At 45.3% G+C, this 105,706-nt stretch overlaps 4 protein-coding genes and 1 non-coding gene across 7 annotated transcripts; 3 read left to right on the top strand and 2 right to left on the bottom strand.

Annotated features, from left to right (window-relative positions):
* The first annotated feature begins 8,751 nt into the window (after positions 1–8,751).
* Positions 8,752–13,193, top strand: LOC129384791 (neprilysin-2-like). The gene is made up of 2 exons (XM_055070379.2): positions 8,752–8,921; positions 11,839–13,193. The coding sequence occupies exons 1-2, from the start codon at positions 8,889–8,891 to the stop codon at positions 12,181–12,183; spliced, it is 378 nt and encodes a 125-aa protein (XP_054926354.1). The 5' UTR covers positions 8,752–8,888; the 3' UTR covers positions 12,184–13,193.
* Positions 13,194–16,124: 2,931 nt separating this feature from the next.
* LOC126531204 (ipis-1-like) lies at positions 16,125–17,384 on the bottom strand. Its single transcript, XM_050178634.2, has one exon. The coding sequence runs from the start codon at positions 17,368–17,370 to the stop codon at positions 16,234–16,236; it is 1,137 nt and encodes a 378-aa protein (XP_050034591.1). The 5' UTR covers positions 17,371–17,384; the 3' UTR covers positions 16,125–16,233.
* Positions 17,385–27,281: 9,897 nt separating this feature from the next.
* On the top strand, positions 27,282–74,201 carry LOC126531201 (uncharacterized). 3 transcript variants are annotated; one of them, XM_050178629.2, is made up of 12 exons: positions 27,282–27,439; positions 32,620–32,772; positions 33,915–34,121; positions 36,442–36,689; positions 40,972–41,134; positions 44,021–44,203; positions 46,935–47,161; positions 48,450–48,902; positions 55,918–56,002; positions 56,797–56,931; positions 61,069–61,261; positions 63,669–74,201. In XM_050178629.2, the coding sequence occupies exons 1-12, from the start codon at positions 27,353–27,355 to the stop codon at positions 63,815–63,817; spliced, it is 2,283 nt and encodes a 760-aa protein (XP_050034586.1). In that variant the 5' UTR covers positions 27,282–27,352; the 3' UTR covers positions 63,818–74,201. The 3 variants fall into 3 exon arrangements, with proteins under 3 accessions (XP_050034586.1, XP_054926997.1, XP_054926998.1); XM_055071022.1 differs by having other exon boundaries at positions 44,018–44,203; XM_055071023.2 differs by lacking the exon at positions 27,282–27,439 and adding an exon at positions 28,524–28,711 and having other exon boundaries at positions 44,018–44,203.
* Positions 74,202–76,413: 2,212 nt separating this feature from the next.
* On the bottom strand, positions 76,414–76,568 carry LOC126532546 (U12 minor spliceosomal RNA). Its single transcript, XR_007599816.1, has one exon. It is a non-coding gene; the product is annotated as a U12 minor spliceosomal RNA (small nuclear RNA).
* Positions 76,569–77,086: 518 nt separating this feature from the next.
* Positions 77,087–91,385, top strand: LOC126531199 (uncharacterized). The gene is made up of 4 exons (XM_050178628.3): positions 77,087–77,512; positions 82,388–82,670; positions 83,199–84,426; positions 89,196–91,385. The coding sequence occupies exons 1-4, from the start codon at positions 77,386–77,388 to the stop codon at positions 90,780–90,782; spliced, it is 3,225 nt and encodes a 1,074-aa protein (XP_050034585.1). The 5' UTR covers positions 77,087–77,385; the 3' UTR covers positions 90,783–91,385.
* Positions 91,386–105,706: the final 14,321 nt, after the last annotated feature.

Below are 105,706 nucleotides of genomic sequence, written 5' to 3'. Positions count from 1 at the left end.
GCTGTGCTTTCTGAGGTGTACGTTGACACATCGGCCTGTTTTACCAATGTACATATGACCATAGCGTAGGGAAATTTTGTACACTACTCTCGAGACACAAGCGACAAAACGACTAACATGTTTCAGGCTTCATTTTTTATCACCCAATGATATGGCCTGTGCCCTTCTCTGCACAGTGGAGCAAATGCGATTTAGCCTTTGTGGTGCAGAAAATGACAACCAAACACCACATCTTTGCCACATCTTTTAGGTCGTGTGAAATTTTATTGTAAAGTGTAAAACGCGGAATTGTTCTGTCGTACTTACGTGCAGCCTTGGAAAAAACTTGCATGCACAAGCTGAGCACAGGTTTTCGAGTGCAAGTGGAATGCCTTAAGGCCGCAGGTTACCCTATGCACCTGATCACATGAGTTTGGGAAAAACTCGTGCGTATTGCAAAGCAACGAAAATGCGGGCTTTGCCGTTCTGTTAAAAATGAGGGAAACGAGAAATTGGCAGTTCTTCCTTACGTATATAAAATTTCACACGACCAAAAAAATGTGGCAAAGCGTTATGGTGTCCGGGTGTCATTTTCTGCACCACACAGACTAAGTGGCATTTGCTCCATTGTGCGCAGAAGGGCACAGGCCACATCATTGGGCGATAGAAAATGCAGCCGGAAACATGTTAATCGTTCTGTAGATTAGGTCTCGAAAGTTTTATATAAAATTTCCCTAAGCTGTGGTCATTAATCCGCCCTAAACTAGAATACGCGTCTGCCATCTGGGATCCCGAACAAACTTATACCATCGGTAACATCGAAGCCTTGCAGAACCGTGCTGTGCGATTTATTTTTCAGTATTTTTTCACGTTAGACCAGCGTGACCTCGTTAAAGAATAAAGCCGAGTTGGACAACTTAACACTTCGCCGTAAAATTTCTCGCCTAGCACTTTTCCATAAGCTTTATCACCATCCATCACTTCATGATTATTTCTTTCAGTCACCACCAGTTATATTTCCAGGCCCTGACCATCCATACAAAGTCAAACGCATTAACTGCCAGTCATCCCATTATGCATATTCGTTCTTACCACGCACAATAACTGAATGAAACGCCTTACCATCAGTTATTGCCACGGAACCAGACTTGACTAAGTTTCAAGATTTATTTAGCTCACGACTTGTCAAGTAATATTGTTATTATCTTTATTTTTTGGACTTTTACACTGTTTTCAATGTCTGTTGGTGTTTTTCATTGCAGTTGCCTTATGTTCTCCTTATATGTACTAATGTTTTCTCTGTAATAATTGTGACTTAATTATCTGGTATATTACCTATGTTTCACTGTATGATTACTTTTGTTACATTCTCTTGTTTTTAGTATGATGTACAAACTATGACCAGTGCCTGTGATCGCCCCCCCCCCCCCCTTATGTAATACCCTCGTAATGAGGGCCTTTGGGGGTGTTTTTGAATAAAACAATGAATATATACATTGGCCAAACAGGCATATGTGTCAACGTACGCCCCAGAGAGCACAGAAATTCATTAAACGGCGCGCCATCCTCTCATCTCGCCTTACATCGTGTCCTTGCAAACCCATCTTCGAAAACGCAATCATTTTGTTCCGTCACCCTAACCAAACCACACGAGAAATCTCGGAAGCCTATCATCACCAAGAATGCCGCACCGTGTTTAAGCCAAGCATCCTTATTACTACATGATAAAGAATTCAATTTTATTAATTGATATGGACAAGTGCCTTAGATGTATGCTAGTTTTGTGCCTCGTCTTGACATGCGCGATGCATCCATTTTCTATGTAGGTATTTTTCCATACGTGCATTAATACCAGTTGGGAGTGAGCGCGTGTGGTGTGTGTTTCTTTCTGTTGAAGGTGCACGAAAGTGCTGAGCAGTCATTAGTGTGTGCTTTTGAAAGTCAAGTTCCACTTTTTTTGGTACGAGGATTAATATAAAATAATGTAAAAGAAGAAGTTGCTTACACATTAAGCAGCCACTTCTTTCAGTTCGTCCAACCGCTAACGATGACATCATCTAGAGCCCTGAGTCCTGAATGTGAAAAAAAAAAAAGTCAGGAAGATGACTCGCCATCCTGGCCCCGCTGTTGAAAACCACCACTACACCTGCTGAGGGGGGTATCCACTGCTTTATTGCTCAGTTCCTCCTCCGGCGCATTATTTAGCCACAGGAGAATGTGAACGTGCGGACATCCCCTGTGCTAGAATTTCACGGCAATACAACCAGCGGCAGTATGCCACCGCTGGTCGTATTGCCGTTTCCTTTCCCTTTACCGTTCCTCGTATTCACGCTGCTCCTCGGGAGTCCTACCTATGCGGTGCCTACCGTTAGCGCTACTGCAACAACAATGAAATCAGTTGCTAAGCTGGTTATTTTATATATGAAAGGCTAGTGACGTCACTCCCCACGTCGTAAGCTGCCGTCGTCGCGGCAGCTTGCGCAAAACTTGTTTTATGCTTGTTGTTTATTGAAATGAATGCTGTGGTGTCCGTTGTATGCGTGATATCAAGGAATGCATGCACTTTCCACTTCAATTGCTGAAGGTTCTTTTCTTTTCCATGATGATGACGTCGCGAAAAATCCCGACCAACAAGAGGCTAACAGTTCCGTTATAAAAGCTTCCTGAAGTCTTCTAAAGCCCAACTGGGTCCGCAAGCCAGGAGCTGTTAGAATGCAGTGCCTGAGGCTGCACTGTCCAATTGCAATATGTTGAAATGATGAAATGAAAAGGTGCATATGTTCTCTTTGTCTATACCCATATATATATATATATATATATATATATATATATATATATATCAACCTGAAACCATTGATCATGTTTTATTAATCTGCCGTTTATTTGCAATCCAGAGAAAAAAGTACTTCGAAATTCCATTAGGAAAATCAGACATTGCTGTAAACACTGAGAACATTCTCTCTTTTGGGGCATCTACATTGAATGTTAGCCACATAAACGTATGCATGGCCGTATGCAAGTTCCTTTGTTACGCAAGGGGAAGAACTGGTTGATTTACTCATGTATTATTTATGATTTTGGAAAATTCCAATTTCAACTGACTAAAATTTATTACCTTCCAGTTTGTTCTCCCTTTAAATACCATACGCTTTCCTCTAAGGACAAAAAACGTCTCTAACATTAGCTTGTCTACTTTATTTCATTGTATTATTTCAACTACTCCCTCACGTATACTTTTTTCCCTAAGTTTTCTCCCCCCTTCCAACGTGTTTAAGCGCCGGCTTCTTGGCCAATCGCGGGTAGTGGGTACGCGCCATAATTTAGGAAGGAAGGAAGCAAGCAAGCAAGCAAGCGAGGTGATAGTGGCCAGGGCTTCCCTGCTCGCAGCTATGACAACCTCCGAAACATACCTGGTTGATAAGTAAGATTGCTTAGCTTCTAGATCCAGATATTTTCTTATGAGCCATGAGCACGCAGGTTCAGAGCGACTGGGTAGCATCGCGCCTTACCGCTAGAGTGGACGCGCCTTTAGGCTTCTGTAGATTATAAGGGGAAACGATGTGTGCGAGTCACCCAGGCGCGCAGTGCGCGGGCATTGTTCTGTCCGCGTGTTTGAGAACTTTGAGCTGGCGCATAGAAATATTTTGTCACTTGTCGTTTCAGAAGAATGGATTCGCTGGAGCGCATGGACTCGCTCTACGAGACTGACGAGTGGCCAGCAGATCCGCGTGCCATAGAGGCACCGCGAAACCGTGATGGCGTTGACCCCTGCGTCTGCTGCTTCAGGGCGACTGCGGCCCTCCCCGGGCTGATTGTGGTGCTAATTTTGCTCACCAGAATCGTGGACCGAACGGTAGGTTTTGCTTGGGTATCGCAAATTACTGTGGTCGCATGACCATCGATTGGGAAGTTGTCCCATTGCTGTGGCAGTAGTCGCCAAAGTGTAAAAGTACAAAGGGAAAAAAGAAAGAGAAAGAAAAATAATAACCTACCTCGTACGTCTATTGTGCGGCAAAATTTGGTGAAAATTGTTGCATATACAAGAGCATCAAAGCATCAAGACATACAGAGGAAGTTGGAGGGAGGGGTGAAGGACGGCAGTAATTTTCCAAGCTTAGCTTGTTTATTCTAAATCTGTACCACAAGGCTAAACAGTCAACGAGCAAGTGTACGAACGATTGTGTGTAAAGCAGTTTGAAAAAGAAAAGAAAAACACCGCAATTTCGAGAACTCAAGCGAGTGTTTTGTACATGACAACGCGCCCGCCCACACAGCAATGAGCGTGTGCTACAGAAGTGACGACAGCAGTAGTGTATACCTTATCATCTGTACTCATATCCTTTGGCCTTTGGGACTTGTCTCCAAGACTGAAATGACAGGTTAAGGGACGCGTTTTCAAGATGCGGTAGAGGTAAAGAAAGATACCACGGAAGCACTGAGGGTCATCAGTTTGCAAGAGTTCCGAGAACAGTTTTGAATAATGAATGAAGCACTAATGCAAGCGCATTATATATATATATACGTCCCCGAGAGAGCATACGTTGAAGGTGAATAATGTATGGCAACATTCGAAAAAAGTGGCAAAGAAACGGGGTTGCCCTTACGCCGGTGGTGACTGCCTTATGGCCACAACAATACCGCGGCCCATGTGAATCTTCCTGTCCGTTCTGCGACACCAGTATTGGGAATGTTAACGTTGCACACCGGCTGTGGAATTGTCCCGGACTTATCAAACGCACCTTTGCCACCTTGGTCTGACAGGCCTTCTCCATGAACGATCTACCGACGTACATGGCCCTTACTACAGTTCCCCGTTGGACTACCAAGACAAAAGAAATCTGTTAGTATTTTTGGGACCCCATATCTATTATGCCTGAAGGCATGCTTGCGAAATAAAATTTAAGGGAAAAATATGCAAATTGTGAAATTCTCGTTATTTTGGGTCCCCTTCCTATATACGCTAAAATTGCGCACAAGAAGCCAGGTAGTTTAAATTACACCTAACTGTGCCGCAGATATTCTTCGGACTTCACTGTGGTTTGAAGCAGGAATGTCAACCAATTAATGGGTGGTTGGTGGATCTCTAACCGAAAGCCGGGAAGTGTACCCATATAACGAATCGGATTATGTAGTGTTGTGCCCGGCGGCCGTTCAGGGGTAGAAAGGCCACACCTGCGACATGCAGTTGTCAGCAGCCCAAATTGGCCTGTCCACGCCGGAGTGAAGGTCGGTGCAAGGCTACGAATTTGCACGTCTATCAGCAGCCCAAATTGGCATGATCACGCCGGGGATAGGAATCAACGTGCGTTCCTCCTGTTTTCTTTGTTTGTTCCCAGTGATGTGCGTGCGTTTCCGACACCTGCGGCGCACCGAAAGGGGCACCCGCTCACCGATAACTTCGGCGCACTGAACGGGGCAACCAGCTCGCCGACGCTAGGATTAGTCTCCTGACGCCATCTGTCTCTTGACGCCGGATTAGTGGAAGCCATGAACAATGACGACACAGGCAACAAAAGTGGATCGAGACGTCTGAGGAGGAGGCTCGGAGACAGTGTGACTCGGAGATGCTAAGACGCTACCATACTGTGCTCCGATAATTGGAGTGTACCTTTTTCAATGTATTCCCTTTTCTTCATTCTCTTAAAACGTTGCTCGGAATCCTTTCTCCCGGCACCTGACACGGCACCACCAATGGAAACTTCGTTGACCGCACGGACCCCCGACTTCGCAACAATAGTCATTTGTACTATCACAAGAAACCTGTCGGTGAACGGCTTTTTCTTGGGAGTTTCGCAAGGAAACAACATATGGTACTTAAATATCCTCGCTGCAACAAATATACGCCTTCAATGGCATAATTCATTTACTGGAGAAAAAGCTTCTTTACTTTTTTCTACGGACATTGTCGCGTCTACTCGTTCTGTTCCTCGCCTCGTAAAGTGGATCGATGCCGCGCAGAGTGATGATAGCAAACTGGGTCGATCTCGGAAACAACGTAATCCGCCATCGCGTGGGTCACATGGTGAGTTCACGTGGTGGAGTCATTGCGTATCACGCCACTTTCTTCCTGGGTGTGTGGCGAGCTTGGCCTTCCTTTGTCCTTTTGGTGGTTTATATATGACTCCGCTCAACGAAATCCTATAGCCGACATCAAATAAGTTGTAACGCGTTCTTTGACAATCGATGTCGGTGGCTTCTAACGCATTGATTTAGCTTACACTGACCTGAATTACGTCCGTCTTGCAGACAACTTTGGGCGCATGGTTGCACACTACTCGCATGGTAGCTACACGGGCGAGGATTTTGTCTACGCCAACTCGAACGCTGTCGCGCTGCTCGGGCTGCTCGTGACGCCATGCAGGGAAGCTGAGTTCCACCGCCTTATATCCTGGAGCATCGTGCGCCAGCTGGCCGGCTTCGGTCGTCACACGGACCATTTCGGCCTGCTCACTAGTGTCGCCATCCGGTACCAGTGCGTCACACGGGTGTCGCAGGTCCTGGAGGCACCTCTCATGGGCGTTCACCTGCTGCAAGGTATACGCGTGGACCACATTTGATGAGCCCTCTCGTACGTGACATCGTTTCCAACAGGAGACAAATCGGAAGAGGCGAGGAATGTGTGTCGATTCGTTTGAGGTGTAGTGATACACGTTGCGAAAATGAGCGGGGTTGCAAGACATACATGGAGAGAAAGGAGTTGACACGAGGTTCTCGTTTCAGGGTAAATGCCTACGCGCACATACGCTCAGGTTTTGTTCCCTAACTCCGACAAATAGTTCGGGGCTACGACTTTAGGGGTTAGTCACGAACCCAGGCCACAAAATAGCGAAGGCCCATTAGAGAAACGAGGAAACGTCAAGAAAGAGATAGAATGAGGAAGCGGATGAAGAGAATACCATAGGAAACCAGACTTGACACTGGGCAAACAAGCTCCCCTGAAACCTACTCAGGTGAAACAACTTGACGGCATGAACAAGCTGAAGAATTACTTCAACCTAAGTGCACACAAGGCTTTAATTGTCTTGAATGCCGTCTTCCATTATTTTTATATGGTAACCACTCACCGCCAATAAAAAGCCCCGGGCCAGGGGCTCAAAGCGCCTTTGTTCATTACTGGTACATACAACTAACCATCTTATACTTCCTTTTTAGTTTCTTCTCTGCACAGCCGGGTTGCCGCAGTCCCCGCTAAATCTGTATTGTAGCGCCATACCAGCGACGCATAAAAATGGGAACGCCTCTATGCGAGTGTTTGTCCTAGCGTTCTTATAAGCAACCTCGTACAAGTGTGGAGCTTTTAGGCACATTAAAGAAGAAAAAAAAGACACTAGTAAATTGAGTCTGACATTCTTTCGAAAGTTAATTTTCAATCATTTTGTGTCAGGTTGGTTATTAGAAGAGCGAATAAAAACCAAGCTTCCATTTTTCGAATTGTGCGCCGAAACCCCGCGCCGGCACGTCAGTGTGGCATCGTAAATTTCCAAGTATTTTCTCGTATTCGCTCAGCAAAAGCTCTTTAAGCTTGTTAACTTAAGTCTTATAGGCTCTCTTAGAATACAGTGTACCCCACCTTTGTCGATAAAGAATTTACTAAATCATAGCAGACGCCGTCCAAGTTCATTTCGTCACGGTGAGCTTTTCTCTCTTACCAAGCCTGTTATAACGATAATACGGGCGTTTGGGCATCGTAGAAGGGTAGTTTACTAATGCGGCTCAAATAATGTTTCTCTTTGGTGTGCCTTTAATACGTCTGCGTCTTTTCATTCCTTGCCTCCCGCTTTGCAGCCGTACCTGAAAGCTACCTAAGGTAGACGGACAGCATCTTCTCACGTCTCGAGAAGTACTACGAGGGCGAGCTGAAGAAAAGTTTGTGGCTTGACTCGCTCTCCCTGGAGAACGCCCTGGCCAAGTTGCGCGCTATGCAGCTGGCGAATGGATTCCCGCACGGTATGCGCAACGAGCATGACATGGACAGATATTTCGCCGAGTTCCCCGAGTCGCCGCGGGGTGGTTCCTTCTGGCGAGCCTGGCTGAGCGCGGCGCGCATTGTCCAGCGCCGAGAGATGGCGAGACACTCGACGTCGGACGTAGTCTTCGTCGCGGGCAGTGCAATCGCTTACTTCGGAGTGCAACAGAACAAGGTCTTCGTACCGGCCGGTATGATCGGCAGGCCAGTGTTCTACAGGCGAGGCCCGCCTGCGCACAAATATGGAACGCTAGGAATGGTACGTGATACAGAGAAAAAATAAGTGAAGGCTAAGGTGACTCTTAAGCTATTGCAGGAGCTATACTTTAAAGCCTAAATACATTTTCATTCAGATAGTTTGGGGACACACCAGGTAAACGATAATTTCTGTTTCACGGTAACCGGTTCTTGGCTTCGTTATTTGCTGAAATTCATATTGGCCGCTGAAAGGACACAATGACGACGGACGCCCATGCTGTCGTCAATGTGTCTTCCTTTTTGTGTGAGTCCTTTCAGCAGCAAAAATGACTTTCAATTCATTCGTCGTGTGGGTTTGTGGTTGGGCACCAGCGCTTGTTCTCTCTATTTTTCCCGTGCCTAGCGTATTTGCACTGGAAACAGAATACTAGCAATTACTACCGAGAGGTTCGGGCGCCATGGGGGCCGAGAAACTGCTGGTAATACGTACAGGGTTATACCTAGCTGCGTCATGAGCCAGCGACCTATTGTCCTTGGCTGATGCAAGACGAGGGTCAGAATAGCTCGACGGCTTTCGGCGCCCAGCAGTGTTATTTCGTTATGACGGCGATGATGACGCTATCTCCGCGCAGATCATAGCGCACGAGAGGTCGCATGGGGGTACGATGCGCAAGGCGCCGGCGTGGACGCCAGCGGCCTGTTTCGCCAGTGGCTGACGCATTGGTCTCGGAGCAAGCACGGGAGCATGATCAGTTGCCTCCAGTCCCAACACGCCAAGGTCAGAACTCACTGCCACCAAAAGCTCCAGCACGTAGCTCCTCAATGTCATAGTTTTCTATACCAAAGTTGTTTGAGGGAAATCTGGTGCACCGCGATCGTCCAGTTACCATAGGAATGATTGATCAGAAAACGGACGTGTATCTTCGTGCTTGTGACTTCAGACGTTCTTCTGGCTTTGTTCGCTACGCCTTATCTGCCTTTATTGGCCTACAATTCGAAGCAATCCAGTATTTCTAAACGCAAAATGTGATAGCGTTTTGCGCACTTGCAAATGATTGCGAATTGTGACATTTATAACGACATAGGTTGCTTATTATGATCAGTTTGTTAAGTCACAAAGCCGTTGGAAACTATAAAAACTAAGTTTAAGCAAATCGGCGTAGTAACCATTATTACCATGCTGGCTTAACTGCCATGCTTGCAGCTCCCATAGACACTAGCGCCAGGGTTCTCTCGAGCAATATTTGTAGGAAGGCCTATGCTTAATGAGCTGTGCTAATTTGGACACTTGCCAGCGTATCGGATGCTTCAATGGCCTCTACTCGGCAGTAAGAATTTGGAGGCCCGCAGTGTAAATTTTTTTACAGTAAGCCATGGGACCACAGTAATTCGGGCGAGAAACCGAGAAACCTTCTGTGAAAGCAATCCGAGGTAGGCGACCCAAATTTTCTGGAAATAACCGAAAACAATAGAAATATTTTCTATAAGGGATGTATTTAAATGCCTCAATTCAATGAAAATGGAAATTGCAAATTGCACTGTCATATTCGTTTCAGGCGATGGCTTGAACTGATTGATACATAGCGAAAGAAATTTTCGAGACCGTCGTCAGCATTGATTAAAATGCCAACTTTGCCTAACCAATTAGAGTAATGACTGTTGGGTTGCACTTCTCGCTGCCTACGAGATTACCGAGTCGAAATCAGTACTCGAGTCATGGCCATATAAACATATGGGCATGTCAATCTACTCATTACTGATACCATTCATTACTGCTCCATTATGTATAATATTAGCGCTTTTTTTTATTAATTTAGGAAAAATATTTCGAACACTTAAGTCTGAGTTGCCACGACAGGTGAGTGGCGGGAACTTATACGTGACTCAACGAAAGCTACAAGTCCAAATTTGTGTTTACTAAAGGTAGCTTGTCGCTCCGATGCCAAAATATCGGGTATATCTGACACTTGCACGCACTACGCGAATTGTGGGTGGTCGTGCCTTGTCTATGAGGTGTCGCTTGATTGATTAAATTGTAAGGTTTACCCTAACAAAGAAATACTGGGGATGCATGAGAGATGCCGTAGCGGAGGGCTCAGGATGAATTTTGACAGCTTGAGGTTCTTTAATGTGCACATAAATCTAAGTGCACGAGCGGGCTTCTGATTTTTCTTTTTTCATTTCACCTCGATCTGAATGCGCCCGCTGATGCCGGCAATAGAACTAGCCACCGTTTGCTCGGCAGCATGCAGAACGCTATAATCACTTCTCTACAGCGGCGGTTGGTCTGTGACCTGTAATAACTTCGTTGAGAACGCACAGCTCATTAGCTCATTGCGATAGCAATTGCATGGGCATTCCAGGCGCATTTCTGCTGTCGCCGTCACTGTGATGTTCCGTATAAAGTCTGAGGGCGATAACACCATTGTCGCGCGCCGTACGCTGTGTGTGCGAGCGAAAGCGTGCGAGAGGAGCCGACGATCGCGGCTCATTGTCGCGAGCGCGAAAGGGAGGAAAGCAGGGAGAAAGCGCGCCGCCTTCCGTCGCGCACAAGGCACCTAAAGTTACGAGGCGCCGGAGGGAAGAAAAAGGAAGGGGCCGGCGTTCCACTCCGGCTGGAACTGCGCATGTGCCGGCTTCGCGCAGTCGCGCGGCCGTATCTTGTGAGCGATCTGCTATGGGGTGCGTCGGCTGCTGTAAGCTTTGAGCGTACTATGTGTTCTCGGCGCTCAGTTTGCGTTGAAGCGATAGACAGCACGAAGAGACGAAGGTCATTTCGCTCGCCGCTGCTGCCGCGTTTCCTCACGCCAGCGTTTTGACAGCGAGTGTCCGCTGTCATCGAGTGTGATGTGGCCATGTTTGCTGTGCGCGCTGACACCATGCTGGTTAATTTAGTTAGCAAGCGAATGTTTACAAGTTCACACGGCCTATAAAAGTACTATCCATACATCGTATTACTGTCTCCTAATCTGCTATCGCAATCGATGTTTCGCCTTTCGGGAGAAACTGCGGCTTTTTTGTTGTTGTTAATCTCAGAGGTTTAATTGCATCGTTTCAAAAGGAAGTTAAGCTCCAAATGTTCACAGCTAAATAAGGTTATCACGTAATTTTCAAAGAATAAATAGGTCCCGACAACGTTAGAGGTGAAGTGTCAGTGAATCTATGTGGCATTCTCACAGAAACACTGATTATGCGTAAATTATCTTTAGTTTAAACAAATGCTCTTTGCTTAAAGCGTAACCATAACACCTTAAGGTAGCACCAGAAGCAAGATTAAACTAATCGTTAGCATGTAAGAAACCTGCGATAAGTTATAGCTTCACAAATGAAGTCGCAGTTTCACCCGAAAGGAGAAGCATTGATTGAGATAGCAAAATATTAGACATCTATACGCAGTAAAGTTAATAGTTGTATCATCTGGTATACACTGTTGTAAACATTCGCTTGCTAAATAAATTAACAAGTATGGTGTCACACGCGTACAGGCAAACATGAAGACATCGGACTCAATGGCCGCGGACACTTGCCGTAGAAGCGGAAACGCACACTATACTCTTAGGAGATGCTCCTTACCATGTTTTTTTTTTCCTTGGGACCTTCTTCTGAAGCAATCCTCTAGCATACAAATTGTGAAACAAATGTGCAATAAATCAAACAAATCTCAAACTTGCCCAATCTTCGATGTTCCTGCTCAGATGAGCAAGACGGACAGTCTGGACCGTCAGGCGTCCGAGAACATGGCCGACTTCGCGGGATCACTGGTGTCGCACGCGGCGTTCAGAGAGCTTCCCGAGCACCAGCGCTGCGTCACGGTGCCCGGCGGCGGCTCCGCGCTCAACTTGACCGGCGAGCAGCTGTACTTCGTGTCCCGCTGCGTCATGTGGTCCACGGACAGCGTCTGGCGCGACTACAGCGGCGGCAATCACGCCGCGTACCGCGCGAGGTGCGACGTGCCCGCCATGAACCTGCCCGGCTTTGGCGAAGCCTTCAACTGTGCGCCGGGCTCCAGGATGAACCCCGTGGATAAATGCGCCTTCTAGAAGGAGGCTCCGCGGGGGATCGCGACGCCGCCCTCGACAACAAAAGTTGTATTTGCAAAAGCCCCTATAGAGAAAAAGTTTATTGCGTGATGCCGGCAAGAACAAAGATTTCGATGCAGTGCGATCTTTTATTTCTTGCGAACCACTTGCAGAGAGTGCTGTCGGTGGCAACATTGATTTACGAAGGTTTTTAGACCTTCTGCGCACTGCAATGACACAGTAGAGTGCTGCAAGTGTGAAAAGAAAAAGTAAGCATATCGTTCTCGCGCAAATAAATACAACAATGGCGCTGATAGTTGAGTTTTGTCGAATGCCACTTGGTGACCTTTGTGAGCATTATTGTTCAAGTCCCAGGCACGGTGAAAAGCCCACGCCGACGGCCGGCAATTAGCAGGAAAACCTCGTTGGTAGAGGCATAACACCTCGTATCTTCTTTATATCTCGCTATCCCAGAGCGTCACAGTCGACTATCCACAAGACCCGTTTCACCACCTGATGACCCACATCCCACTAGCCTCCCCTCCAAAATTAGACTGAACTTTAATGCACGGTTAGGGCATCGCACTTTCAGCGGAACCTCTGTATGTGTGTGCGTTCCTTCGCTAGTCTGCACACGCTGCTTCCGCGGATTCCCCCTTAAATATGACCGAACTGTGGATAGCAGTAGCGCATTTATGAATAATATCCATGTAACTGGATGTCTCCGACAAAACATAGGGGTACTACAGAGGTAGGCTTCTACTCAATGATACCTTTAGTGTGGAAAAGCCAGCTTTAATAGAAGTTGGGTTTCTGTATACTTTTTTTTTTTGTGATTTGTTAATAATAATTTGTTAAGGTAAAATATTAGTGGCGTTAGAAGCTTGCCAGCGATTAGCCGTTTTCTCCACACATTCCTACGTGCTCTCTGACCGTGCTTGGAAACCACTCGCCCCCGTGCTCTTCCTCACACCTCGTCTCGGGTGAGTGCTCCGCCTTCCTTTATTGATGGCACCTCGCCCTCATTAATGACCCAACGTGAAGAAGTGCAGTTCCGCTTTCGCCCCTTGGTAAGTCGTGGTGAACGAGACGGTCTTAAACCACCAACGATGTGAAAATTGTCGAGCAACACTGGCTGTTATCTGCATCTGTTGAAACTATGTATTAAAGCATTGTCCATGTCCCCGGAGAGCGCGTTTTGTGACCTGGAAGGATGTCAACATAGCTCCCGTGAGGGAATCACGCGCAATAGCAAAATACTAGCGTGTAAATTCTGCTCTTCGTCTTTCCTCGAAAGGTAAACGTTACTTATTCAAAGGTGCAATGTGGAGAAGCAAACTTCTGTATTGGGGAAAGGGCCAAAATCCGAGGTAAATTTATTACCCGACACAAAGATCGCTATTAGTTTTTAAGTCGCATAGCGAGTATTATGTAGGCTTGTATGGACTGAAAAAAATAATGTAGTCGTCCCGTCGATTACTGAAAACCAGTAGACCACATTTTATCACTACTGTGGAGCTATGACGCATGAGGACGAAAGGTTAAACGCGAGAGGACTAGAGCACGAGTATGGATTCGTAGGTGAAAACCATCCATAGCAACCCTTCCCATATCCTTCAAATAAAGCATATGGAACCGAAAAAGAAAAAAAAGAAAAGGGATGGGGGGGGGGGGGGGGGGGTAGAGAAGGCAACTGCGTAGGTTGGAGTTGTCATATGTAGCGCATGTAATGAAGTAATCAAATTTGAGTTTGACAAAATGTTCACGAGCTATGGACTATAATACTACGTGAGACAGCATATCTTTTATTGGCGATTTCTTTCTCAGGACATGACATACAGCGACATCTACCTCGCTACACCCACGCGCGCTCTTTGACGTCACAAAATTGTTCGCGCACACCATGTACAGCCGGAAAAGTATAAAACTCCTCGCAGTGTCCCACCTACCTAATCCTTTCGTCACGTCAGCTTCCGACCGCTTAGCCATTCGATTCACATGCAGTAACAATGACATTCCCGAAAGTAATGTACCTATGAAGTGCGACTTGATTGTCGTTCACACTATAGCCTGTGATGCACTGGCTTTGACTGTTCATTCTGCAGCCGCTTAGAGAACGCACCGAGGTTGCTCCTGTTTACACACATCGAGCACTTTGCCAAAATAATTATATAGAAAATTCCAGTGAGCCGGGAAACTGCAGCAAGTGTTGGTAAATTCGTTAATGAAGCAATAGGCGGAAGTGCCAGTGGACGCGTAAACACAACAATGTGGAACCAGAATAACAGCGGCTTATTGCCTACATGCTCTTCGGCTCGCCATGACAGTGCAGTGCAACTGGGCTCATGTGGCATCAAGTTGCGTCGTCGTTCCCTGATTAGGCTATCGTATACAAGTTGTCGCTGATGTATTACACCGAATGTCGGTTAAGCTTAAAGGTGAATCAGTCAGTTGCCAGTTAGGCTCCATTTTACGTTGTAAAGTTCGCAAGCGTGAGAAAGGTAGTAAATAAAGCCCACGCCGAAAAACTAGCCGTTGCTAATTGTAGAGAACATGGAACGTCATGAAAGCCTTTAAGACTATAGTCCTCATTATTTGAACGTGCAGTAAAACGCTATAAAGGCCTTAAGACTACTACTGAATTGTTGAAGGCGTGTTCGAGACTTTGCTATGTTTTGCGAGTAGTCTTTACTGTCGAGAGAAACGATAACGGACATATCATTACACTGCCAACATATTTATCCATATATACCCTGAGCAGTGTCTCTGAAGATAAATATACAAACTTATGCAAGGCACATTTCATAATATAATGCAACCCAGATGACGCACCAACAAAACCACTTAAATTCACTAGAATGCTAGAATATTATAGACATCGCAGTATATACTTCCCTCAGCCCACCATTTGTTTAATCTAGAAGTCGTCGAGCGACTATAACCAGTCCACTTTTTAAACAAGTTGCAGTTTCGCCCGAAAGGCGAAACTGCAACCGCGGCCGGTGGCAAGCGGAGACGCGCGCTGGCCATGCTCCCCCTGCCCCCCCCCCCCTCCCCTTTTAGCGCGCGCCCTTTAGCGACCATCTCCTCGCTACCTCCATGCGCGCGAAAAGTCGACGCGCCCACTCCTCGCCTTCCTTCCTTGTGCGCGCGAGAAGATGCCACCGCATCAATCCACTATCGTTCTTGGTTCACCCTCACAAGCTTTCCCTCGCACCTGCAACATGCGACACGCGGCCGTGATACTATCGCACTTGTACTTTATCCGGAACCTCAAGACGATGCCGACGACCTAAATTCGCCTGGAGTGTCCATATAATTGCGATCGCAATAGAAAGTATCAAGGTATCCCGCTATAACTGCAAGCTCGTTGATTCTCAAATCTCATTACCGTTCACATCTTCCACCTCACACACTACATCTCCTCCTGTCCATTTTGTAAAATAGTCTACAGTGTATCATTTCATCCTGGAATATGCCCGTTCATTCTGGTCTACCCCCACGATACAACTACCCACAACTTCATCATGGGGAACTGCTTAAACCTGCAGGAGCAGCGAAAGGTGAACCGCGGTGCGGCGTGAGCCAATGGAGCCTTCCACCATGGGCTCCAACCCACGAGGGAAAATACCCCACTTAGTACATATAACGGAGTATAAGTATGGCGACGCTTTAGCACAATGAGATCTGCTTAATTTCTTGCTATATTGGCCTACAAGGGCGAATGCAGAGTCTCATGCAGAGGGGGGGCGAGCTCAATACATCTTCAATTATGTGCTATGTGCAACCAAAAATCATCGCATGTTCCAACTGTTACGAGTAAAGATAATTATTATTACACCTTCAACTTGTCTATATATACATGCACGGAATAAATTGGCCAAACACAAACAAATACACAATTTTTAACAAATGCTTGGCTTGTACAAAGTATATTTCGTCAAATAACAAACAACCGAATACATACGTACACGTGGGAAACTCGCAGTTTATTAATTTTTCCAGTAAAATAACATGTGCAAACGCCGCACGCAGTCGACGACAGTCGAGAATTGGCACAAGAAAGAAGCATCACGGATGTCTCACGGAGCCCATGAACAAGACCACGTCGGACTTGCTCCTCAAAACGAACAACATGAACGGATGGTCAACTATGAACTCCGTTGTCTGCGTCGCTCCTGGGTCGCAAGGCCCACAACCCGTAACAGCCGTGGCCGCTGCAGCCTCCGTTCCTTCTTCGTCAACCTGCAGGTACGCCTTGTGGATTATGTCGGACACGGAGGGATTTCCACTCTTGAACATGCCCGAAAGGTCGCACTTGGCCGAGAACAGGTCGTTGACTCCCATGCCCCGGAAGGTGTCTTTCAGAGAAAAACTCTGCTGTAGCAAGAGCTTAGGCATGCTCAGTTGGACGTTCGATGTCTCCTTGAAGTCTGCCAGGATATCAGACAGCTTGCAATGCGATATGTGACGCTCTAGATTCGACAGCCCATCGATGGCATCGGGCAGTAGTATGACCATGGACGCTCTGCCGCCTTTGTAAGGTATCTCGATGGCCCTGACTGCAAGCTCATCATTGTGAGCGATCGCGAAATCTTGCTTCTGGGACATCATGTCCACCTGCACTTTGGTGTGGGCGGTGAGGTGGAAATCGCGGCGCAACGTCGTATTCGCCGGGAACGGTGACTCCCAGAGCCCGCTGAAGTAGCTGGCGTTGACTAAGATCACGCTGGTCGAAGGACCGACGCTTCCTGGAGCCAGCAGATTCGTTATCTTAGACTCGGTGGCCTCCTTGACCCAGTCGTTGATCTGGGCTCTAATGTTTTCGCTGTTGTTCTGGAAGTCCACGGACATGATTGTGGAGGAGTATGTAGAGTTCAGGAAGGCTGCGCACTCGGCAGTGACTGGAAACTTCAGGTCACTGTAGATTCTGTGGGCGGCTTGGAATTGCAGCTTGTGGGAATGACTCACCAACTTCGGTAAAAACGACGCGAACTGATCGTGAATTTTTTCGTCTTTCGCATGTAGCGCGGCCAAGAGCTCTTCGGCGGTGTTCCCACGCGCTCCGAAGAGCGTCATGGAGAGGCTTGCCGCAATGCCGTACGGCGAAGAGACGACGTTCTCGGGTTTTTCATTCCTAGACTTCAGCAGCTCCCGGTGCAGGTCCATCGAAAAGTGCGAAATCATGCGACTAAGATGCTTCGGCATGACTATGCACTCGAAGTCCTGTGAATAAGCCAAATGCGCACAAAAATAATTAGCTCTGGAAAGCCGACGAGTGGAACGAAAACTCGCATCCTCACAAGAGAATTTGCGGTGTTTAAAGCGGGAAATCGGCAAGCCGGAAGTTATGCATACGCGCTGAGAAATGGGAAACAACATAGGCGGACAAATGGGGGCGTTTTTTCTGTGCTGGACTACTAGAGTAATCCATCAACTGAGCACACACAGGATGGAGCTGTATCAAGGCATAACACAAACTAATGAGGAGGATGTTAAAGCCTTCATTTTCGTAACTAAATAAGCAATAAATCAAGCAGCTGTGAATGATAGCGCTTACCTATTCCAGCTGGCTGTGGTCCGCTGCTGTTGATCCGTTAATCAGGATTATGTTGATTTGGTATAGGGTTTTTTATGATTATGAGGACGATGGTCCATTAAAACATGGCAAATAGCCACAATGGTAGATGGATGAAAAATGGGGTGGTTGTACTCAGTTATTAATTTAAATAAAATAGAATATAAGAAGGTGTAACTCCGAATAAAAAGGGTATTGCGCGCTCACTTCGTTTGCCTCGTTTTTCTGCACGCGTGCTAACACATGCTTTTGTTTAATCGAGCATCTTCAAATTTCGCACGTTTCGTCCGTACCGTACAATCCCATATTTATTAGCAGCAGCACGTTTAAATCACACAGAATACAACTGTTTCTGTGATTCGCGTAATTTGTCAATCAATCAGTGCAATATAAGTTCAAGACTGCAGAGCTTTGGGCTAGTTGGTCTGATTCTTACATGGGGACCATATAGCGTGTAGGTGACGAAGACAAGGAAGGCACTTTTTCTGCTCCCTCCCCTCTGTGCCCATTCTGTGCAGTAGATGACGCTATCGATCATTTTTTTCTTATTCCGCCGCCGTTTATCTGCTTTAAGGAAAAACATCTTAGAACCAACGTTCACGCAACTTGGTTTATATTTCTCCGTTTTAAATATATTTTCGCTAGGAGCCTCCTCTTTTGGCAAGTACCACAGGGATGTCTGCTCAGTCATAGAGGAATTCATGGTTGTTTCAAGACATTTTCCTTAAGTTCTTCAAACATTATTTTCATCCGTTTCCACATGACACTTTAACCAGTTTTTGTACCACCAAAACCTTACTAATACCATCGAAATCTCGGCCAATTTCCCGCAGTGGGTACACGCCATCGAAAAAGGAAATCCAATCCAATTCTGCGCGTCACTGAAGTTCCACTGAAGCTTGTTCCACGGGACCCGGTGTCGACGTTCTCGGCCTGCCTGGTTCTTCGACGGATCCTTGCCGTGCGACTCTATGAACCATTTCACTGGAGAGGCCCCTTCCTGGTGTCTTGGTGTACCCTCTCGAGGAGCGGCTGGATATCGGGCGGTGATTGACTTAGGTAAACCAGACTGATGTCTGTTTCTTCTCTCGGCCAGGGAAGCACTGCCTGGTCGGCTTCTCTTGCACTTCATGATTATTCGATTGAACTTCTCTTGCGCAGCGGACTGACCAACGTTCCTGTGGCCGTGGTACCGTCCACTGCAGAGTCAGTTCGAGTGAAAAACCCCAAATTCATTCAGAAAGAATTAAGAAGGCGACACCCCACTACCAACTGATGACCGAAGTACGGCAGTTTGGTCGTGAAGGCATTCTCTGCTGTTAGCCAGACCAGGCCTGTGTCACTGACCTTCTCAAATGTGCGGTAAGCTCCTTCATTCCTACTCACTTAGCCTGTGTTAAAGGACTTGTTCGTGGGGTCGACTCGAGCCTCTCCCCTTCAGAAATTTTAGACATGTTTTCTGTCACCGGAGCCGTGGCCGTATTTCGTTGCTCTAGCTTATTTGAGAACAAGAAGATACGCACAGAATCAGTCATTGTTACCTTCGCCAGAACAACTCGTCCGACAGAGATCAAGGCGTGGCCACTCACCTACCGGGTTCAATCGCTATCTCCTCGCCCCCTTCAGCGTCTTAGTTGTTGGTGCTACGGGCATAGCATTAAGGGATGCCGATCAGTTCTCGGTGTCATAAATGTGGAGAAACTCACGAATTAAATCATTGTTCATCACAGGAAGAACAGTGTTATATCTGCGGTGGTTCTCACACAGCTGACCATACTAACTGCTCTGCGAGAGCACATGAACTACAAATTTTAGAAATAATTGAACAGAAGAGATGCTGAAGACGTCAGAATTCTTAAAAATTCTTATAATGTTCACAAAATTCACAAAAATATTTAGATAATTGATTATTCATACATGTAACAGTAAATCTTTAAATCCCAATTACAAGGTACTTATTTCGTTTCACCCTAATCTATTCAGAAAAAAAACAAATGTTAGCAGTTCCTTCATCGCCCGATTCATGGCCGTTCCCCCAGAGTGGGTTGCGTCATTTCACCAGGGAACAAGAACAAGGAGTGCTATGGTCCCAATATCAGCGCATTATAATGGGCTCAATTTCACGCTTCTTGATTGACGCTCGCCTAGGTTTAGCAAGCACGACTTGTCAACAAAATTTTCCTACATTGAGGACGATTGCAAATGGTAAAAACAGGCTTGCCTATCGAGAAAAATGTTTCTGCTTAGGCAGAAAAGTCAGAAGGGAATTTTAGAAGCAAGGTTTGTAGCGATGTTGTACTCCATTATGATGAAGCTCAAATGCACTACGTGTATAAATAGTAATCAATCAAGAAGTGACCTGTTTGATCGTTTGTTTGCTTTCAGTGGGGAATGGCTGCCGGCCTAAATGAAAGGAAGGATTGGATTGTATAGTAGAGTGATACGTGCGCGGCGTGAAAGTAGTCCTTGATGTTCCAGGTGCAGGCACATTATATACGGTCGTCCAGGTCCGGGGTTTGGCTTCCGGGTGATCATGATGATGGCGGTCGTGATGCAATGGTAGCTGTTATCCCGATGTTCTTCTGCAGTCACAACCCATGACACGCCAAGAATATAGGACAGAAGGTGTAATCACTGGACGGAGAGCATCCGCTCACTCTGTCACGAGGCGAGGGCTGCAACCTTTTGACTTTCGACGTGGTCGATTGCGCAAACTGACGTTCAGTAGTGATCGGATGGGAAATAGTTTTGTGGTAGTCTTGTACAAGTATGCAGGCTCAAGTGCATTCTCCAACTGCACGTCGCTGCAGGCATGTCTCAAAGCCAGCCATCTTTGAGGCATTTTCACTGTTCTTTCAGTGTAGCCGAGCGCTGAGTATTGTGGCCAGACAATGGCATCTAGCAGGTACATTTTCACTTCTGTTAAAAAAAGAACAATGAGGCATGTCCTATCGCCCATACATTACAATTTAAAGGGATTGTTGTTTGTTTGTGATGCACACAAAGTCAAGTGAACAAGCAATAAACAGTTGATAGATGCACTTCGTCTGTGCTGTTCCCGTCTCTGTGGTTCAACTTTGCAGCGCTGCTTTCTAAACACGAGTATGGTATTCCAACTAGCCCCAACGCAAGCCCTAATCAAAGTGATTAACCCTATAAATTGTGACCTCTGGGCGACAGTATTTCTTTTTTCTTGCATTGGAAAGCTGCACAACATAGAAGCACGTGGATAATTTTCGCGACGTAGTATGAGCAAAGTGCTCTGATGGAATTTCTACGTTCCAATCAAAACTTGAAAAAGAAGACCAGTGGATCCATCTGCTTTATATATTTTGTAATAGAAGTGGGGTAGGGTGGAAAGGGATCGATAGGGGTTAATATCAAATTGGCAAAATTGGTTCCGACTGAGGTCCTCTCAGTTTGAATTGACTCCCATCAGAATTTCTTGATGCGATGAAAGAAGTCGATCCACAAACGTCTTTTTCTTTCGTTTATTGTTGTGAACGGTCGTGGCCAAACTCCCTTTAACTAGAAAAAGTTCTTAGCAATTCCTAATTGTCCCGCATCATAGCCATTCTGGTGACAATGATGAATCTCATCAGTTCGCTATGTACCCAGCAATTCAGTCTCAACACAGAAAGATTGGTTGATCTATCTTTCAGATAAAATGGTCTTAACATGGAAGTGAAACATGTATTCTAAGAAGCAATGGTAGCTTTGCTGCATACTCACAAATTCTTGTTCTTGTGACTTGGTTTGTTCCGCTTTATCTCCTTCATTGGCCTGTATTTCAAGGCAATGTATACTTTTTTGTTAAAATGCAGAAGGCAATAGAATTCAGCTAACACGCATAATTGCTGCTAATTGCAGAGGTTCCGCTTGTCCACGACTTCAAGTACTTAGGTGCACCCATCTCTTAATATCGCAGTACTAATCCTAACTGGTCAGTGGAAGTTGAGGAAGCACAACGTAAGGTTAACAACTGACAGGAGAGGCAGTTGTCCATATTTATCCGAGCTGAACCTTGCAATGTGTCCCTAATAGCTCGACTTTGTCTTGCAGGTATTACTCTGCTCGCGGCTTAGGTTGCAAGCTTTTCATCGTGTGTTTGCTATCTATGTATGGAGCTCACGTGTTGCGGCCATGCGGCGTGATAACCTTTATTTTTTTCTTCCTTTTGAACTGGGGGGGGGGGGGGGGGGGTCAGCGCAGTTCATATTGTGTAAGGCAACTTGTCTCCCAGTTATTGTTCAATCGTGATGCAAACAGTCCGTTTCTAAGAGAGATGTTACAACTACAATTAATCAGTTACCTTCCAGAAATAGTTGTGCTGTCATCACAGGCTATCTACCGGCGGGTGGGCAAAGTAGGTCATTTGCCCCCCCCCCCCCCCTCTACTTTTGAAAGCCGGTCATGCGGCGCCTGGAGTCCTGACCAAGATCACTCGAGTCTACAGAAATCCACTTGAAGCCCTGATAAGGGGGTTCTGGCCTTTCCACAAGCTGCACACGGAGTCTTGGACTCATTGGTTCTTCACGACACTCATCACCGGTATGTGTATGGTACACGGCGTCTACTCGGTTCCAGCTGGCAAATTTCCAAACCTCTACGAGTCTGCAGTTGTCTTTCAAGACTTTATCTAGGCATTGATTCGGGCTACTTGGTCTGTCATACTAGGAACCTCAATAGTGCAATTGAGGTTCCCAGCACTTTCAAGACTGATTTCGTTTATTTGGCCATGAAAGGTGTTTTCACGGCGAAACTAGAAACAGCTTCTCGCTGCCAGAACTCTTCATCGCGCCAGCGATGTGACAGTGAGTGCTCGTGGTCATCGAGTGAGACATGTTTATATTTGCCCGCGCGTGCGTGACACCATGCTTGTCATCGGCGTAGCCGCCACTGTGCCTGGGTGTTGGGTGCGGGGGAAGAGGCACGCCCACTCTACACAGACACACTTGGGAAGGCGGGCACTTTCGGCTGTGCACTGGCGAATTCAACAAAGCAACAGCTGATGTCAAGCTTTCTCGCAGAATTGCGCTCTCATATGTAGGATTTCTTTATTACGTATCCCCTGCTTGGGCAGCTATATATTGTCTTTCGGGCGTCGTCACCACGTGCTGCAGGAGATGATGCTCGGCCGGCCCCGCTAAGCAGTTAAGGGTAACGGTGCTTTGTGGTGCGAGACGACTGCATGACCCGCCTTGCAAGCTTGCACTGCTGCGAAAGCTATCGCTGAGCAGTCAAAAACAAGCCTAATCTACCGGCTACCACCCTTGGATCATCCCGTGTCTGTTGGGGCCGTCTTATCTAACCACCTTTGAAAACACAAAATCAGATTTGCTTCTTATAACTTACCGGTATTTAATTAGTGTTGCCATATCAGCGGTTTAAATTGCGCGACATTTTGTGTGTTTCTATTTTGTCTGTCGATTTGGTAGACAGCGATCGGTTGTACTGCTATGCTAGACACGTTCTTACCTAAAGATTAAATCTATACACGACCGGTGACGCGTGGTCGGCACATTGACATCCGCGTAGCATTCAATTCCAAACCATTCCAACAGGAGGAATGCAATCCACTTGTCGTCGGGGTGCGCTAGGTAGACGGTAAAGTCTGCCACTATGACGATCGGCTTGTCTTCGAAGGATGAGATCCAACCAAAGGCATCTGTTAAAAAGGTCTCAATCTCTCCTTTGGACGTAGCCGGAGCGACGTCCGCCGCGACGACGGGCCCATCTTCCGTCTGCACGGCCCACACTGGATATTTCCGACCCGTGGGCCGCTGCGTGTTCAGCAGCAGCGGCTTCTCGCCGCTTTCCTGCCCCTTCGCATTTTTGCTCTCGTTGTCGCTCTTTCAGGACACGCTCTTTTTCCTCAGAGCGAACTAGGCGCGTCCTGCCCATAGCAAGTCCAAAGTGCAACTGCTGATAACGTCGCTAGGGCGCTGCTCGCTTGCCCAAGTGCACGCGCCCTTTCTTGGCCCTTCCCGCAACGAACAAGCGAGCGAGATAACAATCGACAGTACGTCCCCTCCCTCCCTCCCTGCTTCGTGTCCCTATTCCCCCCTCCGTTGCGCGAGGGCTCTCGCACGCAGGCGCTATACCTCCGAAGCATTACGATTAGTGGCAAGTTGCCTTTCCGAAGAAAAATACGTGCCCGTAAGACAGAGTGGAAGGACACTAAATTCTTGTTCTACACGGCTCGGTAGACGCACGCAATCTTTTTCCAGAACCAGAACCTTTTTCCAGAACATATACGGCTTTGCTGTAAAAAAGAACGTGCCATTGTTTATTGGTCTACGGCCGCTAATGCGGCAGCTACCTAACCCCCCTCACACCCGCGCTACGCGCCAGGTCGCTCCGCTCCCCTTGGCAGAAGCCCTACGCGTCAGGCTTTATGATATACCATACGAAAAACGAGCATGTACTGCAGAAGTCAAAGGGGCAGCAGAGCGATCCGAGACGGTGTGTGTGTGTGTGTGTGTGTGTGTGTGTGTGTGTGTGTGTGTGTGTGTGTGTGCGTGTGTGTGTGCGTGTGTGTGTGTGTGTGTGTGTGTGTGTGTGTGTGTGTAGAAAGAGCGAGAGAGAGAGAGATGGCTTGCCCCCCATTGAAAAATTGTTATTACGCCACCACTAGTCGTCGTCTTTAGAGATGCACCAACGGCTTCCTGTGGCTTCTTGAAGGAGGTTGTTGAAGGCATTCACTTTCTAAAGGCTCGCTTTAGTATGGATTTTATTTTCACTGTCTCCCACAAGGACATTTCTGCTGCACTTACAGACACATTGTTTCCTGCTCCCCACTATTGTGCGCCTTATTTGGAATATTATTAGCTAGATGTATTTAAGCGTGTCCGTCGAATGATCATTCCTACAGGAACCAAATTTTTTCTTCAAATTACATTGGCAACTCTTAATATCAAAACCTGGCTGTGAAGCAAGGGGCTGTTTCGTGCCATAGTCGACAAACTCTCGTTTGTGTCCACATGCTGAAACGATTTATCACTGTATTGTAGTCTGTAGGGATACCGTGTTCTTCTGGGACATTCTCCAAAGAACACTTAAAAAAGACTTAGACAACACGTAATCGTCGTCGTCGTTATCATCATCATCATAATCATCATCATCCTATTTTATGTCGACGTGGACGAAGGATGAAGGCCTCTCCCTGCGATCTGCAATTACCCCTGTCTTGCGCCAACCGATTCCAACTAGCGCTCGTGAATTTCCTAATTTCAGCGCGCCACCTAGTCCTCTGCCGTCCTCGACTGCGCTTCCCTTCTTTTGGTACCCATTCTGTAACCCTATGGTCCAGCGGTTATCTAACCTGCGCATTGCATGACCTGCCCAGCTCCATATTTTTCTCTTAATGTCGATTAGAATATCGGCTATGTACCCGTTTGCTCTCTGATTCAAACCACTCTCTTTCTGTCTCTTAACGTTATGCCTAGCATTCTTCGTTCCATCGCTCTTTGTGCGGTCCTTAACTTGTTCTCAAGCTTCTTCATCAGTCTCCAAGACTCTGCCCCATATGTCAGCACCGGTAAAATGCACTGATTGTACAACTTCCTTTATCATGAGGGAGGGAGTGGCCGAATACTGCATCAGGGAGGCCAATTCCTGTTCTGGTGAGCGAGTGTCTTTGTTGAAGAAAAAGCGTAGTGGGCGTTCCTAATTTGGTTGTACCTGGATTAGTATAGTCCCACTCGCTCTCGGCTTCTTTTGCCGGTGTCGGGAGTCATTCCAAGCATGGATTGGATATCATACAATACGCAATTTGTTTCCTAACTTTTAAAGATCCCCTTGACACATCACATGACATGTTCATGTTACATGGCCTATACATAGCCTTTGGCGCTGTAGAATGTGCGACAGGCACGCTGAACCACCGCGAAGGACACGGTCATTTTTTCCGGGGTCTGTTGCTTATGTTCATAGTGTGTACGCCGCACAAGAAACAGTACCGGACTGGATGCCTTTATTGGGCGCTCTCACGTCCTTGCCTGACTTTTGAATGTGTTTTCAGTCACCTTAAATTTCTGTAGCGCTTTGTTTTTGTTGTGTTGCTGAAAATTTTGGCCTCATATGTCATAAAATAAATGCATTCGTAGCGTTATGCTTTCAATATCGGGCTTCTGTGCTAGAGTTCCGATGTTCGAATCCTGCCGTCGGACACTTTAGATAATGTTTATGTAAAGCTTTTTTTACGCACAACTTTGTTGAAAATGATGCTTTTCCGAAGTCACGAAGCCGTTTAAAGCCAGAAGGACGAAGTTTAGGCAAATCCATGTGCTAACCATCTTTCAAAGTCTCGTTCGTTCCCACTCGTATCATTTTCATACTGGCTGAACTGTGCTGCTTGCAACTCCCGTAGACACTAGCGCCACAGTTCCCTATAGTAATTGCATGAAGCTCTATGAAGCCTATGCAGTAACTCCGGACATGCTGTGCCATCTAGCGACGCCACCGCGAAGCCCGCGCGTGGCGCGTGTCTGAATATACTATATTACAGGGGTTCGATCCTACCCAGCACCGAAGAAATTTTCAAGGAACTTTTTTGTCATTGAAGAGCGGTACATACGCAGTGGCCGAAGTTGCCGTCAAAGAGGTTCATTGAAGAGTGGCACACACCCAGTGTCACATAGTCAGTGACCTAGGTGGTTTCGAACACGGTTCCTATAACGCAACAGCCCGATGTTCGACCCTGTAGTGGCGGTTTTCCGCAGCTCCGCTGGACAGCCACTTTCTTAGGACCTGGATGGCGAGTCATTTTTCCTTTATTACTGTCTATGCTTTGCCTGTCGAGTGAAACTGCAACTTCTTTTTCTCTCTTAACCTCAAGTAAAAGAAAAATGTGGAGCTACTAAGCCAATGCACGGACTACCCAGTGACCAAACTTGGCCGTAAAACAGTTAGAACATTGAAACAAACGAACATAGATACCGGAAAGTGCGTGAAGTATTCCAAGAATGCTAATCAAATCAGAAAGGTACAGAACACTGAATTATCCGATTAAGGCACTACGAATGAAACGAACCGCACTGTGTCATGCTGCACACGAATATATGAGCCGATTAATTATCTGTCCGAAATGAGCAGCTCATGGAAAGGCGCGCATGTGGGGTCCAGCTGAACGAGCTGCCGCGAAACAGTGTCTGAGCCAGTCACCAAGGAACCGCCGGTCGTCGAAGCTTTCTCCGCATTGAGAAAAATTATGAAAAATATAGCGCATTCACTGTGAAATACTACGTGATCAACTATAGCAGCAGCGCTGCCGTGTGCTCAATTAACGTTTGTCACCGAGACCTTGAATATTCAGCCGCCGCATAATAAACCTCGTCGACGCCCGTTTACCAACAGCGCGCCGCCCGCTCTCTCTACTGCGCGTGGGGAAGTGAAGGAGGAGGCACATGGGGAAGCACGGGAGGAAAGGCGCTGCATCGAACGCGAAGAGGAGAGAAAAGGTAAAGCCCGTATTCACGCGTGCCGCGCTGCTGCGGCGGCGCTTTCGGCGGCCGCGCTCCTCTTGGTAGCGAGAAGCCGCGGTTGCCGCTGCTGCCGGGCGAGAAAGCTGCTGCGACGGCGAGGTTGGGCGGCGGTGGCCGATGGGCCTGCATGGCGTTGGGCGGCACATGGACCGACTTCCAGAGACTGATTGCCGAGCCCCTGCAGGTGCGCCTCTCGCCGCGCCTCGACTCGCAGGTGGGTCCACGAAAGATCGATTCCTACGCTTCACGCATAGCCGCCATCATCACCTGGAAGAGCGATCATATGCATGTGTGACTGCGAGGATAGTCGCCTTCGTTTTCCGCCAGTCACTCTGTCGTCTTCGAGTACTGCATGCGCTATATCACCTTGGCCGGCAATACGTGTGCTTTCGGATACTGTGGTCGTTCCTACGATCTGCGATCGAAGCATTACATGAGTGTTCTCGTGTCGCGCTCCTCACGGTTCCATGTCCAAATTCTCTATAATCTGTGCTCAGCGAGGCGCGACTGTAAAGTCCTGGAACAAAATATAATTCATTCCTATTTTTTATAGTGTGCATATTTTCACGATGGAGGTTCCATTTTATTCGTGCGAAAGCAGCTGTATGTTGCGGTAAATCGCTACGCACATTGTCTTTTCGCTGCCGCATTGCTGCGAAACGCGCTTGTCTGACTCCTGTTCGCGCGCTCTAATCGTTCATCTGCTTCGTGGCTGATCTACATATCGTAGTGCTCTTGAGCGGACCGCTCTTACGCAAGAAAACGCGAGGCGACGACATTGCGCTTTCGCGTTCGGCCAATTGGTTGTTGCGCGTTCCCGCCACGAACCCGTTTCGCTGACGACCTCCCCATTGGCTGAAAAGTGAGAATCGCCCTTACGAGGAGAGAGCAAGAGAGAGTTCCGACCATGGAGAAAGCAAAAGTTCAGTAAAGTAATAAATTACTTCACGCCGTCAGCCTTGGCAAGGGAACGCTCCATGAAGCCCATACATTTGCTCAGTGGTGGCCCAACATGTGACCTCTTGCGTCGCAATCACGGAACAAGAATCAAGATTTGCTGAGGCGTTTGGTTCCCAGTAGCTCTGCCAGTAGTTTTTATTCGGTGAGGTTTGTTCGGCTGCCCTGCCGTATCTCTGCCTGCAGTGCGGGAAAACTAAAACCAAACGCGCACGTTGACGTGCGATCACGTGCTGGGCCACCAAGTTTGGCTTCAATCGCGCACATCCCTCGTAACGTTTTCCTGCCTCCATGGTACCGGCTGTGTGTGTGTCTGTCTGTCGCAACCAGCGGACGGCGGCGCGCGTATTCGAACGCCTCGCGCGTCGAATTCCTGAAGTGAACGCCGGTAGCTGTGGTAGCCCGCCGATCTAGGGGGCAAGAATCTCATTGGACGACCCGATTTTCGTGACGAAAGAGGGGTCGTTTCGCGGACGACTTGCAGAACATCACGTCGTATTCGGCCCTGGGCCCTGCGGACTCCGGCATGGTATGCATTACTTTGCTAACATGGCCGCTGACTGACGCGTCTCTAGGCGATTTCCGTGTCCCTATCGTCGTTGTGGTCTTTATCGATATCGGTGTCGTGTGTCGCATTGAAACTGTTGCGAAATGCAGTTGTCATGGATTGCCTTAAGTGCACGTTAGACGCTGTTGTCTAAAATATATTCTAGCCACATTAATTCAAAATTTAAACAGGTGTCTGCACGTGAAGTCCGTGACTCTGCGTTCGCCGTTTGATTTCGAATAACCGTTATCCTTCACGTGCGTTATTCCAGCACGTCCAAACGGCTCTTTAACGGCGCCGCTGTTACTTTATCGTCGCGTGTGGTCGTGAAGTGCGCTACTGCAAGGTTAAGGGGGCGACAGATGAAATGTGATGCCAAGTGTATTTCTTTTCTTTTAAATGCGATTGGTTGATTGCAAGGTGGCAGCACATTTCTGATATTTGCGAGGAGATTGCTGCACTGGTATTGGTCGTTGTACCTCTTTTTTCTTCGTGTGTGCACTTGTGTGAATTTGTGTATGTGAAAGTTTCTGCAATGCTCATGCTTTGTACAACAGTTTGCCTAGCTTGCCACATTATCCCTAGGTATGCGAAAAATGTTGTTATACATCCTGAGAACATACATAATATCATATGTTACATACATCGTCTTACAAAAAAAAAAAATGCGTATTTCTGATGTACTTATAAAACCTATGCTCGTCTTTATTTCACTATTTAAATATTTTGTGCAATGCCATCCGAAGTCAAAGAGCACCAGGAGCATGGCAATTATCTTTCAGAGACAGTGTTGTTTATGACCTCCTTTGTCTAGCACCATGCCTGCTTTGCTTGTGTGGAGTTTACAGATGGGAACACCCAATGTACATACAAACTGTTCAACTGTCCTTGTTTTTGTTCAATAACTGAGCAAGCGCATTTAGACAGATTCTTTAATCAAAGGGTGACATAGCAATTATTAGCAAGTAAGGTCTCTCATCACACCTCTGCTCTCCACACCTTTTAGTGTAATATTTAATGTTCATACTTTCTTGTATACTGTATAGTGATGCCTTCAGGTAGCATGTGTGGGTTTATTGACCAGTTGCCATCATCCAAGTAGATCACGTATTCGTGACCCATGTGGCAGAAAGGATGTTCCACATCTGCTGCCAAGGTTTGTGAGCAGTAGTGCTGGCTCACACTCACGGGGTTAGTTCTTGTAGCAAAACATAAGTATTCCAGAAAGTGGATGGGCGAACGGCACCGCAGTAGCTCAATTGGTAAGAGCATCACACGCATAATGCGAAGACATGGGTTCATATCCCACATGTGACTAGTTGTTTTTCATCTACTTTCATTTTCAATAATTTATCATTTCTTTAATTCAATTAGTAAGTACAAGTAACTTCCCCCATGTTCTCCTTGGTGTCTTTGTTTGTTGCCTTCTTATGCTCTGCTGTAATTGGTGCTTGACCTGGCAATACTGACCTGAAGTTATCTTTTATGTTGAACTATCCTATACTTAAAATAAGTAACAAAATGCAGCAGCAAGGCACCTTCAGAGCACAATGTAGTGACTTCCTGATTCCCACAGCACTTCACCTTAGATACGGAGTGCCCATGGTGGTATGCACATTCCAGGCAAGCAGCGCCTTCATTAATAGTGGTGTCATTATATGGATGGAGCAGGCTGTTATCTTTAATTGTGGTTTCAAGGATAGCATGCTAATGAATTCTATGCTGCATACAGAAGATTGGATAACTATGTGAGGTATTGTGAATTCATTTTTTGAAGTTCCACGGACCAAAAAGAAGAAACAAATGATGTGCCTTCCCTCTTGTCCTTGTTTTGGTTTGCACAGCTTCAGAATATGGTAAACATTTGAATTTTAAGCAATTGCTTGAAAACTTGTTGAGTAATAAGTATTGTTGCATCCTCAAGCACATGCAAAAAAAAAAGCAATGTTCAGCTAACTCTAATGCACATGCCCTATGTACCTCTGTACTGCAGTAAACAAGGACTATGACACTATGTACCATAGTACCATTTGCAACATTTTCTTTTGTTCTCATTCTTAAAGGCACACATCTCATATTCAGACGTGAACAACACTTCATAAACATCTACTAACACTAAAATAATAGTTTCTACTCCAATGGCGTTAAATATTCCCTTTTTCCATTCGCGATAAGGGAATGGAATAATTTGCCTTGATCTTTAGATAAATGTCTGTGAGCTTTCATCTTCAAAACCGTCGCCACCTTTGTAAACACAGTGCATTTGTTTTTTTAGTGTGATATTTAGTGTTCATACTTTATTGTGTACTGTATAACATCTATTGCGATATAAAACATGCACTGCTACCATGTATCCGTTAAAGAAATATTTGTTTTTTCACTTGTACAATATCAGCTTATCAACTAAGGTGTTAAAACAGTATTAGATTTGTCGACCATAGTATGTTACGAGAGACGTTCTTAAAGTAAGTTTTGTAATATATTTTCAGACAGAAACTTTATTGCCCCCCCCCCTCCCCCCAAAAAAAGAAACACTATGGCATCATGGACTATACACCTTGCACTATTTTTCCATATAGTCACCACCGACATTGAGACATTTGTCATAGCATGCAATCAGTTTGAAGAAACCACTCTGGTAAAACTTGGTCTCCTGCGATGCAAGGCATTGTCGCACAGCTTGCTCCACCTCAGCATTGTTTTGGAAGGAACGTCCTGAGAGTGCGGCTTTCAATGCAGGGAACAGGTGCCCATTCATACAGGTTAGCAGCACACACTTCCATTGGCAACCATGTTGTCAGCATACGTCTGTCTGCCGTCGTTATTTGTACTTGAATAACCTCGGGCACACTGGTCGGCTGCTACTCTCTCTTCCTTGGCGCTCTGCGCATGCGTCATTCCTCCTCTGCTGACGTTCCTTCCATCGCTGAACCAGCGACAGGCGTGGATCCCTATGGCGATTGTTTGTTCCACCTGATGTACCATATTCTCTTTAAGAAGAAATGACAAAGCTTACTTTCGGAACATCCCTCATATTATGGACTCATAAGTTTGTTGACTAGTACTGCTTTTCTACTCACTTGTACTAATACTACTCCCCATTGTACTGGCTTTTATTAGGTTTGTTGTACCATGTTCAATATTTCTTGTGCCCTTCCTGCAAAAATCTCATGGTATTGGCAGCTTGTAATAATGAATAAAAAATTATTATTTTTACCTACAGGTGTGTTTGTATTTCAGTTATGTAACCATTAATTCTGAAGGTGCACTTTTTACAAGTCATAGTGAACCTCCTAAACACCTCTTTGTGCTCTTTTCACGCCATGCTGCCAAATATATTGCCACATATTGTGTACTCACTGAACTGTATAGAAGCCAAAGCTTTGTCACACCTCTAGCATATTCTTTTCTATCCTATCTCCTCAGCTAAAAGTAAAACAAGCTTCATGTCACTTACCTGACGATAATATTTTGTCAGCAAAAGGCAGATGCATATTTCATACTAGTAGTGTGTTCTCTATTCCTACCTTTATTTTTATGTAATGAACCTCTAATGACGGTGATAGTGGTCATGCCCTTTGCAACGGGTCGCCTTAATTTTTCCATCTGCTCAAACTAGTCTGACCACAAAAATAATAATAGAAAAATAAAGGAAACAAAACGAAAAGAACTCCCCGTTATTCAAGCCCACTTTTTATTGGATTGTGGATGCTCATGCAGCTGTAATGTGTATTCACTGCTTATTGTGCATATAGCCTAGGGCCTAGGGATGTAGTGGTCACTTTACACCTTGTCATGGCTTTGAGGCCATTAAATGAGGTTGAGCTGGACACTGCCGAAATACCTGTACTGGTAAAGTGAAACACATTATTTTTCCTTGATACCTACAGGGCGATGAGTGGTGCTCTGATGCCAAGCACTCCACAAGCTGGGCTGAAACTTCGGCATGCCGTAAGGGCTTCTCATCTGTGGTGGAGCCGCTACACTCACTCTCCTCTTACAATGCCTTGTTGGGGTGCCACCAGAGGACTCCACTCAATCAAGTGAGTCACAGATGTGGAACAATGTCTCACAACTTGATTTCACTGCAGAAAGTAACTAATACAAGGTCACTTTTTGTTTGTTTGTTTGTTTGTTTGTTTGTTTGTTCACTTGCTTGTTTGTTTTCCAACCAGATCTTTACCTATTATTTAACCTTCAGGATCAAAGGCATTGAATAGACGAGTGGTTTACAGGATTACGAATAACAAAAGGTGCAGTCAAAGATCAGAAAAAAAATATACAGATTTGAGCTTGAGTAAGTGCCAGAATATATAATGCTGGCGTAAAAAAACATCTATCAGAGCTGCTGTGTTTGTGGCAAAATGGCTCTACTCAATTGGTGCATAGCGGAAAATATCGAGCACCAACCAATCATAGAAAAAAAAAAAAAAAAGACGTTCCGGCCCCACTATAGGAGCCGTGTTCACGATCTATACATCTATACATGTGAAATACAGATTGTAAACAAGGCTCCTGTAGTGGGCCTGAAACATCTTTTTTTTTTCCCCTTTTTCAGCAATTGGTTGGCACTCGATATTTCCTGCCATGAATTTCCCTGACCAGACATGTTTCTGTCAAACCCTGGATTTCAATTGATGCACAATCAAAGGAAAGAGAAAGGAAAAATGTATCACAAGAACGCAATGCATGCCTTATGCCTTCAGTAAATAGAGTCTACAGCTTCTGAAATTCTCCATGCATTCAAGCATTCTCCTATAACTGCCAACTTTTGCAATATTATAATAAATTGCTCGATTTCTAGAGCTTGTTTACGATTGTCAAATGAGTGATTTCAAAAGACAGAGGTGCAGTCACTGACAAATTTACGGGGCCTAATTTTTTGGACCCGCTCGATTATTCGCCACCTACCTGCAGCACTGTCACCTATACTTCAGGAATCATTTTATATTGACTACCGAAAGTTTGGCCACCACTACATAAGCATTTCATGAATAGTATTTCCTTGTTTGCAGCGTAGATCATTATGACATTAGAGCAAGGTGCCTGTTCATGAGGTGCCTACACAACAAAGACTCTCTCGTTCTCCTACTAGCATATTCCAATTGTTAAAGTTGGCATTGGCAGGTCTGCCGTTAGGACTTTTCATTGAGCTCTCTTCACCCCCGTGCTGTGGGGGTGATAGGCGCAGCAGCAAGGTGAAGTTGGTGGAGGTCCATGGTGGCTGTCGGAGCCAAATACAGGGCTGCTGCCACCTCCCGACGGTCACCACTACACTCCACCAGGTGCTAACAACAATTGCGGCGGTGGTGATCAATTCTACTCTCCTTGGAACCAGCCCAGTCCATGCCAGCGCCCGGGCCACATGACTACAACTAATGGCATCACACAGGTGAGTATTTCATGACCTGAAAGGAGTACTGCCACATATTCTCCAAGTTGAAGAAACTTTACCCACAAGCTTCTTACACATAAAATGATCACACTTAGCAAGTCTGAAGGCAGAGAAACACTTATAAGGTATTTTCATTCCATACTCGAATTGGTCTCGAAATGGTGGACATGGCATCATCAATATTGCTGTGATATCACGGCAAGGAACAAAATTTGCTAATGTTGTGTTGTAATGAGACTAGGTATAATGACAATACTCATCAAAAAAATATGAAAAAGCATAATCTGCCTGCTCTGCTTATCGCTGCCATGAACCGCTGTGAGGCAAGCATATCACTGGCATAAATCGCACAACCATTGCCTGCATTGCTGCCCTGTCACATATTAAGTAGTAGCACGCTTATCTAAATGTACTGTTTGTTCATATGTGACACATTGCATGCATGCGAGCATGTGACATGCTGTTTTCAAATTTCACGAGCTTTCTTTTACGACCCCCCAAAAATAATTGCATAACAAGTAGGAAGTTAGAAGTTGCTGGATCGGGTGTTTTCTAGAACACTCTGCAACTTTATTATTGAAGTTGTTTTCGCTAATGTTAAAGGGACACTAAAGGCAAACATTAAGTCGACGTGGACTGTTTAAATACCATTCCAGAAACCTCACAACGCTTGTTTCAGGCCAAGAAAGGACTTAATTTACGAGAAAATTGCATCTGAAGGGTCAGAATATCGTTTTCCAAATTCAAATCTCCCGCCACCCAACCAGGGGAGTGGTGACGTTGCATATGCCATCATACCCTACCTATCATACCCTTTGCTGCTGTCGGTGAGTAGAACGGCGCTCGACAGATGGCGGCACTGAGCCAAGACAGAGTGGTGGATTCGCCGCTGCAGCTGCTTTTTGGTCAAGTGGCATAGACCATTTGGGCATCCTGTGACGTAACATGGAAGTTGAATTCTCTGCTACTTGCAGTTTGTGCGAGCTTCGCGAGCCAGCAAAACCAGTGCAGCACTACGCGATAACGAAACTGCTGAAATGCGGAAGCATGGGCGGCGCAGAGTTGAGCAAAAACGGAGCCTTTTGGCCGCCCGCATTGTTCGCAAGGATAATTTCAATTAGTTCTTTTCTACAGAAATAAAATAGAACTGTACAAGTAGTATTTTATTTCGTCTTATAATACAATACAAGGATGTTTTTTGCAACGAGTGGTTCACTGCTAGCGATAGAATTTAAATAAGGAGTGCCTTCGTCATCGGGCAAGTACTTGAATGTCCCGGGGGAGTCTCTAATCATGTCCCGCATTTACCTTAGTTTCTTGATTATGAAGGTTTTGTTAACGATAATATTGATGCCTTAAAGATTCTCAGCCACTAATCTGCCACTTTAGCTTGACCTAATGTTTGCCTTTAGTGTCCTTTTAATACTTGTGAAGTTGGTGAACTAATCTTGACTGATTATGCAATTAAGCAGAATAGAAAAGTTAGTCTGACTTGGCCCACAACATGCATTTGGTGGGATTTTCCTAGAATGCGTCGGCATGTGAATGCACCTTGACTAAAATTGGTTAACTGGGACGAGGGCGAAATTAAATGACGAAACCCTAGATGCAGATTCATAAATGTAGTGCGCACACAATAGCAAGTAACTAAGGTGTTGCTCGCTGCTCCAAGCACATAGTGCAACTCTAAAGCAGTGCCATGTAAACTTAATGCAGATATTAGAAGTAGCCCTTGAGACCATATACCACTTGCAGATACCTAATTATACGTTCCCTGGGTACGATGGCTTAACTGTTGTCTACGTGTGCATGTACTGCTGTTTAGCTTATTTTAGTGGGATCCTTATGTATCCTGTGTGTTCACTTTTGCTTTTTTGCTTGTTTGCTTTATTCCAATGCTTTTCTCATTTGTTTTCCTCTATATGCATTGTACCATTGCTCACACTTGACATTCTTGCCTTCCTGCTTGGGCCAGTAATGCTCTAGTATTAAAAAAACAAATACTAATATTTCAGCCTAGTAGTTATTTGCAAAATGTTCACTCTAGTTTAGGTTGCTCTCGGCCAGAGAATGGCTGGCTTTTCACAGCCAAACTTTGCTATAACTAAGTTGCGAGGGACACAAAAATACCTTTGTCACATAGTATCTGATATTTGGTATAAGCACATGTTTGTTACACTCAGACATCAGTGAAGTTGTTTTTATTATTTAGTACTTCTTTGTGTCATTGTGTTCATAATTCGTTATATCGAAGTTCATGGCCATTACCTCGAGGTTTGACTTACGTGCATTTTGGCTCTTTTCTGTGATGTCACAGTTTGGGCGACAGCTGTCGGTGGGCGACGGCATGTCGTGCGTGGGGAGGCCCCCCTCGGAAGGGGTTGTGGCGCTCGATGACATGGTGGCACGCCTGGTGGATGATGACCAGGTAATGCCTCAGCATCAGCAACAGATGGCACGGGGCCTGCTCACCACAAGGCATAGCAATGGTGCTGGTGGAGGAGGACAGTATGGAGCCTCCACCGGACACGGATTCTCCTTGGCCGGCCTTGGCACTGGCAGCCTGTGAGTTGATTAAGTGGTTGTTTAATGGATTGGTATAGTTCAAAGAGGCACTAAAGAGAAAAATAATTTGACCTGTATTAGTATATTTACACTTGGAGCTTTCTATAATTATTGTTTGAAGATGCTTGCTAACCCTGAGAGGATGCAAAATGAAGCACTGTCTTGAAGTTCCCACGCCAACTCACCCATGACATCATGGATTTTGACGGCGCTGGCTTTGGGCCTAGTTTATTATCTATCTATAAAAGAGTGCTAAATCGTATCCAAAAGAGCCAGCAACTGAACTTGGCAAGTTTCAATAACTTTTCCTGAGCCAAATTGGCCATGATACGAGAAAATACTTTGAAATTCATGATGTCATCCTGGTGTACTGGAACTGGGATTCCAGTGTGAAATTCAGACACTTGAGTACCTTGCTTTGGTTGCAGATGTAGCAACCCCAGGGAATCAGAATTATTCTCGAACCCTCCGTTACAGCATATCTCATAGCTGACCCGGCAGTTTCAGGATGTCTAAGCCCCTAACTTTTAGTCCTTTTATCTAGCCAAAGTGCAGTTAAACCTCGATATAACGAAGTTTGTAAAATGAACAATTTGCTTCGTCATATTGAATTTCTCTGTATATTAAAATTCGACCTTTCATGCAAATAAGTACAGTCACCGATAGATTTTTCTTGCACAGTTACCAGGCAATTGGTAGAAGCCAATTTGAAAGAGAAGAAATTTAGATTGTTGGATTTGAGAGTTGGTGATGAAAGGGGTACGGTTGCGTGCCATGTCAACGCTACCTTCAAATCAGCGGTATGAAGTAAAGCCAGTCATCCCTTCACGTCCACTAAATGCACGGGAAGACAGCGCATGTGATGCGATGCCATGTCGGCATGCACACGGGGCAGATTACTTGTAAAAGAGGGCATGTGAGGTGCATATGCGCTCGGCCACGCTTAAAAAAGAGATGCGTGCCATCCTGCCCCCCATTCCCTCACCCCAACGCCACATTCCTCGCGCACACTTGCTCACGTTACGGTGAGCTTACTTCACTCCCGCCCTTTACTCTTGCTTGCACAGGAAGAATGCGCTTGTGGGAGGCACCGCGAAGAGGTAGCCGCCGTAGCCATGATTTATTTAGGCCAGCCAGTGATGGTGCAGCAGAATCTCGGGAGTGGCAGCCACCACGGCCGCTCAGTTCGAGCGTGCTACCGTGTTCTATTCTCGCACTACTTGCATGCGAGCCGTCTTCTTTGCCAGCTCTGGAGGCGATAGTTGCGCCACTACAGGGCCCCTCTCCTAGTGTGAAGTGCAGTTGAAATAAAGTCCAATGGTAAAGTCCAGGTAAAGCGTGCAGATGGTGTCGTCGTTGGTAATGTCAAGTTCACATAATCCGAGAGAGATATGTCAGATAGTACTGGCAGTATGATGACCGGGTGTGATGGCAGTGATGACCGGGGTAGTTGGAGAAGTATGGGAGAGGCCTTTGCCCTGCAGTGGCCGTAATCAGGCTGCTGCTGCTGCTGCTGCTGCTGCTGCTGCTGCTGCTGCTGCTGATGATGATGATGACTGGCAGTGTAGGTTGCGAGCGAGGTGCAGCCACAGTGACGCTGTAGTGCAAAATCGCGACCTGCTGCAAGTTCTCGTAGATGCCCGGGCCTGTAGAAGTTGGAGCTCCAAAAGTAGACTGTCTGGCAGCTTGGGACTTGCATGGAGATAGCACAAGTGTTGGTCACTCGTGTTGTTGTCAAAGAAGTTATTCTCGAGCTGAAAAAACCAGATGGCAGAGCTGCTCCTGCAAAACTTCGGTAGGCCATGCATTCATGGAAGGTGGGAGCACAGAACATTGGAAGGCTTGCCTGCTGCTGCTTGTGGTGAAATCTCGAATGCCGAGAGCATTGGTTGCGGTGGTCGATGAAGGAATCGCAAAGGTTGTGCTTGTAGCGTTGCTGTGCATGCAAATTTGAAATTTGTGCTTAGTGGAGCTGGTGAGAGTGCCTCTGATCAGTGATGAGTAAGGTGCCCCTGAACGGAAAGTGGACAGCTTGCAGGAAAGTCCAAGGAAGGAGAGCTGCCGGCCGTAGAATAGCTGAAAGCGCTTACGTTTGGCCCAGTGAATTCCTTAGAGAGAGTTGTCTCGCGGCTGCCGTTGAGCTGGGGAGGAGGCTCACGGACTGAGTAGAGGTTTGATGCTTGGGCTGGCGTGTGCTGACGATAGGTACGGGTGGACTCAGGCGATGTGGGATGGCAAGACGCGGAATAATGCGATGGTTCAGATGGCGAGAACTGTTGTGATGGAGTGCCAGCTGGAGGAGACTGAACACTCGAGGTGACATAGTGAGCAAGGACGGCTGCCCGCAAGTCTTAGTAGAAGTCAGGGCTGAGGGGTGGCAACTGGAGCCTGGGACGTAGCCGGAGCCTGGAACCTTGTTGAGAAGGAAGTGGCTGTCAACTGGATGAACCAGATGTCTGGCATGTCGATGTGAAATTCCAGGGTACCCTACAACCTTGAGACATCTGCTGGACCACGTGAGGCCATGTCACTCGCCTTGGTAGAGTTAATGTGCCGGTGCTGGCATGGCTGGGCTCGGTCGTCTGGGTCAACAATTTGTGGGAGGCGGCGCGAAGAGGTAGCTGCCGTAGCCACGATTTATTTAAGCCGGCCAGCCATGGTGCAGCAAGATCTCGGGAGCAGCTGCAGTAGCTGCTGCTCAGGTCAAGCGCGCTACCATGTTCTATTCTCATGCACGCAAGCAGTCATCTTTGCCGGCTCTGGAGGCGATAGTCGCGCTGCTACACACCCATCAAACCATTATCTTTCTTGGCTCACCCTCGCATGCTTTCACTCCCGCCCAAAACGTCAGTGCACAATAGATCTAATCGCATTTGTCCTTATGTGGAACATGATGCTGCACCACTTCGGTGTGGTTGCTCTTGATCATGCAGCACACGATTTGAGAAGTTCCCGCGCAAGTAGTTGCTTGTAAGTCCTCCGTCAGACAATCTCCGTCAGCTGAAGTTTCCATTCATGTCTCGGTATTCCTCTGCAGTGGCAATGACATTTTGTAATACAGTCTGCTTCCCTTAATTCGACTCCGGTTAATTTGAATTTTCTGTTAATTCGACCCTGACCCTGACATAGAAATACATAGGTGCCATCCCCAGACGCCACCTATGCATTTCTATGGGCCCAAACTTTTGTTATTTCAATCATAAAATTGACTTTGCCGGATAATTCTAACTGGACCAGTCAGCATGCATACGGCTGACCCATATGGGTGACCCCATTAACGGCCCCTTTACTGGCAGCGTCTGTCTCGGCAGAGCTTAGGGGACAGGGAATGGTTTCAACATACGTGAAACCTGCCATCAAAAATGCCTATTTTTCGCCTGCCCTAGGAAGATTTTCAAGAATGGTAGCTCACCATTCCTGATTGTGATATTTACCCAATCATAACGCATGCCTTTTCTTTATTAAAAAAAAAATTTAACCAAAAACCGCGTTCGCGGCATTTGTATGCTTTTCCACATAACCTGTCTATTGCGGCAAAGCTGACTTTAGGAAGCTGGCCGCTATTGTGCAACACTAAACCCTTGCATTTTTTTTTTTTTTTTGCTACATTTCTATTGATAGATTTTGACCTCGTTTAGGAGGTTTAATGCTAGCTCCATGTTAATTTTGTACTCTGAACACATAGCAGGCACGTGTGTCATTTGGGGACGTGTTAAATCAGGCAAATACTGCCAAATTAATCAGCAGTATGTTTTGATGTTTTTTTTTTGCATATTGTTTAGTTCAACCTGTAAAATAATGTGATCAATTTAGTTGGTCCCGTCAAGGTCAAATTAACAGAAGTCGACTGTATTAAAATTGTGTACAAGCACACTTTGTTATGTTGAGGTTCTAAATACATGGTGTTCTATGGACAAGAAGTTATAAAAAGTTGAATACCTTGTTACATTGAGAATTTCGTCGTATTGAAGTTCATTATCCCGAGGTTTAACTGTGGAATGCGCTGTACCAATTCAATCACACACTTTTTCTTTTACTGTCTTCACTCTTCGTGTGAGGTCAGTACATGCATCACATAAGTTCTCTCTGGTTCCAAGGAAAAACAAAAACTGATCCACTTAATTTATATTATCCTGCTAGCGCACAAAAGACATAAGGATAGCACAAAAGATGCAGGCTGTCCTTGTGTCTTTTGTGCACCAGCAGTCTAACGTAGCATACCAACAAGCTGAAACGTACATTTGTTTCAAGTTACCGTCGTTCATTCCATTGGCCCTTGCAGCTCCTGCAGCAGAGAAGGTGGCAACAGCGCAAGCAACCCAGACTTCAGCTCTCTGGCCTTGGCTTGTGCCTCGGAAGCATTCGCCCAAGATGCCCTGGGCTATCTCAGTAGCCTTGGATCAGGAGGGCACCACTCCAACATTAGCAATTCGAGCCAGCATCAGGTGCGTCTTCCAAACTTCAATTTGCAGAAACACTAGAGAGAAAAACAAGATGAGTTTTACTAGTAAATTACCTTTCTTACCGTGCGAAGAGGCTAGGTTATTGATAAAAGATGCAAGAAAGAAAGACAAGCGATGACAGCAGTGATAAGCGAGAGTTCTTGTGCCAGCTCGCCGTGAGGTAATAGACTTTCATAGCATCTGTTCAGGCTTAGGTGATATTTTTTTATTGGTAAAAAAGAGATGGACTGTGTTGTTTTCTAATGAAGCCAAAGACTGAACTTAGCAGGTTCCAAACACTTACTATGCCACAACACCTGAAATATTAAAAAGATAATTATGCTTCTGGAAATATTGATTTAAATGTTATGCTATTCGATATATTCGCTTCAGCTCGAATTTCAGTATTTGAAACAAATGAATATATATTTTTCCGCATGTACCGTATTTACTTGCATAATGATCACACTTTTTTGTCAAAAGAATTGATGCAAATTTAGGGGTGTGATCATTACAGTGGGGAAATTTTCTGCAAAAAGAAAAAAACTTTTTTTTTTCATCCTGCATTTGCTGCGGGATGACAACAGGTCAACAAACAGGTGGCTGCCACTGGAACAGTGCGGGACACCAAAACTAAAATGGCGGCCGAGGGAGCAAGCCAAACGCGCCGAATGCAATTTTTTTTTCTTCTCGTGAGTTCATAACGTGCATTGAAACAGTTTCTTCCGTGTCAGTAATGAATAATATCGGCAAGTTTGCTACAATAACATGGCCACAATAACATAGCTACAATAACATAGAGGGGACAGAAACAGAGATGGGCGCGCTTAGCTGCCAGTGACGTAGAAACACATGGCGGGCATGCTGCGAAAACTGCAGCATTTGTCTTCACTACTATCCTAATACGGCACGTTTTTGCTAAGGGTGGGCGAATATCTTAGCTGTGTTACAAGTGTCGGCGTATGAATAGGGTACACTTCTAACATATCAGTGTAAATGTGGCTACCATTGTTGCTGCTCAAGATTTGTTGCATGCCCACGAGTGCAGGCCAGAGGAATCAAAAGGCGGCTTATTTGTTGTTGTTGTTAACCACAACCATAATAAAATCTACAAATAATAAAGCGAAGGCAAGTTTGGTTGTAGCTTTTCTTTTTTTTTTTTTCATGGAAGTGCGGAAAGTGATGAAAGGAATGAAATGGGGCATCTGCTTAAGAATGTCTGGTGCGTGCAGACCGCTTGGGATGTCTTGAAGAGTCTTGAGCATTCGACAGATGGTAAGCGCGACCATAATTAGCTAGACTTGGCACACGACATATCACTGAGGTAAGTTCGGAGTGTGATCATTACGCAGGAAAGTAAAAAATTCAATTTTGACGACAAAATTCAGGGGTGCGATCATTACGCCAGCGCGATCATTATGCAAGTGAATACGGTAAGCTGCACCCCCAATTACAACACACCGGATAGAAAACCAAAATATCCACGCATATAATCTGCAGGACTAACTGCATGCAATGCTAAAATTTCTGTAAAGAGTTTAATTTTGAGGATGCATCAATTGTCGGCGTCTTATCTTCGGCAAGCAGCTCTCGTTTCTCACCTCTTTGGCGACACTGATGGTGGAGAACTTTGTCCTAAAGGTGGTTTCAAGGCAGTGGGGGTCGCTCCGCCGGAATTCCCATATAACTTATATCCTGATTTTACGGTTGAATAGTTATCATTTTTGGTGCATGCTATATGCACAAAAATAGGGTAAATTTTAAAACATGTATAATCGACATCTTCGGTTTTCGTGAACAGGTTGCATCTCAAAGCCAAGACAAGGCAAAGACGAATTCGTTTACTGTAACCTACTGATTTATGCTTGATTATTCAAACTTATTGTTTGCAGCAACTGTACAGCTGCCTGAGAGCCGTACAGCTGCTGTGAATAGATTTGTGTCAACGCAGCATTAAATCGTAACGATTGGGGCCGACAAATGATAAAACAGTGCTGGTTAGGTCTAACAGCCAAAGCAGGCGCGACAGCGGATGGCAAATCGTCACGGGTAGTTGGCCATGCATCAGGGATAGGGCCCCAGATGAGGCTTGCTGGCTAGATTGAGGACTGCAAAAGCAGCAGGCGTACCTACCAAGTTCGCCTGTGTGTTTACGGAACAGAAAGGGTTAAGCTTGCGTGTAGACTGAAAGCGTCTAGCTGAACTAGTGCAACGCAACGTAAACTGCTGACGTAGTGCAGTCAAGATAACACTTCACAGCATCGCGACAATACCTGACGAGCGAACACAAAGTGCTCTCACGGCCTGAACCACCACAAAATTTTAAAGCAGACTGAAGCACAACAGTGAGCAAGAGTCTGTAAAGAAATTTTGTGTGCTGCTGGAGTTGTGAGAAATGTTGAACTAGCATTTTTGCATGCAACTATTTGAGTAAGGGCACTTCAAAAATAAATTGACTCCAGAGATGAATCTGTTTCCCTTTTTGCAAGTAAAGAATTAACTTTTTTTAGATTTGTCAGCATCTAGCTCTTGCATCAAGGTACTATGCGAATCCCACAACCATTCCAACTACATGTATTTGCTGCAATATTATTCAGCACTAATTACTATTCTCTTCAACTTCACTTCGAACAAAAATTTATATTCACACAAGACTAAAAGAAATATACGTTGAAATCTGTGATGTTGTACTGACGTACCGAAGCTCAATTTCCACTGCAAAATCTAAATAGTGAAAATTGTGCTATCATTTCCTGTTTGAGTAATGAACCTCTTGCCATGAAGTTTATGAAAATAAACATTCAGTTGAATACTTAATCAGTGTAGAACTGATTTAGTGCTCTTCATTAGCACACCTTGGATGATCATGTCATGATGCGCGTGCAGCAGGCTTCCCTACTGAACACCGAGGAGTGCCAACCTCTGCAAAGCAGCGATTCTCTGGGGCCTGCTTGGGCAACAGCCACGCCTGGTGTGAAGTTGCCACTGCCTCCACTCAACCACCAAGGCATGCACAGCTCAGACCTCGAGCCACCTTGTGGAAGCTATAGCCACGCGCAGTCATTGCAGCAGGTGAGGTGGAATTTCATTAGCAATGCTTTTTGGAATGGAAACTGGTGTGTAAAAAAAGTGTTATGGTAATTTATTTGGGACACTGCGATGACTTTCAGTATTCTTTTCTGGGGATTTATATTGTTTGGACCTTCATGCAGAAAAGAAAGACAAGTTAGAAATATCATGTAAGTGCTTTGTTAAAATGTGTCTTCCCCAATAGCATCATGCATGAGGCCCTTGTATTGAGGTAAAAAATGAAAAAAAAACCAGTCAAAAAACACAAAGGACAAGAGGAGAGGTTCACACCACAACGACTGTCGTTGTGGCAAGTCGTGGTGTGGACCTCTCCTCTTGTCCTTTGTGTTTTTTTACTGGTTTTTTTCTTTCAGCTATGTACCAACTGGCCCGGATTTCAACCCTTCTGTAAAAAATGAACTGCAGCGCTTGCTATTTCCCTTCACCATGCTGATTCATGATGTACAGCAACTAGGACAAAAAGAAGTTAAATGATACTGGCAACTGTTTACTTTCGATGATGTCTCACTACTTAGAGTTACAAAGATCTCAAAAATTGTTTATACTGTAGACTTTCGTTAATTTGACTCTGGTTAATTTGATTTATTGGTTCATTCAGTCGCAACCAGAGATTCTGGCTTGAATCCGTGCATTTCTATGGGCCTGAACTCCTTATTCATTCCGATCTTAAAATTGGCTTTCGCCGAATAATTCAATTTTGGCCAGTCAGCATGCACGTGCCTAACCCTAATGGTGACCTCAATATCAACCCCTTTACAGGTAGCATGTGTCTCAGTGGAGCTTTGGGGATAGTGAATGCAATTAACATACGTCATCTCCTGTTGAAAATGTTTATTTTTGGCCTGACCTAGGAAGGTTTGCGAGCTATAACAGTAGCTCACTATGTTTCCATATGGTATTCACCCAATTATAAATTGCGCCCTTCTTTTTTATCAAGAAAATGAGGCTAAAAACCGTGTTCACAGTGTTTGTATGCTTTGCTGTATAACACGGCCACCTTGTGATGAACCTGATTTTTGAAAACCGTTTGACACTGTACAACACATATTAGACCCTTGCCCATCTTTATTACTGAAAAATTGGGTGCGTGTTACATCTATACATTGTCTAGGGGATTTAATGTTATCTTTACATTAGTTTTCTGACTTGGACACAAATAAAGCAGGCATGCATTTGATTCAGGGGTGTGTTAGAATCTGGCAAATACTGTCAAAGGAATCGGCGGTGTGTTTTGATGGTTTTTCTGCATCTTGTTTAATTTGACCTTCCGGATAAATAGATTGATGAATCAGTGCAAGTTGACTCCATAAGGCCGTTCTTGCTGTGATGGCTATGCCAGGCTCTCAAAGAACTCTTGAACCACTTCTTATTGAAGTCGAAAATGCATTTGAAGTTAAAATAGACTATTTCAGAAATACTTTCCCATAAAAAGTACTTTAATGCTTTCAGCAGGAGTGGACTTATTGGCGATCAAATAGCCTTTACACAGTGCTTCCGTGCCTTCTGCATTGATTTGCACTGTGAAAACAATGACGGAGGGGAGCTTGCCCACAACGCTATGCCTACTGAACGTCACCGTGGCACGCAGTTCAAGTTTGATTTTGGATCTCCATGTAGATGCCACTACTTCCGATTTTGATGCTTACCACACGCCAAACGCAGTTGTCCTCATTGAGACACAGTGTGCTCAGCCAGCAAACTCATCGCGGCAACCACAGTATCTACGTTGTCTAGCATACTGCAGCTACATGCAACTGTAGTGAAGTTGAAGTTTATTCAAAATAGGAAAAGTACACAGGAAATGTTGTACAGGACATCTGAATCCCTAGCTCAACGCTAGTTGGAATCCATGCTTGTTATAATTCACAATCTTAACGGCAATGCGACAAAGTATAGATAAATCATATATACATACATGCACCAGTGCAGTGCAGCATTTGCTGTGTGCATGACGGGGCTTGTGTGCACTCTTGTACTCATATGCTCCAGTCTAGCATTGCTATGTGGTGCGTACTGGCTTTGTTCTGCACCAGTGTGACTGACGAATAGCAGCCGCATCCAACTTGCGCATTTTGAAGCACTATCAATAGATCAATATGAAGTGAAGTCTACCAAGGCATCTAGCCAGGAGCAGCCAGGAGTGAGCGTGCACTGGCAAGCATGCGTGTGGTCTGACCTTAAGTTTCGCGTGGTTCGAGGCTAGTTGAGTGTTCAAAACTAGTCAAAATTAGCTAGACCTGACGGCTACGACATCTATAAGCACGGTGGCCAAAGTGTTATTCCTACACGGGCAGCTATGACTGATCGTGAACAGGCAATAGTTGGCTTCTTTCGGAATGTGTAATCATTACCGAAATTTGAAAACAGTTTTTTCACTTACTTTAGCCTGTGTCAATAAATATACAGAGTAACAGTAGCAAGAAGCATACTGATCCAAACACCTTTCTTGAATGATGTCAGCTATTGGACAATAGCAGCCGCGTATTGCAATCTGCTACATTTCAAAACATTATTATTCAACAGCATACTGGAGCGCAGTTCTTTAAGCTCTTCACAATAGATTGTACTGAATTAAGTAGGTCTTGCAGGTGATTGCACAAGATGTAGGCAGCTTTGCATTGTGCGCAACTCTGGAAATGCTACAGCACCTGCAAAAGTTGTTCTTTTCATTTTCCCTTCCTCTTACTGCTGCCTGCTGTTGCTGGACGTGCAGCACAATGTGCCACTCGACCTGAGCCCACGGGGAATTGGGGGTGGCCCTGCAAGCTGCGGCGGCCTGACAACAGCCACGGTCCATGAGTTGCGGCAACGGCAGCAGCTTCTGCAACACCTGCTAGCCACGGGAGGCTACCCCACCCTGCAGCAGCACATGGCTGCCATGGCAGCTGCAGCCAGGGAGCAGCAGTTTGGCTACTCACCGCCGGCTACGACTGACTCTCGGTAAGGCGCATCCAGAGCTGTCAACCCTTAAAACTTACAATATACTACACTCGAAGGCAAAAGAATATTAAATTTTGATAAAGTATACTCAAAATGTTGACTGTAGTGTTTATTTTAAAAAATGTGGATTCCCAGCCCTGTGGAAATCGATATTAGCAAAATCGGTTATGCTGTAAACTGGATGCAAATAAAACATAGTAAAATTGTGGGTGTGTATATGACAATCTCTAACAAGCCTTCTAAGTGTGTTTGTGCACGATTTCAGTATAACGAAATTTCACTGTCACTGCGAAGGAATACCGAGGCAATATATGGAAACTGAAACTGCCGCAGACACAGATGGTCAAATTACGAGTGGCTGCTTGCGAATGCATCTCTCAAAGGGTGCGTTAAAGGGTGAGCTAAGGATGGTGGTTCAATTTGCACCATGATCCCACGCGAGCGAATAGAAAGGGGATGGGGGGGTGGAGCGAGCTCGCAGTAATGCATTTGAGCGAGGGGGAGGGCCGACACGGGCGGCAGGCTGGCATGCATCTCCTTTTCTAGCGTCGCCGTAGCATCTCATGGCACTCAGTGCAGCTGAGGGCATACAGAGCAAGCGCGCCCTGTTTTAGAATGAAGCTGCCATGTGTGCAAAGAGTGAGTACCCCAAGATGGTGCAGCATCATGTGCGCTGTCTTCCCATGCTTTTAGTACCGGGGATTGCGCAATGTCGAGTTTTAGGACACGTTGAAGCAAGAGGCAAACGAAGCATTCGCTCCTCGTTGCTGGCGCTTTTTACGATACCGTCTTGATTCCTCCCACTGCGAGGGATAGTATCAGCCACGTGACCAGAGTGGATGTGAAAGCATGGCTGGTCCCACTTCATATTGCCAATGGGCAGATAACATGAAACAGTATGTTTTGTTGCCGATTCTCAAATTCAACGAAATTACTTTTATTTTTCATTCCCATTTGCTTTTCCTGATTCCCCAATTATTCAGGAAATTTTGTGGCCCTTTCACGTAACAAAAATCCATTGCCGACTATACTTATTTTCATTAAAGGTCAAATTGCAATATAAAAAGATTTCGGTATAATGAAGCAAATTGCTAAGTTTACTGACTTCATTGTATCAGGTTTAACTGTGCTTGTTTCGTGCTGATATTGGGGATAAATATTTCACATTTACTGTGCTATAGCCGGTGATTTGTTACGTCTATGTTCGTTCAGCTGCAGTTTTGAAAAAGTGCTCTGCCAGCCTATGCTAACTGATGTCCCATCAAAGCGAATTGTTTGGTGTGTGCAGCGTGGCACCTGGCTGCGGGGCTCGCCCCACACCAGGACTACTCCGGCCAAACGGCAGTGGTGGCAGTGGCTTGTGGAACGGCTACAGCTGCAGTGGCAGCAATGGCCCGTATGAGCCAGCAGGCCTCACCAATGGCCTAGGCGTTGGAGGGACTGGCTGGTCGGTGCCACCAAGTGCCGAGCGGCCCACCGATGTGCCAGCTAGCTATCACAACTTTCCACGCAACCTAAGCAGCACGAGTGGAGCGGCTCGACACCACTCGCGCCACCCACCGCCACCGTGCTGGCCTCCCGCCGAGCATCCCTCCTCGTTGGGATGGCCTTGTGGAAACAACAACATGGCTGCCTGGGAACAACTGACTGCCTCTAGGGGGCGCCTGCTGACGACCCTGCCTGCCGCGGCAGCCGTCGCTGCTGCACAGCAGGCCGGCTGCTTCGGACCCAGGCTACTACGGTGAGGACTTCCATCTGGAGTTTATAAACTTCACATACCACCAGATTGTGCCCGTAGAGCTTCAAACAAATGTTACCAACTGGAGGGAAATCGCACAGCAGTGGTTCACTTACCATGGGAATGATATTGGGTGTGATTGTGGCTTCATGCATTCTCGTGACTTTACTTATTTGCGCTTTATTTCTCAAATTTTCCACAGAGTCAAATTTTTTTAATGCACCAAGGCCCGAAGTCTCTGCACACATGGATAGTCATAGTGAATTATTGCATTTATAATGCAGTATTTCTTTGAAAGCAATCAACCTCTAATGTCACAGAGCCATTTAGAGCCAGAAGGATGAAGTTTAGGTAAATTCATGTAGTACTAACCATCATTCCCATGCATGCTGAATTATCATACTTGCAGCTCCCATAGACATGTTCTAGCACCAGAGTTCCCTCTAGGAATTCTTTTAGGGAACTCTATGGTTGTATCTACCACGTTGTCAGTGTTAGTAACCTTTTTGGAGAATTTTTCCTGGTCATGGCCCAAAACTCTCCATTTTTAGCAAAAACGGATGATGATTATGATGATTATGACCTGCTCAGAATTTTTCTCTCTTGTCTACAGTCGGAATGTGAAAAGGGAAGCAAAATATTTTTTAATAGGATCATCTGTCATGCCGTTAACCTGAAAGAACAGCTTTGATGCACCCAGATGGATCATTAATAGACTCTTTGGTGTATCTTCAGAAGTAGCAACAAATGATGGTACATACATTTCCCTCAGAGTAGAATGGGAGTGAGGCATAGAACTTGGCTATAATCTCTTGTGGAATATTACCTCACTATTTACGCCACCTAGAAAGTCACCAAATGACTCGACAAAGATGATTAAAAACTCGCTAAATTTAGCAACTTTCTCGCTAGGTTGCCAACACTGCAAATTGTACAGTACACTGACAAATGAAACACCGATAGTATGAAGTAGAACATATCTTACAAGCGATGATTCGAGAGTGCAAATTTGCACTGTTGGATATTTGATCGCCAAGGATTTAGGTCCTAATCTAAGGGCGTAAGCTAGGGGTGTGTGAATATCGAATATCCACTATTCGATTTTCCGAATATTCAATGTATTCGGTGTAGAGGTCTGTGCAGTATACCACACGTCACGTGTGGCTCTGGGCCCCTTATACTCGATGCCTCCCAAGCAAGCGTTTCACTTCGTTGTTGACACAAAAGGAGCATTGGAGGGCACCGTGGACAGGCTGCCCCGGCTCACATGGTAGCAGCCTTAGTCACCGTGGCCGCTCCCCAATGTCGACCCGATGCAGGGATCGCACACGCAGTGCCTTAAGAGGAAGCTTTAGCTCGAACTCAACTCCGATGCGGCCTATTAAAATACATATAAAATGCAGAAACGCTTTTCTGAGATAGCCACTGAGGCGATTTTAATGAAATTTGTTGTATTTCAGTGAGAAAGTTAAATTCTGGTGACTGTTAATAGCTGAATTTCGATTTAGGACTGCAATTTTGTTGCACAAATTTTCAAAAATACGAAATAAAAGAATGTAGAAGCACCAAGCTTGCAAAGAAATAACTCGGTATCAAGAGAACATATCGCAGTCCTGTAAACAGCATCAATTAGGTCAAAGTGGGCGAATTCGATATGCCAATTTATATCTTACGTGAATTCATTACATTGTGTACAAGGGTATTGCAAAAGCTGTATTTCCATATTACAAAATTTTTTGAGATTCATGTGTGACATATCAATTTGTCCGTTTTAGATGTACTATTAGATGAAATTCACAGCATTTTCTTATTTTTCATTGCTGAGTTGCAGAGTTGTAAACTTGATAGTTTCATTTTCTGAAAATTTTCGATTTTTGCCCTTTTTTATAATATAGTTGACAACTTAAATAAAAATTTCGAAACCAACATTCACTAGATTTTAAGCTTTTCTTTTAAATGCGACAAACCTTGTCAAATTAGGTGCAGTTGTTGCTGAGAAAAACGAATTCTCCTTTTACATCTATTTAGATAGGAGCACACGAGCTAAAGCCTCCTCTTAATGCCGCAACTCGCAGAACGGCGCCGTGCCGTCCTCTAGTGGTACAAAGTTCATCCGGGTTGACAGGACCGATCAAAATGATAACGGGACATGGAAAAAGGGAACAGCAAGAAAAGCAGCGCATGTTTTGTAAAGTGCAAAGACTAGTAGATCAAGTTGGACACACGGCGATGAATTTGATGCCATTTGAACAGCTGTCCATCTAACCCGCACGTGCGACCTTGGGGCCGATCACATGATGAGCCACCTCTATAAACATGCTAGCGGCAAGCATTCTGTGATAGCTTGCGGACTGTTACCACATCGATCAGCGGCAAATTTTCGTCACGACCTTGACCATGAGGCCTAATCGGCACTTCTGCATCAAGTGTCGTCAACTAAAGTTACAGTTTAGTACCGAATCGATGCAGATATATTCGAAGCAGCTGCGCGACACTTGGAAAGCTGACAAACCGCCTCGCAAACGAAAGTGAGTGCACGGAATGGCAACAGTTTTTCACGGCCACCATCTTTGCAGCACGCGGAACGGCGGTCTTGTTACTGATACCATTCGCATACACACATCGATATTTCTCTCTCTCTCTCTCTCTTTTTTTTTCTTTTTTGTATGTGTGTGTGTGTGTGTGCCTTCGAGCAACTTGATCGTCACAAGACCAGCTTTGGATTTACAGGGCAGGCGCAAACGTGTCATGACCCGGTTACATGCGTTGACGGGGACAGAGAATAAACGAGTGCGGGAGAGAGGAGAGGGGGGCTTGTAAGCAAAGCGCAAACTTGCCGTGACCTTTCAGATTTTTGAATCTTTGACCGGTGGCAAATCACGCCGAACTTTACAATGAAACGGCGTGTGTGCAGTGCCTGCTCTTTACTGTCGGCACCGACTACAAGAGTCACGTGATGCGCGGTCCTTTCGTCGTCTCTCGAACAGATTGGCCGAACCCAGCTGCTGTAAAGTTGGAATAGCCATTCTGCATTTTGGAGAAAAACTGGAAAGCAAAACTTGCTATGCAATAAATAAAAGATTGCTGCAGAACACAGGTCTACTATTAGATTGAGAACCTCATTAGTATTCTGTACAACAGAATGGCACTAATTTGTTAGTTTCATAAGAAACTATGCATTTGATATTATTCAGCAGAAATTGTATAGATAAAAAAATACTTTACAGACCTTCATATACTATAACTGAGCTGTAATTAGTGCTGGCATACTAATTCGGTTTTCCCTTTAGTAAAAGTAGACCATAATGCATATACAGTCTACACTCATTACAATGGACTCGTGTACAACAACTTTAAGATAAATTGGACCATATTTCCGCCTTAGTTTGTTCTACTTGTTTTAATAATGCAGCGAAGTTTGCTTTTAATGGACCGCGCTGCAACAGACTATCGGCTACAGCGGACGAAATTAGCAGTAATTTTTTTTTCAAAATTGGGCATGTGAAACATACTTTTGCTGTGTCGACACGGGCTGCCAACTGACTTGCAAGAGTCAGCCGACGATCGCGGCCCAATATTGAGCGCACTATGGAGGAAGGCAGGGCGGAAATGTGCCGTCTGAGGACCGTTTCTGTCCTGACTCAAGCAGCTGCTGCTTATAGCGTGGCCGCCGTATCTTGAAAGCGATCTGCGATGTAGGCAAAGTGTTTGCCCACACGGGCACCGTATCGTGACAGTGATCTGCGATGTGTACAAAGTGCGTCTGGTGCCGGTAGCTTCATATGCGCTGTGCTTTCGACGTTCAGCTTGCGTTTAAGCGAGAAACAGCACAAAGGTCAATTCGCTCCCTGCTGCTGCCATGCTTATCTTGCTTAATTTGCTGTCGCGATCGATGCTTCGCCTTTTGGGCGAAACTGCGACTTTTTTGTTTGTTTTTTACTTCAGACGTTTGTCACTCACTCTTTGCAATAAACTTGTTAGACATCGTGACAAAAGTATCAGAAGTGAGGTGTTTCAGAAATTACAGACTTCGGTTAAAACGGACGTTTTTTATCAGATTATCAGGATCTGTTGTCACGAGAGTTGACTGTATCTATTTCGGCGTGTTGCTGATAACTTGCTGCATTCTTGCTGTGCAATGCTTGGAGACTCCCGAGCATGTGCAGCACCATATTTTCTTGCCCAAAATGAGTAAGCATTAAATTTTTGTGAAAAATTTTAGGAAAAATTCGATTCTATATTCACTTGTTTTTTTTTTTTCTTGATTCAATTTGATATTCTATTAGAAATGTAATATTCGGGATTCGCACACCCCTAGTGTAAACCAAAGTCTTACCAATTTTGCCTAAAGCGAGGAAAAGTGACATGAAGGAAGGAAGAGGAAAGGGATGGGGAAGGACAAGGAGGTTAGCCATTGTAAATACCAGCTGGCTATCCTTGCTGGGGAAAGGGTTCCAGGGAATGAAAGGTAATGCGAGATTAAAAAACGAGAGATATAGAAAGATGTGCACACAAACTCTATCCAATGTGCTACAACTATTTGAGTCTGTCACACAGTCCGCATGTCCTTGAGTTGTGGAGCAATGCATTTAAAGACTTCTGTGTTAAACACAATCAACACGAATGTCCAAAGATTCTGTCCTCTGTCAAGGTGCAGTTGACACTTCTTTTCTAGTTACACTGTAATGAGGGCAGTCACAGGGTAGATGCCTGATAGTTCGCTCTTATCCCCGCATTCAGAAATGCATCTTAAGTTCAAGCCCACGCTTGACTTGATCTCAGTGACGCCTGGCGTGAACGTGCCTAAGACGCTAATTGCATTTACTTTGGCGCGTTGATGACAGGCGTCATTTAAACCAAGTCAAGCATGAGCTTCAAGTTAAGATGCATATCTAAATACGGGGGTTAGCCACAGTTGTCACAAGCAGGACTGTCAGCCATTCCATTACAAAATGAATAGGCATTCTTCAATGCTATGCCGAGCTACAAGCGGCACAGAAGTGTTTCGTCATTTTCTTGTGTTCCTGGGGGAAGATGGAGTTGAATGTTTGGAATCAAGCTGCTAACACGCAGGTTCGTAAATTTGTTTGAGCTCCACTGTGCCAGTGTAGGCTAACGGGTGAGCAAGCAAAGCCTTGTGGCTGTATCTGCTCTCGACAGTAGTACAGTCAACGGCCATTACAACGGATCTGCATGCAACATACTTTCGGAAATAACAGACTACTCTTCTCACTTTGTTTGGTCTGCCCATATTATCAATGCATCCGATTCCACTTTTAGAGGATCCAGCTATAATGAACCTTTGGCTACGACAGACAGATATTTGGGCAAATTTTGTCTGCGTGGTGTGAATACAATGCACTTTGCTGCAGTGACACGTGTGTGTGTGGCAATGCACTGCACGCAACTAGTGCACGGGTTGCACTGGTGCCAGTGCACTGCACACAACTATTTCCGGCCGCTTGCAGAGTTTGCAGAAATACGCTTTTTCTTAAGGAACAAATGCACTAGATTTAAGTTGGTTTACACGACCGGCCACTGTTTTGTGTTAAGGACAAACTGTAGCTGTCGTTTGTGGCATCAGTGGCGGCGGTGCGCTTGGGCCAGGCAGTCGGCACTGTAGCGCTGGCTGGTCGACTCTACCCACCTTTGTGCCTACCATTATTCTTGCTGTTTTGTAAACTTATATGTGCTCTAGTATGGAAAGACTGCCATTTGTCAGCAACCAGCATCCGGAAAACGGCGGAGAGGAAGATGCTGGGCCGTGTGGTTGTACGATTATCGCGTAATGTTATTTATTTTAATTTTGATCTTATCTCTTTTGCGTTTGCCTTCAGGTTAGACTGTGGCATATCTGAAGTTTCACCATTTCACAACATATCCCGACCCTAATTTTGGATAGAATGGACTTAGGATTTACCAGACCTTTTTCGCTGCATTATTATGGATTATTATTATTATTAGGATTTACCAGACCTTTTTTGCTGGGTATTATTATGGATTATTGCAGGCATCCGACATAACAAGCGTCAGATGCCTGCAACTAGCTGTTAATTAGGTTCATCATGAAATGGTGACTAAAGACGCTAGAGAGCTGCATTAGGGTCCCATCATAGAAGATTGACTATAACTGTGATTATTCCTAAACAATGAACTCCAAAACAGCACTGATGGTGGCAAGTTCTGCAGCCATTGACGATGTCAGATGAAATCTCTTGAATTGGATGATGTTGATGATAATGATGACTGTATGCAATGAAGTTTATTTATTACTAATACTGCGTGAAATTTTAGATCCTGTTGCTTTGCTGTTTCTATAGATTAAAAATGGCGAGAACTTACAACTTAAAGAAGCACTTTTCAAGATTTTTAAAAATTTACTGCATGCTCTCGCATGTAGAAATGATTACATTTAGCAAATGAAAGTTGGGGAATGCTTATAACGTGTTTTGATTTTATACTAAAGTTGATTTAGAAACGTCATTCCTGGTGTCATTGACATTACCAAGATGTCATGACACAGAGCAATATTTGCTGATACTATCAAGGAGCATTAAGGCTAGGTATGAAGACATTGCTCACAAAATAATGTAAGCAAGAATGCTGCAAGCATTCCGAGGGATGGAGCCAGTCAGCGTATCTTGAAACCACGACACATTCACCTTCTGTATACCGAAACTGAAACTGGTTTCTGGAAAAAAATATTATGCCAAATTATTCAGGACGCTCTGACGGTTTCCAGCATCTCTTTTCTGGGGTTTAGAAGGCTTGGCCCTTTGTTTAAGGTGAAGAACTGACAAGCTGAAAATGTCATTTCAATACTTCTTCCGCATTTTGTTGCGCATAGTTTTTTAATGACTGCAAGAAAAAACCGGCCCTCCCGGTTGGAATCTCAAGGGGATATACTACTCAGCATTGATAGAAAAGTGTCATCTTGAAGTAGCACAATCTGGAACTGCTTCGACTGGGACTGGTCATGTGACTGGGACTGAAAAGCCATTGTTTGCTGCTGGTGCAGGCGCAGCGGCCCTTCCAACGAGCTACACCTGCATCTGGAGATGTGCTATGACCAGTTTCACAGCCTCGAGAAGGAGCGCAAGAAAGTGAGCAGTGAAATTGCTGTACATGGGGCTGCAGGGTTTCTCAATCTATTAAGATGGCTGGGGCTGAAGTAAGAGGCAGCCAAACCTAGGCACCACAGTTTCTATATTGCCTTATCCTATGCTTGAGTAATATGTTGTGTCTCAATGATGCCTTCAATTAGAAGTGAACCCGCTTAGGTAGCCTAGTGGCTATGGTATTGAGCTACTAAGCTCAAGGTCGCTGGTTCAATCCCGACTGTGGCGGCCACATTTCGACGGAAGCGAAATGCAAAAAACAGTCGTGTACTTAGATTTAGGTGCATGTGAAAGAACCCCAGGTGGTCACAATTAATCTGGAGTTCCCCACTATGGAGTGTCTCATAATCAGACTGTGGTTATGGCACGTAAAACACCAAAACTTCATTTTTTTAATTAGAAGCAATCATCATTAATGGTTGAGCAGAGGATATTTGGACCTGTTTCGAAAAGGGGACAATTGTCTTCATCAGGGCAACAACTGAAGAGGACAAAAACCCTGCAAAACCTAATTCCCTTATTGAAATGCTGCCTCCAGAGACATGTATTATTCAACTACTATCAATCACTTCTAATTAAAGACATATATAAAGTCATGAAGATGCAGCCGCCCATACACAAATAATGCCTTTCTTTTTTTTTTTTAATCCTATATCTGCAATCACTGCCCTGCAACTTTGTCAGAGAGTGTTACAGGGCACCTTCTGGGACACCTAACAAAGGTCATATGTCATGCAACTTCATAGTTTGCTTTTTTGGCACCTGACTTTGTTATCCAGACGGAAGCGGAGCTGGCCCGGCAAAATCCTGGAAAGCGTGTGTCTAGTGCCAACAACATCCCCGTACCGAGGCTTCCCCCGAATCCATCTCGTGTGGATCGCCTTATTGTCGACCAGCTTCGAGAACATGCTAAGGTAAGCCCAACTTTGCCATCCACTTCTTGCAACAGCCTTTTTTAACTTAGAGGTGCCCTGAATGACATTTTTGAAAAGTGGAGAAATGCATTTGAAATTAAAATAGACTATTTCAGAAATACTTTGCTGCTAAAAGTGCTTTAGTGAATTCAGCAGAAGCTGAGTTATTGGCATTTAAAGGTCGCCTATGATCCCCTTCGCGGTGCTCCCGCTCTTTCTTAAATGCCTTGCACTGTGAAGGCTACAGCGGAGCAGGGCGTGCCCACAATGTTCCTGCTACTGAATGTCATCGTGGCAGTTCAAATTTGAATTTGGATGTTCATGTAGGCACCACTATTCCCGATTTTGGTGCCTATCATGCGCAAGATGCGGTTGTTTTTAGTGAGCTGCAGTGCGCCGGTGAGCGGACTCATCGCAGCACCCCGCATTGGCTGTGGCATCTACGTGCATGCAACTGCAGCATTTGCTTTGTGCACGACGAGGCTGAAGCGCACGCTCGCGCTCACGTGCTCCCATCTGGCTGTGCCACGTGGTGCGGACCAGCTTTGTCCTGCACCAGCTTGACCGGCCGATAGTAGCCACATCCAACCTGTGCGCTGTCAGTAGGTCAGCATGAAGCCTTGGTACGAAGCAAAGTCAGCCAAGGCGTCTAGGCAGGAGTGGCCAGGAGTGAGTGCACGCTGGGTAGCATGTGTGTGTTCTGACTTTCAGTTTTGCGTGCTTCGAGGCTAGTTGGGTGTTGAAAACCAGTTGAAATTAGGTTACAACACCGATAAGCAGGATGGCCAAAGCTTACTTCCTGCACGGGCGGCCGCAGCCGAGCATGAGCCGACGATACTCTGCTTCTTCCGGAAATACGTAATTCTTACCGAAATTTGAGCACAGATTTTCCCTTAATTCAGCCTGTTTATTGAACTGCGTCCATAAATATACACAGTAACAGTACGAAGAAGTGCACTGGTCCAAACAAGCTTCTTGATTGATGTTAGCTATTGGCCAATAGCAGCTACGTATGGGATATGCTATCTGACAAAATGTGGTGCCCTAAAAGATTCAGGAGTAGGCTTCTGTTCAAAAAGGGGTGTTTGAGAAAAACGCGACTTCACACTCCGCTTGTGAGCTCCACACGCTGCACACGATTGCAAAATTTAGTTGAAATGTTCACAGCAGCGTAAGCTATCCACAGACGGCGTTTTTTCACCAAGCCCGAGGGGTGGTTCAAGGACCTCTTTAAGCTGCTGAACAGAATTCTCGTAAGAAAAATATGGCTGCACTTAATGGAGCACAGTCAAGCATCGTTACAATAAAATCGCTTCCAACTTAAATACTATAGCTTTGTTATATGCAATATTTGTTATAGGTGTGTGTAGACACTGACATTGGCAATAATAAATTTAGCAATCAGTTACCTGCATACGAAGCACAAGCATGATGGCTGACTGGTAGCTTACCGTGCTGATACGGGGCGTGGATACAACATTGGGTTACATTCACGGCACCCTCCACTGTTGCTATAATGCGCAACTGTATGATTAGTGTGAACATACGGGATCAGCACATTAGCTTGCCAGCTGTGATAAAGTGAAGCCAAGCTGGCAAGTCCGCACCTTAATTATCAGCCTGCAATGGCACCTCAAGGACCACCTCAATTATAGTTTCTGTGGTGTCAGCCACGCAGGTTGCCACATCATTGTCAATGCCGACGTGGATGTCTTATGTCCACAGAAGCAGCATGTGCTCCTCGCATAGATAGTGGAGCCTCTTAGGCTGCCTAGCTGGGGCCTCTTGCTGATGCAAGCAGCAGACGATAGTGGCTGCAGAAGTTCAGCTTCATTGAGTTAGCAGTTTGTGTTAAACATATTTTTTAATTATTATTGCACTGGGTCTGTGGCAAACCAAACAGATATTCATACTATATTGTCCTTCATATCAGAAAATTCTATTTAGTTGTGTTAATCTTAAAGGCCATTTGCAAGAAACGTTTGGGTCGTGCAATAAATACCAGTTTCATATTGTGTAGGTACTGAGGGCAAGGACTTATAGAGTCGCCATCTGTCGGTAGCACCTCGCTTGTGTAGTATGAGGGATACTATGGTGCACTCCTCATAAGTTTGACTCTCGCCGTTTAATAAAAACACCACTCGGGCGCCCTCCTGGACATTTCTGTAAGTACTCTCGAAACGAGGGAAGTTTTTTACTGTCATAATAATAATATTAGGCAAACAGAAAGCACAGAATGATTTCCAGACGTTATCTCTTTATCAAATACATACAGTGATCGCCCACTGCGCGTGGTTGCCTCGATGGAGTCCCCCAAACCGTCTTCTTGCATGAAAGGTAGGCAATCGCTGAGACCAAACTATGTAAAATATGTTCTTATAGTGGGCTGTCTGTATAACCACATCAGGCATACCTCGCAAAAACGAAATCAGTGGGGAAACGAAAAAAATTTGCTTTCGTGGAAATTTCGTTGTTGCGAAATAAGACAGCACAGATAAAAGAATGAAGCCTCAAAGCAGCAATCACACGGGTTCGTAGCAACCGACTGCGCGTCTACATGCATGTCCACGCACAGTGTTGTGCTTCATGCCCTGAGGTTTAGGCCGCAGCATTTGATCATTTGACAGCGCACAAGCAGCCATTGTTGCGTGGATTATCAGAGCTGCTAAAAAATAATTTCATTATAAAGGGACTTCGATGCCTACGGCGACTTGTGATGTGCCGTCACGACGATTCAGTCTTTTTTTTTTTTTTGTCTTCTAAGTTCTTGGACGTTTCAATATCATCATTTCTCAAATTGCATTGCACTGTACGTTTGTCGGTCTTCTCAGTGAGCAATTTTCCTCTTGGTGCTAACACAAACATGAGCATATGCCATACCTTTGTTTAATGTGCTTCTTACCGTTCCCTTACCGTTCCCTTACTGTTCCTTTACCGTTCCAGTGAACTTGCCGCTGTCTAGCATCAGCAAGTTCATAGATCAAAGTTTCATGACATTAGCTAGGCAGCGCACGTGAGCTTGCTTCTCAATGCACGCTTTCTGCTACTCACTGAGCATTGCAGCCCCAACGCCGTAGCAAAAAATCTTCCTTGTGGAAGTGCTCGCTGCACACCTGAGTTGTAGCCGCTTGCCGGTTCTAAATTTCGTGATACAAGCTTCACGCAGCTTCTTGTCGTACGGGTATGTGTGAAGGCTGACACCAGGCTTCGTTGAGTACTTCTGGCATGTACTGCGGCACCAAGCAGTAGCCTACACATTGGACGCCCTCAAAGGCAGCCACTACCTATTATAGTGCTTTCAAGTGTTGCCAAGTAGGCACCCAAAGCGGGAAAACCTCTCCACTTAATTAATCAGAACCGCAGTGCAGGTGGGATTTTAAACTTTCGTTTTCAGCTTGCTTCGGTGCTTCTGAAGGAGATGACGCAGCCACTGTGTCCATGTGATCTCTCATTCCTTGTCACACCGATGGCAGCGCCAGCTTTTCCAGTGATGGAGCTCACCCCCAATAGAGCAGGGCCTCAGTGGAAAAAGTTACATTTAAAACGCAAGTGGATGTCCCACAGAAAGTTTGCAAAGGTTGACATTTTTTATCCCAAAACTGGAAAAAAAAAAAGACGCCACCTTTACTGCTCACTGAAAGTGGCACAATACTCGAAACACGGGACTCTTCAGCATGACCTCTGAGGTTAGGCACCACCCATGGTTGCTCGCAGCACGCAGAGAAATCTTGGAGGCAATTTGCTTACCACAAGGTGCACACATTGTTTGCTAAGATGCTGCTAATAGGCTGCTAATAAGAAAATTAAACTTGTAAATAAACTCGGAGTGTAAGTAGACCTTTATGCGTCCTGTAGCTCCTTTCTAAATCTGTATCTGCTAGCGTAAAAACCATTTCGCAATACATAACTAACTTGCACAAATCCGCAATTTGACTCTATTAAACTACAAGCTCTGCCAAAATTGTTTCTGTAGTATATACACTGCTCATTTATTACCAATTTAGGCAAAGTGAATTTTCATTGCAGTCTATTTTATTACAAGTCTACTGCATATGCATTTCATATAAGCTGTTGCATTACTTGACACAAGCAAGCCTCATATGGTAGAGGACGCTCTTCCACATCACACATGCACAGGTGCTGACTCTGGTGGCCAAGATGGAGCAGTTGCGAGGCGCAGAAGTCCACCCTGATGTACATGCCAGCATGGAGCACTGGCTAGAGGCCCTGCGAGGTGTACAGACTTGTAGGCGTGACGAGATGATACATCAGGCGCACCGACATCACCGCCAGCTACTTAACCCGCCTGCCCGCCTCCAAGAAGATGCTGGTGAGTCTGCATCATGGCAGTTCACTTTGATTGTAGGTATGCCTGACGAGAAAAATTTGGGGGGCACGTGATTTATAAAGAAAGCCAAATGATGACACAGATTGGTTATCGTTACGATAGCAAATACAGTGAAACCTCGATATAAAAAACTTCAATATAGTGAAATTCTTGATATAACGAAGTATTTAACTTTTCATAATGTCATGTCCATAGAACACCGTGTATTTAGAACCTTAATATAATGAAGTGTGTTTGTGTGCTATTTCAGTATAATGAAATTACACTGCCGCCGCAAAGGAATGTCAAGACAATAAATGGAAACTTCCGCGGATGCGAATGGTGGAGTGATTCAGTTACAACGCGCCTCTCAAATCACGTGCAGCACCATAAGAGCGACCCCGAAGTGTAGCTACATCATGTTCCATATAGAGTCCAAGTGCGATAAGATACTATCGCGCTCCGCGCGCTGTGTACTTTAGGTGCAAGTGAAAGTTTGCAAAGGTGAGAGAAGAAAGATCGTAGTTTCATGAGCCGCCTCCCCACATGAGCAAAAGGAAAGAAGGAGGTGGAGCTCGCTCGTGCGTGATGGGGCCGGGGGTGTGTTGGCGTGTGTCTCAGCTGTGGCTGCGCATAGCTGTAAGCGCTGCTGAGCGCATATGCAGCCATGCACCCTGCTTTAAAGGTAATCCGCCGCATATGCCAAGAGTGGGCGTCCCGAGGCCGTGTGGCACCATGTAGGCTGTCTTACCGCACATTTAGTATTGGAGCTTGCATAATTTCGAGTTTCAGTGGCCCGTTGGAGCGAGAGGCAGACGAAGCATTCGCTCCCCGCTGCTGGCGCTTTTTCCGATAGCGTCATCCTAGTGCGGGTTACGTTATCAGGCGCGGAAGCGGAGTGCACATGAAAGCTTGGCTGGCTTCACTTAATTCGTAGCGGCGAGAAGATATTGTCGACATATGTGGCATTGAAACCGTATCATTCGTCGCTGACTCCTAAATTTATTAAAATGAATAGTTTTCTCATGGAAATTAGCTTTCTTTGATTGCCTGACAATTTGGAAAATTCTGCAGCCCCTTTCCGGTGTAAGAAAAATTTATCAGCGACTGCACTTATTTTCATAAAAGATCAAATTTCAATAGAACGAAATTTCGATTTAACGAAGCAAATTGCAGATTTTACCGACTTTGTTATATCGAGGTTTAACTGTATACAGACGCTTGAGGTGGGTTTCCACCACCGTCATGCTTTCACAGTGTCAGTGGTGCATACATGGCATGTGCATGACGGGCTAGAATCGTCTCCGCAGATTTGACAGACCTACTGTGCACAAGAAGGCAAATGGGCAAGACGGTTAGCATACTACACCAGGCACACCTCTTATAACCCCCATGGCACAGGCACTAGATTTCTGTTCATTCAACTCCAATTAATTTGACTTTCATTTAGTTCGTCCCGGCCGGCGCCCATGCATTTCTATGGGTTCATACTTTCGTTATTTCATAAAATTGGCCTTCGCCAGATCGTTCAAACCGTCGGCACACACTTGCCTGGCACCTATGGTGACCCTGATATGTAGCAACCCCTTTAGTGGCAGCATCCGTCTGGGTGGAGCTCGGGGGACAATGAATGCGTTGAACACACATCACCTTCTGTCAGAAACTATTTTCGGCCTGTCCTAGAAAGATTTTTCGAGCTGTAACTGCAGCTCACAATGTCTGAGTATAGCACTCACCCAATCCTAACATGTGCCTTTTTTTTTTCTTTTTTAGGAAAATTGGGCCAGGAATTACTGGTGGGGTATGATCGAATACAAAAACAAAACGACCTTCTTGCTGTTCACTGGCTTTTCTGCTTAATACAAATATATTGCAGTGAAGCTGACTTTAAAAGCCATGCGGAAAAGCTGACTTTGCAAAACTGACCGCCATTGTGCAACACATTATATACACTTGCCCATTTTTCTTGCTATAAAATCAGTTGCAGATCAGATTTGCACTTTGTTTAGGAGCTTTGTGCCTTTTCTACATTAGTTTTCTACTTTGGACACATTTCTACTTCCATTTGGTTCAGGAATGGCTGAGGTTTGAAATGTTTGACCAGCACATTGTGAGTCTGGAGATAGAATACTTACTGGGCACGGTGGCTTTCTTTATTTTTTCTTCTGTATATTATCATGAAGCACTTGAGGATTCCTGCAAAGATCATTGGCAGACACCAAAACGACTAGGTGTGTTTGCCTTAACAGCTATCACAGCAATAATCCTATAGTAGTTGGAAGTCAGCATTTTGTGCATGCCCATCGTTGTCTCAAGTTGCACTGTTCGATGCCAAGGTTCACTGAATCTTTATTGATTTTGTTGCTTAGTCTCACTTGTCAATCTCTAAATTTGCTTTGACTGGACGCAGATGTGCTTGCCCTGGCACACAGCATCCGACAGCTGAGCCAGGCATCACGCCGTGCCCGCACAGCCCTGTGGTGCGCCCTTATCACTACGCTGCTCGTTCCCCCAAATCCGACACCACTGCCTGCGACCATTCCTTCCTCTTCCACCTAGTCGGCTTGCCTACTTTGTCTTTCCTCCTTCCATCACGTGGAAGAGGCCGCTGTTGGTGCTGTTGCAGTTGTGTCAGGTGTTGTTTGTCAAGGTGTAGCCGGTTTTCTTGTGGTATCCCGGGGGGGAAGGGGGGGGGGTAGTGCACACCACGGTTAGAGTGAATGGAAGAAAGATTTGAACAAACCTGGCAGGCTTGTTTGCAAGGTAACCAAAGGTTGGATGCAAGCGAGCCCGAAGGCAAATGTTGGCACGATCAGGAGAAGCGTACGCTTAAGGCAGAAAAGCAGTGCTTGTTTCTGTAAATTACAGCACACTCGTGCGTGCCCACAAGCCAAAACGAAGTCTTCCGAAAGGCATGTAATGGTCACCTTAGGCCTTAGCATGCGTAATACAAAAAGAAAAAAAAAGAAGCAATTTGGTACACTCTAAACAGGCTAGCAGTGTATTCAAAGACTGTTAAGGTAATCTTGTTTGACGATTCTGTACTTAGAAATTTCCACTGCTCTTTGCTATATGTGCCTCATTTTTTGGGCACTTGTTACTGTTTGAACATTGGCAAAATTTAATAGCGAAGCTAAGCACGTTGCCAGGAAAGCAATAGGCTCTAAAGCACTAAAGGGTGTGAGCAGACGGTTGACTGTGTTGCGAGACTTCTTGCACTCGCCCATTGTTCTCTGCCAACACTGCGGACTGCTGTTGCTACTATTGGCTGTACCAGTCAAAAGTTGACATGCATTTCTTCTGGACTGGTAAAGGCAATACTGGCCAGAACTGCTGCTCTTTAAGTGAATGTAGAGAGGTGCTGGCTACTTTAAAAACACATGATGCCATTCAGCGAGCTCAGTAATGCAGTTAGTGTGATGTGGTGCAGCATATCTCGCTGATGAAATGAATTCTTCCATTGACTCATGCAGCTGCTGCTTTCCCCCATCAAGTTATGTGCTCAGTACCTACAATATGCCTGTCGTTTAATTCCAGCACTAATACAATAATACTGCTAATAATAATATTGCCAAAAGTAAAAAAGTTAAAAAGGAAGTTTGGTTTCCTTTCAATAGAACTTTTGCCACTGTCATAATTACTCGACTTGTATTTGTTGGTCGATGAGTGCTTGGACAGCTGTGGTCAGCATTGGCTAACACTTTGTCACTCTGTCAAAGCACTTTGTGTTACCATTTTTTTTTTATGTCTGTACAAGGTGCACTGTCAAATTGTCCTAAATTCGTGGCTGCTGGCAACCAAAGGCATATGTGAGCCAGCTTCCAAGCTTAGCAAAAAAAAAAAAAAGGAAGAACCTTTCTCTCTTTGGTGGGCAAAAGCATTTGCAGTTTTCATTGGTGCACAGTACACCTGGGCATCTTGTAGGCACTCGAGCAGGAAGCATTTATTCGAGTGTGCCTCTCTATGTGAGCAAGTTTGTATGTGAGCTTGCGGGACTGCTGCGTGATTGCGCGTGAGCACGGGAGTGCTCTGCTAGAGGCCCAATGTTTGAAGTTTACCTTTTGTTGTTTCTTTTTTTGACACAAGTGAAGGCAGGCTGTTGAGTCTGCCGAAAAGCTTACGAAGACAGAACACTCTGTGTGGCCCTTGTTTGTGACAGCAACCACTTTATTGGTTGAGCTACCTTGTTTTTGACTGTATTGGGAAGCCCAACTGCTAGGTTAGTGTTAACTGTGACTAGCAGGCTACCCTTTGCTATTTAAGATATTGTTTTTCTTTTTCTTTGTTTGTTTGTTTGTTTGTTTGGTGCAGTGGAACACTGCATGCTTGGCTTGGTTGTGGGTGTGTTTTGGGAACCATGCAGATTTCTTGTCTTTTTTCTTTTTTTACTTTTATGACAAAGAAACTGGAAAATGAAATTTAAACGCAGTGCTTTTAGCTTCTGCACGCCGCATGGACGGTGGAAGTGAATTTTGCTGTGGAATCTTCACTCTGTGGGCTTGGGAGTGAGTTGATTGCCAAAAGAATGATGCCACGACCAGTGCATCGCATGGGTTCTCTGTGAGGCCTCCATTTTTCACTTGTTGATGGGACTCAGGTTGTGAATGTAGCAGCCCTGCCGGTCGCTCCTTCGACCTGCACACAATGGCAGCACTGTTTTAATCTCAGCTTGAAAGTGGCACGCAATGCAGAGCTTTTCAGTGTAGCATACTAGCTGTAGCAGATGCTCGACATAAGTTGCAATCTTTTAGCCTCGTTTGAGCAGCAGAAGTTTTCTAATGTCAGAGCACTAATTCTCTTCAGTTGCTTATAGGGCTTCTTTGACTTGGTTTTGCAAACCTTTCTAGTTATTCGCAATTTCTGCTTTATATCTGTGGTCTTTAATCTGTACAGTTGAGCATATGGCCTGGACCATCAGTTTTGAGAGCATGGTTCCATCAGCTATGGGAATGTGTTCAAGGAGAATTTTCCACTGACACAGCACGAAATAAAAGTAAAGCGCTATTAACATTCCAGTTTGATTTGTAGCATAAATTTCTTGTGGGTAAGTGCCAGCATGTGTTTAGTTGAAATCCTCAAAGAAAATAATTAGCTGAGATTGTTTATGTTTAACCGTAGTCCTGCAATGTCTACACTGAAGATGTAACTTGGCATTCCAGCTGCAAGCAGCTGCTGCATTTAAGCTGACCAAAAACAGTAGCCAGCTGAACGATACTCATGTTGACAAATTTTGGATAGACCGGCATGGTGTTGTAGCTTTTCTTAATGTTCTGTGTCAAGCCTGCGTGTGCTAGCATATTGATAGTCCTCACTAGATGAATTCTAGTCAACTCCATGAGGAGCTTCCCTCTTTTAATATGCCAGCTGTACACATTGCCTTGCCGCTCCTTTTGTCACCTTGTGCGTTTGTCTGTTAGGCCATAGGTCATCAGGCCTAGTGGCTTTGCCTGTTAAAGTTTTTTTGGTGTTTGTCTAATGATATCCTGAGGCTGTTTAGCTTCTTGTTGCTTGTTTTCCTTCCTGTTGGTTGTATACTTCGCGTCCTACAACTCGGGTCTAGGTTTTTTAGTATTTCTCTTCCTGTTATTGTAGTTTTGTGTCCACGCCATGCATATTCCAAACATTTTCCTCTGCATATTTCCACAGGGATACCTAGAGTCCCTGATATATATTTTCTTTTTGTCCCTGGTTCAGGGCTGTTCAAGGAGGCACAGTCACTAACCAGCCAATGAAGTGGCGCTTTGTCGCTAAAAACTTCGGCGCTTGAATTTAGAATGAGAAGTGTGAGACGAAAGCATCTATACTAGATGCTGATACTCGGTCTGCTGCCTAAAGTAATGTGGCAGATTTGTTTTTGATTATTTGTTTGTCTGTATGTTTGCCGTTTTGTTTGTTTGTTTTTCGGTTTTGGGTTTGACTAGTCTAATTTGTTGAGCACTTCTTTTTTGAATTCATCACATGCAACACGAAGCAATTTCGGTGATATTTTTCCTGTTTTGTAATATTTAACTGTTTATCTACAGAAATCAGTGCCCTTGAGCTTGGTTGAGACATGGAGACTTTCTCTGACATTTCGTACTGAGTAACGAAAACAAAAAATGCTGTCAACAGCATATTAGCTTTGGGTGTGCCTTTTAGCTTTTAATTCCTTGCAGCTTGCGCCACCAGCAACAGGGCTTGACCTTCGACAAGCCTCGTCATGTGCTTCAAGGTGTGGTTGAAATTGTTTCTAGTCTATAGAGCCGAAGATATTTTGCACGAAAGCTTAGATTTTCTTATCTGTGTCCCAGCGCCACATTGTGGCCCAATCTCAACAAATGCAGAGCACAGAGCCTTGGCTGTCTGTATGTATAAGTGAGGTTTTCATAGGGTAGAAATCAGTCTGCCTAGTATTCTAGTCAGAACTAGACAGAGCACCACAGGAATGAGTGAAGTTGTTCATTCTGCGAGGTCACACAGATGCAAGAAGTACGCCTAGCTGTTGTGATGAATGTATTTGGGTGTTTTCCACAAGCATGTCGCCGGGATTGTTCCTATTCGCTTTTACCTCTTTTCACTCTAGATGCGTGCAATAAGCTGTGTGTAAGTGTCGTCCGTGCAAGCTCGGTTGGTGTTAAGTGCAGATTGTTGTTGTCTTGTACCGCTGTTCAAAGGTTCTGGTACGCATTTGCTAGATGGTGTGCGCGTCAAATGGCATTTAGTGCAAACCGCGTGGGGATCACTTTGTCCATGGTAAACCATTTGCCGAAATAATATTGCTTCACTATTTTGTAACTGTGGTTGGCAATGATGGGTATAATGCGTGTTTCACTTCTGGAGACAAATTGACATTGAAATGGAAGGCTGGTTCATTTTTCGTGCAGTATGGTTCCATGCTGGTGATCCTTGCATTTCCACTTTAATTTCTGAAATGTATTGCCTGGTTTTGCAGACGACTATCAAGTAAAGAATAGAAAAACAAGAAAGTAATAAAGCGCCATGGTCTTAATATACGAAGCTCATACTATCAGTACCGTAAATTTGGAGCAAGCGTACACAACAGGCATCAAAATGAGCACACGTCTCTCCAGTTCTACCAAAATATAAAAATTGTATTCTATGCACCGTGGAACACCACTAGGGCATCAAAAGAACATAGGCAGCGCCCATCAGGAGACTTTGTTGAAGCACGGGCAGCAATTGTGGGGGGAAAAAGGACCATTTCTTAAAACACACATTCGTATGCGGTACTTTGCAGTGCAACGGCATTGCAAGATTTCACAATACAGTTCAGAATCAGAACTCTCCAGTCTTAACTCTGATGTTGCTGTTTTTTTCTGGTGTTAATAACCTGCTTTTAGTCCCTGGTATGACAGTTCACTGTCAGTTCACTCGCCTGTATCTTATTTGCTTTTTTTTCCCTCAGATGTCGCTAGTGAGAAAACAGCCATAGTATTTATTTCTCTCTCTCTCTCCTCTTCTTTCTTTTTCATTATCTTGCACTATTCTGGTCACTACTGATGCTCATAGGACGACCACATGTTCACTACTGCAACTGCATGCGGCTGTTTCATCGTTCATTCCAGTCTTCTTGCAGATAAGGATGGCACGTCTCCGCTCGGCATCTGTAATGCTCATCTTGTCCGTAGTATCGAGTCCTTCTGCAGGAAAGATGTGAGCTTAGCTAGGTGCGCTAGCATGATCTCTTAGGTGTTGTGTTGCTGAACCTCGTGGGTCTTTTTGTCGATGGTTATCAGCTAGTTTTCATTGGCTGCAGTCTGACATTTGCATGGCTAGACTTGTGCACTTGTTGTGACAAATAGTCGAGTCTCCAGAGTAACTATAGAAGAGGAAAAAGATAGACATGCAAGGTTATACTTAGTCACGCAGCCAAATGTCTAGAGGGCAAGGGGGAAACGCTTTGTAATGCATGTTTATCCTGCCATCGAAACGACTCAGCGGTAGACCACTTTCCTAGATGTAAACCAAGTATTTTCGGTGTTTTGACTCTACGTACTGCTACTGGCCCGTTTAATAAGATCATGATGATGACACTAATAACAACAAGATATATATTATATATACAATATATATATACACGCATATATATATATTGCCGTATACACATTCAAGCGTACTATTACTCGATAGTGGAATTCAGTCAGTGAAAGTGCCTCAATAATTTTATAGCTTTTACAAGGAGAGCTCGACAGCACTGTAAAGTGACAGCAGAGCTGGTCCGGGTGTCTCTGCCAACCCCTTGCATGGTCGCTAGATATCTCCGCTAGAGCTGCTTAATTGTTGTCGTTGTTGTCTGAAGGTCTCCACACTGGCGGGTTAATAGTTTGGACAAACTGCTGATGTCTGGTGCTGTTTTTTCTCAAACTCTTGTCTGTACCCTGTTGGCTACTGCACTGAATAAGTTTTCTTTGCTGCTTTTGCAAGCTTTTTCAGGCAAGTCAGTCCCAAAGCGGTGTCAAAGGTCCTCAGTGGAGCTCTGTGGGTTTCTCCAAAGCTTACACTCTTCTGCTTTGCATACACAGATAAATTCTTCCAGTGGTGTAACTGAAGATTATATTTAGCCTTTTGTGCACAGACTTTTGTGCACTGGCCTTTAGCACTTAATGGATTTGGAAGCAAGTTTGGCCTTACATAGTTTTATGACCCAGGATTTTTTTTTTTAATTTGGGGAAATTCAAATGCAGGAACCTGGAAAGCTATAAAGTTATGTAGATTAGCAGTGCTTCGCAGAGGTAGATGCTGGACATGTTGGATAGGGTTCACAATGTCTACATGGTAGAGCAGATGAAGTATGCATAAATACAAAGAAGAGTGTCATGGCACCTGTCTGGTCTTTGCCATTCTATGTCCTCTGTCTATTGAGCTGTCTCACTATCACCTCACGCTGAGGACTTTGACTGAGCCATGTCATTTACTCTTAGTGCTGGAGCTTCATTGTAAAGCATGGACACATTGACACGCTGAACTAACCGAGACGTGTTGGATGGGGCTATACTTAAAGGGAAGTGTATTTCAGTTGTCGGTGCCTCCAACGTGTCTACACAATTGTTTGTCATATCACTAAGCGAATATCATAACTGCCAAAGTCAAGTACCAGCAGTTTTGGCCACCAGACTGCAAAGCAGTAGCATGCAGTGCAAGTTTGTATCTGCAAGTAACCCACCTGAACAGATGATGGCACAAAATGGTTAGCAAAGTGTCATTCCTGTTTAACTATCTTGTCTGCAGAAAAGACTACATTAGCTTTGCTGCCTGTGGCGTGCATTCATTGAAGAATGTAGCAGGTATAACGCTCTGTTTTTCTTTCTTCAGTTTGCCACCATGATTTTATATGGTGGTGACGGAGCAAAAACTTCAAGGACTGTATGTAAATGTTGACGCATTTAGGAGGTGTGGGATCTTTAATGTTGCTTATAGTGTAAAAATTATTAAAATAGACTCCAGTTCGGTTGTATAGAACATAACTGCTATCGTTGGGGCCAGCACCTACTTTTGTTGTGCTTGTGGGTTTGTGTAAGATATTTTCTGTTCTTCCATGTACTGAATATTTCCAAAACAATTCTTGGCCAGGCACCACAATTCTTTATTGAATGCTGCCGTGGCAACGATACTCAGGGAGAATGTCTTCTGATTGGCTTTACGGCAAAGTCCACAGCAGGCAGCTGTCTAAAAGGCACCTGAATTCAGAGAGAAGCCTGTGTTTCCTCTATCAAGCTTTGGTAAAGCACATCACCTGTTGAACATGCGCACGTGCAAGCACGACTGCACACAGCAATATTGTTGATTAGTTATGCAGTTACTTCCCAAGGTGGAGCAAACACTGCAAACCATTTGAAAGCTTTGAACACAGTGCAGTAGCCAATAACCAGCCCATGACTACAAGTCTATTTTCTCTGTGTGCACTCGGAACTAGTGCACTGTCTTCTTCAAACAGCTGCTGTTTGGGCAGCATGCCGCTCTGAGCGAGATTGCACTTTTTGGACACACACAGTTCCCTTGGCTGTGCATGGCAGGCTGTCTCTTGCAGTGCCCTTAGAAGCTTCACATCAAGAGACTCGGTGGTTAGCAATGTTTAATAAGGCATGTTAAATGTGACTCTGAACTTGGTTATTTCGCAATTGTTTTGTAATGGCAGTATTCGGTGGGTGCTGATGGCAAGGTGCAGCTTTGTAGTTCCAGCTTTGAAGTGTGCCCCGCACCTCCACCAAATTACAAGGGTACTTATTTACACGGTGTTGCAAGGCCACACAAAAACAAATCAAGCGCACGAACGTGACCTGATGTCTCAAGGCGCAGAGCTGCTGACTTTGTCTTCTTCAGTGTCCACCAAATATTGTCCTTGTTCTTCATTACATTTTTAAAATCTGATGAATTTGTTTGTACTCGGGAATTTCATGCATGATTGTGGTGTATTATGCCCACAAGCTGCAACGCTTGCCTGGTTCATTCTGCCGATGCAGTCAAGTGCTTTATAAACAAAGATTCAGGTAGTGGAAGCGGCTGCATCAACATGACCACTTCTTGAGAGTTGCACAGTTGAGGCAACTTTTGAAGATGGTCTGTGCACTGCTGTCTATTATCTGCCGAGACTAATAAATGTTTAGCAGGTAGATCAAGCAAACAATGTGGCTTGTGCTGCTAGACAAAATGTACTATGTGACAATTGTTTCAGATTTGAATGTAGATGTGGTGCCAGCTCAAATATTCTTTTTTTCCCTGATGATAATTATTGTTTGCTGTGTACTCTGCCTCATTGACATGTAACATACGTTTCCAAGCTTCTTGAAACTTTATTTGCTTTGAAGTATGTAGTTTCAACCTATGACAATTGCATAGCGCTGTTTGGTGTTTTTTTTTTTAGAAAAGATTTGGTCTTTTGACAGGTGATACGTCACCGTGGTTGTGAGTTACTGGAGACTTCACAATAGGTCTTTGGCAGTATTTGCAGAGTGCACTAGCATACGGAGCTGGCAGAACTACTTTTAGTTTGATGTCCTTGTGCGTCAGCTGTGAAGCAATTAACAATCTGTGCTATCATTAAAGCTGGTTGCTATGTTAGTACAGTGGGCAGCCTCAGTCATGAGGCCACAGACATGTACAAACGAGAGTACTTCTTGTAACTGTCACGCCTTACTGATCCTCTTTTATGCTGAAAGCAAAAATGCAGCTTCTATTTGGGTTCATGTATTATGTTGCTTGAATATATGTGCCGGCATTATGCCTCTGCTCTGTGGAAAGGAGGCTGCTTATCAGCATTGGCATTTTCAGATGTTTTTCGTTGGAACACATGCAACTGCATGAAAATGTGTACCGGTGAACTGTAAGATGAAGTGTACGAACTCCACCACCAGTTGAACTCTGTCATGCCTGATAAGTGAACAGTGAAACTTGCACTCGCATGCCAACTTCTGGTGCAATGCCAAGACACGGTGAAGTCCAAACAAAATAAGGTTCCGACCACACATATGCCAGTGGCCAGACATATCAGAGCGGGGTGCTCATGCATGTGCTATCGATATTGTGATACTTACATCTCGCTGTGGTGCCAGTATGTGTTTCCGTGTTTATGTGTGAACGAAGTGTGCTTGTCTCATGTGCCCCTACACTGATAGTGCAATGCATAAGCTACGTTGTGCACAACTGTTACGTGTTGCATGAGGAGCGCAGCAGTGCAGATAAGAAGTCGTACAATCATTGCTGCAAAGACACAGATATCTTGGAAGCACAGAAGGGGTTGTGTAAGTGAATGCTCTCCAAAATTGGCAGCATTGTCAGTTGTTTCTAGAGATAAAAAACTTGAAGGTCCTGTGAAATCAAATGTGAAACTTGTCATATACTGCCATCTATACTCTCACCTTTTCACCCATGGTTCAGCCTTCAGCGAAATGCCAAGAAAAGAGAATGTGGTTGATCTGATGTGTACAAATTTCATCAAATGTATGCAGGCCAGTTGGCATGTGATAAGAACTGTTGCTGAGCCCTGTGCCATGCCTTGAGCTCCAAAAGTGAATGGTGAAGATGGGGAGAATTGTCCTTTCACCAGAGGGTTGGAGCACAGGCATGTGGCAGGAGACCTAGTAAATTTTGAAGAAAGTGACCTGCGTACATTTGCAGAAGGTGTTGGTATCTATCCCTGCTAGATACCAACACCTTTGTTGGTATCTGATGTTGGGTGAGTTGTTGGTATCAGCACCACTCAAATTTGTGAACAAGTGCTTGTTCCACTTTCAAATTCTGCCTCGGGTGTCGTGAGTCTTGTCTAGGTTCTGTAGCCCACATACACATTGTAAACATTGCGCATCATATCCAATTTAAAAAAACAAAATCCTGCTGTGTAGAGCAGAAGACTGGGGGTTCCACAGCACGGGCCTGTAATTTTTATTCCAACCGAGACGACGTATTGTATGCACTGCTGTGCTGCTCAACTGTTTCGGGAATTGCAACACAGTATCAGACGACAGCGTGCATTTTATAGGAAGGTCTACACCTTCCCGCCGAGTACTGGTGTCTGGGCCACAAACATGCAATACAATCAGCACCGCCTTCGTGCGCCCCACTTGCTATACGTGCACGTCACTCCTCCTCTGTGAACCATACTTGCATCGATCGACGTTGTCTGTTTGCTCTCTCATCGCCGTTGTTTCTGCAGTGTTTTCCTCTTGGCTGTGCACATACTCTGGGCCCAACATCAGGGGTGGGATCTTGTGTTTGCTCGGTGTGGCATACCGTGTTTGTTGTTCATATACATGGCGAGAGAGGCCGTGCTCTTGACATTGCTTTTTTTTTTATTTCCCTCCCCTTTACCGGCCAGAATCGGATGTCTGTAGTTGCTCAACGTTACATCACTCTCAGTGTGACATCTTGGCAGTGATGGCTTAGCTAGTCGTTTTTTTGAAGTGCGTTTTTCTATTTACAATAAAGCACTGTTTCAGACTGTACAAAATGTGCCTGTCTAACTGTGCATGCTTGAAACGCAGCAACCTGCTGTCATATTGTAAATGTGAGCTCTCCCCCCTGCAGTGCTCTTACATTGACTGTCTCTTGCATTAGAGTGATTGTGTCAGAGTGCCTCTAAAATTTTAACACAAAGCCAGTTTAAAAGCAAAGTGGTGTTTTATATTTCTTGAAAACTTTGTTTCAGTTTATTTGTTGGAGAGAGGCTGATTCCTAACGAAGAAAAATAAGTTCCGATGTTCTCTTCACCAGTGAGATGTGACGGATATTTTTGAGTATTCTTGCATATATGGGCAGTTTTTGTGCAGCACCATTTTCACCTTGGCAGTGTACTTTAGCTTTATTCAGAATTCAAATTCACACTTCAACAAGCAACCAACTAGTATCGAATAGACACTGTCAAAGTTCATGACATGGTCAAAAGTATCTGAATATATGAGGGCATATAGGAACCCAGAGGTTAGGTCCACTACAACAATGCGTGCGTAAGCAAGCGAAAGGCCTGAGAACTGTTTAGACCGATGGAAGGAGCTGGAGAAACTTTTTTTCTTCTTCTTCTTCTGACGTTGCAGCACAAGGCACGAAACGTGCGCTGGAGCACACCGTATCTAAAAGGCAGCCGAGGAAGATGACAATGGCTTCTCTAGGTACATTCATCAGCCCTTGTATCCATTCTATTGACACCTGAAAATGAGTGTGTCCCTAACGTGGCCACTGCCAGTCATACAATGTAAATGATTTAAGTATGTGCCATACTTTAATCAATCAGGCTATCACATCTATAACAGTTACCTGGAACTGTTCTCTCTTAAAGCCAGTTAGATATTACCACAGTATTTATTGAAGCACCTCAAAAACTATAACCTACGTTTGCCTAAGTATAACCTAAGTTTGCCTACCTCACCTGTCCCTGTAAACTAGGTAAGTACAAAGCAATTCAACAGGAATGCTGTAATTCATGAGCATGGCTGAGCAGTTGTGCCAATCCATGCAAGAATGGGAGAAATTAATGAAATTAAAACATCAGGAGAGGTTAAAGCAAATGTGCTTTCATCTAGATGCGTTCGTCTCCTATAGAGCTATTCCTGTCATACTATGAATTACTAACTAGCCTATGCTTTAATATTAATTCCATATATCCATCTCCACTGCAATATACATATTGGGATAGTAGTGCGTACAGCCTTTTATTTGAACTGAGAAACCTGGTGAAAACACAGTGCAGCCCATGAGGATGGTCATGCATGCATGCGTAAGAGAAAATACATGGCTGATGACACTACAGAAAAGGAAGTGCATAGCAAATGCTTTATCTCTATTTTTTGGCACATACAGGGTTTCTTTTTTAAACCGTACAGATTATTTTATAATGAGGGCAGCAAATGTGGCATTTCTTGCAGATGAGTTCCTATGTGAGGCGGGCATATTTTGCTGCTGATAATGTGAGCATCAGAAGACTAATTAAAAAAAAATTATTACTGCATAAATGGCAAAGTTGAAATCAGTGACATATTTATGCACACCTAATTCAAGATATTCATCATCAGATTCCAAAGCTTAATCGAGGCAATATCGAGATTGAGCACGGCCCGCTGCGCGTCAGACTGCAACGGCCAGTAAAGACATGTAATATGTTCTAATACCCTCTTATGTAATACCCCCGTGTGGGTTCTTTAAGGAAATAAATAAAGAAAGAAGTGTGGGTGAAGTTCGAATGATAGCATGCCGCGGAAAGTCGTGACCCGTCACACTGACACACATGCTTGCCAGGCAAAGCGCGACGTCAGTAGTTGCCGCCACTGGCCGAGACGACACGTTCGGTTTCTAACTTCCTCGCGCTTGTCGTCACGGGGCGTTTTGGTTTGATATGATGGCGGGGCCGCCCTTCCTGTGCTCCCGCAGAGCTCGGTTTCGATATTGCCTGGATTTGCCGTAGAAATATCTCGAATTACTAGGCGACTTTCAAGATCAAAAAGAAGAAAAAAAGAGGCTCCGTTATGAATGCAACTGCCATCAAGTTCGCCATTTAAGCAACAGCTCTTCCAAGGCACTAATAAAAAGCTTATATTTTTGTGAATTGTTGTCTGACGCTCGCGCTATTATGCGCGCCTCCGCAGCCGCGCTGTTCGTCCTTCGAATACTTTTGTCGCACGTCGGCACTTTACCAGGCATTCTAACATTAGCTTTGCATTGCGTTTTTTGGGGCAGATCGCTACAACCCGAGCACCCCGCAAAAGTAGGCGGGACGCCCCTGGGACGACCTGTGCCCCCACAAAAATTCCGACCGTATTGCGAGTACGGTTGAGCCGGGCGTCAATCCGGCTCGTTATTTTCCTTACTCATTAGTTTAAGGCACGAAGAGTAAATGGTCGAACGTATGCAACTCACTATTGAAAGCCCTGCTAAATGCACAAGTTGCGCATTGTATTTTCTGAATGTTTATTTCTACAAATCAAGTACGTGTTCATTTATTTTAAGCTTTTCTGCTTTATAATTTTTGTGGCCCTATATCTTTTAATAAATATCTTATTTAGAACTTATTTTAACAAAATCAATGAGAATGCCCGTATTAAAAACGTGTTACAATTCGACCGCAGTCGCTTCATTTGTCTTAAGATGTTGCTTGGCTCGGCTGTAAAAAAGACCTTTTAGACTAAAAAAGAAAATGTTAATTATGGCGAACATAACATATATCTGGCTGTTTCAATTGATTTCAGCAAATTTTGCATACAAAAGCATGGCTTATGAGGTTTGAAAATGAGTTATTGTTGATTCGAACCAAACTCTGTGGTTCGAACCATATACTCTACGTGTGGCGCTTGTCATCCTCCCCATTCAGAATAGCCTCTAATGTCCATACTCTGTAGTGCTGTCACTATTTCGCGCCTTCCGTATACTTTTTTGCCGTGGAGTTTGTTTCTGCTGTTGTTTCTGCTTCAGAAGTTTCTGAATAGTTTGAAACGCTGAGAGCTATGGTTCCAGCCACGTAGTTAACAGGTCTGAGCACGCGTAGCCATTGCGTTGCTCCGGTAGAGACGTAAACGGCTAGGCAGTTTGCTTGTGGTTTGCTGTCATGTATTTTCTGGCAGCTACGCGCAAGATAGGCGATCGGCACTACTGAAGAGGTTTTTGCAAACACAAGCGCCGTCCAGGATTTCGGAAAGTGCAGCGACATGGTGCAGTGCTGCGTACCGTTTTGCAAGTCGACACCAGGCCCATCAAAGACTTGCTCGTTTCACGAGTTTCCCGTCACGATGGTTCGTTTCGAATGGCTACGACGGATCGCCCGCAAAGCCACTGGTAATACATAGGGCACCGCCGCCTCGCACTTGGTCTCGCACACGTGTGGCGTGTCGTTGCTTATTTTCCCGTAGTCAAACGACAAGTGCTGCGACAATTCGTTTGCTATTCTTTCATTGTGTGACAGCGCATACAGCATGAGTGTTTCGATACTGTCTCTGTGCATTTGAAATGAGGTTCCGAATTTAAATGGGTGTGTCTAATTAATGCGGCTAGCATTACTAACCCCAAGTTCGTGTGCTGCGATCCAACCGCTATCACATGACAACTTGAGCCACTGGTTGTGTGCCCCATTTTTGGCATGTACCTCAGCACGTGCATGTACACGAATAAACAACCAAGATAACAACAAATCCAGCGGTACTGGTTATGTGCCAATGAATACGTGCCGCAGTGGAAGACTTGGATGACCGAGTATGTGGCACTGGTTATGTGCATATTATTGGCTAATGCTCAGAAATGGGTACGTACTTACCCGAATAGACAAACAGAACAAGATCATTCTGTGGCACTGAATATGTGACCGAGTAGACAACTTAATTGGGCCCCTGAGTACGTGCCGCTGGATGCGTGCCCATTCTTCGCGATTCCACAGAATGGATATGTACCCAAATAGACGAGCAGGGTAATGAGCAAAAAGTGAAATCAGCTACAGAAGCAACTGAGTCTGCAAAAAGAATTGAAGTTAACAAACTTGGACTTGGGCATGCATTAAATGAGGTTGATTCTCCTTGCCTCTTGTCCTGTTTGAGAGTGCACTGAGTGAGGAGTGCTGAGCGTCAAAGTGAAGAAGTCTGCAACAGAGAAACGCATAAAAGTACATTTCATTTGTGTAATTTTGTACAAGAATTTCCATCATTAGCATTTTATCTTGCATAGCATTTGCACAAGCATCACTAAAAGCTTTGCTCAACACAGATTATCACGTAAGCATGCGATCTGTGCAGTTGGTAACGAACCTGAAGCAATCAAAATTTCGGAATGACCACTACAGATTGTAAAAAGGTGTCTTCAGCAATATGGCGTGTCACTACATTGCTTGAATGCTAGTCACAACGTCTACAGCCACTGTGAGATGAGTTCTGGAGGAATTTTATGCATTGTTATGGTGCATTTGGACAGGACCGATCGCACAAGAGAGAGATGAAGAGGAAGTGGTAGACTGCATACTGGAGCTGTGACCTTTGCACCAGCCTGTGCTTCGTAAATAGTTATACCTACGTTTGTGCGTCGGGCTTCCTCTTTGTAATATTTGGTGGAGTTGCGGTGTAAGGACTCGGAACGGAGATTCGCCCTGGCCGCCGCTTTGGTAATTCACCAATGTCGCAGGAGATGGTGCCTAGTTCAGCAACGCCCACGTCGACTCTCGTACTCACACATCCGTGTGCTCCAGGAACCTTCTGCGGCACTGATGGCGCCGACGTCGACGACTGGCTGGAGATGTATGAGCGGGTGAGCAGTCACAACACATAGGATCCCACATTGATGCTGGTGAACATGATCTTTTACTTGGCGGGAACAGCACGAGTGTGGTTTCAATATCACGAAACAGAACTTAGTGAATGGGACATCTGCAAGCAGAAGCTGCGAGATCTCTTTGGAAAGCCACTGGGTCGGAAGGTCATCAGCAAGAAAGAGTTGGCATCACTAGTTCAAATTTCCACTGAGGGTTACGTCACCATATACAAGACGTGCTGGTGCTCTGCCACAAGGCCGATACTGAAATGCCTGAGTCTGAAAAAGTCGGGCATGTCTTAAAAGGCATTGCCAATGACGCCTTCAACCTACTGATCTGTAAGAACTGTACTTCGATTAATGAGGTTATAACGAAGTGCAAGCATTTCGAGCTGGTGAAAAGCCATTGTATCTACCAGTCATTTGTACGGCTTCCCAATAAGGCTGCAACATCATCTTGTGAAGACCGACAGGATTCTCCTGCGCGGCAGTAGCAGAAGCCGTCAGAGCAGCTGACGTAGATTGTGTGCCATGAGCTGGAAGCCATCTGTGCTGCAGCTCTGTACCCACCTGTCAATGATGCATGTGCTCCTGTGGTCCCCCTTGTTCAGGCTATTGTGTGCCAAGAACTCTCCAATGTCGGCTTACAATCAGTTTGCACCGTGGCCAGTTCCCAACCGACCGAACATCCTTTGCTCATGCATAACCAAAACCAATGGGTCCCTCGAAGTTCTCGCAACATGTATATAACTTTGACAGTGTGGTATAACGCTGCCTTGTATATAACTTTGATAGCATGTGCTTCCCATCTGTTCCTGACGGTGACTATGTGGTGACTTCTAATCTCAATGTGCTCCTGCTGCACACAGTTGCGTGCCTCATATCATTGTGACTATTGTCGACAACTTCAGTGCTACTGTTATCGGTAGCACTGAAGTGCACTGATTGGCCACCTTATCAGTGCTACTGGTATACATCCTGATCCTGATAAGATTCACGCAGTCAGGAACTTTCCTGTACCCTGCTCAGCAAAAGATGTGTGCAACCTTGTGGGCTTAAGCTCCTATTTTCGTCGGTTTGTTAAAAATGTTGCGGATATTGCCTGGCCACTGACGACCTTCTCAAGAAAGACACGGTGTTCTTTTGGGGCCGCCAACAAGCCGACGCCTTCGACACCATCATCCGCTTGTTAACGCCTCTGATACTAGGCCACTTTGGTCCATCTGCACCAACTCAAGTTTGCACAGACACCAGTGGCCATGGCATAGGTGCTGTCCTCACCCAACAGCAAAAAGGAGTCGAGCGCGTCTTTGCCTATGCTAGTCGCCTCTTGTCCTTTTCAGAGCGCAATTTTTCTTTCACCGAGCACGGGTGCCTTGCTCTGCTGTGGGCAGTGGCTAAATTTCGCCCTTACTTGTTTGGCTGCGCATTTTCTGTCATCACAGACTACTATGCCCTGTGCTGGCTATCATCACTGAAAGACCCAACTGGCCGCCTTGGTCGCTGGGCACTCAGACTTAGGAGTATTCTTTCATTGTGATGTTGAAGTCCAGCCGTTTACATCTGGACGCCGACTGCTTGTCTCGTCATCCCGTTGATCCTCCTGACAACGAAGAACAGTATGCCAACACTTGCCTTCTGGCCCTTTCAGACTTTCATGACATTGTTACTGAGCAGATAAAGGACAACTCTCTATGGTTAATAATCGAGCGCTTGACTTCAGGACAATCAGATTGCTCCACCAGAATGTTTGTGCTCCATGACGACATTCTTTATCGGTGCAACATCAGCTCTGATGGACCAGATTTGCTGCTAGTTGTCCCTAGTCATCTCCATTCTACTGTTCTTTCTGAGCTCCATGACGCACCCACTGCCAGGCACCTTGGCACTTCCCGCACTTGCGACAGAGTTCGATGTTGCTTCTTCTGGCCAGGCCTTTACCGTTCTGTGCAACATTACATTGTGGCTTGCCACTCCTGCCAGCGTTGAAAGAGGCCATGTGCGCAACCTGCTTGCCACCTTCATCCAATCAGTGTTCCTACAGAGCCTTTCTTCCATGTTGGCATGGGCCTTCTTGGCCCCTTCCCCACATTAATAAAAGGGAACAAGTGGATAGCCGTTGCAACAGACTATGCGACCCACTATGCTATTACAGGTACCCTGCCCACCAGCTGTGCTACAGATGTAGCAGACTTTTTTCTTCAGGACGTAATTCTTCACCATGGCGCGCCAAGGCAGCTGCTGACAGATTGTGGCTGCTATTTCCTGTCCCAAGTTGAAGACGTCATCGTACCTTGCTGGTGAAGCAGCGCACTGACACGTACACGGTGTGAAGACACAAGAATACACGACACTCACTGCACTCGCAACTATTTTATTTCAGAATGCATACTTCATATTTATATATGATGGTTATTTATATATATGATGATTAATCATCAACTAGCCCAACTTTCCACACTGTTGAAGACATACTTCGTTCCTGCTTCACCAAACACAAGCTCGCAACCGCATATCACCCACAAATGAACGGACTGGTTCAACGACTAAATCGCACCCTTACAAAGATGTTGTCTATGTACGTTTAAGCAGATCATCGTGATTGGGACAGCGCTTTGCCCTACGTGACATTTCCATACAATTTGTCACGTCAGGATACCACCAGTTTCTTGCCTTTTTACCTCTTGTTTGGTCGCCATACCATTCTGCATTTTGACACCCTGCTACCTTCGGTGTCGCAACACACCATGGAATACGCTACATGTGCATGTAGCACTGGTAGCACAGTGCCTGTGTGAAAAATGAAATGGATCAACTACCATAGCTGTGTTTATTAGGAGGCTTTAGCTTTTGTGTACGCAAATCGGTTTGGGTACCCAGAATACCTTTGCGTATGCAGTGTGCCACACTCGGCTTGCATGCTTTTGTATACCTTTTTGTGTAGTTGTAAGCCCAGTGGCTTGCATCCCCTAATTTTGCATATACAAAATCTAAAGCTTCCTATTGTATGGCTCAAGAAGGTTGCACAAACTGGAACGATATCCACCTAATACCAGCAAATGCAAAACACTCCCCGTAAATTGACCCTTCGCATGCATTGCATTATGTCTGCAAGCACATTCGTATATGTTTTACTTACTCCATGAAAGTATACTGCTTTGTCTCTCTTTCAGCACATTTAAGAACGATGTCCTGGTTGTCAGCAAAGAAATTGTGCTGCTGTTTCTCTTTGTTTATGTTGTTCCTCCATTCAATTTAATCACAAAAAACTATTGGCTATGAAAAGGGGATACCGAAGCACCGTGCACGCACTTGTAGTAAGCAATGCAAAATGACCACATTCAAAATAGCTGATGGCTTTCATGTGGCTGGTTGAAGTGGAGCTTTTCTGATAATTCTACCTGGTGGGCATGAGTGCAGGCACAAGCAACGAGCCATGGCGGCCAAGTGATCGAAGCAAAGTATGCAGCCTGCATTTCCGTGAGGAGGACTTCCGCCGGGACCTCAAAAAGCGGCGTCTCCTTCCGAATGCCGTGCCATCCATATTCCCAGGATACCCCCCCGAGATGCAGCAGACACGTCGCCTGTCATCGCCGCAAAAGAGCAAGAGTCCTGTGCGCAAGGATGTGCCGCAGCAGCTGGCAAAAAGTTCGGGGACTGAGGAACGTGTCGCTAAGTCACGGCGGGGACGCAAGAGAATACGGTGAGTTTGGGAAATGGCTTGTGGTACGGATAAATACTAAAGCCATTATCAAGGGTTATTTTCTTTCCTTTCTTTCTGCTATTGTGTGCCCCACTGCGTGTACAGGCAGGCCGAAACGAAACGTCAATGGGAAGAGATGGAGTAGAGCACATTTCATGCAGAGTTATACTTGAAATTGCAATTTGCAGTGTTCAATGTGCAATGTGGTATTGCAATAAATAGATGCTAAGCACTCTCTAGTCCTAAAGCTCATGCTCCTTGAATGAATCACATTGGTCTTTGAAACAGTGGCTAGTGTGGGAACAAAAATGGGTGAATTCGGTTTTCTTTTTGTTTGTTTGTTTGTTTGTTTGTTCTATTCTGATTCACCTGTACATTGTGAAGCATTCTGAATAGTGACAACTCATTTTGGGAGCATAATTAAAGGGTAATGGCTTGAGACTTATGTGGTATGTTGATGTAAACAGGGCCTGCTGATGTCTTGTGTTCAATACTGAGGTCACACTGTCCATTTGACTCTCTCTTTAGGTTGGCGAGTGCTACATCAAGCATTTTGACAGAGAATGCTCAAGGAACAGGTGAAGTCTCGAGTGCTGTGGATCAGCACAAAGCAGAGGAGCTAGCATCAGGCAATATAGTGACTGCCACCTCATTGACTGCTACTAACAGGAAATCGAAAAGAGTTGCTCAGAATTCACAATCCAGAGCGGTGCACACAAAAGGTGTCGGGATTTCAGAGCCAGTCCAGGGGTTGGTGGTGTCTTCTGCTTCTGTGCCAACTGCTTCAGCTGTTATGGGACAGCACATCCAAAGTGTGCCTTCGGCATCGAGTGCAGTGCCTTGTACAGAGAAGCCAGTTGCAGATGCACCCACATCAAAGGTGGTTGATCAAGAGGGAATCGCAGGTAAAATGGTGACACAGGATAAGTTGGCACACTCGGGTGTGACCACTGGTGTCACACCGGCGTCGCCACCAATTGTGACCTCCACGAGCACACCACCAGCATGTGCAACATCAAGGCCGGCAGTGGAGCCTGGGAAACGTTTGGTGCGATTGGCAGACAGTTCCACAGCCAGAATGCCTTCCTGTAAGCGAAAACTGGTGGCAGTTGTGCCTCCAGGTGTTAAACCGGAAGCACTGAAACGATTGTTGCTGAGTTCCAAGCTCTTATCAAATGCTGTATCAAGTTGTGCAACCCCGCTAACAAGCAGGTCAGTGAATGCGAGTGAAAGCAAGATAGTGGCAACGTGCTCATCAGCAGCTACTACTGACACAGTAAAACCAGTCTGTTTGAAGACACCGAAGCACGCAGTGATAGCAAGCAGAGTGGTGAATGCGAGAAGGTCTTCAAGTGGTGTTACACCTGTGGTAGAGCGAGTTGCTGCATGTAAGGCAGCTCAATCGAGTTCTCTTATGACTGCGAAGTGTTTAGGCAGGTCGAGGCATTCAGTGAGTTCATACCTAACATCTGCTGGCAGTTCGAAGGCCCTGAGCCAGCTCTTGACTCCTGACAAGATGGTAACTGCAAGCCATCCAGAAACAGGTGGCAAGCTCCATGTGCGTACGGTGGCGTCACAGACACGGCTCAATAGGCCACGGCTGCGGCACTTGTGTCAGCGTCTCAAGACGCTACAGCGAAAGTGTCTCAAGCTGCAGACCCACAAGCGACACCTACAACAGGAGCTGTCTTCTGCACGACAGGAGGCCAAGCGTGCCCAGACCCTCATCAAGGAGCTGCGCCTCACCCAGTTCCAGGTAAGATAACAAAAATGGATGTTGTCACGTTGTAGTAGTGTTTCCAGAAAAACACTCTTTCGAACTGTCACCTTAGAAGTTTCCCAACTCTTGTTCTTTGGGTAGTGCAGATAACATTGATACCCATTTAGCAAAATCTGAGGAACCAACTTTCTGCAGACTTTTCCAGAAAATTAAGTTAAGGAAGCTTGCATAAATTTAGAACCAAACTAAATTACAAAAAAGTTAATGTTTGAAGTAAGCACATAAATATACATATATGTACACATTCTCAGCAGCATGACTTGAAGAATAAAGATGTAAAAACATTTTTTGCTCTGATGACCCAACCCCTAGGGGCCCGAAACACTTTTTCAACATAGTAAGAAAACCTTGCCAATCTGCCGTAAACGCTTCTGTGAACATGTGAGACGAATATTACTGCACTGCATGCAGCAAGGAATTTAAAATCTGCTGTCAAACACAGGGAAAAATCGCTTGCTCTTGCTTTTGTAATATTGTCATGCAGCATCACCGAAAGCAGCTGGCCCGCCAACGCTATTGGCTGATTTCGTGATCGCAAGAGCATTCTCAGTAATACATAATTGCTAATTTTTTACTTAAATAAATGAAGAATGTATATATTTGCGATCACAAAAAGACCGGAACATCATTAATTTTTTTTGCACTTTGCGTAGTTGCGTCTGCTGCACGTGGCCTCTCAATGTTTAGCCAGGGCTTTGCCCCTTTTGTCTTCTCTGCTTTGTAGCTTCTAGCACGCTAGCGAAGACGAAAAGAGACAGAAAGCCAAGTATCGGTGCAGTAACTCCACTTATAGTTGAAGCATTCAAAAACTTTTTGTAGCATGGGATTCATGAGATGACAGCCTTTAATTGTGAGGCCATCTACGATTAGCTAGAAAAGAGTTCAGGACCCCTTCAAATGCTGCCTCAAGTGTGAGCCAAGAATTTAGCTCATTGTGCTAACTTTGTCCATGAAGACAAGCAATACTGAAAGCACACCAACACCGGCAAGCACAGTCATTGGTCCTTATATCTGAACTTGCTGGTCAAGTCTGTCTGCAGTTTATACATGTGTCACTAATATTCCAATGTAATTGCTGGTGCTTGCATATGTACAACACTGTTAACCTGCCTGCCAACACCTAAACTATTTCTAAGTTTTGCATAATTTCTGTCTTGCAAGGTGTGGATGTGAAGAACATGGCAGGCAGGCACGGAAAGCAAGTGGCCTGGTGCAAAAATTTTGTGGTGTTCTTTACATCCACATTGTATGAAACAAAAAGGTTTTCAATATTTTTAGAGTTGCATACACTGTGTAGGCAAAAAGGTAACTCTTTTTATGTAGCTGTTGATTGTAGTGAAATAAGTTCCGAGTTCTGTAGGTACTTATTTAAATCATTAAAGATAATGTAAGTGTATGTTGCGATGTGGTGCTGCTGGTTTTGCTTGAGTGCAGCATAGAATTTTTGTTAAAGGCTGCAGGAACATGTCACTGTGATGTGGGTGCCACCTTCACATGGAAGCAGGCAAAAGAATACAACCCCCATGTTTTCCTTGGCTTCATTATCTGTTGGCTTCATATGGCTTGTGACTACAAAAAATCGGACCCTTTGGTCCCCCCCCCCCCCCTTCCTCTTTTGTCATTTATTGCATAGTGAGGGTCTTGGCTCCAGCAGGTTTGATGCCATTAGGCAGCACATGAGGGTTTATTGGCAAGCTGTGTGCTCTGAAATATAACATACTAGTACATGAAGCCAGCACTCAAACGGATGTGCTACATCTGCCACTATGACCATAAGTGGCTCTGTTAACACTTCCAGGGTCAGATCTTCTACACGTAGATAAATGCCAAAGGATGTGAACGTGAGAACAGCTGTCATCGTAGCTCAAAGGTGGAGCATCACACGCATAATATGGTGGATATGGGTTTGGCTCCACCGGCAGCAAGTTGTTTTTTCATCCATTTTCATTTTCCTTGACTTTTCCATTTCTATATCGTAACTTAAAACAAATCATGTACGTGTGAGACAAAGAGGAAATGCTGTGGTGAGAAATAGCTAGATACATTTGTTCAGGAAAGAGGGCACCATGCATTCACCATACAGCAGACTCCAGATAAACAAAACTTGTTTAAACGAAATAAAGGTACCAACTTTTTGTTGGCCCCTCATAAGAGCAATGTTAACAAACTTCAATTAAATGAAACGCTTTTCCTGTGAGCTCTGCTTGAACAGAACTGGAACAAACCATACATTCTTCATGGGTGGTGAGAATGTGCTATTATACTACATAAAACACGAACTGTCCAACAACCATATGATGTAAAATGGTGATGCTGAACTGTATAAAATCCAGTCCATCAAACGATTGCGGTGGTATGGCATCAATGGCTCCTATGCGGCATTCACATTGCTTAGTTGTCACGTTCTGTGCCTCTTGATAGTGCGAGACAAAAAAGTGAGAGCTCAATGCGCTCACATTGGCTACATAAATTGGTGTCATGAAAGTTGCAAAGTGCAGTGAAGTTTCGAATGCTAAAGTCCCATTGTGACAGATGACGGACAGAGAGAAGATACATGTTGTTGGGAACGCGAGCTTTTTGAAGGATTGTATGCAGATGCGTACATCTCAACAGGAACAAATGAAAGAGGCACCGTTCTAGTGGTTCAAACGTCCCCGCGGCACCAATTTTCCTAACAGCTGCCCCATTTTGGAACAGAAGGCAGTAGAGGTTGCACGTAGTATAACGGACATTAATTAATGATGAGTGAGCAATGAGATTTGTAGCAGAATACAATAGCATTGGCTTGTTCACCGCAGTAAGATCAAAACACTCAATGCTTTTCATAAAATGATAGTCCTTGATTTTTGTGTCATTCGTTTAAACGAAACTTTGTATAAATGAAACACTTTCTTCTGTCCTTTTGAGTTCTGTTTAAGCGTCGTCTGCTGTAGTTGCTTTGTGCTTATTCCTATTCATCAGCATAGCACTCGAGCAGGTTATAACCATCTGGCAACAGTGCTGCCATTTTAGTGATCTTGTAGCTAGATTTGGCGACTTAGTCTATTAAGTGACAAACTTTTTCCATTTAGCAACCAACAACAGAACAATCTGGCACCATATTAGCAACGTGAATGTTAAGAGAGTTGCTTCAAAAACTGCTTTATAGAACATACTTCGCCTCATAGTGAAGTGCATTCTAGAAAGGTGGCACATGTACTCTGTGATCCTGATGAAGCAACTTCGCTCTGCACTGATGGAAGCTGTAGATTGTGGTTAGCTGAACCGCTTTCACATAGTGCTTACAAAATTCTTGTTTCCCCATCCTTTGCAAAGCCTGTTACAATGGGTGTTGACACTACAGTTGCTGCTGTTTCACTAATTACCTTCGATTGGTAAACATTAGCAGGCACAGCAGTAAATTAAATTAACATTTGTAATAAACTTTCTGGTCGCATCTAGGACACAGCTGATAAATAATGTGACATGTCAGCTGTAGAAAATAGTACATGTTGTGTAGTGTAGTGTTGTGTACATGATGTGATGTGCACGTAAATATTCATTCACCACTTTTGTTTCCCACGGCTTTCAGATAAATGAATTTTACACAGAGCTTTCAATTGAAACAAGAGGTGGCAATGCAGTATTCAACCTGTGTAAGGGTCACGTAATTGATATTGCTGTGATAACAACCTGAACAAGCAGGTGCCCCAGAATTTAGTTCTCTCACAGGTGCCACAAGATTTTCAGGCATAACCTCTACAAGGCACACTTTTGTGCTCAGAAAATGCAATTACCCGTATTCTCTTGAATGGTGCTGGATTTGTAACCATAGAGCCTGAAGCTAAATGCAAAATTTTCTTTATCATCCCTACTTTTGTAAATATATTAGTAAAGCTAGAGCATTGCGCAGCATGCTGGTAAATTGACTGTTCATGCATCACATGCACGAACATTGGAAGAACGTAATATGTTTCAGTAGATGTGCTACATCATGTTAGTGTCTTTTATAGTGTTCCAAACAGGCTACATTATTTAACCTCTTCAGTGTTACTGACATGCCGGTACATTTTCGTATTTCTCTCCCACCATGTTACTGACCTGATGAAATTCTGAGGACAGTACCAAGAGAGCCATCTGTGTAATTTTTTCTCATCTGCATAACGAAAAATAAATCATTTTGTCTGTTTTATAATGTCTGAGAGAACATGCCCGACACTGGAGGTGCGTCACCTTTGAAAAAAACCTATCACTGGAAGGGTTAAAGTCACTCAGCAATTTTAATGACGTTGCAGTAGAATTCAGTGATAATTTGGGGACTCCTTTGCCTTGGTTTAGCAACAGGCTAAAAAAAAATGTTGGCAACACTCTTGGAAAAGCAGGCATAGAAACAGTCTATTCAGATGTTTCTGGAAAATAAAAGTTGATTGATTGATTGATTGTTATGATATTTTTATGTGATGTGGAAGCCCATAGCTTTGTGTCAGTGTATCCCGAGTGCTTCATATGGAGAACAAGAACCATGCACATCAGCCAGCACACGTTAGCTTTTTTCAAGCAGGAATTTCTTATCAGAAAGATGTGTTGTTAATGCTACTGATGATTTGTTATGGTTTATTGTGTACATGTTCATATGTGTTTGTGTGAGGAATTTCTTTCTTTTCCCTGGTTGATTGTGTACATGTTTATATGTGTTTGTGTGAGGAATGTCTTTCTTTTCCCTTCTGAAACCAGGATTGTCACAGCTGTCTCTTTCTTTAATGTAGGAAGGAGTGACCAGTGGTGATGCCCGCTGCCTTTTCCTAGAGGAGCAGCTCCGTTGTCTGGGCCAGACCAAGCACCGGTGGCGAGAGGAGACACTGCAGTGCTGCCTCCTGTGGCACACGCTGTCCCCACGTGGCTACCGCCTCATATCTCAATCTGGGCTGCTCTTGCTGCCTAGTTGTTCCACTTTGAAGCGCCACGTTGATGCGATTGGTGATGGTGTTGCTTCGTTAAGGGAACCACCTTCTCCCACCGGAGACACAATGCCCAGCATCGAGGACATAGACGACATTCACCAGCTCCCTGACATTGTAGACTTCCATTTAACGGAGCCAGGAACGGATGCAGTATCAGATGGTGCAGGGGAGGTAGGTCCGTGTACCGATGCTGATAACACTGCTAAAGTGAATTTGTCTGCTGAGACTGCAGCGCAGGATAGTAGTGTCAGCTGTGCGAGTCCTGGCCTGCAAGCAGAAGGAACAGTATCTTCCACGGAAGATGCATCCTTGGTTGCGGGCTCAGAAAGTGCCCAGGCTTCTCCAAGCGGGAAAGACTCCTTGGCTCACCATGGCATCATGAACAGATTCAAGCTGCTTGCAGAAAATCCTTTAGCACAGGAGGGTGAGCAGGTGGTACAGGTGATTTACACGAAACCATCGGACATCTTGGATGATGTTCACGTAGTTGACAGCGTCACACCAGGTGCTAGAGATACCGCTGCTCCCACCGTATCACACCTACTTTCCTTGGCAAACAGGCTTGCTGTTCCAGAGTCTGCAGATGAACTTGTGGAAAAAAACAGTTGTGGAGACTCTAATACTGCTGAGCAAATAGATTGCTTTGAACCCACCACAGTGTTTACTGTGCCATCAAAATGGCTGACCATTGCAGCAGACAAGCCTTCCGATTGTGCACAAATTGTGACAATGCAAACAAAGAAAAAGGAAGCCGTGTTATCAACTAGCATAAAAAACAGATGTCGGCAACCAGTGGTAAAGCCAAATGTACTGTGCCACAGGCCTTCTAGGATGAAGCTAGTTTCCTCCAAGGTTAGGAAAAACGTTTCAGTAGCTGAATGTTCTGCTAACTTACACCAGTCATCAAACTCTTCTTCTTGTACAGAGTCTGCAAGTGTAGCAGAGGAAACAGCAGACTTGCTTTCAGAGGACAATCGGCCGGGAGAGCTGGTTTCCCCTCCCAAAGATCTAGCCGAGCTGTTGAACATCGTGGGTGCTGACACTAATTCTGAAAGGATGGCATCTGCAATTAATGCATGGAGTTCTGCTCAAGGCATTGTTATGAACAGTGAAACACAGCAACTTCCATCACTGGACACAAACTCTCAAGATCAAGCAGTGGAGCTGCCTGTACCGAGCTCGCCCATTGTCAGCATCGAGGGAGTAATTCCTGGCAATGAAGCACAAGTTCTGAAAATGATCTACGTAGAGCCATCTGCTCTCGAGGGTGGTTTGTACGAAACTTTTCATGAGGTGGTGCCAAAGGCCACGGCAGAGTCTTCGGGTGAGGGAAATCAGGTTTTTCAGATACTCTATGTTTGCACTCCAGCAAATGCGGAAGCAGGTCAATGATGAGTGTTCAGCAACTTAGCATATGTTGCAGGTGTTGTGTACAAGCATACATAACATAACATGTACATAACACTTAGTGCTTGTGTTTTCCATCCTAGCTTTGTCCTAACCACGTTAGGATACCAGCTATAGATGTGTCATCTTAAGAGAGAGAGAATAGAGGAAGGCAGGAAAGTCAACTAGATGTGCATTCAGCTAGCTACCCTGTAGAAGGGGGAGGGAAGAAAGAAAGGAGAGAAAACACTCAGGGTGTGTCCTTCCGGAGGTTCACATATAAGCTAGTCAGTCAGTCGCTGAGGTCTGTGACTTCGGGAACTGCTGCACTGCACAAGTCGCTTTCTGAGCTTGCTATGCATCTGGCCAAGGTCTAAGGACCTCTGTCACTAAGAATGATCGTGAATCCAAGTAATATAGCGCGGTATAGAGATGAAGCCGCTAGTCATCATAGGGGACAGTTGCAGACAAGATTTTTTTAGACTTCTCACACTTGCTATCGTCGCATGAAGGTGTTCCATCCATCCGAACCTTTCAAGATTGTCTTAGCCTTTCTTTAACAGCGGCACTCGGTTGTTTTCTATTGTCATTAAACAAGTGCTGACGTGATGTTTTGACTTGTCATATTTTCACGTTCAATGAAGTTCAGAACACTCAACTCTATAAAGAAATACTTCCAAGCGTTAGAGCAGCCTAAAGAATTTGCTATAATACTTGTTCCTAAGAACCAGATTTGGTATCGGTGCCCAGGTGGTGGATGGGTCTTGGTCATGATGTCATGATATACTGTCTTGTCCCATTCCTGCATTCGCGGTGGCTGCTGCACATCAGCGCCGCTAGAAAAAACGTGGAGCACTTTTGTTTATTTTCTTTCGTGAGCAACCTTGCGCAATGAGCAAATTGCACAACATGTCAGCAAATTTTTCTCTGCATCGTGATAACATCAATGCCGCCAGGTCCACCATTTTGAGAGCAACTTCGGTATCAAATTAGAATGTCTTATTGTTTCACAACCTTCGAAGTTGCGAGGTGTCATCTGTTTAAGTGCAAGGAGCGTGTAGAAGGGTCTGTACGATTTTGAAAATATGTGTCCATAATCCTTCAACATGGGTGCAAACATGCAGTGAAGCCAAGTATAGCAAGCATGATATTGATAAAAGGATTTGTTTATAGTAGTTTAGCGTCTGCAGCAAGCAAACTTCTCAAAAAAAGGTGGAAGTGGAATCTTTGCTTGCATCGATACCCTGGCTTAGGAATGACAGAAATGCCTAGGATTATACGGTCGAACCTGGATATATTGAGCCCACATATAACGAATTATTGTATATATCGAGCAGCTGTAAAATCACTTTAAAAATCATTGTATAAAATTTTTATTTTATACATCGAATTACAGTTAAACCTCGATATAACGAAGTTGGTAAAATTGGCAGCTTGCTTCGTTATATCGAAATTTCATTCTATTGGAATTCAACCCTTCATGCAAATAAGTACAGTCACCGTTCGATTTTTCTTACGCGTAAAGGGCCGCAAATTTTTCCAAATTATTGGGCGATCGAAAAAATCAAATTTTAAGGAGAAAACAATTCATTTTAATAAATATGGGAGTCGGCGACAAATGATACGATTTAGTGCGACATACGTCGACAATATTTTCTCGGCGCTATTAATTAAGCGAAGCCAGCCACGTTTTCGTGTGCACTCTGCCCCCGCGTCTGATAGCATTGGCCGCACTGGGACGACGCTATCGGGAAAAACGCCGTCATAGGGGAGCGAATGCTTCGTCTGCCTCTCGCTCCAACGGGTCACTGAAACTCGAGATTATGCAACATCCAATACTAAATGCACGGTAAGACAGCTTACATGGTGCAACGTCGTCTCGGCACGCCTACTCTTTGCATATGCGGCAGATTACCTCTAAAGCAGGATGCACAGCTGCGTATGCGCCCAGCCGCACTTACAGCCCTGCCAAACCACGGAGAAGCGCACCAACTTACCCCCCCCCCCCCCCCCCCCCCCCCCGACCCCTGACACACGCTTGATCGCATTACCAGGACCTCGCTCTCCTCCCTCTCTTTCCGTTTGCTTGCGCGGGAAGGCGGCACTTGTGAAGCCATTATCTTGTCTCACCCTTGCACACTTTCACTCGCACGTAAAGCCCACAGTGTGGGAGTGCGATAAGATCTTTTCGCGCTTGGACTTTATACAGCACACAATGCGGCTCCATTTGGGCCGCCGCTCTTGTAGCGCAGCCCGCGATTTTAGAGATACGTTTGCAAGCAGCCGCTTGTAATTTAATCATCTGACAATCTGCATTGGCGTAAGTTTCCACTTGTTATAGAGTTTTAGAATAGGGGCCCCAATGAGCTTTGTGGGTGTTAGCTTTGGGGCACGCAGAAGTGAAGAAATTTAAAATGGGGCTTTACATTTTCAGATAGCGTCTTGCACTTGCAGCACCACTTTGGCATCAAAGAATAGCTGTTGTAAACATAAAAATAAAATATACCATTTTATAATAAGAGTAATTTTGACTTCTATGTTTTCACGTTTAATTACAATTTGGAGGTTATTCTATTAGCAGCAATAAATTTGTTGCACTTAGTGTTAAGTAACCAACTTTACGTGCTTTCACCATCCAAGTTAAGCCGTGTTAGGCCTACGAGTCATAAAATTGACAATCGAATTAGGAATCAGCGGCGTCTAATGAATTAATCTTCATTACACACGTTATCGAGAGAAAGCGATAACCGCGGTCACTTCTCCTAGCTTACAAACTTCATGTGTTACCTTGAATCGAGCCCTGTTTGGTGCTAGCTTAGAGCTGTCGCTTTGATGGGTGCCGCCATGTTTGGCGACGCAAAGCTTTTGGTGCAGCTTTAGGGGCTCCTGCTAATCAGTGAAACAGCGTGCTTGATGCACAACCCAAACACAGTTTGTATATCTCGCATGCGCAGTGGCTTCAATGCAATTTCATTGGAGCCCCAATTCTAAAACTCTCTTGTCTTGGCATTCCTTTGCGGCAGCAGTGAAATTTTGTTATACTGAAATTGCATACAAACACACTTCGTTATACTGAGGTTCTTAATACATGGTGCTATATGGACAAGAGGTTATGAAAAGTTAAATACTTTGTTATATTAAGAATTTCGTTGTTTGAATTAGGTTCGTTATGTTGAGGTTTAACTCTACCTATATCCTCCTGAGACCCGGGATGCATTTGGGTGCACAAAATTTTCCCAAGCTTTCAGTATAAATTAGTATGGTTATGAAGGTGAAAAGTGTTAAATATTTTTTCAATAGACCTGATAGTTTCAGCTCAGCGCAATGTCCAATATATTGGACACTGGGATGCTACCCGGTCTTTCTTCACCCAGCGCGCACGTAATGACGTACCACAGATATTGCGCTCAAACTCGTGTGCAAAAATATTTTAATAACTCGAAAGGCAAAGTAGTGAACAAAGTACAAAAAAAGATCATTCCTCTGCTCAACAAAAATTTTGATCTTGTGTTCGCTTCCTGTGGGCAATTTCAAAACACCTGTTTGTCCTTGGTGATGCTGAAGAAGAGCCAACATTTGGTGGAAAAGAACTTTGTTTTCATGTCGCAGCCCTGTACTCTGCAACGGGCAGCGTTTGCTGGGTCTGCCAGCATTTAGCAGTGGGTAGTGCTCTTTTCTTGGGGTTCTCGAGGAGACAGTCGAGCCTGCTTTGATGGTGGATGCCACTCGGCTTCGTTGTCACTCTCCATTTCATCCTGCTTCTTCCCTTGAGCCACGAGAGTCTCAGCAACAGATTGGTGGAACTGCATATCTTTGAGTATATATTTCCGCTGTTTCTTTAGGGAGCATATGCCCCGCGTGTTCTGCACCCAGGAGTTGTTGAGGGAAATGTCGAAGAGGTGAAAGATGGCTCTGATTGTCCACTTGTTGGCGCCTGCTTTTATCCTGTAGTAACTTATCATTCGGTCTGCCTTGCCAACACCGCCCATGTTGACGTTGTACATGCGAACAATGTCTGCTAGAGGGATATCGATATGTTTTTTCCCTTACGAGACCAGCTGCGACCGTAGGTGTCTTGCGGGTCCAAGCCATGGATTGAAAAAATAAGTTATCGGCTTGATTCATCAGACACGCGAGGCCGGTCCCCTGAAGAAAAAAAGAGACTCCATTTCGTCCACAAGGCGCTAAATGCCAACAGTACTCGCCTGCTGTTCATAACAAGGCCATCGCAAAAGCGCGGTAAGAATAACCAGGTTGAGTCCTAGCGTCCATCCAACGTAATGGACACGCGAAATCAAAGGAAGTGTAAAAAAAAAGTAAGCACGCGAACAGTTCGAATTTCGTATTGTGCGCATACGCTGTTGTATTAACTTTAATATAAAATCAAAGATATGCCCTAAAAGCAGGTAGAAATATGAGAAACAGTGCTTACATCTCCGGCAGCTGCCGTAAAACGCCGCGCCACTGAATGCCGCCATTGTGGAATTGTTTCGGTGGGAATTTGAACGATGTATTTTCATCAATGCTGCTTAGATGGCGCAAGCAGGTGTCCAATAAGTTGGACAGCGCGGTTTTATGAGGATGAAAGCCTTGTCACAGGAGTGCTGTGTCATATCGCAATGTCCAATATATTGGACAAATCCCCATAGCGGGGTCATATACCTATATATTGAACTCTATTGTGCTACCCTTCAGGCTCGATGTATTCGGGTTCGACTCTACAAGTTTGAGTTAGAAGAGGCAGCTTCAGCTTGGGAGCTGCCACCCAGATAAGTGGAAATGAAGAAATCATTTTGCTTGGCATCTACTGTGCTGAATTTGATGGTCTATTGCATATAAAAGGAAAAGGTATAATCTAGGTATTGACTGTAGCAGTAGGTTTTCAATTAAGGCCATAGATTCGTTTTTAATGAAAATTGTTTAAAATTGCAGAATGAAGAAAAATTGAAGCATCACGTTTACAGCTGTGTAACTCGGCAACAAGAAATGATATCACAAATCTGTAACGTACACCTACTGAGACATCTAAAGGGGACAAAAATGATGTATCAAGTCACACTGCTCTGAAATGTGTAACTAACTTGAGAGTAAAGCTTTAGAAAAGTTTTTTTAAGTGTAACAATTTCACGTAGGCTGTAAACTCATATAGCAAATTTGTCCTCATTAGATCTCTAACCGATGCAGTTTACATAACTGTGATATCTGTTTTTGGTGCAGAGTTATGGATTTGCAAACTTTGCCCTTCAAGTTTTTTTTTAAGCTTACCAATTTATGCGATTTTTGCATAAACCTATCAACCTCTAAATCAAAGTTCTTTTTCATACATTTTGTAGAATTTAGCTTTCTCCCTTAAATATGAGAACCTTAAAAATTAATGGATTGCCGTTCGGCAGTTACTGACCACAATATAGGATGACTGGAGTGTTCATGAACCAGCGTACATATTCTGAACATGTCAACCATGTATCATGACAGCGTGCGTTGCTCCAGATTCTGGGAACATCAACTTCCATCATTTTGTCCAACTTCTTAGCTAAGGATTCAAGTGAGTTTGTGGATGATGCGCTCAAGATCATGCATACCTGCTGAGGCAGCTGCTGAAGAAAGAGCACTTGGGAAATACTCTATGACACAGCTGACTCTGTTGTCGGCTGATGCTGAGTTATTGCCAAGGTGAAGCTGAGTTGGTTTTTGATCACAGAGTTCTGTGGTTTGCAGAAGTTGCATCCACGACTGCTCTGATTTCGTTGTGTGGCAAATAAGTGCTGTCTTAAGGACATCACGTGGACGGTTGTCAGGCAGAAGCAGAAGGATGTCGCAAATGATTAAGGCACTCGAAGGGGTTAGGACACTGATAATGCCGTTGAACTCCTGGGAGGTGACACAATTGCGCTAAAAAAATCACTCGATAGCGGTAAACCAGAGCAGGCTTCGCTCGCCAGATATCTGGGAGCTTTACAGTGGCGACATCTCGAGGTGGTGGTATCATGTTGTTGTGACGTGACTTGGCTGTAGCAATGGGCAATTGTAGTTGAATCGAGGTGGGCATAATTGAGGTGTGGAAGGTTGCAGTTTCGGAAGAGTTCGTAGCCGCCACTTGTAGGAAGTGGAGTGGTATGCTCAGTCACGATGCGTAGTTTATTTACTTATTTATTTATTTACTTACTATTACCCGCCGCACCATTCTTGGCATTATTGCGGGGGGCACAAAGCATCATAGCATGAACCAACTGTCTTGCGGGCCCACCACATTTGCTGGCAACTTATTCCACTAGTATATGGCTCTCGGAAGAAGTGAACACCTAAGATGTGTCTTGGAGGCATGAGGCCGGACCTTGAATTCATGGTCCATATGTGAAGATGGGTAGTGCGCAGGCTGGAGATCATTGGAATCATTAATTCTGGTTTCTTTGTTGTTCTAAAACTAAAACAGCTCAAGTTGAAGATACTGCCTTCTTTCACTCGGCAAGTGCCATTTAAGGACTCGCTTCATCTCTCAGGTACTTGCAAATTAGTCGCGCTCCCAGAACAAATCTTGCTGTAAGAGACTGAATAGGCTCAAGGGCATCAATATTGTTACGGTGAAGGGAAGGAAGAAGTTGGATTGGACGAGAGGAAGATGAAGTCTGGCAGTTGCCTGAACGCCATTTAACCTCAGTTTAAATATACATTATTTTACACTCGTGGGCCTGCTTTCTTCATGCAACATTTTGGTGGAGGTGCAGGGTACAATCACGGAACTTCGCAGCGGACGTCATCTACCTGCTGCCACAATGGCAAATCAACCGACACAAGCGACAACGCCTCAGCAACCCGTGCCAACGGTCATCCTCACTCATCCGCGGGACCCAGGGACATGTTGTGGCACGGACAACGCCGACGTCGAGGACTGGCTTACGATGTACGAGCGAGTGTGCGACAACAACAGGTGGGATCCAACAATGATGCTAGCAAACGTGATATGGTATCTAAGAGGAACTGCGAAGCAATGGTATGACACACACGAAGCTGACCTAACGAGCTGGGATGTCTGCAAAGAACAAATGCGAGACCTGTTTGGCAGACCTGTCGGTCGTCAGCTGGCAGCAAAAAAAGAACTTGCGTGCCGCGCTCAGACGTCCACAGAATCCTAAGTCATGTACACACAGGATGTGCTGGCCCTCTGTCACAAGGCTGATGACAACATGACCGAGGCAGACAAGACTGGTCACATACTGAAAGGTATTGCAGACGATGCCTTCAATCTCCTGATGTGTAAGGATTGTGCCACTGTGGATGCAATTGTAAAGGAGTGCCGGCGCTTCGAACAAGCAAAGGGCCGCCGCGTCGCTCAAACTTTCGACCGATTGCCCAATACCGCCGCGACATCCTCTTGCAAAGACCCGCCGCGGTTCGTTCAGCCCGCAGGACCGGAATATATCACGCTCATCGTTCGCCATGAGCTTGAGGCCATGGCTCCAGCTCCAGTTCGTCCCGACTGTTGGGAAAGCGTGCCCGCCATCTCCCTTATACAAGCGGTTGTTCGGGAGGAAATAGCAAGCTTGGCCATTCAATATCTCTGCTCGGTCTGCCATACAAACACCTACCAGATTTCTCCGGCCGCTCGCTCCCAGACGCAAAGCTTTCTGCCACCCCCGTCGCAACTCAGCTGACTGGCGCACAGCGGATGATAAACTCATCTGCTTTAATTGTTCCGGTATTGGACACATCGCCCGTCATTGCTGCAACCACTGGTCGTCGCCTCCTGGGTGGTCGTCTCTGAGTCACTGCCGCCAAGTACCAGACAATCGCACTTTCTCGCCCTATACACCGACTAGGAACATCAACGCCGACAGTGCTCCACCAAGATCTAGCCACTCCCCGTCTCCGCAAGGTCGTAGGTCCCATTCGCCTCTCGTTCACCGCTCTTCATCCCCTTCTGCAACCGGTCGCTTCGCTTCGGGAAACTAGGCGGCGCAGCTCCCGGAGGTGAAGCTGCAACTACGACCCGGCCCACAAGTCCTCTGTCGACCCTGCCTGCATGTGGAAACCTACTGGACATTGAAGTTGATGACGTTCCTGTTAGATCTCTCGTTGATACAGGAGCGCAGCTTTCAGTTATGAGCGCTGCTCTCTGCCGAAGGCTCAAGAAGGTTCCGACACCCGCCGTACTGGGCACTGTGCGAGTCGCCGATCGGAGTACTTCACCTGTCCTTTGAATGTGCACAGCACGTGTGACCATTGGGGGCCATTATACCGTTGTTCTATTTATTGTCCTTGAACACTGTCCGCACGACCTAATTCTCAGCCTCGACTTCCTTTTGAAACACTGCCCAAATTGACTGCCCCGCAGGTGTTGTACAGTTGGATCTGCCGCTTCCTGCCGATGCAACAACTTGTGCTTCACACCGCTTATGTTCTGCTGAGTTTGCAAGGGTATCTCCACAAGCGGCTACAAATGTCCTCCTGACGCCCTGTCCTCCCGTACCTGATGGCGAGTACGTCGTGTAGCCGCTTACTGACATGGTTTTGTCGCGCAATATTGCCCTGCCGAGCACCTTAGTCCGGATCCGCGAAAACTGCACTCGCATGCCCATCCTCAGTTTCGGATTTTCGTCGCATGTGCTGCCACACGGTATCGCCATAGCGCATATCACTCCTTTAGAAGAATTTGAGGTTTCTTCTTTGACCTCTGAATCCTTCCTCAGTACCAACGGACCTTTGTCACCCACTCCTCCGTACTCGACGCCTACGGACGATGTTTCTAAGATGATCGCCCCTGACCTTCCTTCCGAGCAAACAGCAGCTCTTCGTCACCTCCTGCCATCTTATCGGGACATCTTTGATTTGGACAACCGTCCACTTGGCCAGACATCTGTTGTCACGCATCGCATCAACACCGGTGACGCCAGCCCCATTCATAGGGGGCCATATCGTGTCTCCGCAACAGAAAGGGCCATCATACAAAAAGAGGTAGACAGGATGATGGACAAGGACATCATTGAACCTTCAAGTAGCCCGTGGGCATCACCAATTCTCTTAGTAAAGAACAAAGTCAACTCGTGGTGCTTCTGCGTTGACTACCGTCACCTCAACAGGATAACAAAGAAGGATGTTTATCCCCTGCCTCGCATTGATGACGCTCTTGACTGCCTACACGGATCCCAATACTTTTCATCAATTGACCTCCGCTCCGGCTATTGGCAGATTAGCGTCGATGAGATGGACTGCGAGAAAACCGCCTTCATCGCACTGGACGGTCTGTACCAATTTAAAGTCATGCCCTTTGGATTATGCAATGCGCCAGCTACATTCGAGCGCATGATGGACTCTCTCTTGCGCGGCTTGAAGTGGTCTACATGCCTCTGTTACCTCGACGATGTGTGTGTTTTCGCCGAACTTTGAGAGCCATCTGCGGCGCCTCACAACCATACTCTCCGTGTTTCGCAGGGCTGGCCTTCAGCTAAACTCCTCCAAGTGCCACTTCGGTCGCCGTGAAATTAACATGCTCGGCCACTTCATAAACGCCGCCGGAATCCAACCTGATCCACAGAAAGTTAACGCCGTGCGAAATTTTCCTGTACCTTGTTCAACAAACGATGTCCGTAGTTTTCTGGGCTTATGCTCTTATTTCCGGTGATTTGTGAAAAATTTTGCCGACATATCTCACCCTCTCACTGACCTTCTTAAGAAAGACGTCTCTTTCTCTTGGGGACCACTGCAGAAGAAAGCGTTCTCTACCCTGATTGAGCGGCTTACAACTTCCCCAATTCTGTCACACTTTGACCCTTCTGCGCCCACTGAAGTACAAACTGACGCGAGTGGTCATGGCATCGGCGCTGTCCTCGCTCAGCATCAACAGGGCCAACACCATGTCATCGCTTACGCTAGCTGCCTTCTTTCCACGCCCGAGCGAAATTACTCCATTACTGAGAGAGAATGTCTCGCGCTCGTATGGGCGGTCGCCGTACCTTTTCGGTCGGAGCTTCTGCGTCGTAACCGATCATCACGCCCACTGCTGGCTCTCCTCTTTGAAAGACCCAACTGGACGACTTGCACGTTGGGCCTTGCGTCTACAAGAATATACATCTTCTATTATGTATAAATCAGGGCGCCTGCATAAAGACGCTGACTGTCTGTCCCGCAATCCCGTGGATCAACCGGACGATACCGATGCAGACTTGGACATCAGTGTTCTATCCCTCTCCGGCTTCCTCCATATTGGCGACGAGCAGTGCAAAGATCCTGTTCTTCGAACACTTATGGAACGCCTAAGCTCCTCGCCTAATGACACGTCCCTCCAGATGTTCACCTTGCGCGATGGAACTTTATACCATCGTAGCGTTCGTCCTGATGGCCCGGAGCTCCTCCTAGTTGTTCCCAAGCATCTTCGACTAGCCGTGCTCCAGCAGCTTCACGACACTCCTACTGCTGGACATCTGGGCATCACTCGTACATACGACCACCTGCGGCGACGCTTCTTCTGGCCCGGCATTTATCGCTCTGTGCGCCGTTATGTTGCTTCTTGCGACCTGTGTCAGCGCCAGAAGACGCCTCCTATGCCTCCCGCTGGTTTGCTGCAACCAATTGATATCCCTACAGAGCCCTTCCGTGTGGGCCTAGACCTCCTTGGCCCCTTTCCAATTTCCATCAAAGGAAACGAATGGATTGCTGTAGCAACCGATTATGCCACGAGATATGCCATCGCACAAACCAGCTGCGCTACAGATGTCGCCGACTTCTTACTATACGACGTCATCCTGCACCACGGCGCCCCTCACCAGTTGCTGACGGATCGTGGCCGCTACTTTCTATCGAAGATCGTCGACGATCTGCTCCGCTCCTGTTCTACAGAACCCAGAATGCTACCGCGTACCACCCTCAAACGAACGGCCTCACCGAGCGACTCAACCGCACGCTAACTGAAATGCTGGCCATGTACGTTTTCGACGATCACCGCGACTGGGACGTCGCTTTACCATACATCACTGTCGCATACAACTCGTCCCGTCACGACACTGCCGAATTTTCCCCATTTTACCTGTTGTATGGCCGCGACCCCACCTTGCCCTTTGACACGTTGCTACCTTCCGCAGTACTATCACCCAGCACTGGTTATGCTCGCGATGCTATTGACTTAGCCGCCCAGGCCCGAGAAGTCGCCCGTCATCGCCTCACAGTCTCACAAGCTTCTTAATAGCGACACTATGACCTTCGGCACTGAGACTCCCATCTTTCACCTGGTTCCCTTGTCCTTCTCTGGACGCCTTCACATCGCGTTGGCTTGTCGGAAAAACTACTTTGCGGTTATTCTGGTCCGTACCAGATCTTACGCCAACTGTCCGACGTGACATACGAGATCGCCCCAGTCGGTCAGCCTTTAGTGCCTCCCAACGTAACCAGCGATGTTGTTCACGTCGCCAGGCTGAAGCCCTCTGTCCCCCCATTAAGTGAGGCTCTATAACTTGCACCGGGACGGAGCTACTCCGCTGGGAGGGTGATGTTACGGTGAAGGGAAGGAAGAAGTTGGATTGGACGAGAGGAAGACGAAGTCTGGCAGTTGCCTGAACGCCATTTAACCTGAGTTGTAAATATACATTATTTTACACTCGTGGGCCTGCTTTCTTCCTGCAACAATATATACCATGTGATGCCCTTCACCATATATGCAGAATATGTACATTGGTTCACAAGAACTCGGGTCATAAATTGTGGACTGTCACTGCCAAACATGCTGATCGAGAGAACAACACACACGGAGCCGCCCACTGTCTCTGTCACTAAAGCCAACATGCCTAAAGATAGACACCCACTACGCTGCTCTTGAAAGCACTTTCCTTGATGAATGCTGACAGGAAGCTCCAACAAAGCAAGCTTTTCTATGTCTTTTTCTCAAAGTGGAGCTACCGGAAAGACTGATTGGGGCACAGAATTGATAAACATTTTTAACCTGATAAGTCAAAGCGATGGAACATATTTGGATGTAATAATTTGCACACATAAATAAATAAACAAAAATACTGCCCCCTTTACTCCAGACAGTTGCTACCGTGAGGTCATCAAATTCACAGAAGCAGTGAAACCTCGTTGGTCGGAGCTTGAAAAAAGTATGTACTATAAACATTAGTATTGCTTAACTGAAATAGCATGAGACCACCCACTTATCTGTCAAAAACGGAAGTCAAAGAGAGCGCGATGAGAGGACGAAAGCCTGCAGTATTTATTCACTTTGCACAACAAAAGTGCGCTATTGTCATTTTCATTTGATGCCGTGGCGGCCTAGCAGCGACAACAGTGGCCTCAAACTTGTTGAAGCTGCGTGCCAGCTTTTCAGCCAGCCCCCTCTTCTCTTCCGGCAAACACTCGCATGGCATATTCCGCAGTGGCATTGCATACTCTCCATGTGTGGGCGCGGCAGCACTGCAGAAGTCGCGGGGCGTCTTTTTCATTGCAGGGTGCTGTTCTCATCGGGACGATTGCATTCATGACACCGACGTAATGTGCAGCTTTGGCTACTGTCGGGCTTGCATTGCTTGTGCTGTTGCTTTCCGTGTCCTCGCCATCACTGTCGTTAGGCGACACTTTGGCAACGACAGAGGCAACAATGGCAAAAAGCCGAACCTCGTAGCCGACATCTTTTTGCGGTCGCAGCAGCGCTGCCGAGCAACTTCTTCACATTTCAAATGCCACACACCATAGTCAACAGTAGATGCCTGTCGTGCCATTGCCGACTTCTTCGTGCCACGTTCGATAGCATGAACGATGTCCAATTTTTCTTCTTTGCGGAGCACCTGGTGCCTTTTTTCCGTGCTTCGACATGACACGAGTCCTTGCTTACGCAATGCCGAAATGATGTTGCTGTGGCTTCACGCACAAACACACAGGGTGCTTGGAGGCCGTTCTGATCTCCGAGGCTTGTTGTTCTGACGGGCCGCCCAATGAGCACGCTGTGCCGCCGTGATTGGGCGACGAAATGTGGAAACACTAAGCATTAACCTATATGTACGCAATAAGCTGGTATGGTTTACGCGGATACAATACGCATTATGTCCAATGGCTGCTGAGTCAGGGATTTCACCTTAATACATTTAAAACGAAACTACTGTGTAAGCGGGTACGGTTTAACGAGGTTTTACTGTACTAAACAACCATCTTCATATCTTCAAGAGCACTTGTGATTTTTTCTTAGCATGATGTTGTTGAATGAGTAATTGATATCTCATCCCAACAGAAGACTTGTTACCTGCTTGTGGAAACTATCTGTAGAAAAGCACACGCAGTATATTAAAGGGGCCCTGAATCACCCCTCGGGCTTGGTGAAATAACATAGTCCGCAGGTAGCATACGCTGTTGTGAACATCTCAGCCAAGTTCTGCTGTCGTACGCGGTCCGTGGAGCTCGCAAGTGGAGCGCGAAGTCACCTTTTTCTCAAACGCTCCCGTTTCAAAAACCCCATGATCCTCGCTCTCTTCTGTGTGCTTTATTTCGTCATAAAGCACACTTCAATACGCGGCTGCTATTGGTCGCTGCGCTCGGCTACAGCATGGCCGCCGCGAAGTGCCGCCCTGAGTCCAGTGGCTAAGCGCACTGCGGCTCTCGAGGACAGCCGCGTTTGGCTTACGTTTAGCACGGCATAGGCACCAAATTGGAAATTTGAACTGCGCGCCACGGTGACGTCTCCGCCGTAGCCTTCGCAGTGCAAGGCATTGGAGGAGGAAGGGGAGTACAGCTGAGGCTGCGTTTGATTGCCAATAACTCTGCTTCTGCTGAACGCATGGAAGTACTTTTTGTGGCAAAGTAGTTCCGAAATAGCCTATCTTCACTTTAAATGTCTTTCTCCACTTCGATAAAAAGTGGTTCAGGGCCCCTTTAAATGGGTACACTGAGCTTAGCTCCGTCCCAATTCGCTCCAACAATAGGCCACTTCTAAATTGCTATCAAAGAATGAAATGACAGGTTAAGTAATTAATGGCCAAGCCAGAGTGATCATTATCTTCCCACTTCTGTCTAGCGGTCCATCGCACTGCAGTCGTACACTGTGTTCAGTGGTTGCCCTTGAGTGTATTGTGTACATAGCAATTTGTCCCGACTTTTGAGTGTTGCCTGGATGGTAAGCATGCAGTGCATTACCTCTATGCTTTGAAAGCTAACCTGCCAGGCCAGCCATAAAAGGGTAGCAGATGGTTCATCTAGTGTGGGAGTTTAAACATTGTACTCATGGAGGATTCTTCGGAGTACCAGGTAACTGCTAACCGTTCTAGGGCAAGTGAATAGGGTGATTTGGCAGCTCCTTGAAAGCCTGTTGTGTCCATAGTGGTGGCTGTTATGGCTTAAATGATGGCTGGATGATTGCACAATAATCTTCCTGGCCATTTCAACAACACAGTAGAATCATGCACACGTTGCAGAACATGGTAAAAAAAGTGTTACATCACTCCACTAACCCGTTAAAACTAACCTGCTGAGGATGACGGGGCTGCCTTTGACGAAGATGGGTCCTCCTATTGAAACGTTGGCTAGTCTTTCTGAGGCACTTTATCCCTGTTTATAGCCTTTATACATACCACATGTTTGGACTAGTGCTTGTTGGTCAGTAAATAGAACAGTTCACAGTTTAAGATGGCCTGGAATGGTAACCTAAGTGAAACTACAAAGTGCAACACTAAGGGATGTATGATGGCAATTATGCTCTTAGAATGGTAGAATGTGAGAGACTGCGCCATCTGTGTGAGAATTGATGATGCATGATAGACAAACAAAATCAAGGGATGACCCAAGTGCTGTCAAATGCGGCAGAAAGCAGTTATGTGATGGTGATAACGTAGCTCTGTTGTGCTGAAGGAGTCCCCATGAATAATGTTTGCAGATAGAGTGCGGGAAACTTTTCGGGCTATCAGTGACTGTGCTTGAGGGAGCAGGTAGCAGTTGTGGGGAAAAAAAATAATACTAAG

This window comes from Dermacentor andersoni, chromosome 5, assembly GCF_023375885.2.
Source record: "Dermacentor andersoni chromosome 5, qqDerAnde1_hic_scaffold, whole genome shotgun sequence".
Classification (NCBI taxonomy): domain Eukaryota; kingdom Metazoa; phylum Arthropoda; class Arachnida; order Ixodida; family Ixodidae; genus Dermacentor; species Dermacentor andersoni.
The sequence above is the reverse complement of the archived record's forward strand: the minus strand, read 5'-3'. Positions and strand labels throughout refer to the sequence as shown.

What these genes read in the sequence shown, in the direction of transcription:
- LOC129384791 (XM_055070379.2), top strand. Translation starts at nt 8,889, where the DNA reads ATGATCAGTTGCCTCCAGTCCCAACACGCCAAG. An exon ending in TCCAGTCCCAACACGCCAAG is followed by an intron (nt 8,922 to 11,838) that starts GTCAGAACTCAC and finishes GTTCCTGCTCAG; the next exon opens with ATGAGCAAGACGGACAGTCT.
- LOC126531204 (XM_050178634.2), bottom strand. Translation starts at nt 17,370, where the DNA reads ATGCCGAAGCATCTTAGTCGCATGATTTCGCACTTTTCGATGGACCTG.
- LOC126531201 (XM_055071022.1), top strand. Translation starts at nt 27,353, where the DNA reads ATGGCGTTGGGCGGCACATGGACCGACTTCCAGAGACTGATTGCCGAG. An exon ending in CAACTAATGGCATCACACAG is followed by an intron (nt 34,122 to 36,441) that starts GTGAGTATTTCA and finishes GTGATGTCACAG; the next exon opens with TTTGGGCGACAGCTGTCGGT. An exon ending in GCAATTCGAGCCAGCATCAG is followed by an intron (nt 41,135 to 44,017) that starts GTGCGTCTTCCA and finishes ATGCGCGTGCAG; the next exon opens with CAGGCTTCCCTACTGAACAC.
- LOC126531199 (XM_050178628.3), top strand. Translation starts at nt 77,386, where the DNA reads ATGGTGCAGTGCTGCGTACCGTTTTGCAAGTCGACACCAGGCCCATCA. An exon ending in GATCGCCCGCAAAGCCACTG is followed by an intron (nt 77,513 to 82,387) that starts GTAATACATAGG and finishes GCATGAGTGCAG; the next exon opens with GCACAAGCAACGAGCCATGG. An exon ending in TGCGCCTCACCCAGTTCCAG is followed by an intron (nt 84,427 to 89,195) that starts GTAAGATAACAA and finishes TCTTTAATGTAG; the next exon opens with GAAGGAGTGACCAGTGGTGA.